Genomic DNA, 112,639 nt, shown 5'->3' with positions numbered 1-112,639 from the left:
TGATGCCGGTTCTAGAATGCAGGGAAGCCGCCGCACTTGCCATGGCCGAGCCCAGGAGGGGGGAGGCCACCCTGAGCTTCCTGCCACCCCCCCGCCAAGGTATGGCTTCTTCTCTCCCCGCCCCGGCATTTTGTGCAGGAAAGCAGCCGAGCTGGCCTCTGCCCTGAAGCCCACCGGCTGCTAAGAGAATCCGTGCCTGCAGCAAGCAGAGGTGATTTCTAGCCCCAGAAACAAGAAAGGCTGAGGGAGCCCCAACCCCAATTTCTACCCAAGAGCCCAAAGCGGGGGGGGGGGGGTGTCCATAGTTTCCCCCTCCCTACTTTATTCTCACAACAACCTTAAGAAATAGACCAAGTTAAGAGAGGCCCAGTATGGTGTGGAAGGTGTAGTCTCTCTAGGACAGTGGTGGCGAACCTTTGGCACTCCAGATGTTATGGACTACAATTCCCATCAGCCCCTGCCAGCATGGCCAATTGGGGCTGATGGGAATTGTAGTCCATAACATCTGGAGTGCCAAAGGTTCGCCACCACGGCTCTGGGACAAGCAAGCCCTGTTTAAAACTTGGCTCGGCTGTGGAGCTCTCTGGGTGAGACCCTGGGCCCGTCGCTTTCTCTCTGCCCAAACCGCATTACAGGGTTGTTGTGATCATTCAATGAACGAGGGAGTCACACGGTGCTCCCCCCAACCCCCCCCCCCCCCGCAGCATTCAGGAGGCTTGTGGCGTTGGAGGCCCCTCCTCCTGCCAAGTGTGCCTCAAAGGGCGGGTGTGGCCGCTGTCACCTTTTCCTCCTCACCTGGGAGGCCGCTGGCAACTTCTCCTACGCTTGCTGGAAGCTCCTGGGGTGGGGTGAGAAACTGGGAGCCAGAGGAATGCAAGTCACCACTCCTGCGGCCCCTGCTTGAGAAAGATGTTTACTCTGCGGGAAACTGTGTGGGCCAGGGATCGGGATCCGAGGCACACTTGGCTCCCTCCTCTCAGCTGCCCCCTTGGAGGAGACAGCAGCTTGCCAGGCGAGGCGTCGTGGTTAGGAGCAGGTGGACTCTAATCTGGAGAACCGGGTTGGATTCCCCACTCCTCCACCCAAGTGGCAGAGGCTTATCTGGTGAACCAGATGTGTCTCCGCACTCCTACATATTCCTGCTGGGTGACCTTCGGCCAGTCACAGTTCTCTCAGAACTTTAGCCCTGCCTACTTCACAAGGTGTCTGTTGTGGGGAGAGGAGCTTGCAAGTCACCTTGAGTCTCCTTACAGGAGAGAAAGGTGGGGTATAAACCCAAACTCCTCTTCTTCTCCGGCTGATCTCTGTTCTCTCCCCACCCCCAATTTTAGGAGAGGCCGACAGCAGAGACCTCAAACTGGCACCGAACAGCCTGCTCAGTCTGCCCCCCGCTTCAGTCACCACTCACGTGGTGTTCAGGAGGAAAGCGCCCGCCAGGAGGGGGCCTGCCCCCAAGGTCAGCCCCACCCAGGTGCTTCCTGAGTCAGACTTCAAGCTCCCTTGCAGGAGAGGATTCCTGTCACCCAGCCCCCCCAGCCAGGGGGCCACACGGAGGCCGGCCAGGAGGTTCCCCCAAGCAGGCCCGGCACCGGAGCTCCCTTCTGAGCAGACCGGGAACAGGTGGCCATGCCTCCCCGCTGCGATGCCGCCCCCTCTTGGCCCGCAGCCCAAGGTTTTTGCCAGCTCCAGGGGAGACTTCCAGCTGGCCCGGCAGGCCTTCTTGCCCAGGGGCATCGTCTGGATGTCGGTGCCGCTGGACTCCGAACCGGGAGCTCAGCCGGCGCCCCGCCTGCCTCCCAACATCTGCATCTTGACCTTGGCCATGATGATCGCCGGCATCCCCACAGTGCCGGTGCCGGGAGTTCGCGAGGAGGACATGATCTCGGCGGCCCAAAACTTTGTGGCAGAGAGCCTGCCGTCCGGCAGCGTGGACCAGGAGGGAGCCCCGCAGGGGGGGTGGGCTTCAGTGCCCCACCTGGGCCTCGCCTGCAAGAGAGACCGGCAGCGGAAGAGGGCGGCTAGCAGAAGCCTCTTCCCTCTTTTTCTAACCCAGCTGGAGAAGTAATGGGTGTGTGTGTGTGGGTGTGTCCTGTGCCTCTGCAGCTGGATCTGCACAGGTGACATAAAGGGATTACAAAAACCACTTTTTTCCGAGACCAGCTTATTGACTTCGTGGCCACACAAAGCCCCCCTCGCCACCTGAGTTCCCGCACCCCATCATGCAAGCCCAGACTGGGCTGAGAGGGGGCCAAGGAGGGCACCTCACCCAACCAGGTGCTCAGGAGCAGCAGCAGCAGCAGAAGGCCCTTGCTTTCACCTCCTGCAGGTGAGCTCCCAAAGGCACCTGGTGGGCCACTGCGAGTAGCAGAGAGCTGGACTAGATGGACTCTGGTCTGATCCAGCTGGCTTGCTCTTATGTTCTTAACCCTCCGCCCAGCCCACTCAATGCAGGATGAGCCCAGAGCATCCCTGAGAAGCGTTTATCCAGCTGCTCCCCACCTCCCTGGCCAGTTGGTTCTACTGCTGAACAGCTCTGGCTGTAAATTTTATCCCCCTAATGTCCAGTGGGGGCCTTTCAGCTTGTCACACTCCAGTCTTTGGGACTGAAAAGTGGGCCTCCGCTGCCATACGTATATATACACATATGATGCCACCTTCTACTGAATTAGACCATTTATTCATGAAGCTTATCATGGTCTATTTGTACTGGCAGCAGCTCTCTTAGAACATAAGAACAAGCCAGCTGGATCAGACCAGAGTCCATCTGGTCCAGCACTCTGCTACTCGCAGTGGCCCATCAGGTGCCTTTGGGAGCTCGCATGCAGGATGAGAAAGCAATGGCCTTCTGCTGCTGCTGCTGCTCCCGAGCACCTGGTCTGCTAAGGCATTTGCAATCTCAGATCAAGGAGGATCAAGATTGGTAGCCATACATCAGCTTCTCCTCCATAAATCTGTCCAAACCCTTTTTAAAGCTATCCAGGTGAGTGGCCATCACCACCTCCTGTGGCAGCATATTCCAAACACCAATCACACGTTGCGTGAAGAAGTGTTTCCTTTTATTAGTCCTAATTCTTCCCCCCAGCATTTTCAATGAATGCCCCCTGGTTCTAGTATTGTGAGAAAGAAAAATTTCTCTATCAGCATTTTTTCTACCCCATGCATAATTTATAGACTTCAATCATATCCCCCCTCAGACGTCTCCTCTCCAAACTAAAGAGTCCCAAACGCTGCAGTCTCTCCTCATAAGGAAGGTGCTCCAGTCCCTCAATCATCCTCGTTGCCCTTCTCTGCACTTTTTCTATCTCTTCAATATCCTTTTTGAGATGCGGCGACCAGAACTGGACACTTGGTCATGCTGGCAGGGGCTGATGGGATTTGTAGTCCATGAACATCTGGAGAGCTGCAGGTTGCAGGCCCCTGCTCTAGTAGATCGTTCACACCACCTGCTTCATGGTTCTCTCACGTGGAGATGTCGGGGACTGAATCCGGGACCATCTGCACGCCAAGTGGAGGCTCCACCCCTGAGCCGGGGCCCCACTCAATACCCCCCATTTCCCCACTGCCCTCGTGTCGAGCTCAGGGTCTGTATTATTATTATTATTTATTGTATTTATAAACCGCCCTCCCCCGAAGGGCTCATTAAGGCAACCTTCCAGACATCGCAGCTTCGGTCTGAGACACCAACACTTTGCTTCCAGTGACCCGGAAATTGGCTGGCTGCCCGGCCAAAGGCGGCTCAGAACTCGCCAAACCGCTCCAGTTCAGCAAGCTGGCCGCCCACTTCCATTAACGAGAATCTGGGCGATAATTAACAGATGAGAGATCAAAATTGACAGACAGGAAAGATCTGTTTATTCACAAGCTTGGGTTTCAGCAGGCACCGTCTTCCTCCCGTAGGAACCAGTGGACTCAGACCACAACAACAGGGGCACTCTGGGGGGAGAGGAGGGGGGGCAGGGAAGCACCCACCCAAAGGACCAGCGTGAGACCAACTCTGCTGGTGGAGCTGCCTCTTGGGATTTTTGAGGGGTGGGATTTGATACGGTCTGAATGTGCCAATCTCAACTCCCATCAGGCACCCTTCTCCCCCCCCTACCCCCCCGGGGCCCTCTGCTCCTTGTCTGCACACCTTTGTGCGTATGTGTGCATTCTCAGCCCCTCACAGAAGGGAAAAGAGCCCCGCAGGTCAGTCCTTGGGGCTCAGCAATTTGGGGGACAGTCACATCCGGCAAACGGCCCCTAGACAGTAGCGGTCAGTTCCAGGGGCCTGGGGCCAGATCACAGCTTCACCTGCTCATAAGGCCCAATCCAGCTGTCTGCCAGCTCACGGAGGGTGCTGTACCGGCGGTCAAACTCCTCACTGCTGCACTGACTCAGCAGCCGGCTGATCTCCTCTGTGAGGAATGACACAGCCAGGTATTTATCCAGAGAGGAGTCCCACGAACTCCTCAGGACTTCCAAGGGGTCCTTGGCGCTTCTCTGCCCGGGCTGGGCATCCCTGTGCCCCTTGCGCCACTGCCTGGGGACCTTCTCTGCCTCCAGCGCCTTCCCCTCCGAGTTCAGCACGGCCACGATGTGCCGGCAGGGAAGCTGGAAAGTCTGGTTGAAATGGCAGCTGCAGCTGCCGAGACCCTTGTGGCTCACAGTCTGCGCATCTTCCAGGACCTGAATGCTGATCGTGTCTGCGCTGGTCCCCATCAAGCACACAGAACTCTGGACCACGGCAAATTCATTCAAGCAGAGCGTGGCCGCCGGGTCTGTGCAAATGACCGCCAAGGACTGGCAGATACGCTGAGTGGCTTCTTCATCAGGGACGGCAGCCTCCTGCATTCTCTCTTCGGCGGAGGCCTCCTGGTCTGCTGCTGCCGGGGAACTCTGGGGGGCTGCTGCAGAGGGATCCCGAGGCAGCAGCGGCCTCAGAGTGTTTGCAGCAGAGGAGCTGAGAGCCGCCTGGTTTGGCTGGCTTGAGATGTCCTGGCTGAGCAGGTTGGTTGGGCACAGAAAGGCCTCCAAGGAACTCTTCACCAAACTTTTCTGGTAGTAAGTGGAGACCCCCGTGATGCAGGACTCCAAAGAGAGCCTCACACAGAAGACTTGGCTTAAATTGCACGTGATCATCTCCAGGTCTTTGAAATACTGGCTGCATTCCTCCCACGTCCGCCAGCGATGCATGGACCAGATCTTCTCGTTGAGCAGCCAGTTTGGGTGAAGCTGGGGCAGCAGAGTGGGCTTCACAAAGTCACTCAAGATGACGTGCATCTTCTTCAGGTTGCCTTCGCTGGGGGCGCACATCGCGTTCCTCAAGACGCTCAGCAGCAGCCTCTTCGTGTGGAACTCCAGGGTGACGTGGCAAATCTTCTGCTGTAAGTGTTTGCAGATATGAAAAACGGACAGCTGGACATCCGCTGAGGGGAAGGCTTCCGCAAGCTTTGGCAGCAGCCGGAAGCGTGGATCGACAAGGAATGTCTTGATCTGCTTCCACTCAGGGTTGAAAGCCTTGAAGGTGCGGTACATGGAAGCCAGGCCCTTTGCCGATTCCTTGGTTGGGACAGCAAAATGGATCACTTTGGTCATCTCTCCCTCCAGCTTTAGGAAAGGCTTGTCCACCATGAACGTGTAGAGAGCCTTGCCCGACAGGTTGTGAGTTCTGTGAATAAGCACCACCTCTGGGTGCTTTACAAAGACATGCCTCATCAGCATGGTCTGGAAGCTGATGGAATCGAGGTGGGAGTTTTTGTCCAGCAAATAAGTTACCAACGAGCCACACTCCAAGCTTAGCAGCTCCTTCACAGTGTCCTCAGCCATGGCGCACAGAGGCTCTCGGTCTTGGACTTGTGCGTCGGAAATCTTTCCCCAGCGCCGCCAGCTGGCGAAACAGTTTGGGTTTCTGCTGCAGCTCTCATGCCATTGCTGATGCTTGTATTTTCACGTCAAGGGGCCTAGAGGGGCAGAAGAACGACTTGGTCACTGTGTCCATGCTAGTGTGAAAAAGAGGGACCCTTCCCTCCCACAACAGTCAGGTGGAAACAGACCTCATTATGTGTGCAAAATGCTATCGCGCTTGCCCACCGAAGCACAGTTTGGAGAAACTGTGACCATTTGTAGCAGATGTGCGTGTGTCTGCTGTAAAGACAATTCAGCAGAAAAGAGGAAGGAAGGGGGCCGGATATAGCTGGATCTCGTCCAACTGCAGAAGGTAAGGAGGATTGGTCCTCTGGGTGGGAGACTGGCAAGGAAGGCTCTGTGGAGGAACGAAAGGGCAACGCTCCTCTCCTCCATCCCTGGCCTTGAAAGCCTCTTGCTGGGGCAACCACCAGTCACTTGTGATCTGGCAGCACATAAGAACGCAACAAGATCTTGTGGTGTTGAAGGCTTTCCCGGCTGGACTCAACTGGTTGTGGTGGGTTTTCCGGGCTGCGTGGCCGTGGTCTTGTTCCTAACGTTTCGCCTGCATCTGTGGCCGGCATCTTCAGAGGTGTTATCACCAAGAGGAGTGCGTTACACAGTGCAACTTCCGGATGCCCCTCTGAAGATGGCAGATGCAGGTGAAACATGAGGAACAAGCTGTTCCACCGGGCTTTTGGGGAGGCCAGCCATTGATGGTGAGCGCCCTCTTTGCCTCTCCCTTTTAACACCCTGGGAGCTGTGACATCTAGATCTACTGTCCCCCTCTTTGGGAGGGTTTTATTGATAGTTTTAATACTGGACGCCAAGTGGCTTTTGTAGAACGCTGTAATTTTATGTTTTAATGATGTTATTTATATTAATTATTTATTGCTTATGTGATATTAATCTGTTGTCCACCGCCCAGAGCCCTCAGGGGATGGGGCGGTATATAAATATGATAACAAACAAACAAACAAACAAACAAGACCACGGCCGCACAGCCCGGAAAGCCCACAACAATAAGGTCTTGTGGGGTCAGATCAGATCTCACACACTGCTTGCCTGGCATCGGGTGCCCCTGAGGCCTGGCACTGCAGGTGCGTCTTCCTCTCTCTCCTACTCTCCCCAGCCAGGCATCATTTCACCCCCCTCCTCCTGGTCCTTGCCGCTCAGCTGCCTGCATCCTAGCCTGAAAGCCCCCAGACTGCTTCCCTCTTGGGAAAGGCCCCCGGGATCGTTTGGGGCCACTCTTCCGTGTGCCCCCGCCCCCAGTTCCCATCCTGCAGGTGGGCAGACGTGGTGCCCTATATGCTTCCACAGCAGGGGTGTCAAACAGCTGGGGCAAGCCCCGCCCCCATCGGCTAAGATCTGAGCCCCCCCCCCTGCCAATCTGGGCTGAGGGCGCAGCAGCCAAGGCAGCCCCCCACCCCCCCGGCCCAGCGGCCCAGCCAGACCAAACCACACTCATGCCACATTCGGCCCCGGCAGCAAACGAGTGCGACGCCCCCCGCCCCACCCGAGGAGGCTGGCCCGCCCTGCAGTGTAGGCAAGAGACGGCTGGCCCCGGCTTGCTGGGGGCTTCCGGGGAGAAGAGGCGCGTCCCCCCGGCCCGCATGCAGCCCCTTCCCACGTGCGAGGCAAGTTGCGCCCCCAACAGTCCTGCGAGGTAGACCTCCCGCACTCCTCACCCGCCACGGGCGCCGCCATTTTGGTTCCTGCCGGCCGCGGCCACCACGACAGGGACTGCAGGAGGAGCCGCCAATCACAGGAAAGGGACCGGGGCGTCCGCCAATCACCAAAGGGACGGCTGCGCGGGCCGACCAATTAGAGCGTAGGGATCTCAGCGTGGCGGGTAGGAGGGCGGGGAAGAGTTCGGTCGCCGTGGTGACGTTTGTGCTGGGGCTTGTGTGCGTAACGCGCGGATTTCCCCCAGCCTGGCGAGTGCGCCTGCGCGGGCCTCCTGCCGCCACGTGCCGGGCTGAGCGCGAGCCTCCCGCCCAAGGGAGCCCCGGGTGGGCGAAGAGGCAGCCTGGGCTGCTGCAGGGCTGGAAGAGGCGCCGGGGGTGGGGGCTGCTGAGCGGAGCCCCCCCCCCCTCTTGAGTGCCAGCCTCGAAATGGACTTCGACCAACCCTCAACTCTCTCCCCGGCAGGTTGGCGATGAAGAGTGGGGCGCTCATAATTAAAGGACAAAGAGGAACCTTTGTTAACCCCTGTTAAGCCCCACCTCTCAGCAGCCTTAGAAGGAGAAAGAGATAACCCCTGCTAAAATACACTGTTTTAAAAGATGTGGCTTTGAGAAAAGCCCTCCCAAATGGACACCAGAGCTCACTCTGCTCTTTCTGGCCCAGTTCTCTTCTCCACTGCTACTCCTCTCTGCTGGTTCCAGAGATGGAGAACCAGTTTTGATTCCCCGCTCTGCCACTTGATCTGTGGAGGCTTATCTGGGGAACTTGGGTTAGCTTGTGCACTCCAACACCCGTCAGCTGGGTGACCTTGGGCCAGTCACAGTTCTTCAGAGCTCTCAGCCCCACCCACCTCACTGGGTGTTTGCTGTGGGGGTGGGAGGGGAAGTAGATCGTAAGCCCCTGTGAGTTTTCTGACAAGAGAGGGGGGTATAAATCCAATTGTTGCCTTCTTCAGGCAACAATTCTCATTTCTTCCACTCTTCCAAGGGGGCTAGGCCATGCTAGTGGCTCTCTTTCTCCATCTCGCAGGAGACCCTGGCCAAGGGGACTCCAGCATATCCTTTCAGAACTTGGGACCAGAGATGTGAGGCAGAACATTTCCCCCCACTTAAAACTTTACCGTGCTTATTTTTCTGCAGGAAAATGTCAATTTCTGAAGATTTATTGTGCCATAAAACTATCAGCGAGTGATGGATACTATTACCAACGCAGTAGCAAAGAACATTAGAAGCATGTTGTGGATTGTCCAGGTTGTATCTTCAAGACGTCAGCCACAGATGCAGGTGAAATGTCAGGAGAGAATGCTACTGGAACACGGCCACACAACCAATCTCAGCACGTACCCATACAGGACACCGTTCCTTTTCTTAATGTTAATGATTCCCTAATGGCACCGGCCAGTGCGGACGCCTGTAGTCCTGAAGCTGTTTGGCCTAAGGCTGAGCCTCTGGATATGGAGATGCTACCACCAGCATTTCAGCATGACATATTGAGCTCTCCTGAGCTCTGGATTAGCTTTCTTCGAAGGACAGGCCTAGAAATCAAATTGGAGCACCGAGGCAAAGAGTTTGGGCAGATGATGACTGTGAGCGACCCCCAGGGCTGCAGACTTTTCTATGGAGAACTTGGCCCTATGCCTGATCAAGAATAACTCTTTGGTCCTATTAGTTTGGAACAAGTCAAGTCTCCAGGGCCAGAACAGAGAACCAATGAAAAGCAAAAGCTCTTCGCAAGGCGATTGCTTGATGTCATGGACCGGGGTCTGATCTTGGAGGGCAGCGGCCATGCCATTGATGCCATCAGGCTCTGCCAGGGCACGGTCTATTGGTCTGAATTTCTACCCTAGTGATTCCGGCCGTGAACGCCTTCGACAGTACATTGAGCATCCGAAGACCCTGCTGGACCAGACCAGTAGTCCATCTAGTCCTGCCTCCTGGCCCTCATAGGAGCCAACTAGTTCCGTGGTGGGGGGGGGGCAGCAGGGAAGCACTCTAACAGACTTAGAGACATACCAAGCAGAGGGATCCCTCAAGTCAGGCCTGTGGCGGAAGGGAGGAGAGGAGGCCTCGTGGCTGCACAACCCAACAGGGTCCCTGGAACGATATTTCAGCCCCGTTCAGAGAGGAGGCCTGCCCGCTGGAGGCCAGATCCATACACAAGAATAAGCCTGTTTCTCGCGAGTGCCCCCGGCACACAGGAAGAAACTCTCTTGTCCTCCTAGGGCCGTGGTGGCAAACCTTTGGCACTCCAGATGTTATGGACTACAATTCCCATCAGCCCCTGCCAGCATGGCCAATTGGCCATGCTGGCAGGGGCTGATGGGAATTGTAGTCCATAACATCTGGAGTGCCAAAGGTTCGCCACCACGGGACTAGGTCCTTTGAAAGGCCAAGGACAAGCCCGATGTTGTCCCCAGGCGCTGGAATTCAGAGGTAGACGGCATCTGGATGTGGAAGTTCCCCTGCGTCACCATGGCTAGTAGCCACTGACGGGTCGAAGCGCCACGAATCTGTCTCATCCCTGCAGCCGTCTTATTCCTGTGTCATCCCTGCATCTTCCGGCAGCGAATTCCAGAGGGAGCTGCGTAAACAGATATTTCCTCTTGCCTGTCCTGAATCTACTGCCCATCCGCTGAGCCAAGCTTGGGAGTTCTAGCGTGGCAACTAATGTTTTCCAGGTGACTGTCTCCAGGAGTTGTGTGAGGGACTGCAAGTAGATGTTTTGTTGGATTGTGGGTAGGGGGAGGTGGGGGGAATAAACCACCACAAACGTATAGAGCAGGGGTAGGGAACCTTTAACACTCAAAGAGCCATTTGGACCCGTTTTCCACGGGAAAAGAAATCACTTGGAGCCGCAAATAATGTTTGACAATTAAAATACAGATAACACTGTATATATTGGGTTTTTTAACCTTTTACTCCCCTCATTCTGAGAAGCGCATGGATGCGTCTGCCCTGCTGCTTGCAGGGCGGGCAAGGATGGGGCCAGCGGCTCGGCCTCGCCGGCCACCGGGAAAGCGCCTGCCCCGCTCCAACGGGGCGGGCGAGAGGGGAAGCCCGCAGTGCGGCCCAACTGGCCGCGGGCAGTTGGTGCGCCCGCCCTGCTGCCTGCAGGGTGGGCAAGGATGGGGCCAGCGGTTCGGCTTGTGGAGCCGCAGTGCAAGGGCAGAAGAGCCGCATGCGGCTCTCGAGCCGCAGGTTCCCTACCCCTGGTATAGAACAATCTCTTTTTTTAAAAAAAAGTTACGAATTCACCTAACTCACCTGCAGCACAACCACCTCAGATCCAAAGCTGAAATCCTTATTTTCATCTCCTCTCGTATAACTGAAGATTAATCGCCAGGCTGATATGGAACCCACAAGTCAGCGAAGCTATGGAGTGACTCTGAAATGAGACGGTTCAGCTCTTAAAGTACATCCTTGGCCAGCCATACCCAAGAACCACACGTGCCCTGTTTTGGCAGTAATATGTATCAGTTTTCCGTGCCCTTTCTCTCTGAAATTGACATGATGCGAGGGAAGTAGTACACACGCCATTGGGGTGCTGTGTGGTTTCCGGGCTGTCTGGCCGTGTTCTAGCAGCATCCTCTCCTGACGTTTCGCCTGCATCTGTGGCTGGCATCTTCAGAGGATCTGATGGTAGGAATGGAAAGCAAGTGGAGTATATATACTGTGAGGTCAAAAGGTGAGGCCCTCGGAATAGAGTAGCCTGGTATGTGAGTCACAAAGAAGTCTGTAGCCTGGGAATAACAATGAAGATAGCAAGGTCAATAGGTGAATGGATCTGAATAGAAGTATCCTGGTCTTTGTTACTATGCTACAGACTTCTCTGTGACTCACATGCCAGGCTACTCTATTCAGATGGCCTCACCTTTTGACCTCACAGTATATATACTCCACTTGCTTTCCATTCCTACCATCAGATCCTCTGAAGATGCCAGCCACAGATGCAGGCGAAACATCAGGAGAGAATGCTGCTAGAACACGGCCAGACAGCCCGGAAACCACACAGCGCCCCAGTGATTCCGGCCGTGAAAGCCTTCGACAATACACACATGCTATTGCTTCTAAGTTTTACATCTATCGTTTCAATAAAAATGAATTCCACACATTTTGGAATGTAACGTTTAAAACTACTACTGAGTAAGAGAACAGAAGACATGACTAGTTTAAATAACATTTAAGAACGGGGAAAACAGTAAATAATAATCATCCAATCAAGTATTTATTGCTAGTGGGATGTAATTAACACAAGGTACCTTTTAATTTTTTTTTAAAAAAAAGGTTGCATCAGATGATGCTATTTTCCCATTCAGTTTTGCTGGAAAACTTAGCTCACCCCTCTGGAGGGTGACTTGGGATGAGCATTCCTGCCCTGAAACATCTGTCAGGAAAGCAAAGGCTTTTGTCAAACACATTTGGGGAGCAAAGAGAACTCCTGGGCAGTCCACATTTTTTTTCTAGCCCAAGGGTGACCTTGGGCTAGCCACAGCTTTTCAGAGCTCTCTCAGCCCCACCCACCTCACAGGGTGTTTGTTGTGAGGGGGGGAAGGGCAAGGAGATTGTCAGCCCCTTTGAGTCTCCTGCAGGAGAGAAAGGACGGATATAAATCCAAACTCTTCTTCTTCTCTTCTTCTTCTCACAACCAATACAGGGTTCAGCTGCCCATCTGGCACTACCTTGTTGGAGCAAGGAAGTCTGGAAATGCACAAACAGTTGCTGAAGGCTGAGAAGCCAAGAGGTGCCGGGAAAAAGCTGTGAGAAGAGCGCTTTCCAGACATCTCCTCAGCCTTCCCTGCAGCCTCACAGCATCAGCGCTTCCAGCGTCTCCGTTTGGGAAAAAAACAAAACACAACCCTAACCCGGAAACCACACAGCACCCAAAACACAACCCTTTGATCTCAAACAGCTCTCAAAGCAACCCATCCAGTCTGCTTTGCTGCAAAAAGCGGAACTTATTAGCTCAGGAATCAAACTTTGTGCACACTTCTGGAGAGGGCCTCCGGAGCCCTGGCCAAGGAGCCTGCTACATCTAACAGCTCAAAGCTCTGCAGCGCCTCCCCAAAATGCAGCCACCCCCGCCAGATGCTGGAACAAGCTTTCCTTTGGAGGCTCTAAGCAGCCCACAAACTGAATAGTGACTTTCTTGCCAAGAGCCAGCGTGGGGCAGTGGTTAAGAGAACGTGCACTGTAATCTGGAGAACAGGGCTTGATTCCCCATTCTGCCACTGGAGCTGTGGAGGCTTATCTGGTGAACCAGATTAGCTTGTGCACTCCAACACATGCCAGCCGGATGACCTTGGGCTAGTTCAGTGTTTCCCAACTTTTTGAGGTCAGGGTACCCTTGACCTCACTCTTCATATCTCACGGTACCCCTGCCGCCACCCCCACCTTCCCCCTCCATTGCCCCTGCTTGCCACACCCCCCACCTTCCCCTCCCAGGGTGAAGCACGGGGGGGGGGGGGTGGCGGCTGCTGACTTTGCAGCAGGCCCTGCCCCATGGGCCAGCTCCATGTCCTTGCTGGCGTCGGTGGGAGACACCACAAAAATGAGGGGGGCGGTAGTGTTGCTGCGGTACCCCTGGGACATGCTCACGGCACCCCAGGGTACCACGGAACCCTGGTTGAGAATGGCTGGGCTAGTCAGTTCTTCAGAGCTCTCTCAGCCCCACCCAAAGGGTGTTTGTTGTGGGAGGGGGTAGGTGGAGAAGGGAAAGGAGACTCCTGTGAGTCTCCTTACAGGAGAGAAAGGGGGGATATAAATCCAAACTCTTCTTCTTCTTCTGAGAATGTAGCCAGTGGCCAGGCATGCTTTCTCCGCTTTTCCAGCTGCCTCCAAAAGCCTTCAAGCACTCCGGACTACCGAGACCAAGCTCATTCCTCCACCTGAACACACCTGTGCTCACCGACTGGGGATCCAGCCTGGCTTTATAGCACACAGCAGGGAGGAAGAATTCTTGCCAAACAGTCACCTATTAACGCAATACAAACAAGCAGACACCACCACGTTGCACGGCACGCTTTGTATCACGAATCCCGAGCATCTCGTCATGAGGACGAGGCAGCATCAACAAAGCAAGGGGGAAGTGAAGAACAGATCAGGAGGGGCCGCTTGTCCTCCCCCCCCCCACCCATCATGGTCTTCACCCCAACCTGCCCCATGACTCTTGTCCAAGACGCAGCGTCGAGGACGAGGCGTGCGTTCCGAGGCAGAGGTGCTGTAATGAGCAAAGAACCAAACCCACCCCCTTCCAGAACCGTTTTCTAGCAAAGACGGACCCTCTGACTTGAGTGTTAGGGGCTAGTTCTGCCCTTGAGAGGATAACTGAGTGTTCCCTTGGTGCTGCGTGCCAATTGACACGTGAAAAGTGTGTGCGGGGAGGGGGAAATTTCGACACTGCTGCGAGGTGCCACCCGCTTACTTTGGGGGGCCGCAGGGAACACTGAACCTTCCTTGGCAAAGCCAGAGTGGCTCAGAAGACAAAACAGAGGACAATCTCAGCACCAAAGAAGCACAATTGTATTTCCAACAATTATTTTGGTCTACAGACATAGCAGCAAAGTTTGCCCCTGGTAGCGGAGGCTTCAGAAACAAGGAGGAAAGCCCACAGTCCTGCCACCCTCGTCCCAGTCACGGCAGAAGAGCAAGTGGAACAAGGCGGCATGGCTGGGCCCAGAGATCCACACGACACAAACGCTGTGGAGCTCTTGGTAATGGGAGAGCAGCCGGGACGTGTTTGTATGAAGGACAGACACATTCTGTAAGAAACACACCGAAATCCCTGAACAGGCCAGCCTGCGGAGAAAGCCTTCCATACGCAGCAAAGCTGTCCCGATTGTCATGCCTGCAGCTGTATGCTGCACATCTGGAAGCTGCTGGGCTCTGCCCCATTACTGGCCTGCCTCGAGACCTGGGGGGGGGGGAGTGAGACAGAAAGTCAGCTGTTGTGAGCCTGTGCTGCTTAAGGTGCAGAAATGAACTCTCACTGCCCAGGCATTTCCCTCACTGGGGGGGCCTTGTTATATTGCAGAGAAGCTCACTGTTACCCTGAGTTTCTTTTTTGAGGAAGAACCGCGGTGGCTGTGAAGTGTGCCCACAGCCCTCATCTCTGCTGCAGCTGCAGATTGAGCCAGACAACTTGTGGAGGCAGCAGAGAGGTCTCTCTTCTGCAATTGTGCCAGGAGTTGCTTCAGCAACCTCCGCCCCCCATCTCTTCCTTCTTCACTCAGAGGGAAGGGAGGTTCGTGTCTAGGTCAGAGGGGTCCAACTTTAGTGCTTCACGTGAACATCTGAAGCGCCAGAGTTGGACACCCCTGATTTAGGTGATTGAGATGCATTCCTAATTCAATGTAATTACTACAAGATATATGTAACCAGCCTGCTGTATGTGACTACGGTCATTCTGGGGCATTCTTTCCTCGATCTTTACTTTATGGCTTCACACACTTGAGTAGATAACTAGGCTTCCCCCTAACACTTTTGGTCTCATGAGAACCAGGATTGTTTCTGTTGTCTTGTGGGGGCAGGATGCCAAGTGGCTCTCTACCTCTACCTGTCATCGACCTTCAGGCGCCTCAGCTCCAAACTAACTCTTTCTCACATTTCTTGGGAAAATGGGGGTGGGTAGACAAACATCGGAATACAGGGGTTAGCACTGGGTGCCTCAATGCCTATCAATAAACACTGTTGATCAACAATAGAGAGTCTGTTTATTGCTTTAAGGTTCGAGACTGAACAGATTCCCCACGTTGTGAGTGCTGAGGGGCTTCCCTTCCGCCGCCTCTTCCGCTCCCTGCAGCTCAGTGGACTTGGCCCAAATGTCCACGATCATCTTCAGCGTGGAGGTCCGCTCCTCCAGCTCTTCCCCCTCGGTTTGCAGCAGCAGGTTACCGAGTTCCTTGCTGAGGGACTGGATTTTGTCCCACCGGTCCTCGGGCAGGACGGTGACCGCCATCACTCCCGGGGTGCCCCTGCAGGGCGCGGAGTGCTCCGGCAGGTTCTCCTCCGAAACAGGAAGGTGCTGGTACTTCTTCTGCCAGTGCTTGCACACCATCGCTTCCTCCACCGCCTGCCGGTTCGCGTGAAGCACCGACAAGATGTGGCGGCACGGCAGCTGGTAGCGGCAGTGGAAGTAGCAGGTGCAGCTCCGGCAGTCCTTGCTCACCTGGTGGGTCTCCTCCAGCAACTGGACCTTCGTCTTGCTCTTGACTGAGTTCATCAGCTGGGTGGACTTCTGCACCACGTCCCACTCGTTCAGGCACAGCTGGTAAGCCAGGTCCGTGCAGGTCTCCCGCAGAGCCACCAGCATGGTGGACACGGGCTTGGCGGGAGGACATTTGGTCAGCGGCTTGGTGGGCTCGGGGGCAGCTTTGGCCAGGGCCTGCTGAGAGGCGGTGCTGGAGCTGCGCCGCACGGAGGTCCGGGTCTGGGGGGCCTTGAGATCCTCCATCAGGCTGCTGCGGCTGTCCGCCTCCAAGCCAGGGATGCCCAGGCTCAGGTGCTCCAGGCCTTTGGTGTTGAAACAGTCCGCGCATTCCACGAAGTGAAGGATGCTGGTCTCCAGAGAGAGCTTCGTGCTGAAAAGGCTGGAAAGCTTTTGCGATATGAAGTCCAAGCTGTCTATATAGGTGCTGCAGGAGTGGAGGCCTTTCTTGGCGTGCATGTACCACAGCATCTCGCAGGAGAACCAGTTCCTCTGCAGGTAGGCGTACAGTTCCGGGTCTACCAGGCTCTTGACCTGCTGGGACAGGGCGTCCAGGTTGGTGCTGGAGGTGGAGAAGACCGCCTCCCTCAAGGCCAGCTTCAGGCTGTGCTTGAAGGAGAAGGAAGCGCGGGATTCCTTCAGCTCTTTCTCCAGGAGCCGCACCGTGTGGTACACGGAGAGCAGCACCTGAGCGGAAGGGAAGAGCTCCTGCAGAATCGGCCGGTGGAGAAAGGCCCTGTCCACAAAGACCACCTTGAGCTTCTGCCACTCGGGATTGAACTCCTTGAAAACGGAGAGCATCTTCCTGGCACTTTCCGCCGTGTCCTCCTTCAGGACGGCGAAGTGGACCAACTTGCCCACCCGGTCCTTGCTCTCCACCAGGAAGGCGTAGAGCGAGTGGCCCCTCTCGTTCTGTACCTGATGGAGGAGGAGGCTTTCGGGGAACTTCACAAACAAGCTCTTCATCTTGCTGGTCTGGAAGTTCAGCCTCTCCAGGGCCTGGTCGCTGCCCACACTAATGGAGGCCAGGGAGCCCATGTCCACCCGCAGGAAATTCTTCATCACTTCACCGATCCGAACCAAGGCCGAATTGGAGATGCTTTCCTTCTCTGCCTCGCGGACCTTTGAACCTTCGAGGGGCGGCGGAGGCTCCTCCGAATCCACCTCCACCTTTACCCTTGCACGGTCGTCCATGTTGATCTTTACACTCAACCCGTTGCTGTCTTCTACCTTGGCAGGTCGCTGCCTGCGCAGCTTCACAGCGCGGCTGCTGGGGGTTCTGCAGCCAGACTTCTGAGCAGCCGTTCTGGTCACAGGCTGTGGACCACGGCGCACGGAGGAGGCCTTCGGCTTTGCATGGATGTGGTTGCTATTCAGCTTGCTGATCACCAGCCGGTCCAGCTCCTCGTTATACTGCAGGACAAAATACGCTGGGCATGATGCTGGGTGCTGCTTCCTCTTTCTGCTGTGCTCCCTTGACCAGCCACAGCAAAACTTCACCTGCATGAACCTGGCAGATTAAGACAGAAGGGGATTCAGTGAGAGACGAGGTACTTGTCTCAAGCCAGTGCTGTTTGCAGGAAACCCCCCCCCCCCACACCTTTATTGGCATACAAAACAGGACAATATTTTAAAGCAAAACAGGTTTAAGAACATAAGAAAGAGCCTGCTGGGTCAGACCAGAGTCCATCTAGTCCAGCTCTCTGCTACTTGCAGTGGCCCACCAGGTGCCTTTGGGAGCTCACCTGCAGGATGGGAAAGCAATGGCCTTCTGCAGCTGTTGCTCCCAATCACCTGGTCTGTTAAGGCATTTGCAATCTCAGATGAAAGAGGATCAAGATTGGTAGCCATAAATCGACTTCTCCTCCATAAATCTGTCCAAGCCCCTTTTAAAGCTATCCAGGTGAGTGGCCATCACCACCTCCTGTGGCAGCATATTCCAAATACCAATCACATGTTGCGTGAAGAAGTGTTTCCTTTTATTAGTCCTAATTCTTCCCCCAGCATTTTCAACGAATGCCCCCTGGTTCTAGTATTGTGAGAAAGAGAGAAAAAAAAAACTTCTCTCTCTGGCTTCAACATTTTCTACCCCATGCATATAATTTCATAGACTTCAATCATCTCCCCCCTCAGACGTCTCCTCTCCAAACTAAAGAGTCCCAAACGCTGCAGCCTCTCCTCATAAGGAAGGTGCTCCAATCCCCTAATCATCCTTCTCCTTGCTCCTTCTCTGCACTTCTTTCGGGATGCCTCTCAATATCCTTTTTTTGAGATGTGGTGCAACCAAAGAACTGAACCACAGGACTCCAAGTGCAGTCGCACCTAACGTGTTTATATAAGGGCATGACAATCCTTGCAGTTTTATTATCAACTCCTTTCCTAATTATCCCCAACATAGAGTTTGCCTTTTTCACAGCTGCCATGCATTGACATTCCCATGGAACCTATCCAACTTAAGAAGCCAGAATCCCTTTCTCCTCTCTGGTCTGTCAGACTGACCATAGTATTGGACTCCTTGTTTAAGAAATACAGTTAAAATTACTAATTTCCAGTATAAAATTTGCAACAGTTTCACAAAAGAGCACATCAGAGGCTGTTCAGGAGGATTGGGTATCTTATAACGCTCTTGCCACTTGAGAACATTGCAAGAAAATGGAATTCATGTATTTCATGCGTATCTTATTGTATTTAGGGCAGACAAACAGAGAATGGTCAAATGTTTCAACCGTAGTCATATCACATGAACAAACTCTTTTAGAACGTTCCATATTCTTGAATCTTCCCTCCAGCAGAGCTGATAGCAGCACATTACATCTTGCAGTAGCCAAGGCTCTCCTCTGGGTGGGATTAATCAGCAGACGAAGATATGCTGCCATAATTCCACGCTCGCGTGGGATTAATAATGTAGTCGGAGAACAGGTTGTCTTGGCTGTGTTTGCAGGACCCAAAGAAGAATAAAGTTTGGATTTTTACCTTGCCTTTCTCTCCTGGCCTTATAAATTACTTCCCTTCCCCTCCCCACAACAGACGCCTTGTGAGGTAGACGGGGCTGAGAGAGCTCTGAGCAACTGTGACTAGCCTAAGGTCACCCAGTAGGCCCCATGTATAGGAGCAGGGAAACAAATCCAGACCACCACTGCTCATGTGGAGGAGTGGGGAATCAAACCGGGTTCTCTAGATTAGAGTCCACCTGCTCTTAACCACGACACTATGCAGATTCTCTAAATCAGATTCCATACATTTGCCAGCCTCAGGCAAGTCTCCCTTTACCTATTTGCTGATTAATTAAAGCATTTATATCACACCCTTTCCCCTGGCTCGAATCAGCAAATACTGGTTTAAACATCCTCAGCTGTAACTAAAAATAAAACAACAAACTCCAAATCTCTCCCCTGTGCTTCCTTAAAAGATGCCTGCCATTCATAGAATTATAGAGTTGGAAGAGACCAGAAGGGCCCTCAAATCCAACCCCCGGCAATACAGGAACACACAATCAAAGCACTCCGGACATATATTCATCCAGCCTCTCTAGGGAGCCTCCAAAGGAGACTCCACCACCCTCTGAGGCAGCAGATTCCACTGTCAAACATTGTCAAGAAGTTCTTCCTCAAGTTTAGATGGAATTTCCTTTCCTGTACTTTGAATCCGCTACTCTTTGTCCCAGTCTCTGGAGCAGCAGAAAACAAGCTTGCTCCCTCTTCAATATGAGATCTCTTCATATATTTAAACATGGCTATCATGTTACCCCTTAATCTTCTCTTCTCCAGACTAAACATACTTAGCTCCCTAAGCTGTTCCTCATAGGGCAGTGGTGGCGAACCTTTGGCACTCCAGTTGTTATGGACTACAATTCCCACCAGCCACTGCCAGCATGGCCAATTGGCCATGCTGGCAGGGGCTGATGGGAATTGTAGTCCCTAACATCCGGAGTGCCAAAGGTTCGCCACCACAGTCACAGGGCATGGAATCCAGTCGCCCTCCTCAGGACCTTTTCTAGCATGTCAATATCCTTCTTGAATTGTGTTGTCGAGACCTACACACAGTATTCCAGGGCACGTCTGACCAATGCAGAATAGAGTGGTGCTATTACATCCCTTGATCTAAACACTATACTCCTATTGGTGCATCTCCGAATTGCACTGACTTTCTTGGCTGCTGCATCACACTGCTGACTCATGTTCAGTGTGTGGTCTACTAAGACTCTCAGATCCCTTTCACATGTTCTGCTGTCAAGCCAGGTGTCACCCATCCTATATCCGTTCACTTTTTTCTGCCTCACATTTACATTTCTGCCTGTTGAAATTCATTTAGTTTGTTTTGGCCCAGCTCTCTAATCTGTCCAGGTCATTTTGAATTCTGACCTTGTCCTCTGGGTGGAGCCTTAGTCCTACCATTCCTCCTCAATCTATGAGTGTGTGTCATCTGGCAGGATTTACAGTTAGCATGCCCTCTATTCCATCGTCCAAGTCACTGATAAAAATATTGACTAGCACTGGGCCCAGGACAGAACCCTGTGGCACCCCACTAGTCACTTCTCTCCAGGATGAAGATGAGCCACTGATGAGCCCCTTTGGGTTCAGTCGTCAACCAGTTACAAATCCATCTAACAATAGCATTGTTTTGCCCACATTTTACTAGCTTGCTTGCAAGGATATCATGGGGCACTCTGCCAAAGGCCTCAGTGAAATCAAGGTATGCTACATCTACAGCATTCCCTTCATTTACCAAGCTTGTCACTCTATTCAAAATAAGAGTTAAGATTAGTCTGGCATGACTTTTTTTTTGAGAAACCCATGTGGATTTTCAGTGATTACATTATTCCCTTCCAAGTGCTCACAGACTGTCTGTTTAATGATCTGGTCTAGAATCTTTCCTGGTATTGATGTCAGGCTGACTGGGCGGTCATTGTTTGGGTCTTCTTTTCAACCCCTCTCAAGTGTTCTGGCCGACACGCAGGCCTTGCAGCATCCCTGAACATCTCCAAAGAGGGGAGCCCCCCCCCCGAGAGCCTGTTCCATACAGCCGAAGTCTTGATGGAAAAGGCCTGGCCTCTGGTCAGTGACAGTCAGGCCACCCAGAGTGGTGAAATAGCCAACAAATGGCCACCTGATGACTGTAGTTCACGCATAGGGAAGAAAATTGTCCTTTCTTTGGCCAGCTGACCTCATGTCCTGATGGGTATCAGGTACCAGTTCCCTCTGGCGCTGATGGCTCTTCCAGTTTTGGAGGTGGTGCCTGGAGAGTGCAGGGTTTGGGGAGGAACACCACAGAGTCCACACCCCAAAGCGGCCATTTTCTCCAGGTGCACCGATCTCTGCCCGGCCACTTACGTCACATCCTCCCGGATGCTGGTCCCGTTCTTCCGGTTGTAAAACCGGACCGAGATACAGTTCTTCAAGCCATACTGCAGCCGGTTCTCCTTCTTGTAGGCTTGGAAGCTCTCCTTGAAGTCTTCGTAGTTCTTGAAGCAGGAGCCCACCTCCATCGCTGATCCCAGACCAGGGCTGCCGGCCCCCCCTACCTCAGCACATCATCCCCCCCCCCCAGCTAAAGGGTCTACCCTCAATTCTGCCTTCCCACTTACCCCCTTCCTTCCTGCAATGCCCCCCTGCCCCCTAACTGCCCCTAACTGCAGCGATGAGTCAAGGGGGTCAAGGGGGCACTCTGCTCCTCCCCCTCTGCAGTGCTGGGAGGGGACCTTTCCAGGAGAAAAAAGGGGGCTCCCCCCACTCCAAAGGTTAACCCCTTCCAGATCAAGGGCTGATCTCACCAAGCGTTGGGGTCCTCTTAGCCCCCCTCCACCCCACGCTTGACCCCCTTGAGGACCCCTCCCTCTCTCCCCCCTTTTAACCCCTTCCCTCCCAACCACGAGGCTCCCTTCTGCCAGTCGCAACCACCGCAGCCCCTCTTCGCTCTGCATATAAGGCCGGCCGAGAGCCCGCCCCCAGCGGGCCACTGACCAATCGGGACGCATGCTGCAGGAGCGGCAGCCGGCCGGGCGAGAGGGAAGAGCGGCTCGCCCTCACGTGACCCCCGAGCGACGGGCAGGCTCGCCAATCGCCCGGCAGGCGGCCTAGGGGGGGACTTCCGGTTTCCAGGAGCCGCGGCAGGAAGTGCTGCGCCGCTCTCCCCTCCTTCCGGACGGGGCCGCTGTCATGTGACGGCGCAAGATGGCGGCCCGCAGCGAAGGCTCCGGAGCGGCCGGCGAGGCGGCTGCCCCGGGCGGGGGGGACCTGCGCAGCGTCCTGGTGACCAGCGTGCTGAACCTGGAGCCGCTGGACCTGGACCTCTTCCGGTCAGTGGGCCCCCGGGGCCAGCGGGGGGTGGAGGCCGCACCGGTTGAGTCCCGGCCTGTGGCGCTGCCGCCTCACGCCTCTCTCTGTCTCTGTGCCCGGCTTAGGGGGAGGCACTACTGGGTGCCGGTGTCGCGGCGGCTCTTCGGCGGGCAGATCGTGGGCCAGGCGCTGGTGGCGGCCGCCAAGGCGGTGGGCGAGGAGCTGCAGGTCCACTCGCTCCACTGCTACTTCGTCCGGGCAGGTGGGCGCCCCTCCCCCGCAAAGCACCCCCCCTCCCCCCCGCCGGAGGTGGGGTGGCAGCCGGCAGGCGGGGCCCGGGCAATCCCCGGGGTCGCAGCCCATCTCCCTCCTTGGGGTAAAGGGCCGCTTTGGAGGGTGGGCTCTGCATCCTTGGACCCCCCCCCCCAGCCCCCGAGACCGCTGCCCTCCCCAGACTCCGTTCCTCCTTCTCCAAAGGAGTCCCAACCTGACAGCCCCATCTGTCCAGGGAGGGGGGAAGGGAAGTGGTGTGATGGGGGGGGGGGTCTCCTGGGGGAGGCAGGGGAGGTGGGCAAGACTTTATGGCACAGGTGTCAAACTCGCGGGCCTCCAGATGTTGTGGACTACAGCTCCCATCATCCCTTGCCAGCATCATGTCCATAACATCTGGAGGACCACGAGTTTGACACCTGTGCTTTATGGGTATGGTCAACAGTGGCCAAAAGGGAGAGCAGCTTCCTACAAGGAGTGGCTCATTAGCAGAGCTCACTGCCCTGACGGATAGGTGCGATGCCCATTGGCATCAGTGGATCAGAAGGGGGCTGTGGGATGGCAAAATGGTCCAGTGGGGCACCTACCTGCATTGGACTCAGATCTTCAGGAGCACCTTTGGCACTCTTAGATGTTGGGATACACTTAACACAGCCAAAATGGGCCAATTGGCTAAGTGCTGGTAGGGGCTGATGGGAATTGTAGTCCATAACATCTGGAGTGCCAAAGGTTCGCCACCACTGGACTAGATGGACCATGGGTCAGATGCCGGAGCGTCCTGGTAAGTGCTCATGTAGCATCTGTCCCGTGAGCTGAGACAGCCATGCCCTTTGCTTGCAGGGGACCCGTCCGTGCCAGTTCTGTACCAGGTCGAGCGCACTCGCACAGGCCAGAGCTTCTCCGTCCGCTCAGTCAAGGCCGTCCAGCACGGGAAGCCCATCTTGATCTGCCAGGCCTCCTTCCAAGAGACTCAGAGCAGCCCCCTCCAGCACCAGTTCCATATGCCTGACGTGCCCCTCCCAGAGGAGCTGCTGACCCAGGAGGAGCTCATCCAGAAGTACCTGCAGTGAGTGGCCAGGAGGGGGCGGTCCTTGGCACACGCAGATGCCCGGCTGCGCTGGTGCCACCGGCTCTCTTGCCAAGCAGTGGGGGAGGGGGACAGAGGGCTGTCTTTGCTTCTTCGACATACTCCAGCAAGGTAAGAACAAAGGGGCTTGGCTTGACTTCCTGTTCAAAACTCACCTTGGGTTGGCTCTGGGCCAGGGGGAGATGTTTGGTGCCACCTCACAGAATCACTCATTTTCAACTCATGGAAACTTTTGCCCGTCCCAATTGGTATATTTCAAGGGTCTGAAACCTGCCAGGCTGGCAGGGGCTGATGGGAATTGTAGTCCATGAACATCTGGAGAGCCGCAGATTGCAGAACCTTGGGAAACACAGCTGGGGCCCAACCCCCTTCTTCACGCATCTCCTCCCAGCATTCTCAGTCTTGCCGCTTTCTCTTCAAAGGGACCCGAACCTCTTGGAGAAGTATAGACATGGGCTGACCAAGATGCTGGCACAGGAAGTCCCCATCGAGATGAAGCCGGTCAACCCGCCTGACTTCTTCCACCGGAACCCTCAAGAGCCCAAACAGCTTTTTTGGGTCCGGGCCCGAGGCCACATTGGTAAGAGGCCCCAAGTGTTTGCATCCTCGGGATTCATCCTGCAGGAGACCCTGACTTTGGTGCTCAGAAAACCCACCTTGCTGTAAATTTCCTTTAACCTGAAGTTCCTGGTCAGCAGCTAGAGGGAGACATTCAGGCTACAACTCTGCAACTGGTGAACTTTAGTCCCTGGTGACTGCAGCTGGAAGATGCGACACGGTAACCAAGTTTTGGTGCCAGGCTAAGCTCCTGCAGGCCAGAGTTCTCTTCATCTGACCTGGTTTTAGTCGCAAAAGACAGTTAGCGTTGTCTCCATTGGCATCAGCTGTAGCTGCACAGCTCTGAGGACTAGAAGCAGTGGCGTAGGAGGTTAAGCGCTCGTGTATCTAATCTGGAGGAACCGGGTTTGATTCCCCGCTCTGCCGCCTCAGCTGTAAAGGCTTATCTGGGGAATTCAGATTAGCCTGTGCACTCTCACACATGCCAGCTGGGTGACCTTGGGCTAGTCACAGTTCATCGGAGCTCTCTCAGCCCCACCCGCCTCACAGGGTGTTTGTTGTGGGGGGCGGGGAGGGAAAGGAGATTGTAAATCCCTTTCAGTCTCCTTACAGAAGAGAAAGAGGGGGATATAAATCCAAACTCCTCCTTCTCCTGTTCAATTCTTGTCTGGTGATGTGCTAACCAAAGAAAAAATCAGGGGGGCCAATTCAGTGTTGTCCAAAGTATTTTTTTAGACTCCAGTTAGGATCCTTCCAGTTGTGGCCGCTCTCCCTGCTGACGCCTCACAGGGTGTTTGTTGTGAGGGGGGAAGGGCAAGGAGATTGTCAGCCCCTTTGAGTCTCCTGCAGGAGAGAAAGGGGGGGGATATAAATCCAAACTCTTCTGCCTTGAGGGTCACTTGCATTTTTCTGTCTGGGCTGCGTAGGGACATCAGAGGTTGCCTTAGGCATGGCAAAATGTTGCTCCAGAAATCAACATGCTGCCTTGTGCCCCAGGAATCATCTAGTCTTTAGATGACTGCCAGCAAAGAACCTTTGCTTTACAGGTGACTGTGACATGAAGCTGCACTGCTGCGTGGCTGCCTACATCTCCGACTACGCGTTTCTGGGCACGGCCTTGCTACCTCACTATCACCGCCACCGCGTCCGATTCATGGTCTCGCTGGATCACTCCATGTGGTTCCATGCTCCCTTCCGAGCCGACCACTGGATGCTGTACGAATGCGAGAGCCCTTGGGCGGGTAAGTGCTGCCCGGGCAGAGGGCAAGACAGTCCTTGCGTGGAGCTGGGCACGGCTGGCTCAGCTCTCTCTCTCTCTCTCGCTTGCAGGTGGGTCCCGAGGGCTGGTGCACGGAAGACTGTGGCGCAGGGACGGCGTGCTGGCGGTCAGCTGTGCCCAAGAAGGCGTCATCAGAGTGCAGGAACCTCCCTCCAAGAGCAAACTGTAGCACAAGCCCCTTCCTTGCTTCTGCTGGGACTTCCCGGACTTAAAAGGATCAGCTACTGCGGCAGGAGGCGGGGCCAGGACGGGACAGGTGCAAGAAAATTCACACGTCAGCACTAGTAGCACTTATTTTATTGGGCTTGTGAAGTGTTCCTATGGCCAATAAAGTGACTGAGGAGTCCCATGAGGCTGTGGTCTCTAGTGATGAGGAGGGTAGGCCCCAACCCTTTCCTATGGCCCCATTATTTTTTTGGGGGGGGGGGGATTTGGTGGCAAAAGTGAAACCACTACTCCTGGGGGCTTGGGTTGCTGGGGGAAAGGAAGTTCCAGCACAGCTCTCTTCCCGATTTCCCTTTGTTGCTGCCCTGGCAGCAGCAGCACCTGTGTTGTACTCCCCTCCCTCCGAAACCAGCAGCAGGGGCAGGAAGAAGCGGCTTCCCTACCTGCCCAACGGCTTCCCTACCTGTGCCGGGCAGGAGTTAGTGTCATCCCGTGAGGCAGACGCTGCCCCCTCCTCGTCCCCTCAAACATTCAAGTAGTGTTAAAAACCACTGTCGGAAGCAGCCCAGGTCAGACCCCGGCCCCCTCCCCTCCCCCAGCAGAGGTGGCTGCCGACGAGAGAAGCCGCGGGAGCCGCCTGCCTGCCCCCCGTCCTCCGTCCTGGCTCAGGGCAGCGGGTGCTTGATGAGGAGCTCCTTCAGGGAGGGGGGCTGCGGCCCGGCCAGCCCGGTGTCCTGGAGGCCTTGCAGCCGGGCTTCCGCCTGCCGCTTGTCCTTGCCCAGCATCCAGGCCAGGTGGACGTGGGTCAGTAGGAAGGGGGCCAGCAGCGGGTGGCTGTCCTGGGCCCCCAGGAGCCGCAGGGCCTGCTCGCTGTAGGCGTGGGCTTCGGCCAACTGGCCCAGCTCCTGGTGGCAGACGGCCAGCCCCGCCAGCGTCAGCAGGAAGTGGCCGGAGCGGGAGGCGCCCAGCTTGTCCTGGAGCCGGTGGGCGTTGGTCCACCCGGCCAGGGCCTCGCAGTACGTGCCCGTGCACGTCGAGCGCTGCGCCGCCTGCAGGTCGTCCAGGAAGAAGAACTCCAGGAACTCGGGGGAGCGGCGCACCTCCGGCAGGGAGTGCAGGTGGGAGAGGAACTGCTCGAAGGCCCGGCTGCGCTTGGCGATCGTCTCGGCCGTGAAGTTGCGCCGCAGCCGCTTCCGCGGGAAAGAGACGGCAGCCATGTCGCTGCCAAAGCGGCGGCGCAGGTGCCGGTTCAGCCGCTCAAAGTCCGAGTAGCGCCGGGCGATGGTGGCGGGGGCCTTGTCGAACTGCCCTGCCCGGATCAAGTAGATGGTGTAGAGCTGTGGGCAGGAGAGGAAGGGTGAAGGGGGGCACCTAGAAGCGACCCCCTCCCCATCAGCTACCAGCACCCACCCTCCCAAAGCAGGCAAAGCAGAGCTCAGTGCCAGCCGGTTACCTGAGGCTCTTCTGAGCCAGCCGTGCCCAGTTGCAGCAGGGAGAAAGAAGACAAGAGTCAGGGCCAGGACCCTCCAAAGCCCACCCCCATGTGGAAAGAGGCCCTGGGGAGGGGAGAGGGGGGGCACTGACCCCACCAGCCCCTTCTCCTGTCCAAGCTGCAGATGGGCCTTCGACTCCTTCCCAGAGCAGCGGACTGTCCTCGGGGGAGAAACAAAGCGTCCCCCTCCCTCCCTCCTGGTCTCCGGGCTCTCCCCCTTGGGGCAACCCTGCTGCTAAGGGCCCCTCCCCAGCCAGGGACCCCCGCCTCACTCACCACGTACTTGGAGCTGCGCTCGTTGACCACGTTGGTGCTGGTCACCTCGAAGAGGAGGCGCTGGGGCACGAGGCTGCCCCGCGATTTCCGCCAGAGCTCCTGCAGCTGCCGGGTGAGCATGTTGCTGCCCTGGTGCTCGGCCAAGGGGGGCCCAGGCTCTGCAACGAAAGGGAGGGGGGCAAAAGAGGGAGCCGCCAGGAGGAGGTCACAGCAGTGCCTTCTGCGCTACTCCGTCTGCCCCCTGGATGCCCGCTGCCTGGCAGAAGCCATTGGGTGTTGCCAACCAGCGGCCCCCACCTTCAGGCAGCCCCTCCCCCAGTTTCTGGCTGTTGGCTGCTGTGTGGGAGCACCTGTCCAGCCACACTTTTCCCACCTCCCTCTCCAGACTCGCACCTCCGTCCTCCGAGGCCTCGCTCAGCAGTCCTGGACCCAAGGCCTCCGCCAAGTCCTGCATGGTCCCGCCAGGGCCTCCTTCCGCCTCCTCCTCCTCGTTGCTGGTGAAGCTCAGCGTCCCGCTGAGGCGTGTGGAGAGACCCTCCGTGTCGTCCTCCAGCTCGGAACTCTCCGGGAACTCTTCCGCTTCAGAGCCGCAGGCAGGGAGGCCCTCCTGCTCGCCCTCCCTAGTCAGCGCGTGCCGCAGGCGATGCAGGATGCGTGACGCCATCGTGCCGCAGCAGCGGGCACCCTGCAAGGGAGAGGCTGGTCACCGCTGAGCCGGAGCAGTTGTGGCTCAGTGGCAGGGCCTCGGCTTGACGTGCAGGATACCACCGGTTCGATCCCCGGGCTCTGCAGTTACGGGGATTGGCTAGGAGGTGATGGGAAAGAGCTTACTCATTCCAAGACCACACACAGCGGCTGCCCGCATGAGCAGACAGTACTGACATTGGAGTGTTGTGGGTTTTCCGGGCTGCGTGGCCGTGCTCCAGTAGCATTTTCTCCTGACATTTCGTCTGACAATGCCAGCCGCAGATACAGGTGAAATGTCAGGAGAAAATGCTACTGGAGCACGGCCACGCAGCCCGGAAAACCCACAACACCCCAGTGATTCCGGCCGTGAAAAGCCTTCGGCAGTATTGGCCTTGCTGTATCAGGAGCCTGACTCGGGCCAAGGCAGCTTCCTGGGAGAAACACTTGGGGTGGCTAGGGTGGGGGTGGGGAGCCACTTACAGGCCTGTGGCCGAGTCCCTCCCGGGAGCCCTTGCCTAGTACCCCAAGCGGCTGAGCTACAGGGTCTAGTGCGCAAGTGTCAAACTCGTGGCCCTCCAGATGTAATGGACTACAGTTCCCATCATCCTTTGCCAGCATGATGCTGGCAGGGGATGGTGGGAATTGTGGTCCATAACATCTAGAGGGCCGCGAGTTTGACACCTGTGGTCTAGTGGCTGCCAGAGGAATTGGGGAGGGGGATGCTGGGCCGAAGTCCTGCCCTTGCAGAGCTCAAGGCAAAACTCAAGCCACGGGGCCTCGTGCGGGACACGCCTGGCAAGTCATTCCAGCGAGGGGCCTGAGGCTGGCGGCTCCGGAAGGGAGCAGGGAGGGCCCAGGGGCAGCCCCAAGAACTGGAATTGGGCCGTGGCCAGTACTGTCGGTCCAGCATCCGGTCTAAGGCTGCCTTGGCCAGCAGCAGGGCCCAGAGAAGAAGAGGAGGAGGAGGAGTTTGGATTTATATTTCTAAGGAGACTCAAAGGGGCTTACAAGCTCCTTTCCCTTCCCCTCCCCCCCCAAACGCTCTGTGAGGTGGGTGGGGCTGAGCCCCCAGGGTCACCCACCCAGCTGGCGTGTGTTGGAGTGCACAAGCTAATGTGGTTCCCCCAGATAAGCCTGCACAGCTCAAGCGGCAGAGTGGGGGATCAAACCTGGTTCTCCAGATTAGAGTGCACCTGCTCTGGACCACTACGCCAAGCTGGCTCTCCTTTGTTGCCTCCTGGCTCTGGGAGTCCGAGGCTCACTGCCTCTGGCTGGGGAGGTTCTCTTGGGTGGCTAGTGACCATTGAGGGACCCCTGTGGCTGCAGGTGGGGGGTCCCACGTAGAGAGCAGGGCGGGGGCGGGGCGGGGCGGCGGGACGGTCACTCCCGAATCTGCCGCGTGGGCCAGCCTCCCCAGCGGAAAGTTCCGGCTGCAGCCTCCCGTTGGGGAGAGGCCGCTCCGGTCCTGGGCAGGGAGACCATTCCCGCAGCTGCGGCCATCGGCGCCGGGGGTGGGGTGGGGGTCGGAGAGGGGGCCTCCGGGAGGAGGAGGAGGAGGAGGAGGAAGGCGGCGTCGCGCCTCCACGGGCATCGCACCGGCCTCCCCGCGCTTTGCAGGCCGCTCCGCCCGGCGGCAGCTGGCCCTTCGGGGGCCTTTAACGGCGGCCCAACTCGGGGAAGCGCGCTCCCGCCGCAACGGGGGAGAGGGCAGGCCGGGCTCCGTCTGGGAGGGGGGGTCCGCCATGGCACCGGGAGGCGGGGGAGCAGGCCGTGCACCCCGGGGGTGGGGGAGGGGCCGGCGGCGGCCTCAGGGGCCAAGCTGCCCTCTGCACATGCCCCGAGGAGCCCCGCCTGCCCGCCCGCAGGGGAACAGCAAGCCGGGCGGGCTCACCGGGCCGGCGGCGGCGCTTCTTGCTCCGCTGCGTCCTTTCCTGGCCGGACCGCGATGGCCGCCTCTCCCCGCCCCGCCGCGAAGCGCCTCCCAGGCTTGACCCGGATCCCTCCGGAGCCAATGCGGAGCGGCTGCGGATCGCCGGCGGCCGACGGGACTCGCTCGCCTGCTGCTCGGGAGCCGCCTCCGCCGCCCTCCGGCCCGGCCCGCACCCGCGACGCCCCATGGCACCGGAGCCCCCCACACCCCCCCACCCCCGGCCGGCGGCACGGATTCCTTTGCACTGATTTCTAGCTGCCGTCGCTTTCTCTCTTCTGACAACAACCCCGTGAGGGAGGCTCCTTCACTGCCTCGCGCTCCGGCCGGGCAGGTGCTTCCAAGTCCGCCCTCCTCCTCCTCCTCCTCCTCCTCCTCCCCCCGAGCCGCGCCCAGCAGCCGCCCTCTGCTTCCCCGAAGGCTCAGTGCAAGAAGCCCCGCCAGGCAGGCAGGCACGCAGGAGGCGGGCGGTTCGGTCCCTGGCACCCGCAGTTAAGAAGAGCCGGGGGACGGGGTGTGTGCCAAACCTCTGGCCTGGAGGCCACATGTAGCCCCTTGAGGCCTGCGAGTCAGCTGAGGCAACCCCCACCCCCTTCCCTGGCCCAGCCCCACCAAGTCACATTGATGTCATATCTGGCCCTCCTCACAAGAAGAAGAAGAGTTTCGCTCTTTTGTAAAGAGATTCCAGGTGGCTAACAAGCTCCTTTCCCTTCCTCTCCCCACAACAGACACCTTGTGGCTTAGTGGTTAAGAGCAGGTGCACTCTAATCTGGAGAACCGGGTTTGATTCCCTGCTCTGCCGCCTGAGCTGTGGAGGCTTATCTGGGGAATTCAGATTAGCCTGGGCACTCCCACACACGCCAGCTGGGGTGACCTTGGGCTAGTCACAGCTTCTCGGAGCTCTCTCGGCCCCACCTACCTCACAGGGCGTTTGTTGTGAGGAGGGAAGGGCAAGGAGTCTCCTGTCAGCCCCTTTGAATCTCCTGCAGGAGAGAAAGGAGGGATATAAATCCAAACTCTTCTCTTCTCTTGTGAGGCAGGTGGGGAGTTCTGAGAGAACTGTGATTGGCCCAAGGTGACCCAGCGGGCTTCATGTGTAGGAGGAGCAGGGAAACAAATCTGGATCTCCCGGTAACAGTCCGCTGCTCATGTGAGGGAGTGGGGAATCAAACCCTGTTCTCCAGAGTAGAGTCCACCGCTCTTACCCGCTGCACCACCCTGGCTTCTAAGACTCCTGTCTTAGTGGGTTGGAGTGAAGGCCTCGAAAGAAAGTCCCGTGGGCTTCTGAGCCCCCCTGCCCCCAACTGCCCTGCGCTCCTGCGAGTGTCCAGCGGCTGGCCACCTTTGCTTCGGCATCCTCACCCAGCCCAGTCTAAATTGGACCTGCTGTTTGCTGAAGCAAAGGGCCACGGGTGCAAATGATGCCCCAGAAACAGTAGCAAGCTGGCCTCCGTCCTGACAGTCGCACCTTCGAGGCAAAGAGAAACGCTTCTCTCTTCATTGCTGCTGGAGTGAATTCCGACCCATGGAAGCTCAGGCTGCGAGCCTTTAAGGCCCCCCCCCCCAACTTCTGAGAACCAGCGTGGTGCAGTGGTTAAGAGCAGGTGCACTCTAGTCTGGAGAACTGGGTTTGATTCCCCACTCTGCTGCTTGAGCTGTGGAGGCTTATCTGGGGAACCAGATTAGCATGTGCACTCCCACACACGCCAGCCGGGTGACCTTTAATCTAGACATGTTTTTTTCTCTTGGCTTTCACTGCCTCACAGGGTGTTTGTTGAGGGGGGGGGGAGGAGATTGTAAATCCCTTTCAGTCTCCTTACAGAAGAGAAGAAGAAGAAGAAGAAGAGTTTGGATCTATATCCCCCCTTTCTCTCCTGCAGGAGACTCAAAGGGGCTGACAATCTCCTTGCCCTCCCTGACCCCACAACAAACACCCTGTGAGGTAGGTGGGGCTGAGAGAGCTCCGAGAAGCTGTGACTAGCCCAAGGTCACCCAGCTGGCGTGTGTGGGAGTGCACAGGCTAATCCGAATTCCCCAGATAAGCCTCCTGTAAGGAATTCCATAGACGCAGAAATAAAAGGCTTTGGTAGTAAAAGTCCATTTATTAAGACATCTTAGAAAGCTCAAGTACACGCAGTGGCAGGAATGACACTTCCCGCCAGAAGCAATACAGGTCGCCATCTCACCCCATCCCTCCCCGGCCATAACCGACCACCCCAAGAAGATAAAAGTCCTATTTATTCACGTCACGTGGAATGCACTCCGGCGTCACTTCACCATCAACACCATTGAATCCTTTACACTTGCCTCCCTAAAGAAAGCACCCCTTCCCCCAGGTTTATGCGAAAGGCTGTGGAGCAGAAATAAGGGTGGGGGCTTCAATGTTTTCGGAATAAACCCATTGATAATAATACCCAGAGAATATCCCACCCAAGAGACCAAATATTGCAAGCGGTTATGAATGCCATCCGTATATCCAGGATAGCCAATTTCAGAGTGCTTGTGGCCAACAACACAGTCGAGCCTCCCGGTCGTGCCAGGCATCGGAAGCCGGAGCCCTCGAGCAAGTTTTCTAAATGAAGACAGGATGGATGTTACTAAGAGATAGTAAATCTAAGCTGGCAGTGACATCATTAATCACTCTTTAGTAATCTGAAAAAAAGGTCCCAAATTCTGCCAAGCTTCATTCTCGGCGCTTGATCTTTGAAAGGCCAGCTTCTCAAGGCTTGGAGGGCACTGTGCGAGTCCTCATCCCAAATCCAAAACAGTCACGAACCAGTCGGCTCATCCAACTGAGCCGTCCCGTATCTTTTCGCTCAGACCGTATATAGATCATCATAGTCTCCGGGCGGGCATTGAGTTGCAAGATGAAGTAAGTTTCAGCGTCCCCACCCAAACGGCTGGTATCAAATGGGAAGCACCAATGCCTGTGCCGCCAGAGGTGGCTGGCGCTGGCTGAGCAGGTTGGGCAGGCTGCTGTACAGGGGGGGCTGGAATCGGGCGCTGGCTGGCGCTTGGGGTGGCAGGACCTGCGGCACGCCCTGGCACCGCATGATCAGTAACAGCATAGGTTCCAACTTATGGGCCCCTGGTCTGTTGCCTCCTTAGTTCCTCTCCAAAGCAGCCAGCTCTCTCCCATGAAGCCACGTATCTGGTGCGCATGCAAAGCAGCTTTTCTCACTTAATTTAAGCAGTTCGGGTCTGCTTAAGGGCTTCAGTGATCACTTTTATGTATGCAGAGCCTGAACGCTAAGGCGCGTACAAACGCAGCCCGGACTGTCTGAGACCTCACCACCGACAGACGCGGCTATTGCCGCTTGGAGCGCTGCCTTGCCCGTCCAATCAACTTCGAGCTGGACTTCTTTGGCAAGTACACTCCCGGTCCTTCTGCAGGGTTTCAAGCGCTTGCTGCAACTGTGCCCGCTCTCTCCCATAGTTGGCTCACGGTTCCATGCTGCTGGGGCCCTAAGTCGCCTCTACTTCTGTTCCGGCCCCTCTCATGTCCCGCAATGCAGGCTTTCTTCAGACTCTTCAAGGCTATCAGGAAGCTTAGCCCTCGGAGACACCACACACACAGTAGCCGCCAGAGGCCACCGGTGGCTCCCCGAGGCACCTTCAGGTGCGTGCCGCCGGACCGGGATGGGGGTCCGATTGGGGAAGCGTAATGGATAATTCTCCCAATTCCAGGTTGAGTCCCGTGTCCTTTGGACGGGCCCCAGTGCTGTGCCACGGTGGTTCCTGGCACCAGCACAGTCCAGGAATCAGCTTCAATGGGATTCCTCCTGGGTTGCCGATGAAAGGTAGAAAGCCCCACTCTCCGCGACAGCTTGCACCTGAGTTTGCAATCCACATGAAACGGGTAGAGATCTGATCCACAGGCGCCGATCCATAGACAGTTTCCAAACGACTTCCATGGAAGTCCCTATGGTCGTCGCTGCCCTTCGTTCCAACGGAAAGGAAGACTCGTGCTGATACGAGGGACGGGAAAGAGCCACCAGCGAAGCCCGCTCTCCTGCTGTCTCCAGATCCAGAAGGGAAAGGTCGGAGCTCCTCTTTGGGGCTACCGACCTTCCGCAGTAAAATTCAAACTTCCCACGCAAGACAAGTATCCACTGCACAGGAATATAGATAGAATTGTGATTCTGCTACAATGTAAGGAATTCCATAGACGAGAAACGGAGCGGAGGGATGCAGCACATGGAAGAAACATGGCGAATAAGTCTACCACCACCTATAAAACCACGGTTGCCAAGGACTTCGGGCAAATCTGTAATGAAATCCATGGAGATGACTTCCTAAGGGCGGCGCAGGAGGCTTCACCAACCATGTGATGGTTTTGGCTTCTACCAAACCGAGCAGCCTTTAATGTAAGCTCAATGTCTTTATAGCATTGGCGCTGGCCACCAGAACTGCCGGCGGGCTATGCAGAGATTTTCAAAAAAGCCAAATGTCCAGCCGAACGGCATCGTGGCAAGCTTCAAGAACTTGCTTGGTGATGTGTATAGAGGCACAAACAACATCTCCGCCAAACTCCATTCTCCAAACGTGCAATTGGGAGTCCCCTTCAGCCGCTGGTTTCCATGTAGCCCTGCCTCTCCCTCCAATTCCTGCAGGGAAAGGAGAGAGACGAGACTGGGAACGGGGGTGGAGGGAGGCTACGCTTGAGATCGGGCAGACAGCCAACCCCAACTGGGAGGGGGGGGCATGAAGAGTGCGTGGAATGTCCCAAGGCAGCTCCACCCTCCCTCGGGTAGGTGGCGCGAGAGCGTCAGCTAGTTTGTTGGTTTTCCAAATGCCTATCTGTAAAAGAGAAACGAGAAAAGAAATCGGCCCAACGAAGTTGCCTTGACATCTTGAGGGGGGTGAAAGAGCTGCCAGGTTTGCGATCCGACCAACTTCTGGAAAAGGCAGGCTAGCCCTTCCAGCCAGTGGCCAAGTGAGAGTGCTGCTTTGATGGGTCAGTAGTCTCCTTGTCTCCCAAGCAGTCCAGCTTGGGAGTTCGGCACCAGAGAATTTTTTAGACAAATAAGCACACGGAGTCCAGCTCCACCATCTTATTTTTCTGCAACAGGGCTGCCCCCGAAAAGCTTTGGTCTGGAGGCCCACGTGAACCAAACCGGTGACTGCCTGGGTGCTTTTAGGGATAGGTTCTGTGGTAAACGTGAAAGATTTGAAATAGCTGGAAGAAGCCACACCCCATGCCTGTGGGCGGCAGAGCGGGGAATCAAACCCAGTTCCTCCAGATTAGATACACGAGCTCTTCGCCTCCTACGCCTCTGCTGAGAAAAGGGGGGGGGATATAAATCCAAACTCCTCCTCCCCCTCCCCCTCCTCCTGTTCATTTCTTGCCTGGTGATGTGCCAGCTAGCCAAAGAGGGGATCGGGGGGGCCAATTCAGTGTTGTCCAAAGTATTTTTTTAGACTCCAGTTAGGATCCTTCCAGTTTTGGGGGCCGCTCTTCCCTCGCAAGAAGCCCCCCCCCCTGCTGAAGTGTTCCTCCAAGGCTCCGGGGGGAGGGGGGGGTCCAGATCTTAGCAGCTAACAAGAGCTTCTTAGGATATAGAATCACAGAGTTGGAAGAGACCCCCACCAGGGCTCTCCAGTCCAACCCCCCAGTGCCATGCAGGAACACACGGTCAAAGCACTCCCGACATACGTTCATCCAGCCTCTGTTTAAAAACCTCCGCCACATCAGCTTTCAAGAGTCAGAGCTGCCTTCACCTGAGCCCTTTGACACCTGAAAGCTCATATCTGGAAAAGGCTACGGAAACCTTTGAATCTAGACCAGGGGTAGGGAACCTGCGGCTCTCCAGATGTTCAGGAACTACAATTCCCATCAGCCTCTATCAGCATGGGCAATTGGCCATGCTGGTAGGGGCTGATGGGAATTGTAGTTCCTGAACATCTGGAGAGCCGCAGGTTCCCTACCCCTGATCTAGACCCAAAGTACCTGAACAGTTGGGTGGCCCGCTTATGGGACTGCCTCTTTGCCATCTATGCCAGTGGTGGCGAACCTATGGCACGGGTGCCAGAGGTGGCACTCAGAGCCCTCTCTGTGGGCACGCGTGCACAGGGTTCATCATGTAGGGGCCGGAAAATTGCACCCCCCACATCTAGGCCGGCCTGGGCTGCTGGACACGACGTGTAGGTAACCCTGTTAAGTGCTGTTAAACCCCACTGATTTTCATGGGAAGTACTAAAGCACAATCCTTTACTTGGGAGAAAGCTCGGTTGCTGGCAATGGGGCTTGCTTCTAAACTCTCCTAGGGTTGTGATTCACCCATTCGAAGCGTTGCACGGTTGCTTCAAAGCAAAGTCACCGGCTACCACCAAACTTACTCCTGAGTAATACGCGCCTTGGAGCCAACCGGTTTTTCTAAACTAAAACCTCAGTATTCAGGTTAAATGGCCGTGTTGGCCCTTTGCGATAAATAAGTGGGTTTGGGGTTGCAGTTTGGCCACTCGGTCTCGAAAAGGTTCGCCATCACTGATCTATGCTCTCTCTGCTTGTATGGGGCAGATATCTGTGGGGCAAATATCTGTGACAAGCGCACAAATACACACTGCTGCTCGGGGCTCCCCAGGTCAGCCTGGCTCAGGGTCTCCCCGGAGTCTCCAGAGCCTGCCAGGTAGCCCCTCTGCCCCTGCCCCCTGCTGCCCCGCCTTCACAGGAAACATGACGTCCTCCTAACGCCTTTGGGGGTATGACTGAGCACAACCCTGTCCTTGGCAGCAGCAGCAGCGGTGCAAAGGAATGTGCTTCCATGCCCCTCAGCTGCAGGGATCCAGGCCCAGAGTTTGGAAACCTGAGAGCCGTGGACGGTTCTTTCTCCAGACAGAGGACCCCCCCCCCCGCCGCCCCCCCAACAGCAACCCATCACATTCTTGATGATGCCTCCGCTGCTTCTGTGGCCCGAAGTGTTTCCACCTGAAACAACAGAGAGACGGTTCAGTTTTCTGTATCTCTGAGCTCAGCACGGGGTCTCGAAGTCCTGCAGTTCCCACAGAGAGACACGGGGAAGGGGCCCAGCTGCTCCCAGGCGCTGCTCAGGGGGTTTCTTTTGCCAGCCCATTGACTTAATTGGGGTTGCCCCCGCCCCCCGTCACTCTGCAGATACCGTCAGTAACCTTCACAGCGGCCCCCTCTCAAGATCTGTCTTCTCTCTTCCCTCCCTCCCTGCCCCCCCCTCTACTCCCTGCAGCCCTCACAGTTCTGGGAACTTAGCATGGTGGATCCTGGAGCCGTGGTTGTGTTACCGCGCTGCCTGGGTAACTTTATTTCCCCAGAACGGCCAGCTCTCGGCAGCGCAGAGGAACAGAAACAGGACCCAACACAGCGAGAATATTAAGAAATAAAAATGAGTTTATTGAGATGCTGACCTACGTGTCAGCACCTCCACACCACGGCAACTGCGCTGCCTAGCAGCTTTACAACATCTTAAATACCCTTTCTCCTGCCCGGAGTCGGGGGGAATACAGGACAGCCCACAACCATTCATTCACAGAATACATGACAACCAATCATACACTTACAAGTACATGGGAACCAATTAGAGTCCATTGGGCAGTCCCTTCTTGAGTTTTGCGCCGAAGGCAGGGCGAGGCGATGACGTAGGCACTGGTGGGAAGAGCACAAAAGAGTCCTTTGGGTGCGTGGGGTCAGGAAACGAAACCTAATGACGACGGCACCCTTATCTGCCTGTCGATGGGATTAGGCAGACGGGGTCTCCTTTGTCACCGTCCATTCAGGGTTTTTACAAATGAAAGGGACATGAGCCTTGTGGAGCAACGTATGACCTCACTGGAGCCAAGGAGGTTCCATGCAGATGCAAATACAAAAGATAGCTATAATTCCTACTTTCTACCTAATACAGTCTGTTCCTACCTAACTTACACAGAAATAAAGCATAGTTCCATCTTTATTTAAAAGCAAGATCAGAAATGGAATAAATCACTTCTGACTCCGCTATCAGTTGCCAGACTGTGGCTTGGTCACTCAGGGGCCATCTGACCACTGTGTGTTTCTCTGGCCCCGGAGGAAACGTTCAGTACATGCTGCTTGTGCCTTGCATGTAAAAGCAGGAGCAAGCAAATTCCGCCCATTTCCATTCACACACAGTGCCAAGGAGAGGATTTGGCTCCAATAGTGGCTTGGAAAGCTTTAAGGCTCTGCTACTCCAGTCAATAACTGAGACTCAAGAATGGTTCACGAAGAGCTTTATTGAACTGTGTCGGGACCTGAGCGGCAGGAAGCCAGAGCTGAAGCCCCCCCGCCCCCGCAGGTGCATTTATCTCCAACTTTCCCGCTTCCTTGGATTTCCCCACCTTCACTAGGGTGCAAAGAGCAGCAATTGAAACAGAAAGGATAACTAACATCCACAGAGAACAGCACGTGCCGGCAGTGTGACTTTGGGGCCAGGAGGCCAAGTCTGACAAAAGCTCAGAGTCAGCTCTTGAACATATGATCAACATTGGACTGGGGCATGTGAGCATGTGCAGAGTGCATTTTCCTCACCATGGATTGTTCTTTCTTGCCGGCGGCTTCTTCACAAGCCAGATCTCTGCCTAGCATGTGGATCCTAGAACCGGATACTGGATTCTCTCTCCCTGCCCCCCCAAACACACATACACATACTCTCTCTCTCTCTCTCTCTCTCTCTCTCTCTCTCTCTCTCTCTCCAAGTGAACTGTGGGCCTAAAAATATTTGGGTGGGAAGACTTCTGGGTCCTTAGATCCTAGAGACCCCAGATTCAGACCCATGTTGGGTGAGCCTCAGCTCAGCCCACCTCATACGCTTGTTGTAAGAATCACGTTGCGACGAGGGAGACGATGTTGAGAACTCCTGCGAGACCCACCGGGGTGGGAAAGCCCAGCTATGAATATCTGAACGAGTAAATAAGGGCGGCTGCGCAGGGCCCGAGGTCTGGGGTGGGGGACTGAAAACATGGGAACATTTTAACCACAACTGCGGGACTGAGGGGGAATCCCTTCCCTTGGGTTTGTGGCCCCCCCTTTTTGCTAGGACTGCTTTGTTGCCCCCCCAATAAGACTGGTGACATTCCAGGTTTGGAGGAAGGGAGGGGAAGGGAGGGGAAGGGAGGGGAGCTTTCCCTCCCCCCCCCCCGCCAGTCACTTCTCTGCCTTATTTAGAGATGCCCGGTGGCCGCCTCAGCAGCCTCCTCCGAAATGCCTATTAATAGGAGGAAGAAGAAGAGGGGCACCTGCTGCCATCCATCAAGGCCCTCCCCCTGCCCTCTGGGGAGCAAAACTCCCAGCCAGGGGGCAGCCCCGCCCTTGCCTGCCTTTCCTCCCAGGTGAGGCAGAGGCACAGCCATTCCTTGGCCTCAGGTGTGTGTGTATGTGTGGGGGGGTCGTACTCCTTCCAAAGGCTCTGCCCCCTTCATCCCCCTCCCCCCCCCCCGGCCACTTTCTGGCTTTGCTCCCACTCGGGGCTGTTCTCTTGTCGCTTGCTGGTCAGAGTGTCTCTTGTGGGGCAGAGGAAATGTCTCTCTCTCTCTCTCTCTCTCTGTGTGTGTGTATGTGGGGGTAATTCTTCTCACCCATGAGGTGGTCTCAACTCAGAGGGAACCGGATCCCACTGCCAACAAGCCCTGCGGCGTGGGCTCCATAACCTGTTGCTGAGCCCCAAGAAAAGGGGTCGAGTAGGAAGCTTCTAAAAGGGGTGGAACAAACAGCTCCCTGCACTTCTAAGTACCTAGGAGTTTCTCCCCCCCCAACTCTTCCAGAGGGTGAGTTGGCAGCAAAGACTGTCCTCGGCAGCCCCCTACTCTTAAGGGCTCGCCATTTGGTGTGGGACGTGAGGGCCAAGGCTGACCCTGCCCAGCCCATCCCGGCTTGAATTCCTTGCCTGCCCCTGCCCATCTCTCCGAGGAGGCCGCCCTGGGCCCCCGGGCCCCCTCCTCTGGCTTCTCTCTCGGACTTGCTCATCCTCACACACACCCCCCCTGCACCACACCAACCTTTGTTCCTGCTGCAGGATGCAGCCAGGAATGGCCAGGCTAAATTTGGCCAAATGCCCCATTGACCAATGGAGGGGCCAGGGAGGCGGCGATTGGCCCTTCGGAGGGTGGCCTCTCGTGATGCCTGCGCCCGGGAGGGGGGCCGAGTACAAATGGGCTGGAAGGGGCAGCGGAGACGCTCTGGACACCCGTGGGATTTGAGCGGTGGTGCTTTCCTCTGGGGGTCCTTGCGGGGCGTAGCCTGCCAACATGGTAAGCGCTAGGCACGACCAGGGCTGCCGCCGGGCTCTGGAGAGGGTCACTGGGATGGCCTGCTGGCCAGATGCCAAAGGGGCCCCTGGCCCGGTGGCGAGAGGGACGGGTCGGCTGCGTCTGACTCCGGCCGGCCCTGGAATGGGTGGCGTGGCGAGAAAACGGAGGGAGCAGCAGGTGTGCTCTGGCAAAGGCTGTCCGTGGGAGGCCCCCGTGGGCAGAGCCGCTGCTGGTGCTGGTGTTCTGGAAGGCAGAGGGCGGCGGCTGTTGCTGCTGCTGCGAGAGCTGTGGCTGCTGCCGGTGGGATTGCTCAAGGACTGAGTGTGGGAGGATGGCTTTATATATGTGCTTGCGTGGGGAGGGGGGGTCCCTGGGAATTGCAGAGCTGGGCTGGGGGTTGCACGAGGCGACGCAGCTTTTGGTGGGACTGCTGACACCGACCTGCTATTCTCAAGCTGGCCTCCCCAGAGCAGGGGAGAAGCGCTACTCGGGAGGGAGGGAGGGAGGTGCCGGATTGGGCCGGAGCCCAGCCAAGGACACCAAGGAGCCGGCTTAGCAGAAAACTGAGTCGCTGGTCACAAGAATCCGCCTGCAGCCTTCCTGGCCCGACTCTGGGCCCCCACTTGAAGAAGTAACTCGATCTGGTAGCGACAGGTGCTGGGGCAGCTGGCGGCCGGCCACTCACCATGCACCTGTGCTAGAAGGAGGATAATTGGCACATGGCATAGTCCATAATTTGGAAGCTGTCAAAGACTCTGCAGAAGCCCACCAGCCTGCAGCTGGAAATGGGTCTGTGTGCCCGGTGGTGTCCTGTTAAAGAGAAACCCCTGGATCTTTGGCCATGGAGGAGAAGGTAAGAAGGGCCACGGAGGGACCATGAGCCCCCCGGCCCACCTGGAGATTCCGGCCACGGGCAAAGGCCTTCCTCCTCCTCCTCCTCCTGCCACCGTGGCTGAGGGGGTCTCGCCTGCAGGAGACTTGGAGCAGGATTGTGGCTCGGAGGCAGAGCACCTGCTCCCCATGATCAGTCCCCGACATCTCCTTTTAAAAGGGCCAGACGGGGAAAGACGTCTCTCTTCTTGAGTCTCTGGACGGCCACTTGTGCCCAGTGACTTTGATGGGCTGGCGTCTTTTCCAGTATGAGGCAGTTTCATGTGGGGTGGTTTTTTGGGGGGTGGGGGTTGGCAGTGGGGTGGGGGTTGGCAGTGGGGTGGAGAGAGCCAGGCCTGCCACGAGAAACGTGTGTTTGCGTGGGTGGGTGTTCAGTTCCTCGTGCTGGAGGCAGCACCATCTTCCCCAGCAAAGTCAGGGTGCCTGCTCAGAGTTCCCACCACACCTCCCTCACCTGGACCCTGAGGACCCCAACACTGGTTCGGGACATTCCTGAAGGTTTGGGGGTGGAGCTGGGGAGAGAGGGATATGATGTCCCACCCTCCAAAACAGCCATTCCCCCCAGAGGAGCTGAATTTCTGTGGTCTGGAGAGGAGCTGTCCATTCTGCGGGAGGGGCTGCACCCCTCTTGGAAGGGGGGGGGCTACCTGTAGCAGCAGTCACCTGTGTGGGAAGGGTGGGGGGGGTAGAGGATGGACAGGCACGATCTTGTGCGTGCAGCGAGAGCAGAGGGGCGCTGGGGTGGCCGGCTGGCCCGGTGGGCCTGGAGCTGGCCTCGCGGTGACCCCCGTCTTTCCTTCCCTTGCAGACGGACCAGCAGGCAGAAGCCCGGTCCTTCCTCTATAGGAAACACTGGTGGGTGAGTTTAAGGGCAAGGCGTGTCCCAGCCACCTGGAATGTATGACACTCCAACTTCCGCAGGGCCTCTGGAGCCACCCTGAGTCTGCAGGAGACGGGCAGCGGAGTGGTGGGGGATGGCTGGGAGCACTTGGGGCGTGACCCTTTTGGGCCCGTGGATTTCTGGATCCGGCCACTTGACCCCTCCTCCCCCCTCCCTCCCCCCCGGCTGGTGGTCCAGGCCAGTCCAATGGCAGTTGGGGAGCGTTCCTCCTGTAATGGCAGCAGCACCCCCACTCCCAAGGCTGATCTTCCTCCTGCGCTAGCCCTGAAGATGTTCGCCTCCCCAACAGCTCTCTCTTTCTGCTGGATCTTTCTTAACATTGCCCAGGAAAAGGGAGGTGGGGGGGGGGGGGGTTGTAGTTGCTGAGTGGGGATAAAGACAGGGGCAATTGCAAGTGTGCTCAGAACTGGCTTTCGCAAAGCCAGCAATAATGATGAAGAAGAAGAAGAAGAAGAAGAATTTGGATTTATACTCCCCCCTTTCTCTCCTGTAAGGAGACTCGAGGCAGCTTACAAGCTCCTTTCCCTTCCTCCCCCCTCCCAACAAACACCCTGTAAGGTGGGTGGGACTGAGAGAGTTCAGAGAGAACTGTGCTTGACCCAAGGTCACCCAGCAGGAACGTAGGAGTGCAGAAACACATCTGGTTCACCAGATAAGCCTCCACCACTCAGGTGGAGGAGTGGGGAATCTCCAGATTAGAATCCACCTGCTCTTAACACTACACACCATGTCTGAAGTTGACTTCAGTCTCGCAACCTGACAGGGGCCCCCTTCAGCTGCCCCCCCGTAACCCCCCACTCCTTGTCCCGCGTCCATTGCAGAGTTCAAAGCCGCTTTCGACATGTTTGATGCTGACGGAGGGGGCGACATCAGCACCAAGGAATTGGGCACCGTCATGAGGATGCTGGGCCAGACACCCACCAAGGAGGAGCTGGACGCCATCATAGAAGAGGTGGACGAGGATGGTAAGAGGTGGGGGTGGCATCACGGCCCTGGAGGGGGGGGGAGGAAACTGCCCGAAAGCGGGAGAGGGCAGTGCCTGACCACCTGGCCCGACCCCTCCCTGCAGGCAGCGGCACCATCGACTTCGAAGAGTTCCTGGTCATGATGGTGCGCCAGATGAAAGAGGATGCCAAAGGAAAGTCCGAGGAAGAGCTGGCCGAGTGCTTCCGCATCTTTGACAGGTGAGGCCTGACTCTGGGGGAAGGGGGGGGCACTGGCTCCTCCTTTTGGGAACAGGACGTTTAGAGCCCCCCCCCCCCCCCCGCTTCAAGAAGCAGGAGATGTGCCAGAGGCAGCCAGACGCTTCTGTGATCCGATCCTGGTCTACTGGGATGCGAGAAGGGCTGGCCCAGCTCCAGAGATGCCGAATGTTTCTGCAGAGGCCTTCAGACACCGCTTCTTCCACAGGCCGAAAGTTTGCCTGTGGCAGTGGCGTAGGAGGTTAAGAGCTCGTGTATCTAATCTGGAGGAACCGGGTTTGATTCCCAGCTCTGCCGCCTGAGCTGTGGAGGCTGATCTAGGGAATTCAGATTAGCCTGTGCGCTCCCACACACGCCAGCTGGGTGACCTTGGGCTAGTCACAGCTTCTCGGAGCTCTCTCAGCCCCACCCACCTCATAGGGTGTTTGTTGTGAGGGGGGAAGGGCAAGGAGATTGTCAGCCCCTTTGAGTCTCCTGTAGGAGAGAAAGGGGGGATATAAATCCAAACTCTTCTTCTTCTTCTAAAGCCCATGAGACATTGGGACCTTTCTCCTCACGGTGCCCCCTCCCTCCCCCCCAGGAATGCAGACGGCTACCTGGATGCCGAGGAGCTGATTGAGATTTTCCGGCAATCTGGCGAGAGCGTCACCGAGGAGGAAGTCGACTGGCTCATGAAGGACGGGGACAAAAACAACGACGGCCGGATTGACTTTGACGGTGCGGCAAGGTTGGCCTGGCCGGCCCTCTGGCCCTCCTGCATCTAAGCGACTCCAAAGATGCACTCTCAGCTGACGCATTTGGTGGCAGCATCCTCAGGAACCATAGGAGCTTTTCAGACCCCCACAAGGGGCCATCAAGCCCAACCCCCCAGTGCCCTGCAGGAACACACCATCAAAGCACTCCTGACAGATGGCCACCCAGCCTCCAAAGAAGGAGACTCCACCTCTTCTTGAGGAGAAACGAATGAGGAGCAAACTCTTAACTGCTGGGAGAAGCCATGACCACCCACCCCCCTCCTGCCCAGTTACTGGAAAATGTCTCCCATTACAGAATGTCTGGACTCGGATGGCCCAGGAGGGCTCCGTTGGTCCAATGGGATCACACATCAACAGTGAACGGAGGGCACTCTAGCTTGCAAACCCAATGTGCGCCAATCATTCCCTTTTATCCACAGGGCTCTGTGGAAGTTCAGCGCATGGCACCCATGTTCACTTGCTTGTGGGCAGTGGTGGGATTCAAATGATCCAGGGGGCTGCAACCTGCAGCTCTCCAGATGTTCATGGACTACAATTGGCCATGGTGGCAGGGGCTGATGGGAATCGTAAGAACATAAGAACAAGCCAGCTGGATCAGACCAGAGTCCATCTAGTCCAGCTCTCTGCTACTCGCAGTGGCCCACCAGGTGCCCTTGGGAGCTCACCTGCAGGAGGTGAAAGCTCACCTGCAGGATGTGAAAGGGTGCAGTCCACGAACATCTGGAGAGCCGCAGGTTGCAGACCCCTGAAATAATCTAACCTCTGGTTCCGGAGGCAGGATTCAAATAATTTAACACCTAGTTGTTTACAAGCACCATTTTAACAACCTGCTGAATCCCACCACTGGTTGTGCGCCCCCCGGCTGTGGGACTAACGCGGCTTCTCTCTCTGCAGAGTTCCTGAAGATGATGGAGGGTGTGCAGTAGAGCGCCTGGACATTCCTGCAAGAGAGGCGGCAGTGCCCGGTCACGCCAGCCAGCCTGCCCGCTCCCAAGATTCCCTGCTTCCGTTCCAGCTGGCTCCAGATCGGAGGGGCCATTTCAGGTCCTCTGAGGACTCCCTTCCTTCTGCAAACCTGTTCATGAACACTTCAATAAAGAGCAATGGACTGGAACTGGTGGAGCGAGGCAGCTTTCACGGGGTTGGGGGCGCAGCTGCAGCATCCCGGGTCTGGGGGGCGGGGGCAGGATGGAAGCAGAATGGCTTTGCCGGCAGCAACGGGACTACCAGCCCTATCTTCAAGGCCACCTCTGCCTCCCTGACAGTTCGGGAGCCTGTGGGTGCGTGCGTGGGCGCGCCCCTTTTACCTTTAGGTGAAGGAACAGGAGTTTGGATTTATACCGCACTTTTCTCAACCATAGGGAATTTCAAAGCGGCTTACAAACTGCTTCCCTTCCTCTCCCCGAGTGAAGCAGGTGGGGCTGAGAGAGTTCTGAGAGAACTATGACTAGTCCAAGGTCATCCAGCAGGCTTCATGTGTCTCAGAGGGGAATCAAACCCAGTTCTCCAGATTAGAGTCCACCTGGTCTTAACCACCACACCACACTGTGTGGGTAATTGAAGGCCCTGGCAGGTCCCTTGCGGGTCCCAAACTCGTCTCTGCTGACCTTTGCCATCCTGTTCTTTGCAGCAGGGAGGAGGAAGACCTCTGCAACAGCCCCAGTCAAGTTTGGCCAACCCCCCCCCCCCCCGCCAATGCACTGGCATCTTGAGGGCTTGTGCAGATGGCTGCAGAGGCCAAAGATTCTGCCTTGCCAGTTCTGGAGACCCCTCCCTCGCAAAGGACACGCTCACACTTGGCAAAGGGGGAGAAGAGAAGCTGGCAAACTGGTCGGAGCGTGCCACCACTCGGGTGAAAGCCCGGCAGGGTGTACGAAGCAAGCAAGCGATTCGGGGCCACTCCCAAGCCCTAGCAAAGGGGGTCGGGGGGTCTTACAAGACCACATCTGCAATTTCTAAGTCCACCAGCCAACACTCCCGGGCAGAAACCCAACGAAGGAAAGGAGAGCTGCAGGAAGGGGATGTGTGGAAACCCCCCTCCCACTCTCCTGGGTTTCAGTGCAGGCCAGATTGTAGTGCAAAAGGGGACGGGCCTCACGTTAGAAAACACCACACGTTTATTTATACATTCAACAGCAAGAGGCAGCACCAAATAAAATTAAAAACTTATAATACAACGTGAAATTCTTAGTCAGCACAAACAGGGACAGCAAAAGGCAACAGACACGACGAGGAAGGAGACCGCGGGCGACCCCAATCAGGGATCCTGGCTTTTCACGTGCTTCGCGTAGGATTCGTGAAGACGTTTCTTGTAGGCTGTGGGAGGAATCAGGCAGCTCAGCTGGACACTGACCCAGACGGTGCCCACGCCTATTTCACCTTTTATTCATCGAATGTCTTCATCACCCCTCCCAAGTTGGCTCAGGGCGATTTATAAAAAGGAATACAGTAAAACTGACTCGGAGGTGACTACCCGTAATTTGAAATCAAGTACAGTTGCTAAACCCAATAACTAAGATTTATATAATTCAGCTAAATTAAAATCTAATTAAAATTCCTGAATGCAGGAACCATCTGTGGCGTGATGATACATAATCGTAGGTGACAGATGGTAATATCAGGTCAGGCCTCAGTTAAATACTTGGCGGAACAGTTCCGTTTTACAGGTCCTGCGGAACTTCACGAGGCCCTGCAGGGCCCTGATCTCCTCTGGGAGGCTGTTCCACCAAGCCGGGGCCAGGACCGAAAAGGCCCTGCTCTGGGTCGAGGCCAATTCTCTCACGTATCCCTTGCTTTCCACACTAACAGGGTCTCAAAGCAGCTCCTGTCGTTCTCCTGTCTTCCAACTTATCCTTGCACCAACCCTGAGAGGTAGGGCAGGCTGAGAGTGCGCCATTGGCCCAAGGTCACCGAGCAAGCTTCCGTAGCCAACTGGGGATTTGAACCCGGCACTACTGGATCCTTGTTCAAGGCTCTACTTGCAACACCACTGGCCCCCCATCTGCCCCCCCCCCGACAGTACCAGGGAGAGCAACAGGCACCCCAACCGCTTGCACCCGAAATAGCCTCCCAAAGCCACTCTGGCTTGTATGGGGTGTGGGGGGGTCTAGAGTGCCATCGAGCTGGGATCTTCCGGAAGACCTGGGACAGCGGGACTTGAGACTTCTTCTCCAGCCCCTGGCTCTCTGCTTCTAGTGGGCAACTGAGGGGCTCATCTGCCCAGCAGGCTGACACCCCTCCCCAAATGTATCAGTGCTCCTGCAGTTAATGCCCCCCCCCCCGATAAACCCACCTGTTTGGTCCTTCCAGAGCTCTGCCGCATCTATGTTCAGGGGACTCTCAACGTTGGGCTCTGGTGGGGAGACAAAAGTCATGTCAGAGCAGGCAGCCCCCAACCCAGAGCCCCCCCCCTTGGGAAACGGGCACGAGGACCTGGACAGAACCCAACAGGTAGTCCCTGCTGGCAGGGGTGGCTCTAGAACACTGGGCGTTCCCTCAGGGAGGGGGACGGTGCGCCCCGTTGCTCCCTCCCCTTATGCAATGAACTTTATAGGATGCTCCACACCTCAGTGTCAGGCCTACTGGGGAAGGAAGGGGTGGAGGAAGCTCACTGCATGGGAGGAAGACGGACAGAGCATTGTGTGCGTTTGCATGCCAAAGCGGCAGAAACACAGCCAGCTGGCGATTCTACTGCCATGAGAGAAAAGCCAGCCATAGGAGAGAAGACGGACTCATAGAATTGGAAGAGACCAGAGAGACCATCCAGTCCACCCCCTGCCACACAGGACCACACTGCCGACATATGTTCATCCAGCCTCTGTTTAAAAACCTCCAAAAAAGGAGGCTCCGCCACCCTCCGAGGCAGTGAATTCCACTGTCCAAAAGCCCTGACGGTCAGGAAGTTCTTACTAATGTTTAGGTGGAATCTCTTTTCCTGCACTTTGAATCCATCCCTCCTTGTCCCAGTCTCTGAGGCAGCAAAAAACAAGCTTGCTCCCTCTTCGACGTGACATCCCTCCAAATAGTTATCATGTCCCCCCTTAACCTTCTCTTCACCAAACTAAACACCCCCAGCTCCCTGAGTCCCTCCTCGTAGGGCACGGATTCCAGACCTTTGGCCATTTTGGTTGCCCTCCTCTGGACCCGCTCCGGCCGGTCAATATCCTTCTTGAATTGCAAAACCCAAAACTGGACACAGTACTCTAGGTGAGGTCTGACCAATGCAGAGCAGAGTGGTACCTCCACAGAAGGAGACTCTACTACGCTCTGAGGCAGCGTGCTCACTGTCAAACTGCCCTGAACATCAGTAAGTTCTTACTAATGAGAGTAAGCGCTGTTTGTTGTGGAATACGCTACCTCCTCAGACTGTGGTTTCCCCCAGGCTACAGGGAGCTGGTACCAGGTGGGAAGGGGCAGTGGGCAATGGGGAAGCAAACGCCGGGCATGCTGGAAGTTCCAGGCTTCCTGGCATCTTGTTAAAAATGACCAGGCAAGACTGCGTTGGTGGACTGAGGGTCTGGCTCAGTAGAAGGCAGTTTCCGATGCCTTCAGGCACCGGGGGGGGGTTACATACAAGACATTGTGCCACAGGATGGCACATTCGCTTTTGGGGCTTGCCATTTGGCGCCCTGTGACAGGGCGGGAAACGGCAAGCCCCAGAAGGCCGTGCTTTTGCGGCCGTACGTGCGGGAGGCTGCCGCACTGCCTTGCGCCCCAGAAGGCAGTGCGGCAGCCTCCCAAAAATCGGGACAATTTGAAGAACCTGCGGGACAAATTGTTTAAAGGTGGGACTGTCCCGCCAAAAGCGGGACGTCTGGTCAGCCTATTCAGGGTGCTCCGTGCCCCTCCATCACCCCCTGTCTGCAGACCAGGGCTCAAAGCGGACAAGAAGAAAGGCTGCCCGACACAGAGGAGGGAGTGGTGACCGGGGAAATAACCACCGGCTCTGAGCTGGGGGCTGGATTTCCAACTGGGCCGAGAGAAGCCGGCAGCCCCAGAGCCAAGTAGATTCCAACTCACCGCCCAGCAGGCTCTGGATGGACAGGAGGAGGGTCCGGACGTCGTAGAGGGCTGACCACTGGTCCTTCAGAATGTCCAGGCAGATGTTGCCCTGCTGGTCAACGTTGGGGTGGTAGCAAGGGGTGAGGAACTTCACAGTGGGGGCGTTGTAGGGGTACCCGCTGGGGAACTCCAGAGACAGTTTGTAGCGCAGGTTTTCATACACCTGGGTGGGGGAAGGTGCAGGAGCCAATCAGAGAACAGGGAAAGCCCCCATCTCCCCCGCCCAACGCTGCCGTTTAGGGAAAGGAAAGTGCAGCCCGTTTCAGCAGATACGGTGTCAACATCCACACCACTAAAAGGTGGGCTTAGCAAGGCTTGGCACACACAGCTAGGCCTTTAGAACCGAATGAGCAGCTTAAATGAAGAGGCAACAAGGAACCACTCCGACGTCCTCAGAGAATCGAGCTGGAGATCCTGACGTTTGGAGTCAGCCCCAGAGTAAAAGAAACGGAAAGGAACCCACAGGGCGTTTGTGCATTCTGGGTAGTCAGAATGGTGGTTTTTTATCTGCACATCCTGCTGACCACAAGATCCCAGTGCTAGAGAAATGCAGCACTCTGACACCGAGGAAAAGGAACGGGCCCTGCTGGATGGCCCCTGGCTGCCCTGCTCTACATCGGGAGTCACTGACGACCACTACCCTCCTGAAGGCCTTGAAAAGTGTTTCGCGGGCAGTGGGGAGGGGCGACCGTGGAAACTCCAGATGCAGGGTGAAAGGGGGCATGGGGGGGGAGGGTCAGGGTAGTCGAAGCCGGCACCACCGGGGCTCCCACCCTGGCCCCCTCCCCATCGCGGGGAACTGGGAGCAGCCCTCGCCTGGATGGGGACCTTCCGAGGTGTGGCGCTGGCTCGCCCCAGGGGACAGGGGCTGCAGAGCGCAGGGAAGGGCCCGCTCAGAAGGCGCTTTGCACATGCACGGGCGCTCGGCGGCTTGCCCGCGCCCAGCTCACCGTGCCGGTGGCTCCGTCGATGGTCCCGATCCACTTGAAGAGGTTGTCCGATTCGGGGAAGGCCGAGATCCCTTTGTCGCCGGACATCTGCGGGGAGCCACAGTCAGGGGAGGGGACAGGAAGGGAGAAGCGGGCGGGCGGGGACGGGGTGGGGTGGGGGGCGCGGGCGGGCGGGGACGGGGTGGGGGGCGCGGGCGGGGAGCCCCCGCGCGGGACTCACCATCAGCGTCATCAGCTCCTGCTGCAACCTGCGGGGCAGAGGCGGGCACGGTCAGGCGGGGGAGGCCGGGAGACCCGCAGCCGCCCCCTCCCTCTCCCCCCCCCACACCTGCCTGGCTCCTCCCTCCCTGCCTACCTGGTGCGCACGGAGCCGCGGGCAGCGCCGCCTCCGGGCTCGGCCGCCTTGCTGGGGCCGCGGGGGGCGGCTGCGGGGTCGGCGTTCTGCGAGGCCATCTCCTCTTCCTCCTCCTCCTCCTCCTCCTCCTCGTCGTCCTGCGGCTGCGGCGGCGGCTCCTCCTGCCCGAGTGGCCCCAGTTTGAATGTTGCGAAGCTGCTGCGACGCAGCCAATGAGCGGCCGGCGGGCTTTCGACTGGGCCAATGAGAGCGCGCGGGGGCGTGGCCCTTCCCGAAACGCACCTGGGGCGCGCCGCCATTGGCCGGCGGGAGAGCGTCGGGAGCGGCCATTGGCTGCCGGGGTGCGGAGGCTTCCGTCTCGGAAGCGCACGCGAGAGTCCGCGGAGAGATTCCTTCCAGGCCTGCGGGCGTTCTTCAGCGGGCATGGAGCATTCAGACGTGGCAAGCTCTTCCCGGGATGCACCCGTGTTAAGCCTCCCTCCCTGTGCGGCCTTCGGGAGCCACTCCGCACCTCTCTGGCCTCTGGGGAGATCCCACCTGGGAGGAGGATCCCAAGGTTGGGCTTTGCCGGCAGGAGTCACACCGGAGGCAGCCGAGACGCCGGACCAGGGTCAGTTCTGGCGACCTCCCTGCAGAAACCGGCATGTTGCGCAGGAGCACTTCCTCTGCTCCACGCCTTTCTCCAGCCCTGCAGGGTGGGATCGCTCACAGGGACTCGGCCTGCAGCGCCCCTCGGTTGGATCCCCGTTCTTTACTCAATAAACAGACCCTGGCGTAGTTCTCAGAAGTCTTCATTGTTGTGTTATGGAAGGTTTTCACGGCCGGAATCCCTAGGGTGTTGTGGGGTTACCCGGTTGCGTCCCAGTAGCATTTTCTCCTGACGTTTCACCTGCATCTTCAAGATGCCAGCCACAGATGCAGGCGAAACGTCAGGAGAAAATGCTACTGGGACAGGGCCGCACAACTTGGAAAACCCAAAACCCCCTTGCCTTTATTTTATTGTTGTGAGCCAAGCTTGGTTCATACGTGAGAAAGCCAGTACTGGGAAGCGGAGCAATCGGTCAGTCTTTTATCACCCGGCATCCCCCATCCCTTTTCCAACCAGGCCTGAACATCTGGTGAGAAAGCTCTCGCCTGCGGTTTTGGTTCGTCTGGTACCAGGGCGTTCCTATCAGCCACTGATGACTACAATAAGCCACCTCGCCTTCGCACCCACCCACCAAGCCCCAGGGGAAGAGCACGCCACAGTCCAGCCAGGGGAAGCCCTAGTGAACTACGAGCCACAGTGAAGACAGGCGCAACAGGCCCAACTCGGGATCCTGGCACCCTCCAAGGTCGCAAAGAGTCAAGTCCAGGCATGGGCCTGGGAGCAGCAGCACAAAGAGCGGGGTTCTCGCAGGGCCACCTTCTCCTTGCCCACCCTGTAGGCCCATGGCACGAGCAGGGTCTTCTTGACAGTCAGCATTGCTGCCGCAGACGAGCAGCAGCTCTCCAGGGTTTGAGGCAGAGGCAGGTCCCTCCCATCCCCCGCTGCCAGGTTCATTAAGCAGCGACGCCAGGGGTGGAATCCGGGACCCTCTGCAGGTCAATCAGATGCTTCCCTAGTGAGTGGGACCCCCGCCCAAGTCCCAAGCTCAGTCTCCGAGCCGAGGGACCAGGTTGCTTTCAGCCGAGGGCCTGGAGAACTGCCGCCGGGCCAAGAGCAGACCAGGAGGCCAGATTCGGCAGGAGACATGGGGGTGCATTCACGCTGCTGCTTACTGCTGTGCCCCAGTTGGATGAGGCCGGCTCTCCAGTGCCACGAGGGGGCTGCATTTCTAGGGGGAGGCTTCAGCCACTGGCTCCCTGCAGAGACGGACTCACAAGCTCTCCTTCTACACTGTTCAAAATACAACAACATCAGAACTGATTTGAGAACTGTACTACCAACAGGATTTATGCTCCTTTCTGATAAGGTAAAAATGGCTAAGCTTCTAAATAACTCTAATGCTGAAATCTCTGAAGCAGTTGCTACATTTTTACTCTGTCTTCTGCAAGTTGTGCAATAATGATCTTTTTACTGTATTTGGAATTCATGACACACACCCGTTTTATGCCTAATAAAGGTTTTGGACTGGCTCTCCTGCTCAGGAAAGCCCCCAATCTGGCACAGCCAAGAGACTACTGAGCCTTCGTCCCACGCCTCCCCACTCTTCCGACAACGCAGGAGGCCCCAGTTCAAGTCAAGGTGTTTATTCAAAGCCTGATTCTTACAACAACAGTCGACCGCTCAGCTGAGCCCTGCATTCCTCCCCCCACTGCCCAGTGATCCAGAGCAGCTACTGGCTAGGGGTCAGGAGGCCCCTCTGCCGGCGGGGGTGGCTGGTCCCCTTCGCTACGGAGGAGCTCCATGAACTTCCGCATCTTGACCGTCATCCATGGAGGTGGGACGAAGGGCTTCAGCTCTTCCATTTTCAAGTCAACAGACCCCCTGGGGTAAGAAAAGCACAGGGAAGGGAAGGAATGGGGCAGAGCAGTTTGAAGTGGAGAAACACTGGGCCGGGGGGTGGGGAGAGCTCATTCAGTCCCTGGGGTGACTCTACCCCCTTGCAGGGGTGGTGGATTACAAACCTTCCCTGCCAGCATGGGCTAATTGGCCAGATGTTATGGACTAATGCCAGCATGGCCCGTGCCAGCCAGTGTATGCTGGCAGGGGCTGGATGGGAATTGTAGTCCATAACATCTGAGTGCCAAAGGTTTGCCGCCACTGCTCGTTTCACCCCATCTCCCCTGATCCCCACCAGGAGGCCGGCCCAGGGCCAGCCCCGCACCTACCCCATCTCTCACCTGTACTCGTCACTGGCGACCAGGTCCTGAATATCCTCCTCTAGCAGCAGATAAGCCTGCAACAGGAGAGAGCTTTTAGTGAGATCACCGAGGGAGCTGCTTAGCCTCCCCGCTACAGAAGACCCTCACTCCAGGTTCCATCGTGGGGTTGGAGTTTCAGACTAGGATCGAGGAGAGCCAGGATCAAATCCCAGCTTGGGCCCTGGACACTCACTAAGCCAGTCACACGCTCTTGACCTACAATCCTCACAGGGTTGATGTGTGGATAAGAGAAGGATGGTGGAAGCCACTTTGGGATATAAATGAAGTAAACAAATGAGAAGAAGAAGAAGAGTTTGGATTTATATCCCCCCTTTCTCTCCTGTAGGAGACTCAAAGGATCTTACAATCTCCTTGCCCTTCCCCCCTCACAACAAACACCCTGTGAGGTGGGTGGGGCTGAGAGAGCTCCAAGAAGCTGTGACTAGCCCAAGGTCACCCAGCTGGCATGTGTGGGAGTGCACAGGGCTAATCTGAATTTCAGAGAAGCTCTCCACAGCTCAGGGCGGCAGAGCTGGGAATCAAACCCGGTTCCTCCAGATTAAGATACACAAGCTCTTAACCTCCTACGCCACTGCTGCGTAATAAAGTAACAGATGTATTGCCCTAGTCCAGGGAGTGGAGAGTCTGAGACCCGTCAGTCACTGCCAGAACAAGGCCTGACGGGCTCCTCCCCTTGGAGGGGCCAATCCCTGCCCAGCCCTCGGCCCGCTCCCCGCCTGCCCACTTCACCATCTTGCCTCCCTGTGGCCTCGTATGTGCTGCTGCTCGCCAGCCAGTGCTTGTCCCAGGGTCAGCTGCGTATGCATTGCACAAGGGTGGGTTACGGTGCCGGGAGAGGCATCATTAAACATTTCCACTGCTGGTTCTGGGCCCTCAGCAGCCGTGCATGGGAGGCCTGCCCACAGACTGAGGGAAACCGCGCTTGGCCCTGCAACCATCTCCCCCCACCCCAGCCACTTCCTCCTCCAACAGGGCCTGATCAGGGTGGCCCCAAGGAACGGGTCTGCTTTGCAGTAAGGGAGCAGCTCAAAGCTATTAAGCAACAGAGGCTGCAAGGACAGGTCCCACCCCCCAAGTTCCACACTGTGGGGCACAAAACACACAATACTCGACAGGGGGAAGACCACATCACAGCATCTGCGGGAAGGGAGTAAACAACCAGAGACGAAATTACCCGCTGGGGCCTGCCACAGGTGCTTCTGCCCTGGGCCCTGTGGACCCCCCAGGCAACAGGAAGGGGCCGAGGCTGGGCTTGCCGTGCGGAAGGGCCCACGTCCAGTCTCTGGGGTCCCCAGTTATAAGGTTCAGGTGAGAGACCTCCGCCTGAAACCCTGCAAAGCGGCTGCCCGTCTGAGCAGCCAATACGCAGTTTGATGGACAGGTGGTCTGATTCCTTATAAGGCAGCTTCACAGGTTCAGGCGAGTTTCCCTCCACGCACTGACCTTAAACAGGTGCGGGTGTTTGATGTACAGCCTGCCTCTGGTTCCTCCCATCCCGAGGGCTCTGCAGCAGAAGCACCGACAGGGACCCGGTCACAACGGGAGAGACCCACACTCTCCTTCGCGCCTTCCGGCCTCCAAAGGGCATTGAGATCGGCAGCCCCCTCCTCGTCTCACACCTGTCCCACCCACCCCTCCCTCCCTCCGCCAGCATCACTCACTTGTTTGCTCTGGAGCCGAGCACAAAGGCGGTGCCCTCCACAATCCGCGAGGGATCCCACTGCGCAGCAACAGGGAGGAGAGTCCTTAGGGCTGGTTTGTGCACTTTCCCCTCACAAGGGGGCTGCTGCCTGGGGCAGGGGGGTCCAGCTCCCCCCTCCTCCGGCCCGTTGGGGGATGAAGCAGAGTGCTGGGTCAGGCCCAAGATCTACCCAGGCCAGCCTGCCACTTCTGAGAAGCCCCCTCCCAGGATCAGGCAACCAGCCTCCTCCTCTGCTCTCCTGCCTGCAGAAAGGCCCCCGGGGGGCTCCCCCTTAGCAGGGAGGCGGCAGGTGGTCAGCAGCCCCTCACCTTTGGCCCGTCCCTCTGCAGGGGCTCGCAGGACTTGGTCTTCCACCTGAGAGGAGAGAGGGTGCCTGGGCTCAGTGGCGTCCAGGGGCCGAGGATGGCAGAGTGGTGGAGGGTGCTCGCACGCCTGCTTCCCAGCTGCATTTCGCTGCCTGCCTGGAACCCCCCACTCCTTCCACCGCCTGTGCAAGAGCCCAGCCTGCAATCCCAGCTGCCCAAGGATCCATGCGAGGGCTTATGGTCGGCCGCCTCTTTCCAGGAGCCCTGATTCAGTTCCTCCTGGTTTGTGCAGCAGTTTCCCAAGAAACAGGGTCATTTGGGCCTCCCTCTTAATCCTAACCCCCCAATCCCCCCTGGCCCCACACTGCCATGTGCAGGAAGCACCGTGGCTCACTGACAGGCAGGGCACCGGTTTGGCAAGCCGAACGTCCCGGGTTCAAACCCTGGCATCTCCCCGCTCAAATCACGAGGGTTTGAGTTCCGGGTCCCGAGAGAAGCACTGAGCACACTAAGACTGGAGGGGAGGGCCTGCCTGGCTGTCCCACTCCATTTTGGAGGGAGGGGCTGCCTGGAGGCAGCATCTCTACAGTGGCCTCCCCAACATGTGGGAATGCCCTCCCCCCAGAGGTTTGACAGGCGCCTACTCTCTTGGAGTTTCGGCACCTAGTGAAGACCGTCCCCTTCACCCAGGCATTTGGTTGACTCCCCACATTGGGAAAGCCCCCCCCCCCGGTGTCTGTACAGCCCTCCCTTTTTGTGGGTGGGTGAGATTTCAGATTTTTAAAGAGTTTTTGGGATGTGATTTTTTCTGTGATTTTACTACTGTTAGATTTCAAATGGCTTTTATTACAACCTGCCCTGAGACGGGGGTCGAGGGCGGGGAACAAATACAAATAAATAAATAATAAAGGACCCCCGTTGCAGGTGATGTGAAAAACCTTTCTCCCCCCGAGACGCTGAAGAGCCAATCTGAACAGACAACACGGAGCAATACTGGCCACTGTGCCACAGAGAGAAACCCATCATCCCATGACATGTCTCCAAAGATGCAATGGAACCGAACAACTCAAAGAGTCAACATTGGCACACTGACCTGGATTTGTATGTAGACATCATTTGTAATAAACAATTCAAAACAACATTTGTTCAAAGTTATTTTTGTTATTGCACACTTGTAAATTCACTTACACTAATGCTAACCCTATTCTAATATACTATAATGAAAAGATAAAGTGCATAATATATAAAGTGCCAGTGTCAATAAATCATATCAATGTACAGTTTCATAATTTCATTCAAGATATAATGACAAAGGTCCAGAGCTGATATCTCCTGTGCCTTGAGTCCATTCATGGATGGTACATAGAAAAATGAGAATCCTGTATAGAATCGCACCACGCGTCTGAATAATAACTTTGAACAAATGTTGTTTTGAATTGTTTATTACAAATGATGTCTACATACAAATCCAGGCCAGTGTGCCAATGTTGACTCTTTGAGTTGTTCGGTTCTATTGCATTGTGCTTGGCACACTGTTTTCTATCTTGTAGGTTATCATGTCTCCAAAGATGCCAGCCGTACACCTGGTCAGAACCACCAGGCCGCAGCCATGCAGCCTGGAAGACCTGCACCAACCATTGGACTCTGGCTGGGCGAGCCTTTGACAATAGAGTACCGACATGGATAGATGGATGGAGGGTCCTATTAAGTACATGGCAGTCTTTCCCACTTCGTCCCGCTCCCTGCACATACTGCTCCTTAGCTAGGGGTCACCCCAGGGAACACTCTAGGACGGACCAAGGGAGATACAAATGCCCCCCCCCCCCAATCCCTGCACCACACTTACATGCCTGTTCCTGAAGCCCCTCGGTCGCTCAACTGGCTCTGCCCGGGAGGCCGCCCCTTCCGCTGAAAGGATACCTTTGGTCAGTGTTTCCCCACCATGTCCCGCCCTTCCTGCAGAGCCCCAGACCTGCCCCAGAGGAGGGAGGGTGCTTGTGCCGGGTCGAGGCCCCTTCTCAAGGGGCAGGAGGGGAGCTGAGGGGCAGCATGCAGCCGCTCTGAGGGCTTCCCCAGGCCTCTCACCTTCTTGGGGATCGGGCTTCCTTGCTGCGTGAGATCTTCTTCCACGGGGCGGCTCCGCTGGCCCAAGAAAAGGAGAAGGGGAGTAAGAAAGAAAGAAAGAGAGCGCCACGCAGCCGTGCCAGCCCTCCAGTCTCAAGGCAAGCGGCACCCTCGGGCTCAGCACAGCGCGGACCCAAAGGGGCCCCTGCAGGACAGCCCCTGCCTGGCTTTCCAGCCAAGGGTTCCCAGCCTTTACCAGAGAGAGGTGGGTTTCTACCTTCAAGGCTGGCAGGTCATGGGGCAGCCGTGCCACTGACTTCTTGCCGTCGCAGAAGAGGAGCTTGGCCTGCAAGGACGATAAATAGTCAGAAGAATCCCAAAACGGGGGCCTCAGAAGGGAACACTGAGCAGTTATCCTTGCAGGCCATAAAGGGGCGGGAAGCACTTCCACTGGTAAAGAAACCGGGGTGGAGACTGTGCATGGTTTGTGTCGGGCTCACTTTTTGATGATACCTGAAGCTACTAGGATTGTTAACTATCTATTCCAAACATTTATTAGCTGCAAGGTGGCTTCCAAGACAAATAAAATAATGACAACAAAACAATTCAAACACTCCAATTGGGACTGTCAGTGAATAAGACCAAATCAGTCAAATGCAATCCTAAAAAAACCAGCAGCTAACAGCTTCCTGGAAGTCCAATAAAGGGAATAGTGTACGGATCGAGGGAAATGGTGGCATCTTCTACTCTGTGACATTGGTCAGACCTCACCTCAAGTACTGTGTTCAGTTCTGGGCACCGCAATTCAAGAAGGATATTGAAAAGCTGGAACATGTCCTGCAGAGGTTAAAGGTCTGGAGGCCATGACCTACCAAGAGAGTCTTAGGGAGCTGGAGATGTTTAGTCTGGAGAAGCGTAGGTTAAGGGGTGACATGATAGCTATGTTTAAATATTTGAAGGGATGTCATGTTGGTGAGGGAGCAAGCTTGTTTTCTGCTTCTCCAGAGACTAGGACCAAGAGCGATGGGTTCAAGGTGCAGGAAAAGAGATTCCACGTAAACATTAGGAAGAACTTCCTGACCGTCAGGGCTGTTCGACAGTGGACTTCACTGCCTTGGAGTGTGGTGGAGTCTCCTTCTTTGGAGGTTTTTTAAGCAGAGGCTGAATGAACACATGTCGGGAGGGCTTTGATTGTGTGTTCCTGCATGGCAGGGGGTTGGTCTGGATGGCCCTTGTGGTCTCCTCCAACTCGATCATTCTATGATCAACCATGAGGGCTCCAGGTACACTTCCTGCTGCTGAAAAGGCCCACTCTTGATGACCCACCAGATGAGTGACTTTGATTGATGAGATGGTGAGGAGAAACCTCTCCTGGTGATCTCACTTTGGAGGCAGGAATGCAAGGGAGAAGACGGCCCCTTCAGATATCCTTGTCCCAAGCTACTCCTACCACCCTCTGCTGGCAGGCCCTTAACTTTTCAGAAATCCAGCCAAGAGAGGAAGTGTATGGGAGAAGGGGGGGCATGTAAATGCCCAGGAAGCCACGACCCAGGATCAATTCTCCCCAGTGAAGGAAACCAAAGGAGGAGGGTGAACTGGGCGCACCACTCACCTCTCCCACCCCCACTCTGCTCAGCAGAGGCAATCACCTCCCAGATGCCAAGAGGATTTAGGGCCGCTTCTGCCCCATTTTCACTCTGGGGTTCGCACCCTCAGCACGAAGGGGCGGGCGGCAGGGGGACGCCCACCTGTTCCAGGCAGCTCCGACACGTTTCTTGAATAAGCTGCTCCGTGTCCACATCCTCTCCCACGTTTTCTCGCACGTTTCCTGCAGCCTTCTGGAAGAACTTGGAGACAGGAATGGCGTTCTTGGAGCCGGGACAACACGAACCGGCAGAGACTCTCGCCCAAACACCACATTTCCCTTTGCTGCTCCGTCCCTTCCAAAAACACCCCTCAAGGCCCATTAGCGTTCCATCCCATAGTTTGAGTTAAAGGCAGGGTGGCGAACTAGCACGGCACTCAGATGTTATGGACTACAATTCTCATCAGCCCCTGCCAGCATGGTCAATTGGCCATGCTGGCAGGGGCTGATGGGAATTGTAGTCCATAACATCTGGAGTGCCAAAGGTTCGCCACCACTGGCCTAGAGAAAGAATGGAGGTCCACTCTGGCAGCAGACAGAAGAACCATCTCTGCCTTCCATGTACCCTTCAGCTACACACGGGCAAGACCACCCATGAACTTGCAGGGCTGCCAGTTCACACACAGCTCTTACCTTCATGTATTTACCAAAGACGGCCTGGATCTCCTCGTTGATTGTGGGCTGCAGAACAGCTCGCAGGAGGTCCATGGAAACCACGGGGTCTGTGAAACTGGAACCAGAACAGCAGCCAATACAACCACCTCTGTACACACATGCAAAGACGCCCGTCCCATCTGGGACTAATGCTGGAACCTGAAACCTCACCAGCATTTCTAGCTTCAGATTGCTCATTCTCCCACCCACGAAGGCAGTTTCAGAGGGGAGCCATCCTCGTCTGCAGGTGTCTGACGAATGGAGTCTGGACTCTCAAAAGCTTTATACCCTGAAAATCTTGTTGGTTTCTCCTTTTACTTCTTATCTTGTAGTTTTACCTGACTCTATTTTTAGTCTTTTTTCCTCTTTCTGCTTCTCTATATTACTGGATTTCTAATCCTTTGACCAGATTATTGAATACAAGGAATTTAGATGTTTAAAATAAAAAAAAATAAATAAACAAAGAAATTATCTCCTTTGGGAAAACCTAACAGACTTTGACAGTTAGCAGAACCCCTTTCCAAAGATATGTAACTAAGTTATGGAAGATAGAAATGGGTAGATAATAATGTAACTTTTCTTTTTTCTTCTAACTTACTTTTCTTTTCCTTGTGAAATCCTTTACTGATAATTTGTTTATTATGGAAGATTGTAACCGGTCATGATTATTACTTTCTTTGCTATTATTGTATTATAGGAAAATAATAAAATTTATAACAATTGGGGGAAAAAAAGAAAATCTTGTTGGTTTCTAAGGTGCTGCTGGACTTCAATCTAGCTATTTTCCCACCCAGTTTCCTGGGAGAAATGGGATGGTCTAATTTCTAGAGCAGGGTGGGGAACTCAGGCCTGCGGAAACCGAGAGTACTTATCGGCTCTTCTTGCCAAGTTCCTTGCACTGTGGCTCCACGAGCTGAGCCGCCAGCCCCATCTCCCAGTTGCCCGCATTCTGCAGGTGTAGCAGGGTGTTGCCTGCTATCTGCCCAATGGTTGGCTGGGGCCACGCCTTTGCCGAGGCTTCCCCTCTCGCCCACCCCGCTGAGACAGGCGGGCATATTTCAAGGCGTGACGGCAAAGGCGAGCCGCGGCTTCATCCTTGGTTCATGCTCTGCCAGGTGGCAGGGCCGAAGCGCATCCATGCTTGCTTCTCCAGGTGAAATGAGCCGGAATAAAAGGTTAAAAAACCCTATATATATATATAGTGCTAGTCTTTTATTTTTTAAAATGTCAAAAATTATTTGCGGCTCCAAGTGTTTTCTTTTCCCGTGGAAAACGGGTCCAAATGGCTCTTTGAGTGTTACAGGTTCCCTACCCCTGTTCTAGAGCATCGCTCCTCTTCATAGGGCTCATTCCAGGGGCAAAGACCAAATATTCAAGTGACAGAACCCCTCCACACAGCCACAAGTCCATTGTCTGGTGGCTCCAGCCCGACTGATGCAAGGGAGTCTGTCCTTTGAGGACACAGAGTGTTGGCTGGAGAAGTCAAATCCGAGCTGACTCTACCCTCGAGGCAGGAGGAGCTTCTGCCACAAAATGAAAAAGATGGCAAGGCAAAAGGCAAAAGGCAGGCACCATTTTGGAGTGGTGGGGGTGGAATGGATTATGCCACAAGCATCAGCCTAGAGACGCCGTAAAGATACACGGTTGAAGAACAAGCGAAATACAGATTGGTTATTGTGAATCTCTTGCGCATCAGGAGAGCTAATGGAAACTGACGCTGGTCTGTCAGCTGGGATCAAAGGAAGCCCTGCAGTCTTGGTGGCTGCATGAAAGAAGAAGAAGAAGAGGAGGAGGAGGAGGAGGAGAAGAGTTTGGATTTATATCCCCCCTTTCTCTCCTGCAGGAGACTCAAAGGGGCTGACAATCTCCTTGCTCCCTTCACCTCGCCAACAAACACCCTGTGAGGTTGGGTGGGGCTGAGAGGAGCTCTGAAGAAGCTGTGACTAGACCTCCAAGGTCACCCAGCTGGCGTGCAGGGTGGGAGTGCACGAAAGGCTAATCTGAATTCCCAGATAAAGCTCTCCACAGCCTCAAAAGTGGCAGAGCTGGGAATCAAACCCGGTTCCTCCAGATCAGAGTGCACCTGCTCTTAGCCACTGCTCTTAGCCACTACGCCACTGCTGCTCCGCGGGAACATAAGCACGCAGGAACATAAGGAGGACAGCCCTGCTGGGTCAGACTGGGGGTGGGCGGGTGGTATAACAAATTCAATACATTATCATTATTTTTACATTTATTTAAATAAATAATATTATTTATTATTTATATCTATTGTTTTATCAGTCTTGTTTATGGGCCCTGTACACTGCTCAGAGCCCTCCGGGGGTTGAGTGGTCTATGAAGTATAAATAATAAATACTACTACCAATAATAATAATTTAGTCCAACCAGTGGCCTCATGCAGCTGCCAGCAGCAGGGGCCAGATGGGTCCAATCCAGCAGGGCTCGGCTCATCTTTAGAAGGGGAACAAGGTCTGATACTTGCACAGCACAGGCCGGCAGGCATGAGGGACATACTGCAAAAGGATCAGAAAAAGTCCAAAAGCAAGCAACACAGAGCCCAGTTCGGAACAGCCGCTCGCAAAGGCAGCCAGAACTAGGGAAGTGAAGTAAGGGGGGCGGGAAGAGGGAGTCACTACTGGTCCACTTGGAGGGACCTGTCATGATCAGCCCAGGTGTGCTGTGACCCTGCCACGCCACATCTCCTGCCTGGGATGTGGGAACTTTCCTCTCCTTGTCCCCCCCACCCATGTAATTACAGTGCCAGGATGTCCTTTCTCACCCTTCCAGCTTTTGCTTCTGGAGCTCTGTGGCTGAGTTGCCAGTCAGTGGTGTGGCAGGCAGGTTGTTTCGACCTCAGGGGAAGGCTGGACTGCAGGACTGGTGGGGTGCCAACCCCCCCCCCTCCCTTTGGGCACTGGGAGTCAGGGAAGAGGGGGTGAAATGGAGACCGATTTGCTGCTTCTGCCTTAGTTCTGGCCATAGAAGTCTCCATGCTTGCTCCTGATGCTGTTTCATAATAAAGGCATCATTTGAACACAGAGCCTCGTAATTGAACAGTCCGGGGGCACCAGAAGGCCCTGCTGGAGCAGAGTGGTCGGCGGGGGGAGTGGTCGGAGGGAGTTGGGGGGGGCAGGAGAGGCGGGAGTCTGCTGGGCGCCCCTTTAGAGGGCTCGAGGGTGGGGAAAGGAGGTGCTCAGTGTGGGGGGGGCGCCCTCCCGATGGGGGCGCTTTGGGGAGGGCCGGTGCCGTGGGGGGGGTGCTGGTGGTGAAAGGGCTGCGTTCCTCCCCCCCCCCCCGGCTCACCTGCTCATCACCTGGGAGCGCCGCCCTCGCCGCTGCACCAGCCGGTGTTTGATCATGATGTTCCAGGGGGGGCTCTGCGGGGAGAGGAGCGGGAGGGGCGTCAGAGGGACCCTCGGGGGGGGCAGGGAGGGGAGGGGAGGGAGGGGGCGCTGCGGGTCCCGCCACCCACCGCTGCTCCCGGGGCGCTCCCGCCGTCCGTCCGCTCGACCGCCTCCCCTCCTCCCTCCGGCGGCGGCTGCTGCGGCTCAACCTCCCGGGCTGCCCCCATCCTTCTTCCGGCGCCGCCGCTCCTGCTCCTGCCGGCGCCTCTCTCTCACGTCATCGGCGTGCGCCCAGAATCGGCGCGTGTCGCCTTAGCAACGGACAGGCGGCCTCTCTGCGCAGGCGCCGTGGGGTGGGGGGCGGGTCTGAGTTCTTTCCCCTCTCCCCGCAGATCGCTCTGTTGCTGTGAGCCCGGATTGTTTATTAGATCAATTCATTGGATAAAATAAGGTTTTCACCCCGCCCCCTTACTGCACCGATTGGCTGCTGCAGGCGAGGCGTCCCCGGGGGGGCGTCCGGGGGCGCCTCCAGGCTCTGGCAGGGGGTGGGTCCAGCCCCGACCTCCCACCTGCAGAGGGACCCGCGGGACACCTCCCGCCTGGACCTGGCACAGCGCTAAGGAGGGGGCTAGGGGACCACACTGTGCCTTGGCCAAGCAGCCCGCTCTGCCCCCCCCGACCCCGGGGAGAGGGGACCCCGAGCAACGCTCCAGTGGGGCGTGGGGTGAGCAGCAGGCCCTCCCAGGCAGCGCCCGCACGGGAGCCTCTGAGCCGGGAGTTTGGTTCTGATGGCCGCTCGTGCTCTGGAGCTGGAGAGGAGAGACCTGGAGGCTCCTTCCACTCGCGGGGCGTTGATACAGCTGCCTTCCTCGCCCCCACGTGCTCTGTGCCTCTCAGATCCCGCTGTGGCTGCGAGGAGGAAAACACCTTCTGGGCCCCAAAGCGGCCCTCCACTGGGGCCAATCGCATCCTCCCGACCTAGCCTACCTCACAGGGTTGTTAGGGGGATAAAAGGGAGAAGAGGAGAATGTGGTCGTCCGCTTTGGGTCCCCACAAATGAAGTCAATAGAGATGTTCTGCTCTAGACCCAGGGGGCATTCATTGAAAGTGCTGGGGGGAAGAATTAGGACTCATAAAAGGAAATGACTTCTTCAACGCTAAATGCATGATTGGTGTTTGGAATATGCTGCCACAGGAGGGGGTGATGGTCACTCACCTGGAGAGCTTTAAAAGGGGCTTGGACAGATTGATGGAGTATGGAGGAGAAGTCGGAGTTATGGCTATAATCTTGATCACCTCCCTTGATTTGAGATTGCAAATGCTTTAACAGTCCAGGTGCTCAGGAGCAGCAGCAGCAGCAGCAGGTCATTGCTTTCACATCCTGCAGGTGAGCTCCCAAAGACATCTGGTGAAGATAGCCTACTGCGAAGTAGCAGAAGGAAAGGCGCTGGACTAGATGGACTCTGAAGTCCTGATCCAGCTAGCTCGTTCTTATGTTCTCTACTGACAACATGCTCCCCCCTTGCCCGGTAAGGCTGCCCAGTAGTTCTGCTGTGGCTCTGGTATGACACTGGCGGGGCTTGGCATCAGTGACTCTCTCAGGTATGCCAACATGGCTCTTAGTTGTCATTCAAAGCCTGTTGGAACTGGCATCTATTTACTCTATTTGACGCATGCCAGGCCTCTTCCGGATCTGGAAGTCAAAGGTCAACACATGTAGCAGCCCACCATGGATGCTGCTCTAAGCCCAGCAGTGTCAGAGAAGCTCTCTTTATGTATGCAAGCGTTATGCACAGTATGTATGTCAGTTGCTCCAACACTCAGCTCGCTGCTGGGCTAAATAAGAAGGGAGATTGTTGGGGGGGGGGGGTTTCTGAGAGGAGGGGGAGTTGAGCTCCCTCCCCACTTGCCAAATTCTGCTTATGTCTGCTTGGAGATGTGTGAGGGGACTTGTTGCACGTGCGTTGGGTCCATTCACTGCACGGTGGCTTCATGTTGCTCCAGGCTCTTGACTAAGCTCATGCGTCCGATGGCGAAAGGGCGCTCGCAGCTGCAAATGGGCGTTACTTGTTTGTGAACACCCCCCTTTTCATCTGTCAACTTTAGGGAGTGTGTCAGTCAAAGGAGGCGGCTTCCTTTTTGAATCCCGGCTGATCCAGAGGACGGCTCTTTCTTTTCTTTCTTTCTTTCTTTCTTTCTTTCTTTCTTTCTTTCTTCCTTTCTTTCCTTTCTCTTTTCTTTCTCTTCTTTCTCTCTCTCTCTCTCTCTCTCTCTCTCTCTCTCTCTCTCTCTCTCTCTCTCTGCTCTTTCTTTCTTTCGAATTCTCCACCCTCTTTGGAGCAGGCTTTGGACCTTTAGGTGAGTCAAGGCATCGGTATTTCCACATAATCCGGAGTGAGGGAAAACGTCTCCGTAAAGCTGGGCAGCCACAAGATTTGTCTGGAACAGCTTGTGGCGAAACCCAGGCTTGCTGCTGCAATGGCTGGGCGTGTTGCACCCTGGTTGAGGCAGCAATTACCCTAATGGGGCTTCAGGTTTAGTCACTCACGGCACTGAGGTGATAAGGAACCACAGCCAGGTCAGGGAGGAGGGGCAGCTTGGTGTAGTGGTTAAGAGCAGGTGCACTCTAATCTGGAGAACAGGGTTTGATTCCCCGCCCTGCCACTTGAGCTGTGGAGGCTTATCTGGGGAACTAGATTAGCTTGTGCACTCCAACACATGCCAGGCTGAGTGACCTTGGGCTAGTCACAGTTCTTTGGAGCAGCTCTCTCAGCCCCACTCACCTCATAGGGTTTTTGTTGTGCGGGGTGGGAAGGGAAAGGAGATTGTAAGCCACCTTGAGTCTCCTTACAGACGAGAAAGGGGGGGATATAATCTTTCTTCTTCCTCAATGCTCCCCGCTGCAAGGCACCCCGCCCAGCGGCCTTTCTCAGACAAGAGGCTTTCCCTCTGGCTCCCTCTTGGAGACAGCCATTCCAGGGTGAGCCCTCTCTGGGCATTTCTTCGTGGAACACTCTGCTCCCCCCACCCTTCCGCTCACTCAGCCGTGTTTCCAAAACTTTCCCTTAAGAGGCACGTCTGCTCTCTTACTGCTCTGAAACTGGCAAAACAGGTTTATGTGTCAGTCCACTTGGGGGGACCTCAGGCAGTTGGAGTCAGGTCAAGAGCTCTGTGGGGGTAAAGAGGCGTCTCCTGCTTATCTGGCAGGTGTCTGGAGCCTTCCCTGAGGTTCCCGAGGAGGCCAAAACTCCCACAAGCAGGAAGTCTCCCTTTGGACACACTTCGCTGGTGTGTGGAAAATACTACTGGGAGTAGCCAGCAGGTTTACTTGAGCAACAGCCTCAGGTGGTGGGGTTTTACGGAGGCAAAGGAGGCCTTCCAGGTTCCACGCTTTATTCCATGCCCTGCAACCCATTCTATATTTGCTGTGCGGAAGGTGCCTGAGAGAGAATGCAGTCCAGGATGAACTATGAAAATGTTTCCTGTTTGGAACTTTGATGAACACTGAATATACCCCGACCCGCTGAAGATGCATCAAAGCCAGACACACACTGGAAAACGGCAAGCTCGTTTGGAACTATCTAACACTATATCAGAGAAATGGCCACTGTCCTAAAGGGCTGCTCATCTTAGCCCAGATTAGAGAAGAGTTTTTCTCAGGTGTGAAATTCACATACTGCTATGAGAATCACAGAATCCTAGAGTTGGAAGAGACCCCCAAGGGCCATCAAGCCCAACCCCCTGTCCTGTAGGAACACACAATCAAAGCTCTCCTGACAGATGGCCATCCAGCCTCTCTTTAAAAACCTCCAAAGAAGGAGACTCTTTAGTTTGTCATGCCCTTATATATATATATAAAGCCGTCAGTCTGCGACGCATCACTCTGAGTCCCTGTGTTCAAGGTTCTGGTTTACTTACATCTCAAAAAAGGATGATGAAGAGGCTAGAAAGAAGAAGTGCAGAGAAGGGCAGCAACAAGGATGATTTGAGGGACTGGAGCACCTTCCTTATGAGGAGAGGCTGCAGCGTTTGGGACTCTTTAGTTTAGGAGAGGAGACGGGAGACATCTGAGGGGGGGATATGACTGAAGTCTATAAAAAAATTATGCATGGAGCTGAAAATGTGGACAGAGAGAATTTTTTCTCTGCTTTCTCACAATGCACTAGAACCAGGGGCATCCCATTATGAAAATGCTGGGGGGAAGAATTAGAACTAATAAAAGGAAACACTTCTTCACACAACGTGTGATTGGTGTTTGGAATATGCTGCCACAGGAGGTGGTGATGGCCACTAACCTGGATAGCTTTAAAAGGGGCTTGGACAGATTGATGGAGGAGAAGTCGATCTACGGCTACCAATCTTGATCCTCCTTGATCTCAGATTGCAAATGCCTTAGCAGACCAGATTGCTCAGGGCAACGCTTTAACAACAGAAGGCCATTGCTTTCACCTCCTGCATGTGAGCTCCCAAAGGCACCTGGTGGGCCACTGCGAGGAGCAGAGAGCTGGACTAGATGGACTCTGGTCTGATCCAGCAGGCTAGTTCTTATGTTCTTATGAGACCCCACCACACTAGTACTGGAGCCAGGACAGACCCTTGAGGAACCCCACTAGTCACTTCTTTCCAGGATGAAGATGAGCCATTGGTGAGCACCCCTTGAGTTCAGTCAGTCAACCAGTTGCAAATCCTGGGGTGCTGTGTGGTTTCCAGGCTGCATGGCCGTGTTCTAGTAGCATTTTTTCCTGATGTTTTGCCTGCATCTGCGGCTGCCATCTTCATCTTCGCCACAGATGCAGGCGAAACATCAGGAGAAAATGCTACTAGAATGTGGCCATACAACCCGGAAACCACACAACACCCCAGTGATTCCAGCCATGAAAGCCTTCAACAATAAATTACAAATCCAATAGTTGCATTGTCTAGTCCACGTTTCACTGGCATACTTGAAATAATATTATGGGGCACCATGTCAAAAGTTTACTAAAATCAAAGTATGCTACGTCCACAGAACATCTGATATACAACTAAAGACAAATGTTTCATGTATATGGCTTTTGGTCTGATGTTGTAATGAAGCTTGAATGAAAGATCTTGTACAGAACTATTAGTTTAGCCATTTATTCTGGTTAGTAAATGTTGAACTTATACAAGGAAAGGAAAGGAAACCTTTAATGGCATATCAGTTATTCAATAGAAATTAATTTAAAATGTATTTTGGACATACAGCATATAAAAATATTAAGCCATTGAGTTAAAATTGTGTCTAATAAACATTATTATTATTATTATTATTATTATTATTATTATTATTATTATACACATAAAAACACAGTACAAGTGTCTGGAATTCATCTCTGAATATCGAGTCTTTCCCAAGGACCTAGGATATTAGAGGTATTTGCGTAAAATATATTGTTGTTGTTGTTGTTGTTATTATTATTATCATCATAGTTGTTGTTGTTGTTGTTGTTATTGTTATTAATTAGATTTATAAGCTGCCTCACTCCCAAAGGGCTTGGTGAGCTCTATCTAACTGTTCCAATAGTAGCATAAAATACTATAACTAAAAAATTGTAACCACATTAAAACAAATTTCCCACAGCAGCTTGAAGTTTCTTAAAATTTAAATTTACAAAGTTTAAAGCAAGCAAGATTAAAGGAACAGGCCCGATCAAAAAGATGAGGAGCGTTCGGTAATGACAGCGCACAGAAATCTGGCACTTGGTTCAGGAATGGCAGTTGAATTGCTGTCTTTTGTGACGGCTGGCCTGGCGTTGTGCAACTTACACTTAGTTTTGGCATTGACGGTGGGGGGATTTTTTGGCAAATTGAGCAGCTGTGCTGGGCCCAGGAGTAGCCCCCAGTGATGCCCTCGTCCTTACCAGAGAGGGTGATGCCGCCCCACGCTGCTGTTTCCTGAACGCCTCTGTTTGTCGAGTTCCTCACCACCCTCCGCCTCTTGTCTGGGCTTGAGCCGGCCCTCCTTCCGGCTTGTCTCTGCCAGATACCTGTTCAGAGAAGCGACAGCCACATCTGATAAAACCGAAATACGGCTGGGTGTCGCCCCATGCTGCCTGCCTGGACAAACTTTCCCAGCGTTTCATGTTGATTTACAAACCAGGGGAGACAAAAGGCGAACTCTCTGGAAGGAGCTCTCCCGGAACATTCCCACAAGGTGGCCAAACAGCTTCCCTGTGTCCCCTGCTGGGACAAGCTCGGGACAAATGTCATACGCAAGGGTACTTGCAGGTTCAAATATTTAAGCCCAAAGAGCTCAAGCTGACAATGAATAAAAAATCAAAGAAATATTTTATTCAGGCCAACAAGCGAACAGACTATGTCTCAGAGGAGCCACACTAAAAAATGAAACAGCAGGTTTCTTGGGTTTTGTGCACTGCTCGGTTTACATCAGAATAGCAATAGAAAGAATACACCCCAAAGTACAATCATCATCAATCAATCATTTGCAGAGGGTGGAGAAGTCATCCCCTTACCCAAAACATTTGGGGCAAACTGATGCTCTAATTCCGTGGTGGCGAACCTTTGGCACTCCAGATGTTATGATTACAATTCCCATCAGCTGCAAGCAGCATGGTCAATTATTGGCCATGCTGGCGGGGCTTTTGATAAAACCAACTCGAACAAATTATCTCCCTCTCAAACGGAAGATGTCAATTTGTTCACCCCCCTTTGTACATTATTATTATGAAGACTAAGGCCCAGCCTCACCTTATCAGGGGAAATTGTTCTCTGTTGCCCTATTGGCCTACAGACAGAGGCCAGGCTAAACATGTTTAGCCATGTACTTTGTATCAAGAAAAGGGCAGACTCAAATTACCCGGACGGGACAAGACCTCAAAAACAACTTAGTTCACAATCTCATACATTCCCATGTAGAATTGAGAACAAAGGGTGTTTCATCCAGGCTTTTGCTGATCTGGCTAGTAACAAAAGCCAGAGAGCAAAAGGCCTACTTTGGTTCATTTTTAACTGGTCATACTTTAAGCATAAAATCATAAAAGTAATGCAATCAAAGAAAATATCAGCATAGAAACTTAAAGGATTTTCAAAACTCGTTGTGCGCTTCCAGTCAGACCTCTGTAAACCAAGAGAGGCATCCCGGAAAGAGTCGTTTCTGAGAGGCCCAGGGAAATGAACCACACACACTCTTGCTCCCTGTAGGCAGGGGCCGGGGGGCGGGGCGAAGAGGCAGACAGCTGATCCCTTTGCTAGAACCAGGCTGGAAACCAGGATGCATCAGGGATCCACACACTCCACTGCACCCTGACTACATGGGCAGATTCCCACCGAACACCTCCTTATTTCTGAGATCTCCCCTGCCAAGAAACGTTCAAGAAGGGAAAAACAATAAAGCAACCACCAGAAGCAGCAAGAAGGGCTGTGGAACAGAAAAGCAGGAAGCTCTAATGCAGTGATGGCGAACCTTTTCGAGACCGAGTGCCCAAATTGCAACCCAAAACCCACTTATTTATCGCAAAGCCGACACAGCCATTTAACCTTGAATGCCTTTGAGGTTTAGTTTTAGGAAAAAGCAGTGGTTGGCTCCAAGGCATGCATTACTCAGGAGTAAGCTTGGTGGTACTCTCCAGGTGGCTTTGCTTTGAAGCAACGTGCAGCCTCTTCTTGGTGAATCATGAGCCCTAGGAGGATTTGCAGAAGGCAAACCCTATTGCAAGCAACCAGAAAGCTTACTCCCGGAAGATAAGCTTTGAAGTTGCCTTCGCATGAAAATCCAGTGGGGTTTAACAGCTTCCCCTACATGGCGCACTTCCTGTGTGCGTGCCCACAGAGGGAGCTCTGAGAGGTGCCACCTCTGGCACCAGTCACCATCAGGTTAGCCGCCACTGCTCTAATGTAAACAGTCTAAAGCCCCCTGATTCTTTGGGGGGAAGGGGTCCAGAGCGTTGGCAGGTGGGCAGCACTGTGCCACTCTCTAAGTCCCTAACACTGCAGCTGGGAGACAGATGTTGAAGGCCCAGCTCGGGTCAGGGTCGTGGTGGTGGTCAGTTCTGTGTGCCCATGAGGTTTTGCTCCAGTGGGCTGTCCTTACCCTCCAAGGAATGAAGTGCCTCCCTTCTCCTCTGCGCCCCTCCTCCTGTCTTTGGTCGTTGGGGTGGAGGGGTGTTTACATTTATTGACGCATTTATTTATGTCCTGCTTTTCTCCCCAGCTGGGTGGTTTGCTTCTGATCAGCAGCATATTCTTGCTGGGGAGGTCAGAGTTCAGCCTGCTTTTGGTCACTGCAAGAATCACCCCCGTCTGACTTTGGTTATCTTGGTACTGGGAGGATCCAGTTTGGGAGCCGGCAACATCTCCCCTTAGGGATGTGCAAACAAACCGCAGTTCGTTCTTGAGGGCCTTGTGGGGCCCCCGCCACCCTTCCCAATGGCCCAGCTGGCCAACACTTGAAAGGACCTTGATAAATTAGGTGAGTGGGCTAAGAAATGGCAAATGCAGTTCAATGTAGCAAAATGCAAAGTGATGCACATAGGGGCAAGAAATCCAAACTTCCACATGTACATACTGCACAGGGGTCCAAGTGCTATCAGTCTGACAGACCAGGAAGAAGGACTGACGTCTAAGTGGATAGTTCAAATGCCCAGAGATATCCAGCTCAATGCATGGCGAAAGCTGTGAAAAACAAACTCTATGCTGGGGATCATTTAGAGGAGAGGAGTTGATAATAATAAAACTGCAAGGATTGTCATGCCCATATATAAAGCCGTGGAATCGCATTGACTGCACTTGGAGTCCTATGTTCAGTTCTGGTCACCCACATCTCAAAAGGATAATACTCGAAGAGATAGAAAAAGTGCAGAGAAGGGCAAGCGAGGATGATTGAGGGACTGGAGCGCCGCTTCCTTGCTTATGGAGGCTGCAGCGTTTGGGACTCTTTAGCTTGGAGAGGAGATGTCTGAGGGGGGGATATATGATTGAAGTCTATAAAATGATGCATAGGGGTAGAAATGTTGACAGAGAGACATTTTCCTACTTTCTCTAATACTAGAACCAAGGGGCATCCATTGAAATGTCTTGCGCACTGGGAGAATTAGGACCAATAAAGGAAACACTTCTTCGCATAGCGGGTGGAGTTGGTGCATTTGGAATATACTACCCACAGGAGGAGTGGTGATGACGCTAACCTGGATGGCTTTTAAAGGGGGCTTGGACAGATTTATGGAGAGGAAGTCGTGTATGGCTACCACATCTTGATCCTCCTTGATAAGCATGAAAGCGTAAAGCATAAAGGCATAAGCATTTTATTGTCATTGTGCACGCTTCGCACAAATCGAAATTTACAGCAGCATTCCTCGATGCACACAATTTCAGACTCCATACATCATCATCACTCCCTTTACCCATCCCTACACAGCCCCAAATACATCAATATAGCAAGTAGCGGAGCCAGGTTTAGCATAGCCACAGCTCTAGGAGGTAGAAGCTGTCTCTAAGCCTCTTTGTCCCTATGGATTCTGAGGGGCCCTGTATAGATCTGCGCCAGATGGTAGCAGTTTAAAAAGAGAGTGTGCTGGATGAGGCGGGTCCCTCAGAATATTTTGGGCTTTATGTTGGAAGCCAGGGAATTATATAGATTTCTTCCAAGGAGGGAAGAGGGCAGCCGATAATCCTTTGTGCAGTAGTGATCACCCTTTGAGTGATCTGAGATTACCAAAATGCTGCCTTAGGCAGACCAGGTTAACAAAGGAGCATCAGCCACAGAAGGCCATTGCTTTCACATCCTGCACGTGAGCTCCCAAAGGCACCTGGTGGGCCACTGCGAGTAGCAGAGAGCTGGTCTAGATGAACTCTGGTCTGATCCAGCAGGCTTGTTCTTATGTTCTTATGTTCGTATGCTCACTGCAAGAATCACCCCCGTCTGACTTTGGGTATCTTGGTACTGGGAGGATCCAGTTCGGGAGCTGGCAACATCTCCCCTTAGGGATGTGCAAACAAACCGCAGTTGGTACTTGAGGGCCTTGTGGGCCCCCCCCCCTTCCCAATGGCCCAGCTGGCCAACACTTGAAGGAATCCGTTCCAGAGGTGAGGTCAGGCTTCTCCACTGCCAGCGCCAACACCACACTTCTAGAGCCCACACAAAGATCACTGCCAATGTCAACACGGCGGAAGGTGTCTTTGCAAGGGCTTCGCATTGTGCTTGGCTGGATCCAGCCCTCCAGGTGAGTGGTGGGCGGCACACGCAGGCCAGGAAAGCTGACTTTATTGGAGCTCCCTGTCAATCAACGTGCAGAGCATTTCCTCCACTCCCAGGCGGGTTCCTCCCAGCCACGGGTTTATAGCCTGGTGGGTCTCAGCCCTCCTGGTCACTCGGAGCCTGTTCCCAGCACTGCCGCCGCCATGAAGAAGTGCCTCTTCCTCGTCCTGGTGTCGTCTGCCCTCTGGGCCGAGCTGCTGGCTGCCCCAGCCAAAGGTGAGGAGAGGCAGGATCTGGACGGGGCTCTGGTGGGTCGGGAAGCAGGGCCGGCACCAGCCCCGCCAGGCAGAGAGGAAGGTGTTTGTCCTTAACGGCAGGGCGCAGATGGGGTCTCCTGAGGAGGAGGAGGAGGGGATGAGAGGGGCAGCTCTTGCCAGGGCCCAGATCTGGAGCGGGAGGGGGGAAGAGGGGCAGGAACGGGAGGTCAGAGGTGCCCGCGCAGCTCCGCTTCTGCCCCGAGAAGACCGTCTGGTGGAGCTGGTCACGCTCATTCTACAGCAGGCAGAAACGCAACAGGCTGTTCTCCTCTCGGCATGCTTCACCTGCAGAATATCTGCATGCAAAAGCAGCTATAGAGAAGACGGCCATTCCTCGATGCTGTGGGCAAGATGAGCCTCTTTGGGTAGAGGAAATAAACATTGCCAAGCAGTGCCCCTTTACCTGCACAGAGAAGAAGAAGAAGAGTTTGGATTTATATCCCCCCTTTCTCTCCTGCAGGAGACTCAAAGGGGCTGACAATCTCCTTGCCCTTCCCCCCTCACAACAAACACCCTGTGAGGTGGATGGGGCTGAGAGAGCTCCGAGAAGCTGTGACTAGCCCAAGGTCACCCAGCTGGCGTGTGTGGGAGTGCACAGGCTAATCTGAATTCCCCAGACAAGCCTCCACAGCTCAGGCGGCAGAGCGGGGAATCAAACCTGGTTCCTCCTGATTAGATACATGAGCTCTTAATCTCCTATGCCGCTGCTGCCAAGAATCACCTGGGAAATTAAACTGGGAATGAATGCAAGTGAGAAGCATCATGCCCAGGACAGAAAGGGAAGCCGGCTCCTCAGGTTGCTGGGCTCTCCGTCAGCCGCAGTCTCAAGAGCGTAAGAGGCCCCCCCCATCCCTAGGCAGAGCGTGGCGGCCCTTGAGGCCTGTGGCCAGGAGCTGAGTGCCCCAAAGGGGCACATACAAATGCTCTCTTGCATTTCCCGTTTTTAGGAAACCTCAAGTGTCTGCTGCACAAAACAAGAGAGTGCAAGGCAAAACTTATCACAGGCAGAGAGAGGGTTAAAAGCCCACTGATGGGGAAAGGGGGCACTAGCTAGCAATCAAACAGATAAAAGGGGATCAGACAGATCACGGAGAAGAGGTCCCTGAATGGCTGAGTAAACAGGGTGAGCAAAGGGAGCCTCCTGAAGGGTCAATGGGGTTTCCTGGGGCTGTCTGGCCATGTTCTAGCACAGGGGTAGGGAACCTGCGGCTCTCCAGATGTTCAGGAACTACAATTCCCATCAGCCCCTATCAGCATGGCCAATTGCCCATGCTGGCAGGGGCTGATGGGAATTGTAGTTCCTGAACATCTGGAGAGCCGCAGGTTCCCTACCCCTGTAATCTAGCAGCATTCTCTCCTGACGTTTCACCTGCATCTGTGGCTGCCATCTTCAGAGGATCCTCCATGCTCAGAGGCAGCAAACCTTTGCCTCCCAGGGCTGGGAAGGCCTTGATTCCCTGCTGCAGAAACTTGGTGGCGAACCTGTGGCACTCCAGATGTTCATGCACTACAATTCCCATCAGCCCCTGCCAGCATGGCCAATTGGCTGATTGGGAATTGTAGTCCATGAACATCTGGAGTGCCACAGGTTCGCCACCACAGATAACTGGTTGGCCACAGAGAGAGACCTGGTGCTGCACTAAGCGGTCCCTCGCAGGTCTGATCTAGCAAGATTCTTCTTGGCCCTGATCAGAAAGACCTCCCTCCGCTGTCCAGGCCACACAGCAATGGGCCTGCTCTTAAGCAAAGGGGCAGACGAAGGGCGATCACGGTCCATTAGTCAGTTTCATTAACGGCTGATTGGCACGGGCACGGCCATTTGCCAGAACAGACTATGAGACTCTCCCACTGGCAGCAGCTCTGTGCCAGGCGTGTGCCAACCTCTGGGAAGGGGGAGAGGCAGCTAGAGAAGCAAGGCAGTGCCACAATTGGTCCACGTGTGACTTTTGAGGTTTCTCACGCCTGGGGCAATGACCTCTGTTATTTTGACACGGGCAGCTGATTCTCACAGAGCCTCTTTCAGCTGCAAGAAACTCCGGTTCCTTCCTTCCTTTAATAGCTGCTTTGCTTCCCGGTGGAGCTCACGGTGGATTGTAAACACAGATAAAACACGTAGAATAAAATACATGAAGCACATTAGAAACAAAATGGTGAATCACAACTCAGGACAGCGAGTAAACATAACCAAATAAAACAGTCTTCGAAGGGCCCCTAGAAGTCCCAAGCCAGCCCTTTCTGTCCCATCCCCTGCAGGCCCATTTTGGTTTCAGTCCTGGGATTAGTGTTTGTGCCACTAGAATTATTCCTGGTTGTTATCGGGAACATGTTGAACTTTCATATCAGTTTCAGTCAGTGGTGGTGTTACCCACAGCCAGGGGTAACTAGAAAGTGATTTCAGAGTGATTTCAGCTTTGTCAGCAATGAGCGATAGTGATTTCAGAGTGATTTCAGCTTTGGCAGCAGTGAGTGGATGCAGAGGCAGGCTGCCTTCAGAGCAGAGGTTCTTTATTGTGATTTCAAGCTCTTTCCAGGCCAGACTGCCCAGTACAGAACGAAACACAGCCCTTTTTATACAGTTTTTCACCTGATCAGAGGAGGAAGGGGGCAGTCCCCTGCCACATAATACAGACAATTTAAAACAAAGAGGAGGAAGACAGTCTTTTGTTTTTGTTGATGGGATTAAGTCCCAAAAGAAAAGGCTGCCAATGAATCTTGAGATCCTAGAAGTGGAAACTTCAATAGTCCAATGGGTCTTGAGATCCTAGAATTGGAAACGTCAATAGTCCAATGAGCTTCTGGATCCTGAGGAGTAAAACTTCAAACAGTCCAATAGCGAAACAAGGGTGACATCCTTTTTTTGTTAGTCAAAAGGTCCTTTTTGTTGGTGAAGATGGGATTACCTGGGTGTTGGTCCAAAACTGTAATTCCAGGACTAGTTTCCTTGTCCCTTTAATATCAACCTTTCTGGCCACTGCTTTGGCCATCAGACACACAAATTTCAAAAAAATAACATTTTCTAAACTTAAACGTTAAGGGGAAACGTTAGTAAGGGATAAACACATGTACTTTATACTTATGGGCAAGACTTTTACAGATACTTATTGGCATGGCTTTCTTAGAATCTAACAATAACAAACCTTAAACTAACTGAAGAACCTAACTAAAGTTATAATCCTAAACATTTGGCAAATAATAAATCCAACACTGAGGGGCTTACATTAAACCTTAAAAGGGAAAAGAAGGCAAAGAAGGAAACCATGTGAAATAGCACATTTTGTGTATATACATGTTCTTTCTAGGACTTGTGGAGGCTTTTGGACCCAACACTGGTCTTCTTTGCTCTTGATCCTTAGCCAGTGGTAGTTCGGTGGCAGAGCCATTCAGGGAAAATATTTTTCCTATTTTTTTCCTGCTGGTAACGAGGAGGTGGGATCCAAAAATTCTTAGCTAACAGGTTCCCATGGTGGTGGGATTCAAACAGTGGCGTAGAAGCCAATTAGCTGGGCTGGAACTAAAGGGAGCGTGGCCGGCATTTGTTCGATGGGTGGGCATTAATACTTTCTCTGTTACTGTAAAAAACTCTTACTGTAAAAAAAAGTTCCCAATTTCCAGCACGAGGTATCTTTCTGTCCATAATTTACCCAAACTCATTGTAGCAGCAAAGTCCTATTGTATCTACTGCTTACAGAAACAACTACTTCCTCCTCTAATTGACTGCCTGTCAAATACTTTAATACTTTCAAATACTTAATTTTGTTGTTTCTTACAAATCCAAAGGAGGATACTGCTTCCTAAACAAGGAACTTTACCATATTTCTAAAACATGTTTTTTAAAACAGCCCAGCAGGGGAGAATGATCCCGCTTTTCTACCTTAAGCTAACCAGCCGACATATAGGAAACAACAACAGGACTTTTCTGTGATTTTTTTGGACCTAATGGAATTTCTAACGTGAAAAGCAGACCAATTATTAGCCCCTCTTGGCACAAGCAAATAATTAGTAACCCACTCTCGGGAACTGGTGAGAACCTGCTGGATCCCACCTCTGGTTTCAGTCCTAAGCAAGCCGACTCAGAATCCAACTTAAATCTTCTGAATGGGGCTGATTCCCAAGAATGAGTCCGTGGGGTTATGCGTCAGCCCCAAAAACCAGTCAAGCCAACCCGTCATTCGAAAAAGGAAAAGTTCACTGGGACCACATACAGCAGGGATTGGTTTGTTTGCTTGCTTTCCTTATTCCCCATCATCTTTTCCCCCAGTGGGGACTCAAAGTGACTTACACCACTAGGCCACACTGCCTCTGCAGTTCCCAGAGAGCAACATTCACAATTACCACCAACAAAAAGAGCCACACTTACCAGCCGTGAGGTCTGCAGCTGAGGAAGGACCTCGGATCCCCCAGTCCCCTGGCAGGAGTTGTCTGTTTCAAGATGGGCATTGCCTGTCAGCAGGGACGTACCGACCACGGGGACATGTGGGGTCACACTCTTCCTCCAGCTGTCCGGGCCCTGAGGGACCTTGGCAATTTCCGCAGGGCCTGTAAGACTGAGTTGTTCCACCGGGCCTTTGGAGAGGCCAGCTGGCTGAATGTTCCTCCCCCATTCCAGCGGGTTCTCAGCTATCCTTCGGGAACCCACTGTCCCCCTCATGCTTGGAGGATTGGGTTGAGTTAAAGTTAAATGAGGGTTTTGTGAGATGCCTTTCCTAGGGAAGCAACTGCTGTTTTTAATTGTATTTATGACTTTGGTTTTATGGTTTGCCAGAGTGTTGCATATCAGCCCAGAGCCCTTCAGGGATGGGGCGGCATATTAATTAATTAATTAATGGGGACATTATTATTATTACTATTATTATTATTATTATTATTATTATTATTATTATTATTATTATTATTATTATTGTTGTTGTTGTTGTTGTTGTTGTTGTTGTTGTTGTATTATTAATTAATTAATTAATTAATTAATTAATACAACAATTAATACAACAACAATAATAACAACAACAGGGATGGGGGCGGCATATTAATTAATTAATTAATTAATTAATATAACAACAATAATAAATAATAATAATGTCCCCAGGTGCCGGCCATTTAGTCACGTGGGGGAGTGGAAAATCACCCCACCCCTCCTCCTTCCCCCTCATTCATTGCCTGCATGGCCTGACAGGTTGCTCCTTCAGCCAGTGGCGGCTCCGCTGGTTGAAGGAGCACCCTGGTGAGGCTGGGCCACAGGCCCACCACACACCCCTTAGCCCGGCCCTGCCAGGCCCAGCCCCAACAGGCTGCCACCAGCTAAGGTAAGTGGGGTGCAGAGGGTCTTGCCCCATGCGCCATTTCTCGATCGCCCACTCTGCCCATTGAGGCCACCAAAGGCCTACCCGTGCAGGCAGCCTTTGCCTTAATGCGTTCCTGAAACACGGGCAGACCCCGCGTGCGACCCATGTTGGGGAACATGCTCAGAAGAGCCACAGGGGTCCCCGTGTATGTGTCTCTGATACAGAAGAACCTGCAAAACCAGGTTCCAATCCAGGGTCAGGCGCTCTTGTTGGCAGAGAGAGCTAATGACACAGGGAGGCAGCAGACTCGCTGATGAAAGATAAGGTTAAATGTTTATTAGGGAACTGCGTTTCAAACAGGAAAGAGGAGGGGCAGAGATAACCTGCAGCTACCTGGCTTCTTTCTGGAAGAGAAGGAGCACCCGTCTTCCAAGAAGGATGAGGAAATCAAACCTGAGAGTATCAGTCTAAGGTCAGACATGACGCGACATAAAAGAACGGGGTGGGGGTAGGGGTCACTGCCCTTGCTGCCCTCTCCAGCTGGCCACTCCTTGGAGCAGCAGTGGCATAGGAGGTTACGAGCTCATGTTTCTAATCTGGAGGAACCGGGTTTGATTCCCAGCTCTGCCGCTCGAGCTGTGGAGGCTTATCTGGGGATTTCACATTAACCTGGGCACTCCCACACACGCCAGCTGGGTGACCTTGGGCTAGTCCCAGCTTCTCGGAGCTCTCTCAGTCTCCCCACCCACCTCACAGGGTGTTTGTTGTGAGGGGGAAGGGGCAAGAGGAGATTGTCAGCCCTTTGAGTCTCCTTACAGGAGAGAAAGGGGGGATAGAAATCCAAACTCTTCTTCTTCTTCTTCTTCTTCTTGCCCACTCCCCGCTGGGTTTTCTCCTCAATTGGTTTGTAGGCCAGGCACTGTACTTCCAACAGCTCTCCCTTCAGTCCCCCCTTTTCCTCCCTGAAATCTTGTGAAGTGCATAACTTTAATCATAAGTCTTGTAGAGAGTGAGAAAGAAACAGAATCAAGCTTTAAGAAAGCAAGAACAAAACGGCAGAGTCTGGAAGGAGGACTAGAGGCCCAGGGTTGCCTGGGTGGTGTCTGGAGAGGGCAGACGGATCTTGCAGGTCAGTGTGCATTTCCAAACAAGAGGAGACTTTCAGGGATCAGGGCCAGGCTGACAGAACGCAGGAAACCTTGAACCACCTCTGGAACTGGTCACCAGGACAGAGATATAAATAAATATAATGATCCCTGTAGGTTCAGGGTTTGCTATCTCCAGCCTTTCCCAGCCGAAGCCAGACAATACAGGGCAGCTAATGAGCATAATAAAAATACAGTATAAATTCCATAAAGTAGAGCAAGCAATTTAAAACGTTAAAATTTTCACCACCATACTAATTCTACTTTCTAAAGGTGGTGACAACAGAAATAAAACTTTCAGGATCCCACTTCAGGTCCTGGAAACCAGCCAATATGTTTCTCTCCCGCCCACCAAATGAATTAATTTATACCCCACCTTTTCTCTCCTGTAAGGAGACTCAAGGAGGCTCACAATCTCATAAGAACATAAGAACAAGCCAGCTGGATCAGACCAGAGTCCATCTAGTCCAGCTCTCTGCTACTCGCAGTGGCCCACCAGGTGCCTTAGGGAGTTCACATGCAGGAGTGAATTGGCGCCATGGCCTTCTAAGCAAGGCTGCTGCTGCTCGAGATCACCTGAGCACAGTTAAGAGCATTTTGCAACCTCTGATCGCGGAGATCAAGGGAGGATCAGTTGGTAGCCGAGAGATCGACTTCTCCTCCATAAATCTGTCCGAAGCCCAGCACCCCAAAGAGCTATCCAGATTGGTGCATTTGCCATCACCACCCTCCCATGCGGCATGCATATTCCAAACACCTCAATCACACGCTGTAAGCATGAAGAAGTGAGCATTCGCTTTTATTTAGTCCTAAATTTATTCCCACCAGCATTTTAATGTGAATGCCCCTGGTTCTAGTGATTGTGAGAAAGAGAGAAAAATTCTCTCTGTCAACATTTTCTACCCCATGCATAATTTTATGGAGAAACTTCGGCACGATGTATCCCTCCCCTCAGGCGACTCCTCTCCAAACTAAAGAGTCCCAAACGCTGCAGCCTCCTCCTCATAAGGAAGGTGCTCCAATCCTTCAATCATTTTCGTTGCCCTCTTCTCTGCACCTCTTTTTTCTTTTTCTATCTTCTTCAATATCCTTTTTTTTGAGATGCGTGGAGCCAGAACTGAACACATAGTACCTGGCAAGTGTGGTCAGCATTCATCACGTTTTATATATAAGGGCAATGACAATCCTTGCAGTTTTATTATCAACTCCTTTTCCTAATGATCCCCAGCATAGAGTTTTCTGCCTTTTTTCACAGCTGCCACCACTCATTGAGTTGACATTCCCATGGAACTATCAACTAAGACGCCCAAATCCCTTTCCTGATCTGTGACTAATAGCACTGACCCCTGTAGCGTGTATGTGAAGTTTGGATTTTTTGCCCCTACGTGCATCACTTTACATTTTGCTACATTGAACTGCATTTGCCATTTCTTAGCCCAGTGATGGAAATACTATAGGTGCGTGCTTCAACCATATGCTCGCTCGGTGGAACAGCTGTGTCTGACAGGCTGTATGGAATTGCATTAGATCCCTCCAGGCCCCAGTCTCCTCAGATAGAGCGACCCACAAGGTGGGGGCCAGGACTGAAAAGGCCCTGGCCCTGGTTGCAGCTAGCTGGACCTCTCTCGGGCCAGGGATCACCAGCAGATTTTCACTCACTGATTGTCATGATCTTTGAGGGACATACCGGAAAAGGCCGTTGCATAGGTACACCAGCCTCAGACTTTTTAAGGCTTCAAAAGTCAATCCCAAAACCTTGAACTTGATCCGGTATTCCACATGGACCCAACGCAGCTGGTGAAACACGAGTTGAATATACACTCCCCGGGGGGTCCCTGTAAGGACCCATGCCGGCACATTTTGCGCTGGCTGGAGTTTCTGGAGCCGGCCAAAGGGTACCACTGTATAGAGCATTGGCACTCCAGCTGTTATGGACTACAATTCCCATCAGCCCCTGCCAGCATGGCCAATTGGCCATGCTGGCAGGGGCTGATGGGAATTGTAGTCCATAACAGCTGGAGTGCCAAAGGTTCGCCACCACTGGCATAGAGTGAGTGGCAAAAGGCCAGGTGAGGCACTAGAACCTTCACTGATAAAGAGGCATCAAGGAGCATCCCTAACCTCTTTATGATTGGCGCAGCATTCAACTAAACAGCGTCTACCGTTGGCACCTCTGTTCCCCCCCCATCCCTGTCCCAGCCACAGAACCTCCGTGTCCCCCAGTTTTAGCTTCAATTGAGCAGCAGTGGCGTAGGAGGTTAAGAGCAGGTGCATTCTAATCTGGAGGAACCGGGTTTGATTCCCAGCTCTGCCGCCTGAGCTGTGGAGGCTTTTCTGGGGAATTCAGATTAGCCTGGGCACTCCCACACATGCCAGCTGGGTGACCTTGGGCTAGTCACAGCTTCTCGGAGCTCTCTCAGCCCCACCTACCTCACAGAGTGTTTGTTGTGAGGGGGGGAGGGCAAGGAGATTGTCAGCCCCTTCGAGTCTCCTGCAGGAGAGAAAGGGGGGATATAAGTCCAAACTCTTCTTCTTCTTCTTCTTCTTCTTCTTCTTCTTCTTCTTCTTCTTCTTCTTCTTCTTCTTCTTCTTCTTCTTCTTCTTCTTCTTCTTCTTCTTCTTCTTCTTCTTCTTCTTCTTCTTCTTCTTCTTCTTCTTCTTCTTCTTCTTCTTCTTCTTCTTCTTCTTCTTCTTCTTCTTCTTCTTCTTCTTCTTCTTCTTCTTCTTCTTTTCTTCTTCTTCTTCTTCTTCTTCTTCTTCTTCTTCTTCTTCTTCTTCTTCTTCTTCTTCTTCTTCTTCTTCTTCTTCTTCTTCTTCTTCTTCTTCTTCTTCTTTTAATCACTCCAGACAGCCTCCAGACAAGTGGCCGAACATCTGGGGCACAGTCAGGATGACCATTCATCAGCACATACAGTTGGGTGTCATCAGCCCAAACTTCTGGATCAGCCTGGCGTAAAGATATTAAATAATATTGGTGAGAGAATTGCCCCCGTGGGACTCCGCAAACCAACAGCTGGAGCGTGGAAGTTCTCTCACCAATTGCAACCTTCGGTCCCCGACCTCAGAGAAGGGGCACCACCACTGCAAGGCTGACCCACAAATCCCCACGCAAGGGGGCTGGTCAAAATGCCCTGGTCGAGTGGGGCTGTCAAAGCAAGAAGCAACAACAGTGCCCCCCGCCCCCATCGCAGGTGACTCTGGACACCGTCCACCAGGGTGACCAGAGCTGTCTCCAGCCGATGACCAGAGAGAAAGCCAGATTAGAATGGATTCAGGGTAGAAGTGTCCTCCAGAAAGATCAGGGGTTGTTTAGTAGCCACATTGTCAACTAGCTTTCCCAGAGAAAAGAGCTGGGATTTGGGGCGGAAGCTGGCAGGATCTAAAGCAGAGGTGTCCAATTCTGGAGCTTCAGATGTCAATGGACTACAATTCCCATCAGCCCCTGCTGGCATGGCCAATTGGAAGGTCCCCATACTTAGGGACAGATTAATGATATTCCCTAAGGCAGTGGTGGCGAACCTTTGGGACTCCAGATGTTATGGACTACAATTCCCATCAGCCCTTGCCAGCATAGCCAATTGGCCATGCTGGCAGGGGCTGATGGGAATTGTAGTCCATAACACCTGGAGTGCCAAAGGTTCGCCACCACGGCCCTAAGGGAATCTGGTCCTGATCCCCACTGACTTTGTCAAGCCGAGATGGGCGTGGATCCAAGAGGCCTGTGGTGGGCTTCACTGCTCTCAGCAGGCTCCTCGGACACACGAGGGGACAGGATGCAGTGGGTGGAGGAGAGGGTGACTGTCTCTGCCTTACAGGGATCTGTTCCTCTCTCTTCTGCACAGATTCGGGTGAATCCTCACCTCGCTCCCGTGCCGAGGCCACAGGTGGAAAATCCGCACCTGCAGAGAAACCCCAAGTGAGACCTGGGAAGAACCCCAGCCGAGAGGTGGGAATTGTCCCGGACCTGGCCCCTGTGTTCAGCCCAAATTTGCCAGAAATGGAAATAGTAGATTCTCCTGACAAGAATGACAATGACGATGAGGATGAAGATGAAGATAACAGCAACGATAATGATCATGACGAAGATGTCGATGAAGAAGACGAAGATGTCGATGAAGAAAACGAAGATGTCGATGAAGAAGATGTTGATGAAGAAGATGAAGATGGCAGTGACGAAGACGAAGACGGTGGTGACGAAGACGGCGATGATGAAGATGAGGACGACAACGATGAGGATGGTGGTGGGGAAGGCCGTTCTAACTAGGGAGGCCCCCAGTGGGCACTCGCTGAAGGGTGGCCGTGGCTGGCGTCTTGAACGACGGTGGGGAGGTGTTTTTGGCGGCGACTTGGTGGGGGGTGTGTGACTGTGCTGTGGGCAAAAGGGTGGGCTTGGTGGCCGGGTGCCAGAACCAGAAACTCTGGCTGGAGCTACGCCCAGCACCCCTCTTGCTGGAACAGGCTTTCTTTGGGCTGGCTCACGGCTGGCGGGTTATCGAAGAGGCTCAGGGTGCGCTGGGATCCTGGGGAGAGCTCGTTCATGTCAACAGGGAAGATGGCAGAGAGGCTGGCATTCGTGCCAGTGAGGGGTTTTTTTGCTGGGTTAGCACCTGCATGACCAGAGAGGCTTCCTGGTGTTTTCGATCCCACTGCTCTGGGACAGGCCTGGTTATTACCTGATGCCTCTTACGGGGCCGGAGAGCAGCTTGCGGATCATTAAAGAGGGTGGAATAAAGAGGGTGGGAAGGCTCCCTGGGTTTCCCGCCTGCACCAGCCCCCAAACCTTTGGGCAGCCCTTTGTCAACCACCACCCGGGGGGGACGCTGTCAAGCCACTGTAGCCAACTCTGCTGGCGGAGGCCTCCAAAGGAGCAGAATGACGGGACGTTCCCACCCCGGGCCTTCTTTTTTGTTTGGCCATTAGAGCACGCTGTTGCGTTCCTGTTAGACCACGCTGTTGCGTTCCTCTGCTCCTTCGATGGCCTTCCTGCTTTTCAGGCCCTCCTATCACGATTTCAGGGCATCTTTCCCAATGAACCCTCAAGACAGAAAAGAGGCAGCGGCATTTGTGGCCGGGCTTCCATGCACAGACTGCCTTATGCTGAGCCAAAACATCCGGGTCAGTCTTGCCTGCTCGGACTTGCAGCGGAGAGTCTTTCACCTCACCGGCCACCTGATTCTTTTAATTGGAGATGCCTGGGATCGAACCTGGGGCCTTCTGCATGGGAAGCAGATTGTCCGCCCCTGAGCCATGGCCCGCTCCCCCAAGTATGACGTTGACACTGCTAGGTCCCAGAGCAACGTGCTTGCAAAAGAGTAAACAGAGCACGAGGACTGCCCGGATTCAGCTGGGCTTTTGCTTGAGGGTGGGAGATTTGGGTTTTTTGGGGGGGGGCACCAGAGGAGACACGGAGCCAGGGGTCTCTTTGCCACATGAGCCTCTTTGGTGTGGGATAACTCTTGCCGCACTCTCTGTGGGAGGATGTCAGGTGCTTTTGACACACAGTCACTGTTAGTCAAATGAAATCTCTGCAGAAATCTCTGTTATGTAATTGCTCTGCTATCTCCCTGCATCACGACAACGTAATAATACCTGCTACTGCGATGAAGATAAGTGTTGGGGAATGCTCTCGTTTGCCAATAAAGACTGCATGCCAACTCTGAGGACGTTATTAAGCGGCTGCCTGCCGAACGGGACCAGAAGGCCTTCTTCCTCGGGCCTTGAGTTGCCACCTCTGGGCTCGGTAGTTCCTGGAGGGTGGGGTTTTGGGGAGGGGAGACGAACGATATCAGTGGGATATAATGCTGAGCTGTAGAGCCAGTCTTCCAAACCAGCCACGTTCTCCACGGAAACGGACCTCTGTCAGTTGGAGATCAGTTGTAATCAGTGGTGGGATCCAAAAATTTTAGTAACAGGTTCCCATGGTGATGGGATTCAAACAGTGGCATAGCGCCAATGGGGCTGGGCGGGGCACAACAGGGGCGTGGGCGGGCATTCCGGGGGCGGGGCATTGCTGGGCGGAGCTGTGGCAAGGACGCAGCCGCTGCGCCGGTCCTTGGGCGGGAAACGAATACACGCAGGCGCAGGCTGCCACGCACGCCGCTGCCCCTCCTGCTAGACTGCTTCAAGTTCTGCGCACTACTGCTGAGAGGAGGGGCATAACTAAGGCAAAAATCACATGGGAAAATCACCCATTAGTAACCCCCTCTCGGCACACACTAATAATTAGTCACCTACTCTCGGGAACCTGTGAGAACCTGCTGGATCCCACCTCTGGTTGTAATTCTGGGAGGTCCTGACGCCCCACTCTGAGTTCGCACTGCCAGCAATGGGAATAGGCAGCCCTTCAATGAGGTGGGAGATAGAATCACTTGCCTCCATCTTCTGATCTTGAAATGCAGCAGCCGTGATGCCGGGGGGTGATTCCCGCCTTCCTCCCAACCTGCAATATTGGGAAAGAAGAGGACCTCTGTCTCAAGCAGGTCTGTTGAGAGGCAGCACAAGGATTCCCTAAGGGAATAAATACAACCCAACCCAACACACCACAGATCCTGGCATTCCCCTGCCACTCTCAGCCACATGGGACATTAGCAGTGGGTTAGGACTGAATCCATGTCCACACCCTCGAGCTTAACAGCGGGTAGACCAGCCCTCCAGAGAGCTGGCCTATCAGTGGTTGAAAGTAATGAGTAGACCTCCACCAATTCTGCTTAACGGCAGGTAGACCAGCCCTCCAGAAAGCTGGTTACTTGCTGGTGAAATAAATGGGTAGACCTGGCCTCTGCAGAAATAAGGTCTACCAATTCTTCTTAAAGGCAAGTAGACATCTGGTCTACCCACAGTTGAAAGGAATGGGTAGTCCTTGCCATCAGACATCTGGTCTTCTAAGATGGGGAGGACCTGTTGGAGTGGGGTGGGTTGGGATAAATTTCAGTGCTTGCCCTGGGTGCCCTGTTCTGTAGATATGCCCTGGCATGTTCCTTTTATTCACCACAGCTAGCAACCACTGACCAACCTCTCCAGCATGACTTTGTCTGATCTCCTGTTCAACCCATCTCCACTTCTGGCTGTCGCCGCATCCTCTGGCAGAAAATTCCACATTTTAATAATAGAAACACCTCCTTTTGTCCATCCTCAATCTCTTGCCAATCAACTTCAAGGGGTGCCCTTGAATTTCTGGAATTATTTCTCCACCCCCAGGCATAAGTTTGCAAACTTCTACCATACCACCCTCCTCCCAAGTGGGAAAGTCCCAAACTCTTCAGCCTTTCCTCAAGGGGATGATGATGCTTCAATCTTCCATTATATACATAACTAGCGGGCCCGGCCACGCGTTGCTGTGGCTGAGTTGGGTGAAGTGGAAAAGGAAGAAAAGGGGAAGCGAACGGTTCGAACATGTGTCATTGCACTATGATTGCAAGGGAGGGGAGGGGAAAGGAGACCCTCTCTCCCCTCCCTCTTTCCCGTTCCCTTGCATGGCAACCCTGCAGGTCCCTCCCTAACGTTCCCCTTCCTCTGCTAGGGTGGGTGGGCCATGTCCAGGTGGGCTGGTCCTGTCCCTTTCACTCCCTTCCTTTGCAGGCGAATTATCTAACTTAAAACACGCTGGGAGGCACGAGCTACGTTGTGTTCAAATTTCAGAGCGTTTGGTCCAGCAAACCCCCGGACCCTGCCTCACCTTCCCCTTCCTCCGCTAGGGTGGGTGGGCCATGTGCAGATGGCGGGCCCCATCCCTTTCACTCCATAAGGCAGTGGTTTTCAAGGAAGGCATGGTTGGTTCCCTTGTATCAGAGGGTGTTGCTTTGATGGCCAGCAGATGGCGCTGTTGCGGAACAGAACTGTGGTTCCAACTGTCACAGGTGTGGCATGTACACAATAACGGGCAAAGTTGTGACATGTACACAACAGGAAGTGTGGAAACAGTATGGAAACTTGGCCGCATGTGAATGTGGCGTTGTGTGAAAATTTCAAAGCAATCGGTCCAGTAGTTTGGGAGATTACCTGTCAGCAGAAAAACGAACTCTTCAACATGACATCCCTTCAAAACATGGCTATCATGTCACCCTTTCGCCTTCTATATGTACCCAGCTCCCTAAGACGCTTCTCCTAGGGCATGGAATCCAGATTTTGGTTGCCCTCCTCTGAACCTGTTCCAGCTTGGCAATATCCTTCTTGAATTGAGGTGCCCAGAGCTGGACACAGTATTCCTGACCAATGCAGAATAGGGTGGTACTATTATACCCCTCAGTCTGGACACTCTACGCCCATTGATGCAATCCAGAATTGCATTGGCTTTCTTGGCTACCAGATCACACTGCTGACTTACGTTCAGTTTGTGGTCTGCTAAGACTCCCCGATCCCTTTCATGTGTACTGCTGTCAAAGTGGATTACACAGAGTGAGTCGATATAATTGACAGGGGAGGGTATTCCAAGAATTGTGCAACTGGATTAGGACTGCAGAATCAGTCACAAGTCTCAAAACAGGACTGAAGCAAGGCATAAGTCCTATCTCAGTTTGGTGTAGTGCAGGGGTCTGCAACCTGCGGCTCTTCAGATGTTCATGGACTACAATTCCCATCCGACTCCAGATGTTCATGGACTACAATTCCCATCAGCCCCTGCCAGCATGGCCAATTTGTAGTCCATTAACATCTGGAGAGCCGCAGGTTTCAGACCCCTGGTGTAGTGGTTCAGAGCAGTGGACTCTTCTCTGGTGATAAGAGACCCACTCCTTCGCATGAAACCTGCTGGGTGACCTTGGGCCAGTCACAGTTCTCTCAGAACTCTCTCAGCCCATATTGTTTCTCTCCCTGCTCCACCACATGAAGCCTGCTGGGTGACCTATGGCCAGTCACAGTTCTCTCAGAACTCTCTCAGCCCCACCTACCTCACCAGGTGTCTGTTGTGGGGAGAGGAAGGGAAGGAGCTTGTAAGCTGTCTTGAGTTTCCTTACAGGAGAGAAAAATGGTATAAATCCAGACTCTTCTTCTTCCCTAACAGGATACACATCCCATAATAATTTATCAACTATCCAATCATTTATCTAAGTAACTTTGTGAATCCTTTATTCTATTTCTGTCTAGAAAAACCCTCAGTAATGCTCTTTGACATAGTTTGCAGAAAGCCAGGAGAATGGGATTTCCTCAGGCAAAGGAGGGGCCACAATGGAGAAGGCCCCTCACCTGTACAGGCAGTTGTTCACCTTGCCCATTTCCGGGTTGGCACCGGCAGAAGAACTTTGTTTTCCTCAGAACTACTGTTAATGGGATTGTGGTGATGATAAACAGTAAGGTGATAGTGAATCACCCTGGAAAATTCGTCCCTTGATATTGACTGTTCCATAGTTTTCATTTCCAACTGTCAGTTCAGTCACTGTCTCATCATCATCGTCATCATCGTCATCATCGTCATCATCGTCATCATCATCATCATCATCATCATCATCATCATCATCATCATCATCATCATCATCATCATCATCATCATCTGCTGCTGCCCTTCCCTTCTCTTACGGGTGCAGGACAGCTTCCAACTTATGACCAAATACCATAAAATCAAGAGTCATCAAAACAATTAAAACCCAGCTGGTGACTAAAACATTCAAGTAATTTCCTATAATGGACAATGTACAAAAGGAATGCAGAGAAAGGAGTGGAAAGAGGGAGGCTGTTTGAGTGGCAAGCGGTCGCTCCCTCTGCCATGCACCTGGCGGAACAGGTCTGCCACACAGGCCCCGTGAAACCGCATCAGGTGCCTCAGGGCCCAGTTTACTGAAAACAGAGTTCCACCAACTCGGGGGCTGGGCCAAGAACACCCTGGCTCGAGCAGAGGCCAGCCAGACATCTTTTTGGTCAGGGATCACCAAGAGATTGTTATTACTCAGTACTGAGCTATTGTTATTGTACTTGGTAACTAGGGCCCCTTCCGGACACATGAGGCGACTCAGGTTCGACTTGTGTTGGCGGAATCGTTACCTGAGCTCGAGTCCTCCCGTTTCTCCAGACAGACAGCTGACTTCCGTGGTTCTCCTGGAGCCGAAGCTCAGAGGGCGCGGACCACCTCCTCAAGATCACTCAAGTGCTCTGATTGGGATCTAGAAGTCTCCCTTTCAAGTGCGCATGCCCAAAGCTTCTCACCACTGCCACGAGTCTCCTGTTCTGCGCATGGGCAAAATACTGAGCTGTGATTGGCTGGCTGGCAGAGTCGAGGCGACGGAGATTCCGCACTTGGCCGGCTTCAGCTTGAGTGCAACCCAAGTCCGCCAGTCGACTCAACTCCCCAGTCGAGCTTGGAAATTCAACGGCGAGAGGTGGGTGAGTCGAGTCAGACACGAGTCCGACGCTACGTCTGTGTGGAGTACTCAGGTCGGACCCAAGTCGATCTAAGGCCGAATCCTACAGTGCGGAAGGGGCCCAGTAGACGTGACTTTAGAATGGGAGTAATAGGAATGCTCCATTGAGCTGCCAATAATAGTTGAGCTGCAGCCTTCTGTCCCAACTGAAGTTTCCAGTTTGATTTTGAGGGGAGACCAAGGTACAGTGCATTAGAGCAGTCTAGTCTTTGTCTCACTGTTGTGTGGATCCAGATGGCCAGATCAGCTGTATCAAGGGAAGGAGCCATCTTATGGGCTGGACTGAGTTGGAAGGAAGCCTTTTCAGCAACATTATTAACTTGCTCCTCCAGCAATAACTTTGCCTCCAGCATAGCTCTGACAGCCTTAACTGAGTCCACAAAGCTCGGCTGGACTGCTGGACTTCATCAAAGGCGGGGAGCACAACGTCCGTCAAGATCTCTGATCATCTGGGCTGCCCTCTTCTGTACTTTCCCCAGCTTTGCTGTGTCTTCTATAAGATATGGGGATCACGACTGCAAACAATGTTCCAAATGAGGCATCACCATAGAACAGTGGTGGCGAACCTATGGCACAGGTGCCAGAGGTGGCACTCAGAGCCCTCTCTGTGGGCACGCGCAAACAGAGCCCCCCCCCCCACATCTAGGCTGGCCTGGGCCACTGGGCTCGATTATTAGCATTAAACCTTAGTTTTGGGGAAGCAGTGTAGGTAACCCTGTTAAGTGCTGTTAAATCCCACTGATTTTCATGGGAAGAACTAAAGCGCGATCCTTTACCTGGGAGTAAGCTCGGTTGCTGGCAATGGGGCTTGCTTCTGAGTAAACCCTCCTAGGGTTGTGATTCACCTGTTGGAAGAGTTGCATGGTTGCTTCAAAGCAAAGCCACCAACTACCACCAAGCTTACTCCTGAGTAACGAAAGTCTTGGAGCCAACCGTTTTTTCTAAACTAAAACCTCAGTATTCTGGTTAAATTGCCATGTTGGCCCTTTGCGATAAATAAGTGGGTTTTGGGTTGCAATTTGGGCACTCGGTCTCAAAAAGGTTCGCCATCACTGCCATAGAATCTACACGGGGGCCTTCCTGGCCATTTTGTCCCCTTTCGGCCCCTTCCACACATGCAGAATAACGCCCTTTCAATGCACTTTGCAGCTGGATTTTAATGTGTGGAGTAGCAAAATCCACTTGCAAACAATTGTGAAAGTGGATTGAAAGTGCACTATTCTGCATGTGCGGACGGGGCCTTCAAAGCTTTTCCTAATTTTTCCTAGTATGGAGATTACCTGTGAAGTCGGAAGGGTAATATCATAGAAAAGCAGCAGGTGGAGCCAGTGACCTTGTCCACCACACCTGTGTGTGGTGATGAATACTAGATGGTCAATTCAGAGGGAGGAGTGGGCCAGGAAAGGAGGGGGTTCCTTGGAAGAGACTAGTCATGTTGACCCGCAAGCAGGAAATATCTGGTGAATAAACTATGATAACTGTATGAGAGCCAGTGAGGAACTTGGGAATATTCAGTCTGGAGAAGAGGAGATCAAGGGGGGACATGATTGTTTGTTTGTTTGTTTGTTTGTTTGTTTGTTTGTTTGTTTGTTTGTTCGTTCGTTCGTTCGTTCGTTCGTTCATTCATTCATTCATTCATTCATTCATTCATTCAATTTCTATACTGCCCGATCCCCGAAGGGCTCCGGGCGGTGAACCACAAGAATCAAACAAAATTAAGCAGGAGCAAATCATATACAGTACACAAACACATAGGCTCCATCTCATTAATAATCAATAAAACATCTTAAAAACTCTTATAAAACAGCGGTTAATAATTAATAGATAAATAAGCAAGAGGCGTCCAGAAAACCCCAATTAAAACCTACCCCAAGAAGCGGGACGGCGGGCCCCTCAGTATGAGGGGGACCCCGATGTAACAACGCAAGGGCAAAGAGCAGTGAGGGGGCACCACATCAGCGGCTGGACACTCCAAAGGCCCTGCCTGTACCTGAAGGGCTGTCGCTTAGAGGAGGGCAGGAAGCTCTTCCTGTTAGCAGCAGAGGAGAGGACTCACTATAATAGGTTTGAATTATACACGGAAAGGGACCAGCCGGATATTAGGAAAACATTTTGTACAGTCAGAGTAGTTCAGCTTTGGAACAGGCTGCCCAGGGAGGCGATGAGCCCTCTCTCTCTGGCGGTCTTCCAGCGGTGGCCGGATGAATGCTGGTCAGGGGTGCCCCAGGCTGATCGAGGGATGTAATTGTACCTCTCTATTCTGCATTGGTTAGACCTCACCTGGAATATTGTGTACAGTTCTGGGCACCGCAATTCAAGAAGGAAATTGACAAGCTGGAACGGGTCCAGAGGAGGGCAACCAAACTGGAGTCCAGACCTATGAAGAGAGACTTAAAGAGCTGGGGATGTTTAGTTTGGTGAAGAAAGGGTGAAGACACGATAGCCATGTTTAGATATTTGAAGGGACGTCATGTTGGCGAGGGAGCAAGCTTGTTTTCTGCTGCTCCAGAGACCGGGACCAGGAGTCATGGGTTCAAGGTGAAGGAAAAGAGATTCCACCTAAAAACTTGCTGACCATCAGGGCTGTTCGACAGTGGGATGCATTACTTCAGAGTGTGATGGAGTCTCCTTCTTTGGAAATTTTTAAACAGAGGCTGCATGGCCATCTTTCAGGAGTGCTTTGATGGTGTGTTCCTGCATTGCAGGGGGTTGGACTTGAGGGCCCTTGGGATCTCGTCCAACTCCATGATTCTATGATCCTGCATTGGCCAGGGGGTTGAACTAGATGACTTGTATGGCCCCTTCCAGCTCTATGATTCTATCACTCCATCCTCAGGACGTCTCCACTTGTGAGATACCACTGGCTTTCCCCAGAAACCCCAGTCTATCAATTGAGGTACCGTCTTGGCTGCTGTGGACATTGTATCTCTAAAGAGCAACATTCCTCACCTCTCCTATAGTTATGGCATTTTCATCATCTGAACGCATGGAAAGGGAGTTCACAGAGAGTCTCACAGGACGTAAACTATCCTTAACTGCTTGCTTTTAGCCAAGGGGTCTGCAACCTGCAGCTCTCCAGATGTTCATGGACTACAAATCCCATCAGCCCCTGCCAGCATGGCCAATTGGCTGTTGAACACTGTCGAACAGCCCTGATGGTCAGCAATGCTGGCAGGGGCTGATGGGAATTGTAGTCCATGAATATCTGGAGAGCTGCAGGGTCCTCCAAACACACTGAGTAGGTTACTGTTTCCACCTGTCAACTACATTCCAACTGTTCCAATTGCACAAATTCACTGGACGGACAGGACTCACACCTGAAGGATTTATGATGGATGACCTTTAGATTATTTGCCCAATCAAGGGAAAAACCAGACTGGCGCAAGAGAGGCCCGGAAGAAACAACCTCAACAGACCAACGCTTGCGGCTCCCCTCTCAGACTAGTCCAGCAATCTGCCAGTGAGCGGTGCCCCCCCCCCCCGGATAAAAGGATAAATCCCTCTGACAGGCTGGTGGCAAGATGCCAATGCTGTGCAGCAACAGACCTTTGTGGAAGCAGCCCAGGGACCTCGGCTGGGGGGGTTGACAGCTTCCAGTTGGGGAATTCCTGGAGATTTGGAGGTGGAGCCGGGGGAGGGGCAGGGCTTGGGGCGGGGCGGGGCCTCAGTGGCAGATGATGCCGTAGAGTCCACCTTCCATGACAGCCATTTTCCCCACAGGAACTGAGAGGAAGGGAAAAGGAGTTTGTAAACTTCCTTGAGGCGCTTCACAAGAGACAGTAGCGCTTCTTGGGGGTGGGGTGGAGGGGGGTGTTACAAACCAGGTGCCACTTGGAGTTGTCACGTGGGGAGTGCATTGTGTGCACCCCCCCTCGCTGCCTCCTGCCCACCTTGGGCTGCTGCCACAATGCCCACCTGATACCTGCTTCTTCCCCCCACCCGGTGGCTTGTCTCTTCCCAGCAGTGTGCAAGAGTATTCCACCCGGCTCTGCCTTGCCACAGCACACCTGTCTCTCCCCCACAGGTGAGCCCCCCCAGCAGAACTCCCCTCCCTGCACTCCAAACTCCTCCTCCTCCTCCTCTTGTAATCCCAGGAGACTTCCAGCCCCACCTGGAGACTGACATTCCTAACCTGTCCCCATACCCACTCTGGCAGTACAATCACAGTGCCTCGTAATATCAGCCGTGCCATCTGAGGCTCATCAACTAGCATGCCAATATAGGCCACCCTGTGCCCACACGCGCCTTTCTGATCTCTCTGCTGGGCAGACTGGTTAGTCAGTATGCAGAATAATAAATGGGTAGAAATGGGACATTAATGCTCTCTGCAGTCAGAGGCCCCTGAAAGGACATTCCCCTCTCCCTGGACACTCCTGTGACTGGGAGGGAAGTCACAATGTCGTATATGATTTAAATGTTGTATATGATTGTTGGACGCTGCCCTGAGCCCTCCAGGGGAGGGTGGGAGAGGTGGGATCCAGCAGGTTCTCACCAGTTCCCGAGAGTGGGTTACTAATTATTTGTGTGTGCCGAGAAGGGGTTACTAATTGGGTCCGCTTTTCCATCTCCACGCCCTCGCCTCCCCGAGAGGCATCCTGCCTTTGAACGTGAAGGTTCCATATAGCAATTGCCATTAATAATGTCACTCCCTGAACTGGGTGAATCCCTTTCAGGTCCTGCAATTCATGGATCCTCAGCCTTTCGTACCTTTTATCTCACCAGTCTCTATCAAAGAACCTGTGTGTTTCACCAGTGCTGTGTTCAGATTTGTGAGTTGGGGCATTTTCTATAATGGGATGATGATTTAGAAATGACCTGGTGCAAAAAAATTTTTTTGGGTTATGGTGGGGTGGCTGCCCATGTGGGGGGGCATCCAACTCAGGTGTTGCCCAGGGCTCAGGTTTGCCTAGGTACGCCTCTGCCCCCTTTGCTGAGGGGGGGCTGGCGAGGGAACCTGTTACTAAAATTTTTGGATCCCACCGCGGTATACAAATTCAAATTTATTTATTTATTTATTTATTTATTTATTTATTTATTTATTTTAGTATACCTGGGATATACTAATTCTAATAATAATTCTAATGCAACAGAAGAATTTTTGAGGATGGCTCCATCCTGGAAGGGCTGCACGGGGTTTCACTTCACGGCTTCGCTCCCCCTCCCCCCTGCAGGCTGACCCGAGAGTCTTTTCTTAACTCGAACGATCTTAAGGGAAACCTGGGATGCCCCACCTGTCGCAGGTGTCACCTCACTTGGCATCACCAGGGAATGGTCTCTGTGTTTCTTCCTTATTAGCTTTAATTGCCTATAATTACGTTCCACTTTGTACTTCCTGCATTTAATGAATGGCACCCTGCTGCTCGCCTTTTTCCAAACCTCCTACGCAAAAAGGAATGCGACATGAGAAGTCACTTGGAGCCTCTGCAGAGGTTGGCTCTTCTAGACTGTGAAAACGAAGGGGTGTGTGTGTGTGTGTGTGTGTGTTAGTTTTCAAGGTGGGATGTGGTCTGGTAGCCCAATCTAACCAGATCTCTGTCGGGAGTGCTTTGATTGTGTGTTCCTGCACTGCAGGGGGTTGGACTTGATGGCCCTTCTTGGGGGTCTCTTCCAACTCTATGATTCTATGATCTCAGAAGCTAAGCAAGGTTGATCCTTGGAGGGGAAACTACCAAGGAAGACTGCAGAGGAAGGTGACGGCAAACCACCTCTGCTTCTTGCTTGGCTGCCAAGACCCTGTGATGCCCCATTCACACGTCATCTACACTGCTTGGGGATGCCCTTAGTGATGGGAGCAAAACCAATCCAATCCAATCCAATCCAAAAACCTTTATTAGGCATAAACCAGAAGTACCATACATTCCAAATACAAAAACAGGATCATTGTTATATATCATGTAGAACATGGATTAAAAATGTAGCCACTGCTTCAGAAATTTTCTACATGAGGGCTGTTCAATAACTTAGACATTTTTAGTTTGTCTGAGAGAAACATAAATTCTAGGGGTAGTAAAGCTCCCAGATCGGCTCTAATATCATTATACCTCGAACAGTAAAGCAGGATATGAGGGACTGAGTCCATAGCGTTGGGACAGTACCAACAGCAACGCTCACTTTGTGGGATGTTAAGGAAACGACCTTGAAGATAGACAGAGGGGAACGAGTTGCACCTTGCTCTGGTCATGACCCATCTGCACTTATAATTAACAAGCTGTTCTAAGTATACAGCCGGGCTAGATTTCGGGGGTGTGGAGCAAAACCACAACAAGAGGCAGCAATCGCGCAGCCCGTATCCAGAGTCATCAGCCGGGCCCTGGGCAGGCTTGGAGGAGGCATTGCGGCAGTTTGGTCCACACAGCAGGAGCAGCAAAGACCCCTCGCAGCCCCTCCCACCCCGGTCTGTTTATACAACAACTTCTGCCTCAGCTACAGCTTTGCAGAGTGGTTGCGTATTCCTATTTTGATGCATAAAAATAGCTTTAATTCATTTGTTGTCTGCTATCTTAGCTTGGGAGATCATGATGAACGCCAGTATTAGAAGAAAGGTGGGGAGGAGCTCAGTGGCTGAGCACGTGATTGGCACACAGAAGGTTTCGTGTTTGATCCCTGGCATCTTCAGTTGAAAAAGCCAGGGGTTGGGGGGATGTGGCCCTTAAGAACATAAGAACATAAGAACAAGCCAGCTGGATCAGACCAGAGTCCATCTAGTCCAGCTCTCTGCTACTCGCAGTGGCCCACCAGGTGCCTTTGGGAGCTCACCTGCAGGCCCTTCTCTGCTGGAGACCCTGGAGAGCTTCTGCCAGCCTGAAGGAACAACGCTGGCCTCGATGGGCTGGGCCTGATTGCCGCCGTCTCTGAGCGTGCTCATCCCTGCCCTTGCCCACCTGATGCTGAGCCCTGCTGGGAATTTCTCCTGGCCTCCCGTGGCTCCACAGAGCAGTCGCTCACCACTGGGTCAGCTGGCCATGTGAAGCTGTCATGTGAAGTGCACCTTCTCTGTGGCTAGTTGGAGCCCAAGTTGGGTTTGGAGAAGTTATGCAAATAACTCAGGGGAAACTGCAGAATGAAACTGTGGAACTTTCTGACCCAGGATGTGGCTGGAGCCAGGAATGTGCCCACATCCCAGAGAAAGACGGGCCATTTCCATGGGTGGCATCATGGCAGATCTGGAGGAGGGGGAGGGACCAAGCAGGCCTGGCGAGCTGGGAGCAGGTGACTCAACGCCAGTTCATGCTGGGTTCAGAGCTGCGAGGCTGTTCCAGGCCTTGGCTCAGAGTTCTGGCCGGTCTTTCCCAAGAGAAGGAGAAGTTGTGGGTTTTCTAGGCAGTTTCGCCTGTGTCAGTGGCTGGCATCTTCAGAGGCAAGCCCTGGTAAAATATGTTTCTCTCCATGGCACCAAAAACTCCCCTTCTCCTGGTGTCCTTTTACCGCTGTGCTATAGAGAGTGTCTTAACCTACTGCATCTGTGTGTGGTTCTCCAGTTGCACAGTGGCAGATAGGAAGGTGCTCCAAAGGGTGATCACTACTGCACAGAGGATTATCGGCTGCCCTCTCCCCCCCCCGGAAGAACTCTATAATTCCCGAAGCCTAAAGAAGAAGAAGAAGAAGAAGAAGAAGAAGAAGAAGAAGAAGAAGAAGAAGAAGAAGAAGAAGAAGAAGAAGAAGAAGAAGAAGAAGAAGAAGAGTAGGAGTAGGAGTAGTAGTTTGGATTTATATCCCTCCTTTCTCTCCTGCAGGAGACTCAAAGGGGCTGACAATCTCCTTGCCCTTTCCCCCTCACAACAAACACCCTGTGAGGTAGTGGGGCTGAGAGAGCTCTGAGAAGCTGTGACTAGTCACTAGCCCAAGGTCACCCAGCTGACGTGTGTGGGAGTGTACAGACTAATCTGAATTCCCCAGGTAAGCCTCCACAGCTCAGGCGGCAGAGCTGGGAACCAAACCCAGTTCCTCCAGATCAGATACACGAGCTCTTAACCTCCTACTCCACTGCTGCTCAAAGCCCAAAATATCCTGAGAGACCCGTCTCATCCAGCACGCTCTCTTTTTGAACTGTGACCATCCGGCAGACGATACAGGTCTATCAAAACTAGGACAAAGAGGCTTAGAGACAGCTTCTACTCTAGAGCTGTGGCTATGCTGAACTCCGCGGCTTCGTGTTGATGTGTTTGGGGCTGTGTAGAGATGGGTGGAGGAAGGGGAAAGTGAGGATGGGGTATGAGTCTCAAATTGTGTGCATCGAGGAATGCTGCTGTAAATTTCGTTGTGCGTGCACAATGAGAATAAAAATGCTTATGCTCATGCCTCTGAAGATGCTAGCCATACAGGCAGGCAAAACGTTGGGAGCAAAAACTACCAGACCACGGCCATGGGGCCCAGAAACCCCAGTGTAACCCCCATGCCCAGAATGGGTTGAACCAGTAAGGGAGTGGAGACTCAGAGCAGCAGAAAGGCTGCAGAGCAATTTGGAGAAGACAAGGCTACCAGACTTGGACCTTGGTTCTATAAGGTGTTAAACCTTGTTAAGGGTTTCTTTTTGTGGTTGTAATGGGTGAGAGTTCTCCTGGAAACCTTCATCATGTTGCATCCTGTTCACCAAGCCCTTGGAGTCTTCAGGAGCCAACCCACTTGCAAAGAAGAATTGGACTTGGCAGTATCAGTAGACTGTAACTAGAAGGACTTGAAATGCAACCTGAACAGGACCTTGAATTGTAATGTTAAATGTTGATGTTTAATGTTATTTGTAAAGAGAAGTAAACTGTTTTGTTTGAATTTGGTTCTTTGCAACTCCTTCCAAGTACTGCCCCACAGAACCCACAAGCTGAGGTTACACCAGCACAGCAAGTTGATTCTGGCTGCGAAAGTTCTGTAGCAGGAGAAGAGTCCGTGGGTCTCCCCCGCTTAGGACCTCATCAGCCCTCCCATGTGAGCGGACGGAGAATACTCTTGAGCATCATCCAGGAAGGAAGCAGGTGCTTTGGAGGAACTGGATGAACCGCCGGCATCTCGGAGCGAGGGGTGGCCACACCCTGTGGCACTGAGTTCCAATGGCCCCAAGCACTTCTTGGGCTGTGCTGTTCCCGTCAATTTTATTTTGGAGGATGCTTTCGAGCTCAGCCTGGCAGTGTAGGTGGCACGCAGAGTCCCAGGTGGCTTATTAGGGACTGGAATCCGGCTGCCCAGTGGGAGGGCTTGTCAGTCACCTGGCCGGCTCTCTCCTCCACTCCCGGCACGCACGGCCCCACCCAGGCCACGGTTTATATCCTGCTTCGTGTGGCTCAGCCCCTCCTGGCCACTGGGAGCCTGCTGCTGCTGCTGCTGCTGCTGCTGCTGCTGCCGGCATGGAGTCCGGGGGCCTCCTGCTCCTCCTGGGGTCTTTGGCCCTCTGGGCTGAGCTCCTGGCGGCACCAGCCAAAGGTGAGGAGAGGCAGGAGTTGGGCTGAATTCTGCTGGGCTGGGAATCAGGGCTGGGGCACCCACGCATGCGCGCCAGCCCCGGGAGGGAGGATGGATATGCGTCCATGCATACAAGTAAGAGCAGTAGCTTGCAAGTGGGGAGGCCCTGCACGGGGGTGGGGGGCGGGGATGAGGGCTGGCATCGCAAGACATGCAGGGGTCAGTTGTGGGTGCGTGCCTGAGACTGGAAGGGCGCAGCCCACTGAAGGGGTCCCCAAAGGGACTACCGTGTTTTCCCGAATATAAGACAGTGTCTTATATTAATTTTTGCTCCCAAAGATGCGCTAGGTCTTATTTTCAGGGGATGTCTTATTTTTCTGTGTTCCGCTCGTCGGGCATGCTTCCAAACAAAAACTTTGCTATGTCTTACTTTCGGGGGATGCCTTATATTTCACGCCTTTCCAGCAAAAAAAAAAAACTCCTGCTATGTCTTTCTATTTTTTCAGGGATGTCTTATATTCGGGAAACAGGGTAGGAGGAGTGGTGGCGGTCTTTTATATCTCCAGATAGTTATGGACTTATCATCAGTGCCAGCATGGCCAATTGGCTATGCTGGCAGGGGCTGATGGGAATTGTAGTCCATAACATCTGGAGTGCCAAAGGTTCGCCACCACGGGACTAGGACTGTTGTCTATTGCAGTTTTAGGGCAGGCATCATCACCATGTTGGGTGGCATGGCCTCCCACCTTCGTAAGGCCCTTCCCCCAGGGCGATGGAGTGCCGTGCCTCAGATGGTGGTTTGCTTGCTTTTGTTTTTAATTTGCCCAGCTTTCTAATTCAGTCGTCCTAGTCCTGCTGCATCATTTATTGGCTGTCTCATGTTGTCTGTTGTTGTTTTTAATTTGCCTTAAGATCAGTGGTGGGATCCAAAACTTTTAGTAACAGGTTCCCATGGTGGTGGGATTCAAACTGTGGCGTAGTGCCAATGGGGCTGGGTGAGACACGACGGGGGCGTGGCCGGGCATTCCTGGGCGGGGCATTCCTGGGCGGGGCTGTGGCAAGGACGCAGCCGCTGTGCCGGTCCTTGGACGGGAAACGAATGCATGCAGGTGCAGGTTGCCACGCACGCCGGTGCACCTCCTGCTAGACTGCTTCAAGCTCCTGGCGCCGGGCTACTGCTGAGAGTGAGGGGCGTAACTAAGGCAAAAATCACGTGGCAAAATCACCAATGAGTAACCCCCTCTCAGCCCACACAAATAATTAGTAACCTACTCTCGGGAACCTGTGAGAACCTGCTGGATCCCACCTCTGCTTAAGACTCAGTCAGAAAGGCAAGAAATACATAAGTAAGTGGAGTTTCCTGCAGCCCTGTGGCGTGGAGACAGCCAGACAGCCCTTCTGCCCCTAGGAGAGGCCATTTTTGTGGGGGACACAAGGATACCCCCCCTCCTGTCTTGGCTCCCACCAAGGGGGGCTGGCTTGGAGGTTCAGGGCACGGCTTGGATGCAGAGTGTGGAAGGAGCACAGAGGCAGACGGATGGACGGAACGAGGGCCTCACCCCACCTGGCTTCTCTTTGCAGACTGGCTGCTGTCCGCGCGTGGGGCTGGTTGAGTCCTGGCTGAACCCCCAGCTGCGTTTGTTGAGGGTGGGGGCCCCGATCCCCGTGGGCAAGGACTGGCAACTCAGTGGCACCGCTATCGCCTTTTCTACTGGGTAGCTTCTCCTCCCTGGCAGAGGCAGGCTGGAGTGCCTTGCGGACAAGGACTGCCCCGCTGGGCACACGTGTGCCAATCCCCACGGACGTTCTGCAGGGCTGTTGCAGGAGGGGGGGCTGCCATCTCTGGGCTGGGAAATGCCTTTGGTCCCTGTTCAGTGGGCAGGAGGGGCTGCCAGCCCTGCAGGTGAGCCTGATAACCTCCAGGTGGGGGTTGGAGAGCTCCTGCTATTACGGTTGATCTCCCAGCTAGAGAGATCGGTTCCTTTGGAGAAAAGGGTCATTTTGGAGGGTGGCCTCAGTGGCGTTATGCCCAGCAGACAGTGGAGTTGGCAGCCCCCTGCTGGCAGTGAGGAATCCCCTTCTTTAGCCACCCCCCAGCAATGTTCGATCCAATGTATTGTCGAAGGCTTTCATGGCCGGAATCACTGGGATGCGTGTGGTTTCCGGGCTGTATGGCCGTGCTCTAGCAGCATTCTCTCCTGACATGATCCTCTGAAGATGCCAGCCACAGATGCAGGCGAAACGTCAGGAGAGAATGCTGCTAGAACACGGCCATGCAGCCCGGAAACCTCAGAGCACCCCAATGTTCGATCCGTCAGAGGGGGAACTTTGGGCAGTGCTCTGAAGCCCCTGGTGTCTGCGACGCACCGCCAACGACTGCAGGGAACACTCTGGCAAAACTCTATGGTTAAAATGGCTTCTACTGTAGAGTTTCAGCAAAAAAAGCAGAGAATCCCTGCAGTGATGATGTTACATCTGATGCACTCTGGAAATGATGTCACTGTGTTGCCTGCTCCGGAGGCCTCAGACTGCGTTTCCTGCCCGTGTTCCTCTCCACTCCCCATCCCCCACCGGTTGAAATCCCTCCCCTCTGTGAACCCCCCTCTCCCCAGGTCCCCCCCCAAGCTCTAGGAATCCCCCCCCCCGATCTAGCAACACTGCCTACCTGCAGCAATGGTGGCGGCGGCGATGGAATGGGAGGAGGAGAAGGAAATGTCTTCAAAGCCACCTGGCGTCCACTGGCAAGGGCTCTCTTGGGGCTGGGCCTCTGGTTTCTTGGTCTAGTCCAGTGGTGGCGAACCTTTGGCACTCCAGATGTTATGGATTACAATTCCCATCAGCCAATTGGCCATGCTGGCAGGGGCTGATGGGAATTGTAGTGCATAACATCTGGAGTGCCAAAGGTTGGCCACCACGGGTCTAGTCTAAGGGTGCCTGATTTGGGGGAGGAGACGTCCCACTCCAGGGTCACGGATCCTTGCAGGGCAGGCACAAGGTGGTGGCTCCATCTCTCGTTGGCTCCCCTCAGCTACCCAACGTTGGCCTCCCTGGTCACTGAGGTGGGGCATTTTTCTCTAAGGGAGCAGCAGCCCCAGGCGGCCTCCTTTGGGCCCCCGATTCCTCCAGGAGCTTTCCAGCCAGAGACGCTCTGGTGTTGTTGCAGAAGGCCAGAAGAAAAGGCAGGGAGCTGAGGGGAGCTGAGCACCTTCCTGGGAGGGACTCTGGCCGTTTCCTCACTTTAAAAAAAAAAGCAGAGGCAAAACGTTTTGCAAGCTTCGGGTGTTTTTGAGCGCGCAGTCACTCTCCCCACTGCAGGTAGTCGCGCGGGGTTTCTCAAAAGAAGTGACGTGTGCTGCGGGGTCGCGAGGGCGGCAGAATCGGGGCAGCTGTGTTGTCGCTGCTCCGGTAGTAGGGAGTGCCGCTGGAACCCGTGCAACAAAAGGCGAGTGGGGAAACGGCCTCTGTAGCCAACATGGCTGGCTGCTTCTTAGAAAATGCCCCATCGTCCCTGCAGGGGGATCCCTGCTAAGGCCCATGAAAAAAGGCATCGGTTTTCTATCTGGACTAAATCCGGAGTCCTGACCGCTCACCTGTGCTTCATACTACCTGTGCCTTATCTCTTTTCTCCATGCACAGATTCTGCGGCAGCCTCACCTCTTTCCCAGGTGAGTGACGCAGGGACCAGCCGGCCAGGGCAAATCCCCTCCAAGGAAGAAGGCAGCGTACGCCCCTCTGCAGTGGAGAAGGGGACCAATGTGCTCCGGACGGGCCCCGGGCCAGGGGGAAACCGTGAGCCCCAGGACCCGTGGGGGAGCAAGGGGGCTGGAATGGGCACCTCCGAGGAAGGGCTTGCCAGCAGAGACCCCCTGCTTTCCTCTGGAGAGGCAAAGCCTGGCCTGACAGAAACGCCTGCCCAGAATCAAAGTCCTGGGAAATCCACGTCTGCAGAGAAGGCCCAAGAGGGGCCTGCCAGGAACCACCTTTTTGAGAAGAGCCCCAGCCGGGGGGCGGGAGCTGTCTCTGGTGGGGAGGAAGCCTTGTCCACTGTGGGCAGCCCGGGTTTGGCTGCAGTGGAGCTGTTGTCCAGTACTGGGAGCCCAGTCTGTGAAGATAAGAAGCCTGCCTCTGAGGGGCAGCCTGCAATGGGAGACAAGCCAGTGTCCGACATTCTGCGGGGGTCCAGTACATCTCCGGCCTCCAGGGAGACACCAGGGCCCCGGGGTGGGCCGGCCAGGCCAAGCAAAAGTCTCTGTGGGGGGAAACCGGCCACCCCTGAGAAGCCACCTTCTGACAAGGCTCCTGTTGCTGAAGCCTCCCCGTCCCCCGACACAAAGCCCCCCTCTGGGGAAAAGCCGACCCCCACCGACAAGCCAACATCTGGGGGAGGAAAGCCCCCACCTGAACACGGGGCTCCCGGGAAACCGGTGCCTGCTGGGAAACCAGCCCCTCACGACAAGCCCGGATCCAGCGAGAAGCCTGCTGCCAAAGAGCAGCCAGAGGAGGATGCTGGTGGTGATGGTGATGACGAAGACTCTCCCCAAGAGGATGCCGGCGATGATGCGGATGCTGGTGATGAAGATGAGGAGGAGGAGGAGGAGGAGGAGGGGGACGGGCAGGAAGAGGGCAAATCCATCTTCAGTGAGGACGAAGACGAGGGAAGCAAGCACTTTGACGACGAGCTCGACTACGGCCTGCACCGGTCGCCCTTCAACAGCGACGAGTATCACGACTGGTGGGGTGGGGGCAGCGAGGAGGAGCTGGACGCCAAACCCGAGGGGGACGCGGGGGGGCTCAGTGAGGAAGGGGATGCCGACGCGCACGAGGAACCCGTCTTTGACGTGTGGGGGGACCTGGTGGAGAAAGGAGCCGAGCCTGAGGCTTGATCCGGCAGGCCTCTTGCAGAGACAGCTTCGGAGGGAGGGGGATGAGAGCTCTGGAGGGGAGGGGGCAGCCAAGCCAGGCCTTGAGACAAGGAGGCCTCCCCCCACCCAGCGGCCCTCGCTGTTCACGTGGCTCAGTCCAGCAGTTGGTGGACTTTTGTTCGGATGAAGAACCAACAAAGTCAATGGAGTGGGTTTGCTGTGTGCGCTCGATGGAGAATGTGGGCTTCTCTCTTTCACCTGGGAGGGTGTCTGTGGTTCCTTGAGACCTCTAGAGTTGGGACTTCAGCGCTCATGATTTCATATGTGTGTGTGTGTGTGTGTGTGTGTGTGTGTGTTTGTGTTAGGTCCTGGACCAAGACTCAATAAGCAGACTCTAGATTTGGGATCAGAAGTCTTTATTGGGTTGGCAACAGGGACTCAGTTTGAAGAAGCCGGTTCTGCTGACCCTGGCGTCTGCAGTAGCATTTATCCCTCGCAGACTCCTCTGAGCTCCCCTTCCCCTCTTCTCTAAGAACGTGGGAACAATGAGGTGTGAAAGAGATTGTTTTCAAAAGCAAGCATCCAACCGCGGCCTCCGTTCCCCCCTTCCGGAGACCACAAGAGGGGTGCAGTTATCTGTTTCCAAAGCACATTGAAACAGAACGTAAGGCTCCACTAACGATGACAGGAGAAGGGGAGCAGAGTAGCTGTCATTGCTTTTGCCATTCTTGCCCCAGTCGAACTGATTCCCCCAGCCCAGATGTGTCTCCTGGCGCCTCGCGGTCTGAGGTCGGGAGGGGGCAGGTACCACTCCTGGAAGCCCGGGCAGCTCTCCTACGACGGTGTCTTCGTGGAAGCCTGACCATTTATCAGAGAAGGGCAGAGCCCCAAGTCAGATCTCAGTGTCAATAAGGATGAACAGGGATGATTCTGGGAGGAACGGTGGAAAATGCCATCTTATGGTGACCCTGTAGGGCTTTCTAGGCAAGAGCCATTCAGAAGCGCTTGGCCATTGGCTGCCTCTGTGTAGCACAGGGGTCTGCAATCTGCGGCTCTCCAGATGTTCGCCGATTGGCAGGGGCTGATGGGAATTGTAGTCCATGAACATCTGGAGACCCCTGGTGTAGCAGCTCTGGACTTCCTTGGTAGATGGGCCAGGGGGGATATGATTGAAGTCTACAAAATTATGCCTGGGGTAGAAAATGTCAACAGAGAGAAATTGTTCTCTCTTTCTCACAATACTAGAACCAGGGGGCATCCATTGAAAATGCTGGGGGGAAGAATTAGGACTAATAAAAGGAAACACTTCTTCACGCAACGTGTGATTGGTGTTTGGAATATGCTGCCACTGGAGGTGGTGATGGCTACTAACCTGGATAGCTTTAAAAAGGGCTTGGACAGATTTATGGAGGAGAAGTCGATCTCTGGCTACCAATCTTGATCCTCCTTGATCTGAGATTGCAAATGCCTTAGCAGACCAGGTGATCGGGAGCAACAGCCGCAGAAGGCCATTGCTTTCACATCCTACATGTGAGCTCCCAAAGGCACCTGGTGGGCCACTGCGAGTAGCAGAGAGCTGGACTAGATGGACTCGGGTCTGATCCAGCTAGCTTGTTCTTATGTTCTTATGTTCAAGTGCCGCCAGCATTTCCAGTTGGAAGGAACAGCTAATAAATGACGTCCAAGACCTGGGCTAGCAACCCTGGAGTCAGAGAAGACAAGACAGAGAGCCAAACCAATCATTCTGTTTGGTCCAGCTGTGGAATGACCTCTGTAGAAAAAGAGAGGGAGAGAGGAAGCCCCAATGGCCCTGACCTGGTGCCAAGGGTGGGGCGAGGAACTGTTTCTGCACCCCCCTAGGCCATTTTCCTATGAAACAACCACCGTGAGAAGAGTCATTGGCTGGATCTGGCTGCTTCATGTGGGGCATGGTTGCAGGTGGAAAAGCAAAATGGCGGCAATAGCTCTCCTCTCTCCCCTGGGGGCCATTCCAAAAGGGCTCTCCCCACACAAGCTGTTTCTTGGGAACCCAGACCAATTCTTTTTTGACCCTGGCCTTGCTAGTAGGAGGCTGCATTTCCACAAACAGCCCCAGAGGCTCCATGGAGCAGCAGTGGTGTAGGAGGTTAAGAGCTCGTGCATCTAATCTGGAGGAACCGGGTTTGATTCTCTGCTCTGCCAGCTCTCTAGGAGCTTGGCTGGAGGCTGATCTGGGGAATTCAGATTAGCCTGGGCACTCCCACACACGCTGGGTGACCTTGGGCTAGTCACAGCTTCTCGGAGCTCTCTCAGCCCCACCCACCGCACAGGGTGTTTGTTGTGAGGGGGGAAGGGCAAGGAGATTGTCAGCCCCTTTGAGTCTCCTGCAGGAGAGAAAGGGGGGATATAAATCCAAACTCTTCTTCTTCTTCTTCTCTCTCACAGCCCTGGGACGGACCTGCCTGTTGTTCTGCTGCCTCTTGGGTCCTTTCTGCATGGCAAAATTATACCTGTGTATAATTTTTAACCTTTTTTTTTTAACCTGGGTCTATTTTAACCTGGGTCTATTTTATCCTGGGTCTATTTTATCCCGGTTTCTTCCTCCACACGGCTGCCCGTTTCTTTCCAGGAGCTGAGTTAGGACTGGGAAGTGATACTCTAGTTTGTTCCGCACGATCCCAGGCCTTTTGTATTTACACCGCAAGTGCATCCGTCTTGATTGGTCGACCCAGAGTGCTGAGGCAGGAAAAATAAACCGGTTCTGCTCCCGTGGTGTTTGCATGGCAGCAGGTTAACATGGGATATTTGAAAAGAATCGCCAATTTGGTGATTTTTGAAAATCCCAGGCTGAGGGAAATATCACAGGGCAACACTGGGGCAGGCCCACGTTAGCAGTGGGAGCCGTGTGGAAAACTTGCACCAACTGGGATATTTCGCTTGCCCAACCCGGGATATTTGGACTATGCGGAAACGGCCTCGCAGTGCCTGAAGATAAAGGAGGAGGAAGGTCACTCTGGGTTCGTTCTCTGCAGCAGCAGCCAAGTCTCTGGTGGGGCTGCCCTTGGTCATTGCAGCAAATGACCACATGGGGGCAGCAGTGATTACTTGCTTACCAAAGGTTTAGGAGGCCTTTTATATCTTCCCATTAAAAAGAAATCTTAGGAGTCTTTGTGTGGTTTCACATGTGTGGGATGCGGGCGGCGGGTGGGGTGGGGTGGGGTGGGGGAAGCCCCATATCATCCCTTCTATCTGCCACAGACATTCTTGATTTACTCAAGTATTACAGACCCTTCCAACAAACTGACTGTCAAACCCCTGCGTGGGAACACAGCCCTGCTGATTCCCATCTTTGGAAACTCCTGGTTTTCAGTATTGCTGCTTTTTTTAATGCATGCTATCCAGGGTGGACTTCTTAGGAGAGCTGGTGGGCAGCCTTCCCTGTGTGCATTATTTGTGATATAGCTGGTCAAGCCCAGTTTTTAAACCCCACCCACCCCGCAACTTGGTATTCCTACATTAGATCAAATACCTTTGAAGCAGTAACAAGTTGGGTTGCCATTCTCCAGGTGATGGGCTTCTAGCTGATCTCCAGGCAGTAGAGATTAGTTCACCTTGAGAAAATGGCTGCTCCGGAAGGTGGATTCTATGGAATTATATCCCTCTGAAGTCCCTCCCCTCCACAAGCCCCGCCTTCCTCAAGCTTGGCACCCCTCCTTGCTTGTAAGCAGAGAAACGTGAGGAGAGCCCACTGCAAGCCCACTGTCCGAAGAGGAGTCCTCAGGCAAGTGTTCCATGCATACAGCCAATACTGTCTTTGTCAGATATCTGACACAGGGAGTTGTGAGTCTCGGAAGCTCATAACACCCCCCCCCCCCAATCTTGCTGGTCTTTAAGGTGCTCCTGGATTTGAAGTTGGCTGTTCTGCTGCAGACCAACACAACCACACCTAAGCACAGCAGGACAAAATGCTCCCCAGCCACTTCCAGGAGGCCTCCATGATCCGCCACAACCATTCCGCAGTTCTCCCCCTGCAGAGTTGTCCAAAGAGCTTCTCAGGCAGCCTCCAAATTATGGAGCAGCCTTCTTAGGGAGCAGCAGTGGCGTAGTGGCTAAGAGCAGTGGCTAAGAGCAGGTGCACTCTGATCTGGAGGAACCGGGTTTGATTCCCAGCTCTGCCGCTTGAGTTGGGGAGGCTTATCTGGGGAATTCAGATTAGCCTGTGCACTCCCACACATGCCAGCTAGGTGACCTTGGGCTAGTCACAGCTTCTCGGAGCTCTCTCAGCCCCACCCACCTCACAGGGTATTTGTTGTGAGGGGGGAAGGGCAAGGAGATTGTCAGTCCCTTTGAGTCTCCTGCAGGAGAGAAAGGGGGGATATAAATCCAAACAACTCCTCCTCCTCCTCCTCCCTCCCTCCCTCCTCCCTCCTTCCCTTCCTCCTTCCTCCCTCCCTCCCTCCTCCCTCCCTCCCTCCCTTCCTTCCTCCTCCTCCTCCTCCTCCTCGAAGCCTCAGCCTCCTTCAGAGGTGAGGCTGACTTTGTGAGGACGTGGGGCACGGAGGGAGAAGGAAGCGAGTTCGTTTGGCTGGTAGGCTTTTTATGTGTTAAGATGTCAGCTGTTCTAATGGTTTAAGCTGCTGGTTTGAGAGGAAAAAGTAGTTCAAATAAATAAAACAGACTATGCCTGTCCCATTGCCGAGAAGGGCTCTCCTCTTAATATGCTGTCCATCACACCCCTCACCCTCTCTGGCCCCCCAAAGGCCAGAATTCACAGATACGCTGGCAATAACCACAGGGACCGAATTTCCACAAATAGTCAAAGGCCGTCTCCTCCCAACTCAGCAACTGCCACAGAACTGGATCCTGCAGACCATAGGTGTCAAACTCGCGGCCCTCCAGATGTTATGGACTACAGTTCCCACCATGGGAACTTTAGTACATAACATCTGGAGGGCTGCGAGTTTGACACCTGTGCTGCAGACCCATGGAGACCATGATGATGGAGGCCCCCACAAGGGGCCCCCGCAAGGGATGTCTCTTCCGCTCGCCTTCTTTGAGGGCTCCTTGTTATCAAGAGTGTTCCTCACAAAGACGTGCCGCCGTGATTCTGCCCTCGGCTGCCTTCCGAGCCACAGAACAGTAACCCAGTGAAAGCCGGCACAGGCTTCTCATGAACCAATCCTACAGGTGGTTCTGGTGGGTTTTCCGGGCTGTGTGGCCGTGGTCTGGTGGATCTTGTTCCCAACGTTTCGCCTGCATCTGTGGCCGGCATCTTCTGCTTCAAAGGTCTGCTTCAAAGGACCCCGTGTGTAACAGACTTCTCTCTGTGACACACCTCTGAAGATGCCAGCCACAGATGCAGGCAAAACGTTAGGAACAAGATCCACCAGACCACGCCCACACAGCCCGGAAAGCCCACCAGAACCAGTTGAATCCGGCCGTGAAAGCCTTCGACAATCCTACAGGATTAAACTTAGACTCATAGAGTTGGAAGAGACCCTCGATGACCTTGGTGGTCTCTTCCAAGTCTATGATTCTATGAGGACAGACTCATCTCGAATAAAAAAGGACAAGCACCCCCAAAAGAGGTCAGGTGGGACGAGGTCGGAGGGCCCCGTGTACGGTACATGGGGGGATTCTCTCCAGCACTTCCCTTTCCTCCCCGGACAGGAGCCTTTCAGGTGCTGGTCCTCTCTTTGGCCAGGATCCCTCCAGTGATGCCCCCGCTCTGCAGAGAGTGAGGGACAGCATCTAGACCAGTGATGGCGAAACTTTTCGAGACCGAGTGCCCAAATTGCAACCCAAAACCCATTTATTTATCGCAAAGTGCCAACACGGCCATTTAACCTGAATACTGAGGTTTTAGTTTAGAAAAAAACGGTGGGCTCCAAGGTGTGCATTACTCAGGAGTAAGCTTGTTCTCTGAAGCAACCGTGCAACTCTTCCAACGGGTGAATCACGACCCTAAGAGGGTTTGCTCAGAGGCAAGCCCCATTGCCAGCAACTGAGCTTACACCCAGCTAAAGAATCATGCTTTTGTTCTTTGCGTGAAAATCAGTGGGGTTTAACAGTGCTTAACAGGGTTACCTGCACTGCTTCCCCAGAACTAGGTCTTAGGTTTAATGCTAATAATCGAGCTCAGCAGCCCAGGCCAGCCTAGATGTTGGGGGGGAGGCATTCTATTTGCGCGTGCCCACAGAGAGGGCTCTGAGTGCCACCTCCGGCACCCGTGCCATAGGTTCGCCACCACTGATCTAGACACAAGCAGACCAATCTCTCTCTCTCCCCCCACCCCCAGTTATCTTTCTCCACCAACAGGCAAGTCCAAACTGAGACGGGAAACTCATGGTGGGTTTTCTTTTATTGTGTCAGGGGTGGGATTAGGTAGGCAACCGCAACACATCTTGACAATTGTCTTCCTGCTCTTCTCCCCGCAAAGAAGCCGACGAGGGGCCTGGCTGTAGAGCTGGCTGGGTCAGTAGTAGAACTCCGGTCAGACTGGGGGTTGCTGCTCAGCCGCTCTTGGCTCCTGGAAAAGAAGAGAACGCGGCCATCACGGGGCTGCCAACTCTGGGTTGGGAGATTCCTGGGGATTTGGGGTGTGTGGCGGGCAGCCTGGGATGGACCCCAGTGGGATATAAATAATGCCAGAGAATCCACCTTCCAAAGTGGCTGTTTTCCCCAGCAGGAACTGATATCTGTGGGCCTTTCCCCACTTACCTTCGGCTGTGCGCTACTTGGGCCAAGTAGCGCTGGGTCCCGCGGCACTCCCCACTACAGGGGCGATGACAACGCAGCCGCCCCGACGCTGCCGCTCTCGCGCCCCCTCAGCGCGTGTCATTCCTGGCGCTCCTCAAAACGGCGCCTTTTGATGACGAGCGGGGTTGTGGGGAAGCCCGGGCGTGCGCCAGAAATGACGCGCGCAGTGAAGGTGGAAGAAGGAAAAGTGGGGAAATGGCCTGTGAGCTTCAGACCAACCGTAATTCCAGGTGATCTCCCAGGTTGGCAGCACCAACACAGCTCCACCAGGTGTGTGGCAGCTCCGCCAGGTTGGCAGCGCTCACACACCTGACTGTGCCTGATAATCTTCTGGGGACCTTCAGTGCAAAGAACCGGCAGCCACTGCAGGGAAGGCGGACGTAACAGGAACCCGAGATCAGCCCAGGAGCTGCTCAGCGCTTCACACTCAGTGCCGAGAGAGGGCAGGATCCTGCCCTGGCTCTTGAGAAGGTGGTGGCGGAGTTGACCCCCAGAGGGCAGCAGAGTGGAGCCCACTCCTAACACAGCCCCCCTCCCACCATGGCTGGAGGCAGCAGACTTCTCAGGGATACGGCCAGTGGTGGGATCCAAAAATTTTAGCAACAGGTTCCTGTGGTGGTGGGATTCAAACAGTGGCGTAGCACCAATGGGGCTGGGCAGGGCACGACGGGGTCGTGGCCGGGCATTCTGGGGGCGGGGCATTAATAATTTCTCTGTTACTGTAAAAATCTCTAACTGTAAAAAAAAAGTTCCTAATTTCCAGCTGGTATCTTTCTGTCCATAATTTAGACTCATTCTAGCAAGTCCTATCGTCTACTGCCAACAGAAACAACTACTTCTCCTCTAATTGACTGCCTGTCAAATACTTAATACTTTCAAATACTTAATTTTGTTTCTAGAAATCAAAAGAAGGATACTTTCCTTAAACAAGGAACTTTGCCATATTTCTAAAGCATGTTTTTAAAACAGCCCAACAGGGAGAATGATCCCGTTTTCTACCTTCGCTAACCAGCCACATAGGAAACAACAGGACTTTATGATTTTTGGACCTAATGGAATGTCTAACGGAAAAGCAGACCCAATTAGTAACCCGCTCTTGACACACACAAATAATTAGTAACCTCTCTCAGGAACTGGTGAGAACCTGCTGGATCCCACCTCTGGATATGGCCGACTCTTTTGGGAAAAGGGGGGAGGGGCCCAGATGTGTGGGGCGGGTGGAGGCTCCCCTTCTCCCGCTTTAGGCTTAGCAGCAGAGTCTTGGCTCAGCGAGAAGCCGAGGAACACCCCCCAACCTCTGCAGATAAAAGGACGTTCTCAGACGTTGCAACTGGAGAAGCTTAGTGCTGGGCTTGGGCTGGCAGCCATCAGAGGCTTGCTGCTGGGTCAGACCAACAGCCTAAAGTTCTGCTCCCCAGCATGCTCTCTTTTAAACTTGGGCAGCCTTGGCCTCTCCTTCTGCCCCATCTCTCTCAGCCCACCCCTGCCTCGGGAGTCCTAAACAACGGGGAAACTGCACGGCCAAGCGGCAGCTGGAATGACGGGAGCCCTGGAGGAGAGCTTGGCATTGCACTCTGCTTGTTGTGGTTCTGAGCACGAGCAGTGAGCTTTTCTTACCACTGTTGACTTTCATGCAGGCGTGCCCACAGCCGTTGCTGCAGCACT

General features: G+C 54.1%; 10 protein-coding genes across 13 annotated transcripts in view; 4 read left to right on the top strand and 6 right to left on the bottom strand.

Moving 5' to 3' along the window:
- Positions 1-1,288: 1,288 nt before the first annotated feature.
- On the top strand, positions 1,289-2,065 carry SPATA25 (spermatogenesis associated 25; the record flags this gene model as incomplete). The annotated part of the gene is made up of 1 exon (XM_048498792.1): positions 1,289-2,065. A coding segment is annotated over one exon (777 nt), but the record flags the coding sequence as incomplete, so codon positions are not given.
- Positions 2,066-3,829: 1,764 nt separating this feature from the next.
- ZSWIM1 (zinc finger SWIM-type containing 1) lies at positions 3,830-7,680 on the bottom strand. Its single transcript, XM_048498773.1, has 2 exons — positions 7,575-7,680; positions 3,830-5,939 (listed from the first exon to the last, which is right to left on the bottom strand). The coding sequence occupies exon 2, from the start codon at positions 5,803-5,805 to the stop codon at positions 4,279-4,281; it is 1,527 nt and encodes a 508-aa protein (XP_048354730.1). The 5' UTR covers positions 5,806-5,939; positions 7,575-7,680; the 3' UTR covers positions 3,830-4,278.
- Positions 7,681-15,263: 7,583 nt separating this feature from the next.
- ZSWIM3 (zinc finger SWIM-type containing 3) lies at positions 15,264-21,583 on the bottom strand. Its single transcript, XM_048498770.1, has 2 exons — positions 21,105-21,583; positions 15,264-17,284 (listed from the first exon to the last, which is right to left on the bottom strand). Exons 1-2 carry the CDS (start codon positions 21,257-21,259, stop codon positions 15,289-15,291), a joined length of 2,151 nt encoding a protein of 716 aa, XP_048354727.1. The 5' UTR covers positions 21,260-21,583; the 3' UTR covers positions 15,264-15,288.
- A 332-nt stretch (positions 21,584-21,915) lies between these two features.
- ACOT8 (acyl-CoA thioesterase 8) lies at positions 21,916-25,592 on the top strand. The gene is made up of 6 exons (XM_048498783.1): positions 21,916-22,069; positions 22,175-22,311; positions 23,160-23,385; positions 23,829-23,986; positions 25,011-25,205; positions 25,294-25,592. The coding sequence occupies exons 1-6, from the start codon at positions 21,945-21,947 to the stop codon at positions 25,410-25,412; spliced, it is 960 nt and encodes a 319-aa protein (XP_048354740.1). The 5' UTR covers positions 21,916-21,944; the 3' UTR covers positions 25,413-25,592.
- SNX21 (sorting nexin family member 21) lies at positions 25,521-29,872 on the bottom strand. Of its 3 annotated transcripts, none has more exons than XM_048498779.1 (5): positions 29,764-29,856; positions 29,656-29,669; positions 27,570-27,862; positions 27,177-27,334; positions 25,521-26,745 (listed from the first exon to the last, which is right to left on the bottom strand). In XM_048498779.1, the coding sequence occupies exons 3-5, from the start codon at positions 27,838-27,840 to the stop codon at positions 26,074-26,076; spliced, it is 1,101 nt and encodes a 366-aa protein (XP_048354736.1). In that variant the 5' UTR covers positions 27,841-27,862; positions 29,656-29,669; positions 29,764-29,856; the 3' UTR covers positions 25,521-26,073. The 3 variants fall into 3 exon arrangements, with proteins under 3 accessions (XP_048354736.1, XP_048354737.1, XP_048354735.1); XM_048498780.1 differs by having other exon boundaries at positions 29,758-29,821; XM_048498778.1 differs by lacking the exon at positions 29,656-29,669 and having other exon boundaries at positions 27,570-27,861; positions 29,755-29,872.
- A 10,053-nt stretch (positions 29,873-39,925) lies between these two features.
- On the top strand, positions 39,926-44,886 carry TNNC2 (troponin C2, fast skeletal type). Of its 2 annotated transcripts, none has more exons than XM_048498791.1 (6): positions 39,926-40,023; positions 41,723-41,769; positions 42,630-42,780; positions 42,885-42,999; positions 43,598-43,734; positions 44,667-44,886. In XM_048498791.1, the coding sequence occupies exons 3-6, from the start codon at positions 42,657-42,659 to the stop codon at positions 44,696-44,698; spliced, it is 408 nt and encodes a 135-aa protein (XP_048354748.1). In that variant the 5' UTR covers positions 39,926-40,023; positions 41,723-41,769; positions 42,630-42,656; the 3' UTR covers positions 44,699-44,886. The 2 variants fall into 2 exon arrangements, with proteins under 2 accessions (XP_048354748.1, XP_048354747.1); XM_048498790.1 differs by lacking the exon at positions 39,926-40,023 and adding an exon at positions 40,763-40,876.
- Positions 44,887-45,871: 985 nt separating this feature from the next.
- Positions 45,872-50,329, bottom strand: UBE2C (ubiquitin conjugating enzyme E2 C). The gene is made up of 6 exons (XM_048498787.1): positions 50,139-50,329; positions 50,004-50,031; positions 49,784-49,870; positions 48,792-48,996; positions 47,065-47,124; positions 45,872-46,088 (listed from the first exon to the last, which is right to left on the bottom strand). Exons 1-6 carry the CDS (start codon positions 50,234-50,236, stop codon positions 46,030-46,032), a joined length of 537 nt encoding a protein of 178 aa, XP_048354744.1. The 5' UTR covers positions 50,237-50,329; the 3' UTR covers positions 45,872-46,029.
- A 2,025-nt stretch (positions 50,330-52,354) lies between these two features.
- Positions 52,355-63,021, bottom strand: DNTTIP1 (deoxynucleotidyltransferase terminal interacting protein 1). The gene is made up of 13 exons (XM_048498782.1): positions 62,852-63,021; positions 62,683-62,756; positions 59,356-59,452; positions 58,826-58,924; positions 57,355-57,423; positions 57,099-57,155; positions 56,860-56,921; positions 55,017-55,062; positions 54,668-54,726; positions 54,450-54,510; positions 53,736-53,807; positions 52,965-53,020; positions 52,355-52,608 (listed from the first exon to the last, which is right to left on the bottom strand). The coding sequence occupies exons 1-13, from the start codon at positions 62,948-62,950 to the stop codon at positions 52,464-52,466; spliced, it is 996 nt and encodes a 331-aa protein (XP_048354739.1). The 5' UTR covers positions 62,951-63,021; the 3' UTR covers positions 52,355-52,463.
- Positions 63,022-73,085: 10,064 nt separating this feature from the next.
- On the top strand, positions 73,086-83,932 carry LOC125433867 (nucleolin-like). Its single transcript, XM_048498788.1, has 2 exons — positions 73,086-73,173; positions 83,478-83,932. Exons 1-2 carry the CDS (start codon positions 73,101-73,103, stop codon positions 83,897-83,899), a joined length of 495 nt encoding a protein of 164 aa, XP_048354745.1. The 5' UTR covers positions 73,086-73,100; the 3' UTR covers positions 83,900-83,932.
- A 26,626-nt stretch (positions 83,933-110,558) lies between these two features.
- SPINT4 (serine peptidase inhibitor, Kunitz type 4) overlaps positions 110,559-112,639 on the bottom strand; it is a 6,141-nt gene continuing 4,060 nt past the window's right edge. The window contains exons 3-4 of the mRNA XM_048498789.1: positions 112,592-112,639; positions 110,559-110,744 (exon numbers count right to left, since the gene is read on the bottom strand). The exon at positions 112,592-112,639 is cut by the window's right edge and continues 102 nt beyond it. Of these exons, the coding sequence (XP_048354746.1) occupies positions 110,728-110,744; positions 112,592-112,639 (65 nt within the window). The 3' untranslated portion in view covers positions 110,559-110,727. The remainder of the gene's footprint in view (positions 110,745-112,591) is intronic.

This window comes from Sphaerodactylus townsendi, linkage group LG05 (assembly GCF_021028975.2).
Source record: "Sphaerodactylus townsendi isolate TG3544 linkage group LG05, MPM_Stown_v2.3, whole genome shotgun sequence".
Taxonomy (NCBI): Eukaryota; Metazoa; Chordata; class Lepidosauria; order Squamata; family Sphaerodactylidae; genus Sphaerodactylus; species Sphaerodactylus townsendi.
The sequence above is the reverse complement of the archived record's forward strand: the minus strand, read 5'-3'. Positions and strand labels throughout refer to the sequence as shown.

Coding starts and splice junctions, on each gene's coding strand:
- LOC125433867 (XM_048498788.1), top strand. CDS start 73,101: ATGAAGAAGTGCCTCTTCCTCGTCCTGGTGTCGTCTGCCCTCTGGGCC. Junction 73,174..83,477: donor GCTGGCTGCCCCAGCCAAAG/GTGAGGAGAGGC, acceptor TCTTCTGCACAG/ATTCGGGTGAATCCTCACCT.
- ZSWIM3 (XM_048498770.1), bottom strand. CDS start 21,259: ATGGAGGTGGGCTCCTGCTTCAAGAACTACGAAGACTTCAAGGAGAGC. Junction 17,285..21,104: donor AGCATCCGGGAGGATGTGAC/GTAAGTGGCCGG, acceptor TTAATCTGCCAG/GTTCATGCAGGTGAAGTTTT.
- UBE2C (XM_048498787.1), bottom strand. CDS start 50,236: ATGGCCTCGCAGAACGCCGACCCCGCAGCCGCCCCCCGCGGCCCCAGC. Junction 50,032..50,138: donor CGCGGCTCCGTGCGCACCAG/GTAGGCAGGGAG, acceptor TCTGCCCCGCAG/GTTGCAGCAGGAGCTGATGA. Junction 46,089..47,064: donor GCTCTGGAAGGACCAAACAG/GTGGGTTTATCG, acceptor TTCCTCCCACAG/CCTACAAGAAACGTCTTCAC.
- SNX21 (XM_048498778.1), bottom strand. CDS start 27,840: ATGGCGTCACGCATCCTGCATCGCCTGCGGCACGCGCTGACTAGGGAG. Junction 27,335..27,569: donor CGAGGCCTCGGAGGACGGAG/GTGCGAGTCTGG, acceptor CTTTCGTTGCAG/AGCCTGGGCCCCCCTTGGCC. Junction 26,746..27,176: donor AGCGCAGCTCCAAGTACGTG/GTGAGTGAGGCG, acceptor TCCTGCCCACAG/CTCTACACCATCTACTTGAT.
- DNTTIP1 (XM_048498782.1), bottom strand. CDS start 62,950: ATGGGGGCAGCCCGGGAGGTTGAGCCGCAGCAGCCGCCGCCGGAGGGA. Junction 55,063..56,859: donor GGGGCTTCAGGAACAGGCAT/GTAAGTGTGGTG, acceptor CTCTCCTCTCAG/GTGGAAGACCAAGTCCTGCG. Junction 53,808..54,449: donor AACACCCGCACCTGTTTAAG/GTCAGTGCGTGG, acceptor TTGTGCAATGCA/TACGCAGCTGACCCTGGGAC.
- ACOT8 (XM_048498783.1), top strand. CDS start 21,945: ATGGCGGCCCGCAGCGAAGGCTCCGGAGCGGCCGGCGAGGCGGCTGCC. Junction 22,312..23,159: donor CTGCTACTTCGTCCGGGCAG/GTGGGCGCCCCT, acceptor CTTTGCTTGCAG/GGGACCCGTCCGTGCCAGTT. Junction 25,206..25,293: donor ATGCGAGAGCCCTTGGGCGG/GTAAGTGCTGCC, acceptor TCTCGCTTGCAG/GTGGGTCCCGAGGGCTGGTG.
- TNNC2 (XM_048498791.1), top strand. CDS start 42,657: ATGTTTGATGCTGACGGAGGGGGCGACATCAGCACCAAGGAATTGGGC. Junction 42,781..42,884: donor AGAAGAGGTGGACGAGGATG/GTAAGAGGTGGG, acceptor CCCTCCCTGCAG/GCAGCGGCACCATCGACTTC. Junction 43,735..44,666: donor CGGCCGGATTGACTTTGACG/GTGCGGCAAGGT, acceptor CTCTCTCTGCAG/AGTTCCTGAAGATGATGGAG.
- ZSWIM1 (XM_048498773.1), bottom strand. CDS start 5,805: ATGGCTGAGGACACTGTGAAGGAGCTGCTAAGCTTGGAGTGTGGCTCG.